Genomic DNA, 144179 nt, shown 5'->3' on the forward strand with positions numbered 1-144179 from the left:
AATTGCTGTTTAGTAGTGTTTTAGACATAGAGGTGTTGAGGTTTTGTGTTGTGGAAAGAGCCACTGACCCTGATGAGTGTTGACAGATGAGCTGACACCACCAAAGACACCATCCTTTACTGTCTCCAGGGGTCAAACTGTCTGCTGTGACAATTTCACAGTTTGTTCTTATGTTTAAATTAGAGGTCTTAAACAGAGGGTGTGCCAATGTTTGTTTGGTCTCAAACTTTTCTAAGCTAAGTTCAGCTAAATGTTTCATTGTCCCTTCCACATTTATTAAGTATAATAAAAATTTTATGTAGAAGTATATGACTGTACATAATTGATAACTACTTTAACAGCTTTAAAATATCATAACAATTAGATACATGGCTCTTTGGAATTATTAACTGATCATTCAGCAGTCCGATCAGCAATGTTCCTCTTGTGCAAAAAAAAAAAAAGTCTATAAAACAAGTGTTGCATGATATAACGGTACTAAAAAGTTATTGCGATATCCTGCTTTTAAAAATGGTACAATTCCACATTTTAGTAATACCGGTACTCTAAGAATGCATTTTAATAAGAACCATATTTCCCGAGTAAAACACTGTTCATTTTTCTCTGTGTTTTATTATATTTGTCCTTTTATTTGTTACTTGCATCTACTGCGTGTTCTTATTGTTTGATGGTAAAGATAAATGAACAAAAATGACTATATCAGGATAGAAATTGTTATTGTGAAATAAAATGACTATATCATGAAATAAGATATAGTATTTTCATTTTTGTGTGAACTATTCTTTAAGCCGACAAAAAGAACATGTTAGGGAATGATTACACCTTGTGATCGTAATGATCGCAATATTAAAATATCTATGTCGATCCACTGTCAGCATCAGTTTTTTCTTCGCTCTCCACCTTTTACTGCTGTTTTTATGCTTATGTCTCTCCTGCCACAGACACAGCTGTTAACCCAGCGCCGTACCCCCTGTTAGCCTTTAGCCCAGAAGTGTCTGTCTAGCAGCGCTCCTACTGTGAATGGGTCTAATTCAGAGCAAACAAACATGTCAACAGTACATTCACTCTGTCACACACACGCACACACATCTCGGTCTGTATGAAAGGAGATGCCACTCACATGAGATATCAGTAAAAATAGAGCTCTGTTTTGGTCTGAAACACATGTTGGCTTTAAACAATATCTGACACTTCATATTTTCACAGATCCTGATGTCACTGGCTCGACATGTCAGACCAGCCCATAAAACCACTTCGACCCATCAGATGGATTTGATTTTAATGCTGATCCAGGAGCTTCTGGCCTCATCTAATGCTATTACAGGAAGAACATGCACAAGTGATCTTAGATCAGACCAAAGCCTCAGGGGACGAGAAAGCAAGTGAGAGAAGAGACGGTAAGATGTCTCTGAAAAGCTTTGCTTTGAAGTGTAATGGAAAGCATTAGTTACTTTCAGGTGTAATAAACTTGAGCCAAATGTATCGACAACAGCAAATGCCTTCTGAAAGGCTTTTAACAATGTCTGCCAAATGTCTTTCTCTCCTTCTCTCTTTCTCAGTCTGATCCCCGCTCTCTCTGTCTATCTCATTCCCCCATCTCCCTGTTTATCCACCATATCTCTTTCACTCTCTCACCAAAGTTTCTCTAGTGGAAACTTGTCCACCCTACACACTGCACGCGTTATAAATCACTTAAGAAGTCCAACACATATTTATCACTCTTTGTGACTTCTATTGAATTTCAGCTGTGGGGGAGGCACTCAGACCAACTGAGCCAAGAATGTTCAATCTTCATCTGCTGAGGGGGGTTCATTTTGTCAAATGCTTGTTTGGTGCCAAAATGAGACCCAAGTGCAAAAGTACAGTAAAGACTGAGAGGCATTTCACTGGATTCAGTGGCAATCATTTGCAATAGTATATCTGGCTCATGGAATCAATAAAGCAGTCATGTAGCTCTGTGACCCATTAATTAAAGTACATTTTGTTATGGCTTTTAGTTTCCCACTAAAAGCACTCACTGTGTAAATGATTTTTGTAATATATGTAACACTTCATGATTTTATGTGTTATTCATATTATTTCTCAAAAGGAAGCTTCCTGCACATGTACGATTTTCCCAGTTATGAGCGGCTTGATAACTAGGAGAATAACAAAGTGAAGTAAACCATAAAACCTGCACTAAAAACAGTGATTATGATAATACATTCAAACAATATGATAGCAAATGCATCATCTTAACTCATCAAAACCCAATCGAAAACATTGCACAGTCAAGGTAAAAAATTTCTGTGCCCACCCTTACATTTAAATCAAATCTATTACTTGCTATTATAATGAACTATTCTATTTATGTGTTAATGGTATTTATACTCCATTTAACCCAATTGCACCATTTTTTTATTGAAAAAAGAACACTTTATTAATTATTTTTACTTCAATAAATACTATTGAAGAGTATTTATCAGTCAGAATGGTCAAAATCAAGCCAAGGTACTTGAAACAAATCAATATATTTTATTGATTGATATATTATTATTTTATCAATGGATATTTTATTTACGGATACATTTTCAGATTTTGCAATTATAAAATTAATATGAAAAATTCCTTTATTAACACATTGTGAAAGTTAATGGATTAAAGTAATATTTTACTGGTATTTACATAAGAACTCAAATAAATCGCCCCTTTTTTTTAAATGACTTATCATTGTTGGATAAATCTGTGTTTCCTGCCACCTAAAACAAATATGTAGTTATTAGGCATTTAAATGGCAAGTTTAGCTAAATCTTATGCCACTCAGATGAACTTGTGAACTATAGTCGATAATGTGCCCTTTTCTTTGAATTACTTTTTATAATCTTAGAAATTTGTGTTTTTCACCACTTTAAGCTCATATGTACTTATCAAGTTGAGTGCTTTTAAATTGCAGGTTAAGTCTGCTAAACCTATTTCTGCTTCTCCGATGAATTTGTAAAATATTCAAAAACAACAACAGATGATCACAGACTGAGTAGAACCGACTCAGGATAGCTGTCACAGACGCCGCTGAGTGGCGCTGATTCACTGTGCGTTGGGTTCCTTCTCACATCCCTGGAGAGCACGCAGAGAGCGAGGCAGCGCAGCACAGCGCTCCAGACCTTTGCCTTCAGCACCGGCAGATCCTGCACAGAGCGTCTCCAGCGCGGACCAACACCGACAAAACAAGCCCAACTGGAAACTATGCGGGGTGATGGCTCCCTTACAAACATCTGTGTGATTTTTAAACCAGACGCGAAAGCACTGACGTGAAGTTTCACGCCGCTCTCATTTGAGTTGAGATGAAGATCTGAGACACTGCGAGAGAAGGAACTTTGCGTCTCCGCGCACCCGGACGCCCTGCGGGGACATAGGGCGCTTTTGTGATCAGAGGACTTAACTTATTTTTTTGTTTTTGTGGGTTTCTGACTCTCTCTGGCAGAGCAGATATATGATAGATCATTTGGAGCGGATTGCTCAAGCCTCTCCGGTTCGTGGATGGAATAACTCATAATGTTAGGGCAATGAGACCCGTCTCTGCTGCTGCTGGGCAATAAACCGGACCACCGCACCAACAGGTATGCAGCTTTTGCTATTTATTTGGTTTCACACTTTTAATTTACATGTGCTTAAATAGAATTTTTCACAAAGTAGATGTCCACAAAGAAGAATGGGATGGTGTATAGTATCACTCTAATTAAAATCATTGACCAGTTTAGTAAAATAAACGGGTAGCCTATAGTCTGTTTTAGTGATCCATGACAGTTGCTTTAGTGAGTCATGCATTCTGATCGTGATCGGGCGCGGGTCACTGAAATTTAATAGGTAGGCTATAGCCTGTGTGTAAACCTGAGAATCATCCTGGGAGCTATAAAGCTGGAATTTTTTGTGTCAAGCATGATTAAGAAATAATACCATAGAGTAAAAAGGGCAATGAGTGTGATGAGTTAGCGTGTGCGCGCGCGGGAGAGCGAGTGGTCTGACCGCTCTTCGTCTTCTTACCGCATTAACAGTATATGCCATGTAAAAAGTCAGGCTAACCCTAGTAAATCAGCTTACCCTGCTTGGAAAGGGCGCAAACAGAGTAAAGGTCTCTGGTCCCAGTGAGTACATAGCCTGGCACGCGCATACAGCCACCAGCTCATTTAAATCTTGTGAGCAGTGATTGTCTTTGGCTACAGCCTTGATTTAGCTCATAAAATGACACTTAGAACATAAATAAGGTTATATTTTGTATTTACATTAAACAAAACATTATATCAGTAGCTAATATTTATTTATTTACAAGGCTAAAAACTTAGATTTGATCAAATATGAGTTGTCAGTTCAGTGAGTCACTGAGTAGTTGACTCGCCAATCACTCGAATCGAGCCGTGAACAGATTCTTCACACTTTTTAGTGAGCGAATCATTTAGATCGGTTTTGTGATCCAGTTAATTTGTTTCATTACAAAAGTTTCGACTGACTGGAACGATTTGAGAGTTAAACTATACAAAAATGCAATAAAATGTGGGCTTCAGACATACGTCATGACTTTCTTCTTTTTAAGCTGTCTTTGCATCAGTAAATTGGACCAAATAAGATAAAGCGTTTTATAAATCCTCCACATCACTCTGGGAGAGAGATAAAAGACAGGAAAAAATGAATATTGCAGAATATGGCCATATGAATTTGTAAATTGGAACTATAATTTCCACAGTAATTGCATTGCCTTGGCTGATGTGGTTGGCTGATATAACTCCCTTCGGGCCACAGTGCATGTTTATACTCCTTCTAACAGTGCTGGTTATGTGTTCGCTATGAGGGAGGATGTTGTCGAGAGCAAAAGGCTTAGGAACACACAGATGCCCCGCTGATACTGGCTGCTGAAATAATCCTTTGTGAATCACCACTGAATGTAGTAGTTTATTTGATTTGGCTCTGTTGTGTGCAGGTCCTGGATCTGCTGTTAGAGTGAAAGTGGTTCAACCCGAGCACTGCATGTGGGACTGGCCTTGCTATGCTGATACACTCATTGTCACTGACTGGATGGATCTGAAATCTGTTGTCAATGTAAATGTTTGAAAAGGGGCAATAGTGTCGTTTCTGTCAAATGAAGTGATCTGCCCCTCCTGAGCAGGCGTGGATTAACGCACAGGTAGGCCTGTCGCAATAATCAATATATCGATTTATCACGTAATATATGTACATGACCTCAATAATTTTTGGTGACGCAATATATCGCCCATTATATTTACTTATAGCACATATTATTGTAAATTCCCCTTGCGCCTGTGTCTTTTGCAGCTTCTCGTACATAATGTGGTGTAGTCGTGAGGAGCTTGTTCAAATTTAAAACATGTTTCTACAAAAATGTTTAATCTGCAGATTTGGTCTTGTTTCTGTGATTTTCAACATTAGTGTGCACCCTTAACTTACAGAGAAAAGAATGTGTGGGGAAAATCTGTAGATGGAAAAATCATTGTTCATTGTGCATACATATATATATATATACATATAGATCTAAGTTTAATTACTATTTATTAAAGTTTTTAAGGTTTCTATTATTTGGATACTTGGATAATTTCCACAATCTAAATATTCTCAAAAATTAAAGTTTGTTGTCATTTGGAAGTGTGTAGGCCGCCTTGCATTTTATGCTGTTACATTATGATTTTATATTCAATGGCATAAAATGGTCTTTAATATGGCAATAATATCGATTATCGCAATTATTTCTGGGGCAATATATCGCACAACAAAAATTTGTTAACGTGATAGGCCTACACACAGACATGCCTAGGCTGCAGCCTAGTGGCCTCACGTGTGCAGCGGCCTCGGATTGGCTGGACTATTTTTTTTTTATTATTTAAAATTTTTGTTTAGGCATAGTCAAACAAAAAAACCCTCATTGGCGCATAAAAAAACATCAAAGGAGGATTCATTGCAGAGTGTCTGACAAAATAAATGTCTTGTATTGTAAAATGCACGCTCAGCGCTGCCGAGAGTTCGCGTGATTGCTAAATTGAAACCGAAAGTAAAACGTGTACGTGCATTCAAAATCGATATTAGTAAATCTTAAGCGTCGGCATTAATGATAATCAAACAATGAAAGAATCTTGACTAAATGGCATTTGTAGCTTTTATAAGCATTTATATACAACCCGAATTCCGGAAAAGTTGGGACGTTTTTTAAATTTTAATAAAATGAAAACTAAAGGAATTTCAAATCACATGAGCCAATATTTTATTCACTATAGAACATAGATAACGTAGCAAATGTTTAAACTGAGAAATTTTACACTTTTATCCACTTAATTAGCTCATTTAAAATTTAATGCCTGCTACAGGTCTCAAAAAAGTTGGCACGGGGGCAACAAATGGCTAAAAAAGCAAGCAGTTTTGAAAAGATTCAGCTGGGAGAACATCTAGTGATTAATTAAGTTAATTGATATCAGGTCTGTAACATGATTAGCTATAAAAGCTTTGTCTTAGAGAAGCAGAGTCTCTCAGAAGTATAGATGGGCAGATCTGTGAAAGACTGCGTAAAAAAATTGTGGAAAACTTTAAAAACAATGTTCCTCAACGTCAAATTGCAAAGGCTTTGCAAATCTCATCATCTACAGTGCATAACATCATCAAAAGATTCAGAGAAACTGTAGAAATCTCTGTGCGTAAGGGACAAGGCCGGAGACCTTTATTGGATGCCCATGGTCTTCGGGCTCTCAGACGACACTGCATCACTCATCGGCATGATTGTGTCAATGACATTACTAAATGGGCCCAAGAATACTTTCAGAAACCACTGTCGGTAAACACAATCCGCCGTGCCATCAGCAGATGCCAACTAAAGCTCTATCATGCAAAAAGGAAGCCATATGTGAACATGGTCCAGAAGCGCCGTCGTGTCCTGTGGGCCAAGGCTCATTTAAAATGGACTATTTCAAAGTGGAATAGTGTTTTATGGTCAGACGAGTCCAAATTTGACATTCTTGTTGGAAATCACTGACGCCGTGTCCTCCGGGCTAAAGAGGAGGGAGACCTTCCAGCATGTTATCAGCGTTCAGTTCAAAAGCCAGCATCTCTGATGGTATGGGGGTGCATAAGTGCGGTATGGGTAGCTTGCATGTTTTGGAAGGCTCTGTGAATGCTGAAAGGTATATAAAGGTTTTAGAGCAACATATGCTTCCCTCCAAACAACGTCCATTTCAGGGAAGGCCTTGTTTATTTCAGCAGGACAATGCAAAACCACATACTGCAGCTATAACAACAGCATGGCTTCGTCGTAGAAGAGTCCGGGTGCTAACCTGGCCTGCCTGCAGTCCAGATCTTTCACCTATAGAGAACATTTGGCGCATCATTAAACGAAAAATACGTCAAAGACGACCACGAACTCTTCAGCAGCTGGAAATCTATATAAGGCAAGAATGGGACCAAATTCCAACAGCAAAACTCCAGCAACTCATAGCCTCAATGCCCAGACGTCTTCAAACTGTTTTGAAAAGAAAAGGAGATGCTACACCATGGTAAACATGCCCCGTCCCAACTATTTTGAGACCTGTAGCAGAAATCAAAATTGAAATGAGCTCATTTTGTGCATAAAATTGTAAACTTTCTCAGTTTAAACATTTGCTATGTTATCTATGTTCTATAGTGAATAAAATATTGGCTCATGTGATTTGAAAGTCTTTTAGTTTTCATTTTATTAAAATTTAAAAAACGTCCCAACTTTTCCGGAATTCGGGTTGTAGTATAAATTGTCTGTGCAACCAATAAATAAATTACGGTGCTACTATTAAAAATGTGCACATATATCTTCATTGATCTATTCACTTGTCTCTGCTCTCAAAATGCACCAAATTTATGCATTTAAATTTAAAATGAACAAAATTTTCTTACACCCACAGAACCCCCTACATTAGAAAAAAAATGTGTAACAATCACAGTCTCACAAAATTCTGTGGGGACACTGGGAATGTAGAGGAAACCCTGTAGGATTGGCTGTTTTAGCGTGTGTGTATGCCAGTTCACCTTGATATTTGCATGTGGACACTAAATAAATTTCTCCAGTAAAGCATAATGATTAAGGGGGGGGGGGGGGTGTGCTGACCACCTTAATCCGCCCCTGATCCTGAGATCCAGAGCCAGTTTAATTAGCCTGTAGATTGACAGGAAAGAGAGAGATGCTCTATAAAAATGATTTACTACTCATCATATAGAGAGAGTGGGATAGAGAAAGCGAGAGAGTGTGCTAATTATATTTGACTTGCACCAAATGAGGTAAAACATTTGTAGGCCTTTAAGAATCTAGTATTTTGATGCACTAAACCTTGTTTTAGATATTTCTTTCTGTTTACAATCACTCAGCTTTTTATTGTGTTAGCACTCACTTTCGCCAAGAATTTGTTTTGTTTAGCTGCTAGTTGATGCTTATTTTCCTCTCATTATCTCATTACCAACTTCATACACTCAAACTGCACGTCTATTGTGTGTTTATAAAGATGTTTGGCTGCATTATTGTGTGTGTTTTCACAGGCTATTAACTGTGACAAATAACTTACTTGTTGGAAGGGCTGATGTCTGGGTCAGAGCGGGAATCTCAGGTTTCTGCAGCTGGTTTGGGTTTCAGTTCAAATGATTTGAGTGTAGTCAGCTGACCAGACCCTTTTGCATTCAGGCCCACTAATTTATCAAGCGTGGTGTGAATAATTCATCAAAGCATTCACAGAGAACCAGTGTGTGTAATTATGTTTGTGCCATTGTGCGTGTGTGACTCTCCACTCACAGGCAGAATACAGCTGTCAGTCCAGTTTTAAAGTGCTAAATACAGTTACATGTGTTTGATTTGTGTTTATATATATATATATATATATATATATATATATATATATATATATATATATATACACATATATATATATATATATATATATATATATATATATATATATATATACATATACATATATATATACATATATATATATATATATATATATATATATAAGAGCAAAAATACAATAATAATGTGTAATGTGTAAAACAGTAATAATTATTCACATTTTTTATTTTAATATATTTTAATTATTTTCAGCAGTCATTACTCCAGTCTTCAGCATCACATGACCCTCCAGAAATCATTCTAATATGCTGAAACTGCAAATTGATTCAGTGTGCACCTGATGAACATTTATTCAATTTGCTTGGAGTGCAATGAAAAATGAAATCAAGAAAATGATTACTTGTTTTTTACTATATAGTATGTGTCAATGTCAGAAAAGAAGTTATGTAAAATGAATGAATAGCAACTATTAAACTGACATGACAATGCTGTCAAAGTGTTGGCAGAACAGACTGCTGTGGATCTGCAGTTTCTTGAGTTTAATGACTACAGGTAGAACTTAAGAAGAGTTCAGTTTAGTTGGTTGCTGTGGCATAGTTTTTTTTTTTTTGGCAGATATGGTTTATAAGTGTAATGAGGTTTTTATACATTCATTTTCCCTTAATGGTGAATTTTATGGTGAAGTGTATGTCAATTAATACATTCTAAGAAAAATTTATCAAAATGATCTATCCCAATGTATCGTGTTAATAGGAAGACATTTCTGTATAGATAATTTCTCACTGGTATTTTACACTTATTTTATGAATTGTGTTTTAGGGTTAGAGGAAATGTCTGTAAACTTAATGTAAAAAGTATTGGTAATTCTCCTCCAGGACATTATAAATTTCTGTACTGATTTTTTTCTTATAGTGCATGCCTTCAAAAATGTTGTCAGTGTAACTATTAAATGATTATGATTTATACAAAATTAAATGTACATTTATTCATTTAGCAGACGCTTTTATCCAAAGCGACTTACAGTGCATTCAGGCTATACATTTTACCAGTATTAGTTATAAGTAAATTAGTTGTGTTTAGAAGGTAATTTCACAATTTGGAAGAAAGAATGGAGTTTTAAACTTCAGAATATTTATGCATGAAAGTTTCATGGCCTTCATATTGATGATTTGTTGTTTTCAGTAAATTGCTTTGTGTGCAGCTGAGCCATCTGCCAAAGTGTTGATTAATGAGAGAACAACAAAACACCAGACAGATGAAATCTGCACCTTCAGAAAACCAAACAGTCTCTGCGTCAACTTCATCCTATTTTCTGATCCCATCATCTGGGATCACACAGAGAGAATCTCCCAATGAAAAAATAAGGGCAGCGATGACCACAGCTTTACTCTTCACCTCAAGAGTTCAACAAACCTGGACTGAGAGATAGAGAGAAAGAAAGAAAACACTTCATTACTGCAGTCTCAGCCCCCTTTCTTTCATTCATTCAGACATCATTTCTGTCTCACAGGACAAGATTAACATTACTGTCATGACACAGGCTCTGCGGGAATCAAGAGATAGAGAAAGAAAGTAATAGAGAGTAAGTGACCCCCAGTGTTTCCCGAGGTGAAGCGTATAAATGGATGACTTGCTCAGTAACAGGGTGAGCTGGGTGGAGGTGTATGTGTGTGTTTGTAGCTTGAAGTATTTATTTGTTGAAAGAATCTTTATTTTACAGTGAGAGACAGCGAAATAAGTGCCTAAAAAAGAACAGGTAAACAAACACAGTAGAAATAGCCACAGGAGAATGCTACTCTTTTAACGCTCAGGAGACTTGATGTTGTGCTTTATTTAAGGATCAACTTTGTCCAAAGTGTTTCTCTTAAAACAAAAATAAAAATAGATGCGGCATACATACAGTAAGAACGTAGAGCTTTACAATGAAAGAGGATTGCATCACTCAGAAAAATTGGCTTTGGGAGAATTTGATGAGAAATAATTACGTTCATACGGAAATACAGTATCTGACATTTGATTGCAGATTTGGGTATCTTGATGCAGTGACGTGAGATTATGTGAGGAAAATTAGAAGCAGGAGACTTTTAATTGCTACTGTTTTTGTAGTAAATTTAAATTAATTTGAAAATTAAGTGAAATCTACTTAAACACACTTTGGCATAAATTGAATAAAGTGAATGAGAATGTAACTTAAAACATGAAGTTAGCATTTAAGAGCTAATATTGTACATTTTGAGTAGAGAAGGATGCCACAAAACAACTAAACATGAACAGATTTTTCTTCTGGTTGACTTGTTTTAAATATAAAAAGCACTTTTTTATTTATTTACACATACTTTAATGTTTTAAAAAAGAAGTCTCTTATGCTCACCAATGCTGCAATTATTTGATCAACATTACATTAAAACTGATTCTGTTCTAAAATGTAATTTATTCATGCGATGCAAAGCTGAATTTTCAGCAGTCATTACTCCTTCAGAACAAAATTGAATTGATGCTCAAGAAACATTTCTTATCATTATCCATGTTGAAAATAGTTAGCGGTAGTGTTCATTTCTATGTATTTATATGAATTGTGAACTGTAATTATTGTATGAGTAGTAATGAAGAGTTTGCTTAATATTTTCAAGTTTAAACTAAATAATGCTATGTAGAAAGTACAATATTTATTTCTCAACTAAATATTTCTTCAGTGTAGCCATTCACTGTTGCTGTATGAGTGATATTCACGTCATCAAGTGGTAACATTGGACGCATCTTGGGGTCTAGTTTGTGTTTGAGTGTGTGTGACTAAAGTGGATTTGTATTTGGTGCTTCTGGCTGAGTTTCACTCTCCAGCTCCCTGATGTCGTGGCTATTGATCTTCATTTGCCAGAATTCAGGCAAAACAAGCACCTCTGAGCCTAATTACACCCAACCCCCTGTCTGATGTGAATTTTCACATAACACACATGCACACACACCTTGAGGATCAGCCAGAATGAAAGCAAACAGTGTTGAGGGCTGCATGAAGGATGATGGATATGAACGGATCCACCTTTGAGGTTTATTTTGGGACAAACACAAGTGGGTGAGATGGCCATCAATCATTTAGCTTGAGGTTTTTGCAGGACTAACCTGGACTCGGTCAAGCTGTAATAAACAGCGAGGAAGTGACTGGCTGTATCTTTCTTTCTATCTTATTTGTTTTTATATAGTACTTAATTTGTTCATTTTATCTATTTTTCCTGTTTTCCTTCTTATCTTTCACCCAATCCAGCTTTCTCCTCTCATGTATCTTGGGGTGAGAAAGCTTTCACTCAGAACAATTTGTTTTTGCTGAACCGCTAAGTTTTCTCTTTGTCTCTCACTGTGTCTAGTTTTTCATTTTCTCTCTCTTTCGGTCTTCTCTCTGTTGTGAGGGTGTTATGGGAATTCATGCTGGAAAGAGGACTTTCTGCTTCAGGGCTGAAAAAAACAAAAACTAATGACTTCTTTTCTTGTTACATTGATTGTGTTTTTCACTCTTTTGTCTTGTGTGTGCATAATTCCAAATATTTTTTGTATGTATATATATCAGTAGTAACCACTGCATGCATGAAAATTTCTGGCACTTGAGTTCATTAATTACAAACACATAATTGCTTTTATCTCTTCACCTGACCTTAATTAATGAATCACTTGATTCATTATTTGATGCTTCTCTTATTCAGAGTGACTCAGAGTACATCTAGCAGGATCCCCCTGAGGAACGTAGGGTTAGGGTTCTTAATTAAAGGCAGAATGGTGATAAACTGGGGCTTGAACCTGCAACCTTTCTGTCAGCATCACAGATCCTTAACCATTAGGCTTCCAACACTCTTTCCAGCATGGAAACTGAAAGCTCTACTAGTAATTCAGCACATCTATCCTAATGTTAATGTGTACAACCATTATAGTTTGTAGATGTGACTAAATATTGTTGGGTTTGTATTTTAGTTCAGTTGACTTCATTCATTCACTTTGTTCTTTCTCTTAATGAGAGTCTTTGAATGAGAATTACATTGGGGTTGAATGACTCAAGCTCGGGTCGAGGATTTTCATGATTACCAGCCCATAATTACGCTGATGAGAGACCGCTATTAACAGCACATTTGTTCACCAGTCTCATCAGTGAATACCAGATCACATCATTTCTAGCTCAGTGGATGAAGTCTCTGCAAATTCCCAACTTCCTGAAAGAAAGTTTTTATTTTTATTTTATTTTATTTTTGGATTGTTATGTTTATTTATATTTATATTTGCCTTTTTGCTATGGTGGACTATAAATCTCTTTGAAGCTCTGTTAGTTTGAAAGTTTGCAAAAAAAGAGCATGGTGAAGTGATATGCATTAGTCAAAAGCTACTTCATTGTCGTATAGTTACTTTATATAATATTAGTCAACACTATCAGAATCAAACTATCAAAAATACAGTGACTCTTCTTAAGTAAATTTGTTGTTTCCCCTAAATTCTGCGGTTTAATTTTGCATGAGAATCAAGTGACAGAGTTGACAGACTGTTGCAGATCCCTACAAATCTCCACAGACAATTTCTCATTCTCATTTGACACACCATATTTACTGCCATACAGAGATACATGTTGTGTGTGTGGGTAGTTTAAGCTCTCTGAAATGAATTTGGACGATCTCGCGCTGCAGTGCTCTGACGTTGCTCAGATCCCTGGGCAGAGTGAGACGATATCCCATCATCCTCTGCTCTCAGGCTTCTCGGCGCATCTGTAGCCGTTTGATAAAACCTCCATGTATCTTTCCAGTCTTTTCTGATTCTCTGACATGTCACACAGCAAGACTTGCTTTGACTTTGCTCTGACTAGAGCGCTCACGCACATCAACAGAAAGAACACCAGAGGAAATGGAGAAACATCGCCCCCTCCCCCCGTTGTCTGTCTTCCATTCGTCTGGTGTGTTGCTGAGAAGGTTTGTTAGATGGCCTACAGCTATAGTGACATGACATGACAGTATGTACATCACAGAATATCAGCTCTAATAAATCCGGCCTGTGAGTGAAACAGCAGTCAGCATCTGCAAAAAATTAACGATAATTTACTGAACAAATGTGTTTTAATTCGGCATGTCCTCTGCATTTTGTGTTAAACGGCTATGTAATACTTAATTGGGGCAAAATAGTTTGGCATGGTGGGAATTATACCACAGCTGTGCACATAACTCATCATAATTAAATTATTTTGGTAGCATTTTATTTTATAGTGCCCTTGTAAAACATAATCACATGTTAATAATAGTAATAATAATAGTTATAATGCTGAATTATACATATTTACATTCAATAACTCTAAAGCAAATACCTATCTGTCTATCTGTCTGTCTGTCTAATATTTTAAGTCAGTTCAAGTCAGTTCAAAAATGTGATAAATATATGTATAAAGAGTGTAATTTAATGTGTTTTTTGTAAGAAGTTCTCAAGTAGAGTACTCAGATTTATAATAAGGATAAATGCTGACTTTGTCATCTAATCTTGAGCTAGTGTTTCAAAACTAATGCAGATACATTTTTAATTTCCTGTATACAATGGCCAACTTCCTCAGGTTTAAGGGCACTTAGAGAGTCTTCCTCATGGAAACACACAGAACACTCCCTACGCCAGTTCATTTCAACTTTTAAAACTTGAATTATTTATATACTGTTGCCAGTCAAACACATTTCTTTGCTCTCTTTCTCTCTCTCTCTCTCTCTCTCTCTCTCTCTCTCTCTCTCTCTCTCTCTCTCTCTCTCACACACACACACAAACACACACACACTGCGATGAGCTGTAGATTTGGGTGGACTTGCAGCCAAACTCAACTCATTAATTGATGCATGAATCCCTGCTGGAGACCTGCTATCTCCGCCTTCTTCTCCAGCACTTTCTCTGTCTTCACTCTTTTCTTTTGGGTGTGTTCGCCAGGGAGGTCACAGAGGAAAAGATGGAAAATAGGTTTCTGCTGCACTCAAGAACGAGAGATTTGAGGAATGGAAAGGGAGGGTGAAGGCAAGAGTTTTAAGCATTTAGTGGATTTAGTTCAGGAGTGAGAGTGAGAGGACAGTACATAGAAACGCTTCAGTGCGTTAGCCAGCCTCTCGTTCTCTCACTCTTTCTCTCTTTCAGCATTCACTCTCTCTTAGTTTTTCAATTCAGTGTGCTTTATGGCCATGGTTGGCTTCCAGACAATATTGTCAAAGCACTCAGTCAACACAGGAACAGTGTTTGGAAGGAAAACAGAAAACAATAGATGTCGGTAAACTATGAAATAAACAATGGAAGCTGGGTGGAGCTCATGGAGTTAATAAAAACGCATTATATATATATATATATATATATTGAATATCCGGAAATTATTTAATTTGATCATTTTATTTATTTATCTCAATTATGTATTTATGTTCATTTGTGGACTCTGCAAATCTGAACATGTGATTAATACTGAAAAAATTTAGTAACATTTTTAATCCATTGAGCCCTTCATCAAACATAAAAGTTACACAGACCTCTAAAAAAATCCAAACTAGCTATCAAAGTAAATTATTCTTCTCTCTGCTCCAGAGGATGTATATTATTGTAAAATGAATGTACTGCAGTGCTTGCATAAGACTCTCCCCTGGAGGCAATTGCAATTGTTCATTTTAAAGTCATTTTAAAAATGTGGTATAAGGCTAAAAAAAAAAATGTTTCTCAAAGTATTTCTCAACTGGTATCTCAGCTTTAACAGTCTTGAAGTGACCACCATTTTTTTAGAGCCCTCACTCTCTCTCTTTCACACAGTGTGTAGTAATCACATTTCCTCCTCTCCTGTCCTCTTCTTTCTCTTCCTCTCTTCTCATTTTGAAGAGAAGAGAATCTCTTTGAAGATTGTGCAGGTAGGTGCAATATATTCTGATCTTGATTTTGATACAGATACTGTCAAGGCAGAAGATCAAGGCACTGATCACTGGACCGGGGCCTACCGAATAATGAGGTGTATATAAAAAAAAGATGCCCACCTCTCCCCACTGTTCTTTCTGATGTAATCAGATTCGGGAATCAGGAATATTTTGGGTTCAGCACAAGTTTAACTCAGCCGACAGCATTTGTGGCATAAAATAAAAAAAAATATTTTGACTTGAACCTGCCAAAATCTGGATTACAGTGAGGCACTTACAATGGATGTGATTGGGGTCAGTAATCCGTACATGTTTATGTAAACAAACGCATACCCACAAGATGTAAACGATATGAATGATTTTTTAAACATGATTTTAGTGTTATGCTTTTCTTTAGTTTTAATTTGCATGGAAGACATTGTGACAATTCAAAGGTAGGTTACCTCCATCATTTTGTTCTTGGATTCGGTTTCTGATAACATTTTTAGTCATTGGTACTGGAATACATTTTTAAAATAGCCCTCCCAAGTCTATTCTATTTCCATCTCAGTCTACCACTTCCTCTCTCTCTGTCTGCCTCTCAAACTCCCTGTCACTCTCTATCTTTCTCTGCAGCTTCGCTTGTGTTTTCGCAGTTAACTTCCATGGGACCTAACAGTTTTCAAAAACGCTCTGAAGGAAAGGCCTCCCAAATCCATAATGTGCTCTAAGCCGAAAGGGGTCATAAAACATTGATTTGGCCACATTTTTCAGAAGGTGTCAAGTGTTGCTTTTTCTCCAACTGCACAGACAGCTTACTATACAAAACTGCTCCAGGGGCCATTGGCGAGGAAGAAGCAGAGGGAGTGAGAGAGAAAGAGAGCGAAAAGAGGGATGAGAACTGAGCGCATCAGAAAGATTCCATTAGAGGATCATCTGTGATCAAAGACATCTCGCCAACAGATACTTAATCACGACTGGATTCATTAAAACAGCGCAGACCAGTTAATCAATGCAGATCAGGAGGAGTCCTCATTTATCTGAGGACAGAGCACATGAAATCAGGAAGGCATTAAATTACAATTTGAACTCAAAGTGTCCAATTTACTTATGCATTTGGATGTATTATAAAGATCACGTCACGTTACTCCTCACTGATAATTACATCATTAAATAAATTGCGTCTCTGACAGTAAGTAATGGTATAAATCTCATTATGTAGTCTAATGCCAAAATAAGAAGATATCTTAAAAGATGAAAATGTTAAAACTTTGCTAAACTAAAAATAGGGCATAATTTACTGTAATAAAATGAAGAAATTTTCTGTAATTATTTTACCTGTATTCAGAATTTTTCACTTTATTGTGATGTGTTTTCGGGTTAAAGTAAATGTCTATAAAATTAGTGGATAATGTCATGGGCAATTAGATTTTTTTTTTTTTTTTTACAGTGAATTTTTACTATGTTATCTTTAGAAATGTGTCTGCTAAGATCTACTTTGCTCAGTGGGTTAATAAGGGTATTGTTGTTTATTTCTTTTTTAGTTAGTTGACTGGTTTTAATGCATGTTTGGCAATATTACATTATAATTTTTTAAGTGGCTTTTACATCCTATTTCACTGTGCCTTACTTATTAGTGTGTTAGTTTATATGCATTTATCTTTTGTTATTTTTATACAATCTGAGGGACATGCTAAATGATTTTCTATGATAATTGACGGAGTGCTACAGCAGTTGAATAATCCTTAATGGCCCTTAATATACCTTAATGCCAATGCTTTATGTCGTTTTTGAAAAAGGTTACAAGACAAAGCATACACAAAATAAGAATACAACACATCAAAAAATACTAATCATCCTTTTCTATCTACCTTTTAAATCACACATTATGTTACAAGAGCATGTTAAATAACCTAAACAAAGATTGGGTGATTTAGTCGATTTGATTTAGCGTAAACAGTGTAGGTTTCGCTGGCTGTACAATGTTAATGTGCTTTCTTTTTCCTTACAGAGTGTTTAATATTAATGTATGAATCATATTTATATGGTCTTTGGTCACACCCGAGTAATTTTCATGATGCATTTCTCACAGAATTTTAACATACCCTAAATAACCCTCTGTATAGAGTTGAGCCCTACAGCACGATTAGTGTTTGTAGATTACTTCTAATGCTGTTAAAAGCACGAAATGTAGGGTGAAAGCAGGACAGCACATTTTCTCGCAAATGAGGAGGGTAAAAATGTAACTGTGTGCAGAAGAGCAGCTCAAACAAGCAAATGAACAGCTCTGTGAGGCTGGACCAGACCACGCCCCAGCTGTGCGCGGCTGTTTGTGTTGCCAGATTGAGCGTATGTGTCATTTTGGGTTGCCAGATTGGGCAGGTGGTGATGAAAATCCTTTTCTCTGGTGGATCATGCCCTTGTGTGCCCCCCATGTGTCTGAATGGAAGAGGAGCACATGGATAAAACAGCCTCACACAGACATGCTCCATTATACGGCTGAAAAATTTATATTTTGCAAATAGGAGAATGCTCATTACTACTGATGAAATGGCTCTGAGAGAGGATTTTTGTTTTTGCTCACCCATGCAGCTTTTTTAAACCTTTTTTTTAATCTGTTGGATGGATGAATTATACTTAACTGGGCCTCCTGTAACATCATTTTGTGCATAAATCCATTCCCACATAGAATGTTTTTCTACACACAACTGAGAATAAGGCCAAAGGATGTTCATCATGAAGGACTTAATGATTCTGGTTCTACTTTCTTTTCAGATCTGTTAATGGTTTTGATTCCTTGAAGTCTACTTTTAAGGAATATGTATATGGAAAAATGTTGAGATCATTACAATAATACATTTTAGGATAACTGTAATCTAGTAGCAATACTAAACAAAAACAAACGTGGTGACATTTTATGCATTAATATTTCAAATGATGCTACTGACAGAAATTCATAATGTGTATTTTTAGTAAGATGCTGTCAAATGAACAATCAGTCATCATTACAACACAGATTAACGTCAGTTTTAAGATGTTGGGATTCATGTGTTAAGGAGATTAAAATTACATTGGTTCCACTGTTTGTTTATGATTCAGTAAAAATAACTGGCTCGTAAAGGTTACTTATGTAAGAATCGGACTGCACAGGTTGTGCTGTATGTTCGGTCTTTATTAAAAAGAGCGGCCTCATAAGAATATTTTTTTAGGGAATTATGTAAAAAAAAAAAAAACAGCTCTATACTGTATCTATACTGTACTGTGTCTCTATCATGTTGTAGATTCAATTTCGATGTTGTGGCCCCACTGATTAAGGCCCAATCCCAATTCTATTTTATACCCCTTCCCCTTCCCCTTCCCCTACCCCTGCGCCTACCCCTTCCCCTTGGCCGTTGAAACAGAGGGTTAAGGGGTAGGGGAGAAAATATTCCCCTAAGGATTGGGACACCACTACCTTGATGTCACACGCCATCATTCGTCGTCTTGCTCTTACAATACACACATATACTAGTGTGCATTAGAGCCTTTAATTATCGTTCTGTATTAATGAGCTGCTTACTGACACACACACACACACACACACACACACACACACATCGGAAATCGCGCAGCTCACACATCCAGGAGAAAATAAACTTGTCAACGCTGCCCCACAACTTTTCTTAAATACAGTTTAAATACTGAATCTCTACATTATATTTTCCAGCAACTAGAGGATACAATCGCTGTTTTTAAGTAAACTCACTCTAAAAAGATAAACGCACAGACACGAATACATGCAACTTCCATTTCTCTTTCTCTCTCGATTAGGCAATTCTTGAGAAAATGGTTTAGCGATTTCTTATTATTGGGGGGATTAGCCCCATCAATGTCTACGGCAGTTATCGCCCTGATCAGACATATGCTGTGCCACTATCATGCAGTCTGTAATGATATGACGTTAGCAAATATTAGCGATTTTTTGCAAACATTTCTTTGAGTAACATGACCGTTAATATGAACTCACAATTGAATGTAACATAAAACAAATGATTACTTTTCGTTAAAATCTTTATTTATGCCAAAAAAGCTTACATTTATGTGTCTTTTTGTTCGCTGTAGCAGCCATGTTGCCGAGATAATTCATACCCCTTCATTTGAAGTGTGGTCCCGAAAATTCTTTGTTTGAAGGGCTATCTGGCCCTTCCCCTTACCCCTACCCCTCCAACCAAAAGAGAATCGAGACAGTGGAAGGGCTAAGGGGTAGAATTGGGATTGGGCCTAAGTACAGCTATGTTCAGTATGTTCTACTCATGTCAGTGGAAAATTGCACATGTGAGAGCTATTGAGATAGTATATGAGAGAGCTACAGGTTTTTATTTTTTTATGGAACCAGTTCTGGAAAAAGGTTTTCAGTTTTCGGTTCATAACCCTTATTAGGCCCACTGTACTTTGGGTTCATGACTGGTGGTTTTGGTTAGTGATTTTAGTACTTGTTGTGCAGCCACTGAAACAGAGCCAGATACATTTCTGAACATTGCATCATCATATCAGCCAGAGGTTATTGCACAAAATGACACTTTGTGCTTCAGGAGGGCAAATGTCTCATTATTCACTGTTTTATTTAAATAAAATGAGAGATTCTGTGTCACAGGTGAAGTTCACAGGATCAGAGCGCTGATGTAATGATATACTCGAGCATTATGAAGTTTATGATATTTTTAAAGTTGGAGCCCAGGCATTAATTACTTCATAATATTTTTGCATCTTCCCAAAAGATCATAGTTCCGCATGAGACATCCCTGTTCTTTTGTATTGCCACATGTGATTGTGTAACAAAATGGAGCAGGGAAAGTAGTACTTAAAATGCTGTGCAATATTTTTTTTTGTTTTTGTCTCAGTTTAGAATTGGTTCACCTGTGAAGCTCTATGTGTTATGCTCAGGCATAAAACCTTTTATTTATGGTATGAACAGAACATTTTAGTGTTTGTTCTTGAAGTTTTGTTTAATTATTATTATTTTTTTTTTAAAAGGAGTGGTTACCTAAAATTCATAATTGACTCGCCCCATTTTGATGACACTAAGATAAATTACATCATTCTGGGAAATGTTAATCTATGAAATATGCTCATATACCAAAATATTATTGAATTAATAAAGTAATAAAATATTTTTTTTTTGTTCAATCACTGATTATTAAAGGGATAATTTATCCAAAAATGAAACTTTTTGTTCACCATTTACTCACTCTAATTTTGTTCTAAACCTGTATCTGTTTCTTTCTTATATTGAACATAAAATAAGATATTTTAAAGAATGCTGGTAATCAAACAGTTGATGGTCCCCATTGACTTCCATAGTATTTATTTCCCTACTATGCAAGTCAGTGGGAACCAACAGCTGTTTGGTTCTTTAACATTCTTCAAAATATATTTTTTTGTCTGTGTGTATGTTCAACATAAGAAAGAAACTTATACAGGTTCGGAACAACAAGGGGGTGAGTAAATGATAACAAAATTTTCCTTTTTAGGTGAACTATTTCTTTAATATACAGTACTGTTTATAAAAACTGTAGCCTGTGTATTATCTGATCATTTCACTGTGTTGTTTCAATCGTAATGCATTGTAGAGGAAGTTATTGGTGTTGGATTATAATGGTTGATGCTGGTTTAGGGTCGGTCAGTAACAGAGTCGTGTTAGTTGTTGGTTTGATGTGTTTGTTACAGTCAGGCTATAGCTAGAGCAGCACATCTATAATCCTGTCACCGCACACCATGAAGAACATCTGCTGAATGCTAAAGTACCATCAACTGGCTTTAGGACAAGTCTTCTGCCATGCTCTCCAATTACCCTGTTTAAGGACACCTGCAATACACACACACACATGCAATAGTATTGCATTCTCTTAATTCTTAGAATGCAAAAAGTGTTCTACTAGAAAGTGTAAATATATGTAATAGCTGGAGATCACAAAGCTCTGGTTTGTGTTATTCTTTCATTTAGGATGCCTTGAAGGGAATTGAGTTTCTGGTTCCATTGTCGGAATCTTTCTCTTTGGGTTCAGAGCTCTGAAAATGATGAACTCTCTGTTTGATTTAATGTGAGAAGGTCACTGAAGCATTTAATAACACTATCAAGAGTGGAAATAAGGGGAGCTGCTCTGTGATTTGTTCCATAATTCACCACGTTTAGCTGGCAAGGAAACCATTGCGTTTTTGTGAATATGAGGTTTCTGATACAGTGTTTTGGTTCTGTAAGACACGTGCTGACATGTGGGTTAAACATATGATCAGTGCAAACATGCCGGCTGATGAAATAGAGATAGGTTTTTGCCCTCAGCTGTGTGAGATCTGTCCGATGCTGGTTGAACAATGTCCTTGGAAAAACAATCAGAAGCTCTTTTTTTCTATGCGGCTGTTGTAGACAGGCTTGTAGCTTCACTTTCAGTTGATTTTAGTCGTTTGGACAATTATCTTGATGTTCTGGGGCAATATCTTGCAACATGGAGCACCAGAGTGATATTCACTGTTTAATTAAAACTCTTTGGAACTGAATGCAGTAAAGATGTGTCGCCTACTGAAAAGACAATAAGAAAACAACTGTTTAATAGCATCATTTTCTCTTTCTTTCTCTCATGTGTTGCTTTTCATCTTGCTGCCATTTTTTTTTCCAAAGGATAATAGTTGGCGCTTTGTGGAGATGAATTGGCCCAACTTTTCAACCTGACATCTTTTGAATTTCAATTAATTTAGATTCAGTTCAGTTCAGGTAATTGTATTACCTTTACTTAAAGTACATTTTGTTAAACTAAAATTTTGTTACATTTAGTTCAAATCAATTTATTGTAAACAATTATACTGCAAATTAAAAAAATATATATATAATACTGCAAAACAATATTAGAAAAGCTAATATAAACATACAAACAAAGTAGATTTAAAGGCACAGTTCCCTCCAAAAAGAATACATGTTTGGATTATAAATAATGTTTGTCCAAATCTGTATATCTTTTTCCTAATTTATGTGCGATATTTGAATTCTTCCCCTCTGATGTGCTATTAACTGCTGCAACAGAATCAGTTAGTTGAATGGATTCATCAAATCGATTCACTTTGTCTCAACAAATCATTCAGAGCGGTTTTGTGAATGGGATCAACTGATTCACTGAGACAGCAAACTCAGTGTAAACATCTTTTCACTTTTGTATATGATTGACACAATTTTCCGCTAAATTGATTTGTCTTCTCTGTTTCTCCTCTTTCGTTTGTGTTGGTTTGAGTTATTAATGAGCTTCTAAGACAATCTTAGAAAGAAACAAGAAAGAAAACATGGTGCTTCCTTCTGGCTCCCATTTGCAGTTGTTTACGCTGAGGTGAGATGTTTTTGAATGTTACTGGAGGTTCTGTAGCTTCAAGCCAGACTCTTGTGAGATTGTCTTGGATTGCTGTTCTGGCAAGCTGCTGTTGTTTTTATGTTTCTGCTCGATGTTTGAGATTAGATTAGATTATACTGAAGCATCAGCCAAACATCCCAACAGTGGAGGACCTGAGAGGCTGCAGAGAAACTTTCAGATCACAGGATCAGAAACTCAAAAATGGATAAGCAGCTCAGAAATGAAAACAGAGGCTGGTGTGGAATCCTTCCCCAAGTGTCTCTGCATGACTGTGTGTTTATTTCCGCCTTTTCTCTCGTATGCTTTCTGCGTAAAGCTCTTGATTCTTCTGTACAAATACAGGAAATGTAAAAAGATGAGGATGTTGGCAGATGTGTGAATTGAAGCTTTGCAATTGCTTGCTGCTTCTTTCTTCAAGTTTAAAGGTGGTTTGTCTCATTCATTTCAGTATTGCTGCTGTTTAGTGGTGTGTCCCTAAATGTTTTGTACAGTAAGTGTGTATGCACTGGGTAAAATTATATGCTAAGCATGCATTATTGGGTGATAACCTCCTCTTTCCCATCAGATGTGGTATGTGTAGCTGTTGATGGATACCGAAGGTTCTACACTCTGTGACTTTTTTTTGTCATTTCTTTTTCTCTTCCCCGTTTTCTCTATATAATTCACACACACACACACACACACACACACATGCAAGCGTGCATGCACGCACGCACACACACACACACACACACACACACACACACACACACACATTTTGCAAGTTGTGGTTAAAGTTGAACAGACTGATTTTAAAGTTTTGTGAGTCACTTCACCCTGACACATCGAGAATCTTTGCAAACATTCTCTCTGTGTGTGTGTGTGAGACGGAGAGGGAGAGAGAGAGAGAGAGAGAGAGAGAGAGAGAGCGAGAGAAGGACATGGCTTAAGTTATATATTGAAAATGAATGACCAGATGGTCTTTCTGCTGAAAATGGCGACAGATGTATATAGCAGAAGATGGAGAAGAAACACTATGGAAATTAAACACTCTTCCACTTGACTTCCTGCTGTTTAACTGTGGATCGCAGCAATCAATAAAAGCGATGAAAAAGGAATAATAGCACAACAGGCGCTAATGTTTTGCCACTGCTGGTGGGATCAACAAGGCATAAGCAAACACATTTAGACTAAACATGTTAATTGTGCAAGTGACAGCATGATGGTGCTCTACAGACTTTTTGAATGCAATAATGTTGTTTGTTCCTTGTAAATTCACCTTTGTATAGTAGTGTTTAAGCTGGATAATACTGATCATTTCGGATTTTATTAGATGTTCTGTTGGTAATACAGAATAAAATTAAGCAAGCTTGTAAAAGTCACAGCAGTTTTGGGGTGGCTTTTACTGTGCAACTAGGTTTCCTGAAGATTGTAGAGCAGTGTTGAGAGTATTAGAGCATTAATATAGTCTTTGATTTAAATGTATGTAGGAAAACTGATGTGGACTTGTGGTCAACAATCAATGTTTCAGTTGCTTGTGTTCATTTAGTGAAAAACTGTGTGGGAAGCATGCATTCATTATTTTGTTTTGTGTACTTGTTTTACATATTAATATTAATATCCTCTGGCAACAGTGACTGTTTGGTTGAATTCAGTTTTTTTAAGCTATTTTAGAGCAAATGGATTTTTGAAGAAGATGATGGATATTCTCAAATAGCTAAAAAAAAATATATATATATATATTTTTTTTTTGGCTTACTTTAGTTACATATAATTCTCTATAGCTTATGTGAAGCTGCAGTATCAGTGGAGGTGAAGTAGTAGACTTTAAATTGAGTGGAGCATTTTTGTTTTTTTAGAACAAAGAATTTTATTTAATTTTTGTATATCTGTGCTTTTATTTGTCCCCTTTTTGATGTGGTTTCCAGTACGCCCTGCCATAACAGTATATGGTAGAGCCCTAAACAGATTGTGCTATTGGAGCCTCTGCCCTCGGCCTCTCTGGATCTGACCTGCTGTCACTGCTCTACAGAGGGGCTGCATTCAGAGAATACTAATATTATGTAGTTTATTGCACCGAGGGTTTACAACAAAGACCAGACACTCTAGCTACTGTAAAGCCTGTGTTCACACGGAGGATGAGAGAGAGATGAGCAGGCACAAGGATCACTATGCTTATGCTCATTTTTACAAACATTGGCATTATTTCTTTACCCTTGTCAATTTCTCATTTAACTTATATTGATTCAGTAATGTGTTACTTTTTGTTGTTTATTGTTTTAAGTACTGTAATTGCTTAACCATTATTATTATTATTATTATTATTATTATTAATAAGATAAATCACTTGTACTCATTTGTACAGTAAGTCACTTTGGATAAAAAAATCTACAAAATTATTATTATTAATAATAATAATAATAATAATAATAATAATAATAATAATAATAATAATAATAATAATGCATATGGGGTAAATTCAATTCAATAAAATCAAATGAAATTAGTGCAAGTACAATTTTAAACAATAATAAAAAAAGCAACAAATTACTTTTTATTACTAGTTTATTGTTGTTGTTGTTTTTGTTATTAATGATGATGCTGATGAGAATAAAAATAATAATAATGATAATTTTGTATCTGGATCTGGAATTTGTTTTTCTCATAAGCGCAACAGCAGAAAGGGTAACAGAAAAGAATAAACATAAAATTAAACACAAACAAACAAATCTAAAGCTAATTAAGCAGTGATGTGCATTTTATCTTCAGATTTTTTATATGATTATATATATGTTTTTATATGATTTAATGTTAATATGCAGCTAAACATCATATTGACATTGTAAATAGACTGTTTTTGTTATGCCATGCACTGAAGCTCACTAAATTGAAAACTGAAATTTAATTTGAAATTGAGAAAGATGGAGAGAGAGATGGTAGTTTACCATGTGCTCCACTGGGATTTTCTAACAGGTCGACAATTTGATTTTCCTCTCTCACTTTCACCTATAATGCAAAGCAGAGTTTGATGAGGTCCAGACACCTTCAGAGATTCATTTACAGACTCTTTTCTACAGTCAAATATCCGTAACCCAGCCTTATCCTGTATGGCTTGTCAGCACACGTGTGTTTGTCAGGCCCATCTGGTGATCACCATGTGCTGCTTTAACGGTGACTTCTGTCACAAATCTGCATCAGTGACCTTGGTGCACAGGCAGTGGTCAAAGCTTTCTTTCTCGATCTGTCTCTCTCTTTGAATAAAGAGGATTAGTGCAGTACTGGACATAAGCTTCCACTTATGTAAATACATGCAAATAAGCCGGTGCTATGAACGGATTGGCCATGATCCAGAACAACTTGTGTTTTTGAAAGGATAATAAAAAGTGCAGAAGACAAGTCGAGCCACTTCACTGCTCTGCGCAAGGATAAATGTTTCTGTGCTCTCAAATCTGTGATTACAGTTTAAGCTGTAGATCCACCAACCTGGAGACCGATTATGGAACTGGAATTGGAACTAGATTCATTAAAAAAGCAATGCTCATGTCCTGAAAGCCATTAAGGGAGTAAAGTGGCAGGTAGAGACACTGACACACACACACACACACACACACACACAGACACACACACACTTCGGTATATATGGTGTACACAACTCTCCATAAGCGTAATGATTTTTATCCTGAACAAACTTTATTTTCCATCCCCTAAACCTACCCCTCACACAAAGCTTTCTGCATTTTTATATTTAAAAAAAAAAAAAAACATAATTTAATTATTTATAAGCCATTTGGTTTACAAAGACACAAGAGGTAATCTTATAAACCATATTCACTTTGTAATACCTATGCCATTATACACATTGTATCCTCATAAACCATATAAACCTGTACACACACACACACACACACACACACACACACACACACACAAACACACACATTTACAGTATTGCTTGTTACTGTGGATGCCAGCTGTTTTAATATCAGAAAAATATGTACTGATGATAATACAGATAATGATAATGATAACCACAGGATGTGGTCCAAAATACATTTAAAAGTTCACATTATTCACAGATACAGATCACAGATAATTTTTTTTTTTTACATTTCCTAAAATTCTTCCTAAAATTGTTTATCAGTGTCATTGCTAGGGGGAGAAAGGTGGTTGTGATTCTAGAAAAAAAAATTGTAATATTTCATATTATTAGAGCTGCAAATTAGATAAAAATTTAATCAGGCATTTGTCCATTTTTCTATTTTTCTTATTTTGGTGATTCCGTTTGCAATTTTTTATGATTATTAATGACTATTGTAAAATCAAAATTTTAAATTTGAATTAATTTTTTTAATAATAATTTATTTTGTTCATAAAAAAAAAAAAAGCTCAATCAGGGACCCTGCATACCCTAGCTATTTAGATATGCCAATAAAGTTTCAGTGAGCTTTGAACTCATACCACTTTTTAGCCATTCTTCTCTCTCTTTCTGTTAATTAGTCAAGTTTAATGAGGAATGTTAGTGAAAGGGGTCACATCAAAGTACAGCTCTTCTGTAAAACAGCCCCAAGGAAAGAGAAGGCACTGGTGTTCTGTAACTTGTGAAGATGGAGTTTCTAAAGTTAATACTTTTTTCTTAGAATTTTGTGATTCATAAACACTAAGCTTCTAAGTTTCCATGACAAGTAATTTGTCTAGCCACACTGAAATCAAAAATGTTATACATCACAGACCTTTTTTTAAATTTATACTGTAAAATTGACAGTAAAAAAGCAGCAAATATGTATATATTGTTTTTTCCCCCTCTACATTTCATCATAGTTCCCCTCCATATGTTCTTGTTCAATAAACTGATGTGATTTAGAAATCATATTTCTTTAAGATTACAGTTTTCACACTTCCTCTAGAAATATTGATCCTGGCACCTGAAATGAACTGAAACGTTGCCAGTTCCCTTGTGCTCTTCTCTCTTGCCTTCAGACAGGCCTGGTTTATCAGACAGTGTGATGTCAGAGCTCAACAGTGTCTAAAAGCGTTCTCTTGTTCTAGGTGTTGCACATAACAGGGTAAAACAGGCAGATGACAGATGAGTAAGCTCCATTAGCCACAAAGACAGATGGAGAGACAGAGGCCGAGCTTTCATATAAGAGGCCCCTAGTGGACGTGATATGTGTTGTTTGAAGAATCAAAAACCATCCATTTCTCTCTCCCTCATGTCCATGTACACACACTGTTCTCTCCAAATCGTTTTCCCGTCTCTTCACAGACCTTGACAGGCTTCATCACAGTTCGGATCTGTTCTGGCTGGTTGGGCTCTAAGTCTTGTTAGTTAGCTGTTAGCCTCTCACACTTTGTGAGTCAGTGGCTGCTAAAGTCATGTCTGCTAAAGTTAGCCGTGGTGTCGAGTGACCTGGCAGGTGGAGGTTTGGCTGTGAAAGTCAGCATGGCCTCTGTACTGAAGACTCACATAAACCTAGCCGTCACTCTACCGCTGATTCAAATGTCTTCTGTATCACCTTCATCACATTCATTTGTACAGTATATTTCATGGAGTCCATATACTCCACAAGCTGCACAATTTTATATTAACTGACCCACAAAAACAACAATTGGATGTTTTTATAGCGTCCAAAAGTTCCAGATCGTAAGATTTTTTGATGTTTTTAAAAGAAGTTTCTTATGCTCACCAAGGCTTAATTTATTTGATCAAAAATACAGTTAAACAGTAATATTGTGAAATATTAATACAATTCAAAGTAACCGTTTTCTATTTGAGTATATTTTCAAATGTAGTTTATCAGTGAGGGCATAGCTGAATTTTCAGTCAATCATTCTAGTATGCTAATTTGGTTTGCAAGAAACATTTCTTATTATTATCAATGTTGAAAACAGTTGTGCTGCTTAATATTGTGATGGAAACTGTGATTTTTACTGGATTGGTGAATAGAAAGCAGTTTTTGTTTGAAATCGAAATCTTTTGTAAATGCTTTTACTGCCACTTTTGAACAATTGAATGGATCTTTTCTGAATAAACTTTCACAAACTTTCAAACGGTAGTGTAAGTCACAGTAAAACTGTAGGAATTTTATGACAGATAAAGGAAAAATCTATTTTAGAATATGCCAGACACTATGACTATGATCAGCATGCATAAACTGCACAGCTCAGACACAGTCAAAACACTGTAAACAATCTAATGCCAATTCCTGTTATTGTCACTGGCAGCTTCAGGGGTTGCACAAATGTCACATTAATTACAAGAGACCAAATTATTTCATAGAGGGATGTGGGATGTATCTGATGTTGATGCGACTCTCCTCTTTTCTAATGAGACTCTGGAGTCTGGAACCAGAGAGCCACATCTTTCTTGATCTTTGTTTCCCTCCCTTATTAACTCACTCCCATATGATCGGATGTGTGTGTATGTTTGTGTGGCAGAATGGGTATCTTAAAAATGTGTCTGATTTATCATGCATAGCAAAAGTGTGGCAGGAATTATTCAAGAGAATTACGAGGACCCCTGGTTAAGTGTGAGTGTGTTATCATGCGAGTCCTTCTTTTAAAGCTGCCACGCTTGTAAAATTAGCATGAAAGTAGATTTAGTCCTGTGCACACTGTTTCATTAAGTATTATAGCAGAGACATTATTAGTGCACCATCCAGCTGGTAATAAAACCCAGCAGGGTCCGGCCGGATTCTGAGAGGTGGGGTGTGGGATCTCATAAGCTCTCTGCAGGCAGGAGGGCAGACGGACCAGGCCATAACACAGGTAATTACGCAAACTCTAGTGTCAAAGGTTCACCGTGAACACACAGAGAGAAAAATACGGCTAAAAAAAAGAGAGGAGCAGAATCACACCTGGTTCACGCAGCATGCTAATTAACAGCTAGGGAGTGATATGCAGCACACGTGGAGAGGGTTGGGTTTATTGGGTCCATGCAGTCTTAAAAGCAGGTTTAATAAAACTACAGTAAATTGCTGAGGTTCTGGCTTTTCGCACTTCTGTCCTTTGCACAGTTTCTGCTTCGCAAATGCTGAGGCGGGCGTGTGAAAAGAAGCAGAGGAGAATTTGGATCAGGCCACTGTTATGCTGTTGGTAATGTACTGGTGGGAGCAGATGAAAGGGCGGATTACAGCGGACAGATTTATGGATGATTATTTACTTAAACAGAGGCAGATCTGTGGCAGTCATTCAAGTGAGTGGAATTAACATGCCACACATTATGAGATTTACAGTATATATATATATATATATATATATATATATATATATACAATTTCTATTTTTTTAGCCATGCTTGAATCCAGAATATATCAACATCTCTGCTGCCTTCAGGGTCGCTGCCTATGTAGACAGCTTACTAGGTTTTGAGACAGAACTGTATTTTTTCCAAATGGTGAAAAACCAGTCACCTCATTTATGAGGCTCAGTAGAGATGCATTCTAAAAAGAGCCAGCCAATCAAAAAAACTCAAACTCCCTCCAGCAGACCAATTACAATCATTCTGCTCTCACTAAACCAGATGCAGAACTGGAAATCTCATTCTACATGGTCTTCGGAAAATACACAATGCAAACTGTCAAAAAATGTGCTTTGAAGTTATGTGCATATGTATGTTGACATAACCCCAATGAAATCGTTGTGACTGATTCAAATGAATTCAGGACAAGTGCTATAGATGCTCGGATGTATTTGTCTTATTAAAGATGTTACACAATATAATTAATCATGTACATTAGTAAGTATACTAATAATAACTCCATTGCAGTAAACTGAATGATTTCTTATCCTTTCATCATGAAAAGTTATGGGAAGGTCACTGGAAATGCATTGATCAGTGGGAACCTGGTATGGCCCGGGTTTTTCATTACTGTCACAGAAGTAAAAACTCATTCAGCTTCACAGGTCTTGCGTTGCGCTTTTGGCACCCTCCAAGTGTTTTAGTGCTGATGCAGAGCTTATTAAGGAGGAAACAGTAGGCTACTGCAGACTTCTAAACTTGTGCTTGTCAAGGAAAATGGTGCATTAAATCCTCCTGAGGTTGATTATAGGGAGTGTTACTGTATGTGAGTTAGAGAGAGAAATCCCTTCAAAACAAATATAGTTAAAACCTCTTTCACATCACTGTTTGATCTCTCGTGTTTTAACAGGCACCTCTGTGAGAAGATTTATTGAATAAAAGATTTATTATTGCTATGTGGTCTCTTTTTCATTAGTCCCTCCTTTCAACTCATTTCCTCTCATCTTGTCTCCTCTGTTTTTTTGTCTCTTCATGTTTCATTTCCTCTTGTCTCATTTCCTGTAGCCTTCCTTTCTTCTCATTTCATCTCCTCTCATCTGGTCTCATTTACTCTCATTTCATCTTCTTTGCTCTCATCTTGTTGGATTTTTTTCCTCATCTGATTTCTTCCAATCTCATCTTCTCTCATTCAATCCTTTCGTCTCATCTCCTGTCTCATCTCAACTTCTCTCCTTTCATCTCACTTCCTCCCATATAGTCATATCTCCTTTTATCTTGTGTCTTCTCATCTAATTTCCTCTCATCTTTTTACCTCTTGTCTCATTTCCATCTCTTTATTTCTTACTCTGGCAGACATCTTTTGTTCTCTCATCTCATCTCTTCTCATCTATTTTCCTCTCACCTCTTTTTACCTTCTCTCCTTTTGTCTCCTCTCCTCTCATTTCTTCGTATCTAATTTCCTCTCATCTTGTCTCATTTTTTCTCATTTCGTCTCTTCTCCTGTGGGCCGTGAGAGTTGGAATGCTCTCCCATTGGGATGTTCCTTTCTGTTCTTAATAATTCATAACTGCATGCAGAGTGTTTTTTTTTCCTCACCAGAAACAGACACTGAGCTGCTCTTGCATAAATGATTCAGAGCTTGTGCACCTAGCCCCACACAGTCTCTCATTAACTTTTAAAACTACCCAGAGTCCCATGTTGTTGCTTTTTGGTTCTTGAAAAACCTCCATTTTAGGTTTTGTTCTTCAACCACAGCATTCAAGCTTAGCACCATCAAGGCCCATTTTAATACTTCAGTCTAGTCATAAACCTTTAGGGCATATTTCATCTGTAGTTTCTCTAAATGGCAAAGAAAGTCGATCTTAAATGCTCAGGGTAAATATGTATCTACACTGTATTGTGGTTTTGTGTAAGTATGTTTCTTGTAATGGATATTTACCAGGTGTAAACAGGGTCAACAAATAATACAAATTTCCTATTGGACAGCTGTAATGCTAAAGTATGACAATTAGAAACAGCAGAAAAAAAAGGACCGAGAGAAAGATAGAGATGCAAGAGAGAAAGTGAGACGTTCCTAAGACATTTCATCATTATACCGAGAATTCCTCTAGGATGCATTTTGACTTGGGCCAAGACACAGACAGAGTTCAAAGTAACACTTGGTCAATCCTATTTGAATCCATGGGACTCGTTTCGAACAGAGTGTGGATTTAAAGTGGATTAGAGCCTGTTTGGGGGCAGGCTGAGGGGTTTCTGAGTAAACCTGATATCGGTGGTCTCACCCCACCTCTCCCCTCAGTCTCCACACGCTGATTGTTTTTCAAAGACTTCCACGCTGTGCTATTTGCATTTCAGATATATTTCTTAAATTCCCAAATGTGTCCCGGAACCAATCCTGCTCGAGCTGCTTTGGCTCAAAGTGTTGGAGGGTCTTTTCTCTCCCTGTAAATCCTGAAAGATGAACATAAAGGCTGCAGATGCACCGTGCTGCTTCACTTTGATCTTGTTTTATATTTTTTTTTTCCTGTGCAGAGTCTTCATTTGTGTAAAACTCCTCACACTGGGTTTGAGAATATCAGCGCTTAGCTGTGCTGCAACAGTGAAGCTGCTCCATCACGCATACACAAACACACACGCATGCAGTGGGAGAGAGAGAGAGTTTGGAGATAGTTTGACTGCAAACTACTGTGTGTGTGTGTGTGTGTGTGGCATCTCCTGTATTCTGTTGTATGAAATATGAGAGTTGCACATCTTGTGGTTACACCCCTTCATGGCTGTGGCATGACAGTTAAATAAGAATCTCATTGCTCATGGTGAGTGCGCAGAGCTGTGGATATGTCCCATATCAATACAGTGTGGATATGTTTTCTGCTGCCTTGTTATACAAACACAATACTAAACCATGTGACTTTTTTCATCTGTTGCTGAATGTTTTTTGTGTACAAAGTATAGTATTTTCACTGTAAAAAATACTGTGAAAAAATGCTGCCGTAAAAACCATACTGTACTATATACACAGTAAAATACTGTTAAAAGTATGTTTGTTTGTTTGTTTGTTTTTTGTAGTGAAAAATAAGTCATTGCATAATTTACAGTGAAAAAACAACAAAAACAAATTGACTCTCCCATAATCCCTTGCATTACACTTCACATTTGATGTTTTTCATGTTTCTAGATTTTTTTCCTTATCAGTTGTGTAAATTATTTTACATGTAATTTTGTTAAATGAATGTTTATTGCATTATTTGAGTATCATGTTACCATGATTGTGTTTAGTATTTGTGTGAATGACATGCACCTTCTATATATGAATATTTCCCTCCTCGGGTTGTTGTAAAGCTGTTTGTGATGACCTTTGTCTCATCATGTGACTTTCTCATCACCACCTGTTTTTTGTGGTTATCAGTGTATTACAATTTTACAAACAGAAATTAGTACTTCAGTATGTTGGCATATTAGCATTACATCAGTTGCTGAAATACATATTTCTATTGTGAATTTTAGTTTAAATATTTTTACCTATAATGTTTTTAAATTGAGGTTCTGGCAACCACAGCTGCCGTTATTTTACTGTAAATTTGATGAATGAAATGTTTTTTGTTTTTTTTTATGTTTTGAGATTTTAGTTTTTTTATGTACTATTAAAGGACTGATTTATATCTTGAGTGTTTATCTTGAAGTTTTTAATTTGTATTTAAGTTTTAGTAATATTATGTTTTTATGTATTCATTTTTTTTATATTTCATTTTTTAAAGGTATAGTTTACCCAAAAATGAAAATTTGTTGTTTGTCTGCTTACCCCCAGGGCATCCAAGATGTAGGTGACTTTGTTTCTTCAGTAGACCACAAACTGAGATTTTTAACTCAAACCGTTGCAGTCTGTCAGTCGTATAATGTAATGGTATAGGAATCATTGCTTTTAGAGTAAACAAAAACATACACAAACATAACTAACTTAAACCCTGCAGCTCGTGATGATACATTGATGTGTAAAGATACAAAACGTTCAGTCTGTGCAAGAAACTGAACAGTATTTATTTCATTTTTTACCTCTGATTTTCACCGCCATATCCAAACTATCCTGAGATCGTCATGAGCGTGTTCTTAGCCAGCGCCTGATGTGTCTTCTTCTTTTTCTTGCTTTACAGCGGATTGAAGACTTATAAGTGTATTACCGCCGACTTCTGTATAGGGCTGGATGATTAATCGAAAAGTAATCGAAACCGAAATTTAGAACCTCTAACCAATGTAATTTTCCCATGTTAACAGGTTTTAATACTTACCCCTTAAAAGCGTGTGTAGCCACATGATTCTGCTCTCCAGTCAGTGGCATAAAAGCAAAACACGGAGGTGAACGCCGGTTCAACACATAGTGATGGCGCGTGAACGGTGAGCCTTGAGTCTTCACTAAACTTTGTCAGTTGTATTTGTTTTATGGTTTGGACGTTCAAGCGATTAGACGATCGGATGTGTATTATTATATCGAGCTACCATGTTCGTGCAGCTGCATTGTGGCACGAAAACTCATAGCTGTGAAGATCGAGCGCACAGAGGAACGCAGTTGTCAGCGCTGTCCTGTGATTTATCACTAAAGTATCTTAGAATCTCAAAACTTATTATATCATATTTTTCTACTTTTGAAGAAACTAGGCTATTTACAACCCCGAGCTTCACAATAATATAGAGACTAATTCACACACACAATCACTCATACTGGTACTGTTTACCTTTAATCTTTATTTATCTCTTACACCAAGCAATAATATGTAAGAAATGTTACGAACATAGATAAAATAACTGCTGATAGTGAGCTATGATCGTTCTTTCAATAGGAAAAAATATCCCACCTTTAATAGTCGATCTCAACCGTCTGGCTGAGGCCAGTCTAAAAAGACGCTCAGGACAGTTGACAGAACGCTGCTGTGTGTCGAGATGAAAACGTATCATTTTCACGTGTTATTAAGCCTTGCCAATTGCAAATGTAACCATTCAAAAGACTTTAAAGCATTAAAACAAGATGTGGAAAAGCTGAACTGAGTAGCTGGTTACTCGCGCGCTGTGCTCGGTGCGCATGCGGAGAGAGAGCCGCGCCTCACAGACAGCAACACTGAACCAACCTCTCGTTTGCAAAGTTCTCCTTTAAGTTCCTCCTGCACCTCAACAAACAAAAACAAATTGCAGTTTAAACAAACAGAAAAGGATGTGTAAGAGCCCACTTCAGCACCGCGGTGTTCTGGTGTTCAGGGCCCACACAGAGAGAGGCGTCTCAAAACACTTCAACATCGAATTTGTCTGTTTTTGCTCTTGTACCAACAAATACATAAAATATTTGAAAATACCCGTCTTGGATGGTATGTTCGAAAAAACTGTCAGTTATGTCTTAAGTTAAAGTAAACAGTTGAGAAAAAAATCATATGTGTATTATATTGGATGCATTCATTGTCTCTTAAAGTGGCCGCGCCTAATAAGGCTTGGGCGCCGTGTTGCATTCTGGGACGTGGCGGGCATGTTGATGAACAAATAAACAGAACGAACATACATATTAAACACTTTCAAACAGGGCCCACTGGTACAACCTGAACCGGGGCCCCGCAAACCCCATGGCCCTGTTTACAGTACAAACCTTGTAAGTGAACTATGAGGGCAAGAAAAACAAAACAGAAACAAAATAATCGTTCATTAATCGTAAGCGAGGTAAAATGTTCAATTAATCTAGGTTTTGACTTTAGGCCATAATCATCCAGCCCTACTTCTGCATCTCTCAAGTGGGCCATTTGAGAGATAGGTGCAGGTCACATTTACACATCAATGGCTACGTTTACATGCACACTTTTTGGTTCAATCGGACTGAATTCATTACGATTGATGAATCTGATTGTAGTGTTTACATGAACGCTAAATCAGAATCAGAATGAGCTTTATTGCCAGGTATGTTCACACATACGAGGAATTTGTTTTCGTGACAGAGCTCCACAGTGCAACATAACAGCGACAGAACAAAAAACACAATAAGGAATAAAAATACAAAAAAATACAAATAGGTGGGTAAGGATTGACAATATACAAATTGACAATGTATGGCAGGTATATTAAAATGAGCATTTATGTATGTACATGTATATTATGTGGAAAAGTTTTAACTGTACGCTAAGTATGTGTGTTGGATAAATAAGTGTATGTGTATATAAATATAAATATAAATATAAGTAGTGTAGTGTGTTCCATGTATGTACATGTATATTATGTGCAAAAGATTTAAGTGTACGCTAAGTATGTGTGTTGGATAAAAAGTGTAGTGTATATAAATATAAATAGTGTAGTGTGTCCCACAGTTATTATCAGCTGTTCATAAGATGGATTGCCTGAGGGAAGAAACTGTTCCTGTGTCTGGTCGTTCTGGTGCTCAGTGCTCTGTAGCGTCGACCAGATGGCAACAGTTCAAAGAGGGAGTGTGCTGGATGTGAGGGGTCCAGAGTGATTTTAACAGCCCTTTTGCTCACTCTGGATAAGTACAGTTCTTGAATAGATGGGAGGGTTGTACCGATAATTCGCTCAGCAGTCCGGACTACCCTCTGTAGTCTTCTGAGGTCCGATTTAGAAGCTGAGCTGAACCAGACAGTTACTGAAGTGAAATAATGTGATCAGTTGATGTGCGGGTTTATATGTCTCAAGCTAAAAATCGGAATTGAGCACACTGCTCAAATAGTGAAACTGAAAGGTGAAAGTGACATAGATAATATAGAGTTTCTCACTGTTTGCACAAATTAACCACTCTCCTAACGGTTTCTTTATTTGTTTTAATATTTACCCGTTTATGGATAAATATACATATAAACCGCTGTGCTGCTCATAATTATCACGCAAAAAAAAAAAAGCCCCTCCCCGCGCCCAAAACGGGTTGCCTGTGGATGAGTCTCCAAATTTCATTCAGATCGAGCTCAATCGGATCGATTAAGGTGTTTATATTAAAGTTTTTCAGTCCGATTGAGCCATCAGTCCAATTACAAATGAATTATTTTGGGTGCATGTAAAGGTAGCCAATGTATCGTCACGAGCCACAGGGTTTAATTAGGTTTTGTTTGTGTATGTTTTTTTTTTGACTCTCAAAGTTGTGACTCCCATCCACTTCCATCATATACTGTAACTGGCAGGCTGCAATGGTTTGAGTTAAAAATCTTTTGTTTGTGTTCTGCTGTTGCCAAAGCAATATTTTTTTATTTAATTTAAGCTAGACCATTAGCTTGTACCAGCCTGGAAACTCAGAGTGGACCTTCTCAACCAGCTATTTCTGCATTCTTGTTCATGCATTCATTTTTGTGTATTTTCCTTAAACAGCTATGTTTGTTTTAAGCATAACGACTGACATTATAGAGTCCTAATGAGTATTTCTTGAAGCGTGACTTAGGAAGTCTTCCATTCTGTTATCCAGGAGCTTCTCTCCTTCTCTTGCTCTGCTCTCCTGTCTAATGTCGATGTCCTCGCAGCATTTTTCTCATTTTTAATTGGTTGTCATTTCTGGTGCCAGTGTGTGATTGAGATCAGGTGTGTGTGGGTGGGATTAAACGGCTGATGTAAACCATCATATTTATTGCTGGCCAGGTTTGACCACCTGTTTGGTCCACTGGCACAGAAAACGAGTTCAGATCTTCATCAGATGCCCATTACCTGACAGAATTTGCCACATGACAGAGAAGGGATGCCAACTCATGGTCATTATTTTCACCAGCATTGTCTCTGCCAGCCACAGTGGCCATGAACACCTATCAGACAAATAAAAATATCCCTGTGAAAAAAAAAAAATCCTCCACCCACTCTCTCTCTCCACTCGCTCTTTCTCATTCTAGTGAGTTGGTTCTAGAGTTGGTTCAGTCGGAGGCTGATATCCGCCAGTGTGTCGGACATGATTTGTGGCCATTTGAGTAAACTGATACACACTAACTGATCTTATCAACCCACAACCGAGACATTGCGTTTTAGTGTAGGGGTCATACAGATTACACACACATACACAGATAAATATGGAATGATATTGTTGACATTATTCAAAAGGCATTGCAAATTGTATTTGCAATTGCGTTTTCAATTTGTGGACGCATGAAATTTGACATAATCCAAACGCAAATCGCGCATTACCGTTTTCATTTTCGATTAAGTGAACGCACAGTGTCTGCCAAATTTAAAATGGAAATGCAAAGTCCGTTTGCAATTGTGTTTTCCATATCTTACGAGCTATGAGCCTGTCATATTTAAATAGCAATATTAATTACCACATTTGCCTTTTCACTCTCTCTGCACTGTGCATGTAAACTGCCAAAACTCAAATGGAATCGCAATACCTTTTGCATTTGAATTTCCAACGTCTACACGGAAACCTGTCAATCAAGTGACAGGGGTGGGGCCATTTTATTGGGCGTGTTTGCATTGGGAAGTGAAGATCGTACTAAAATGTACCATGTTTTTACTAGGGTAAATATAAGTTAACGATAGTGTTTATAATTAAGCCACAGTAGCCACAAATGTACAGTTGTCTGAGACGTTATGAAATGTTCTTTAATATCATGAACCATAAAATGTAGTCAGTGTTCTGCTATTGTTTATTTTCATAATAGGTAAACACAGGCCACACGTTAAGATGGTCACAGATCTGGTGCTGATTCAGTGTAGCTTGGTAGCTCAGTGGTTAGTGACTGTCATCTCTAATGGCATACCATCTTTTAGCGCGTGTTCGAAACCCGGGCCAACACAGACGTTCTTTATTTTTTTGTTTATCCTACTAACTTCAGCCGCCAAACGGGCGATCATACAGTGAGGAAAATTGCAGTAGTCAAGGCGAGCTGACATGTTATTAAGTACGCTGCTGTTTGTAGAATTACCGGACCTGCGTCCTCGCAGACATCACACTCCCGAGTCGAATGCACAAAGTCTGAACTACTGAGGATGCAAGTCCAAAATCAGCGGCTGAAGTTAGTAGGCCTACATTTTATGGTTCATGATATTAAAGAACATTTCATAACGTCTCAGACAACTGTACATTTGTGGCTACTGTGGCTTAATTATAAACACTATCGTTAACTCATATTTACCCTAGTAAAAACAAATAAAATGGCCCCACCCCTGTCACTTGATTGACAGGTTTCCATGTAGACATTGGAAATTCAAATGCAAAAGGTATTGCGATTCCATTTGAGTTTTGGCAGTTTACATGCACAGTGCAGAGAGAGTGAAAAGGCAAATGTGGTAATTAATATTGCTATTTAAATTTGACAGGCTCATAGCTCGTAAGATATGGAAAACACAATTGCAAACGGACTTTGCATTTCCATTTTAAATTTGGCAGACACTGTGCGTTCACTTAATCGAAAATGAAAACGGTAATGCGCGATTTGCATTTGCGTTTGGATTATGTCACATTTTATGCGTCCGCAAATTGAAAACGCAATTGCAAATACAATTTGCAATGCCTTTTGAATAATGTCCGCAATATCATTCCATAGATAAAGACCCAGGAGTTTCATAAAAGCTTCTTTCTTATAAGAGAAAACTCAACAGATTTCTCTTCTACTATTTTGAGACATGTTCTCTTCTGAATCCCAATTTGGGGTATAACAGTATGGAATGGGCAGCTGTGAGAGTTTGGAGTCTGTTGATTCGTCCTATGTGGATTAGTATTGCTTTTCCACTGAATTTGAAAAATTGCGTTACACTGTAACTATATAATTGATATTGTACATGTGCTATCTATTGCAAACTTTATATTTGTGATGTATAAATGTCACATTCTGCTCATTTAAACGCCACCAAAGGAGTATTATATAGATTAGAAAACATTACTAATATTTAAATTGTTTAGGAAGTAATTTTCGCAGTTTCACCACGTTTGCTATTGTTTGGTATTGTTGTCAGAATATTATTTGTAGTTTGTGGGAAGTCATGGCCTAATGGTTAGTGAGTCGGACTTGCAATTGAAGGGTTGTGAGCTCGAGTCTCGGGCCGGCAGGAATTGTAGGTGGGGGGAGTGCATGTACAGACTTAGGTGCCCTTGAGCAAGGCACTGAACCCCAACTGCTCCCCGGGCGCTGCAGCATAAATGGCTGCCCACTGCTCCAGTAGTGTGTTCACGGTGTGTGTGTGTTCACTGCTGTGTGTGTGTGTGCACTTTGGATGGGTTAAAAGCAGAGCATGAATTCTGAGTATGGGTCACCATACTTTCACTTCACTTTAATATTGCTAAAAATAGCTATTTAGCATAGAGGTTTTCAAACACTTTGATGTCAAGGATACAAAATATAGCCTACTGTTAATATAAATATATTAATATTTAGTGTTGTCACGATACCAAAATTTCAGTACCAATACCAGTAAAAATCCACGGTTCTCGGTACCAATTTCGGTACCAAAGCAAAACACAAAAATAAGCTAATTATTATTTTTTTACTTTACTTAATAAGTAATTTACATACTTATTTACAATTGTGTTTAAAGTTTTTCTACAAATAATATAATTATGAAAAACAGTAAACAAGTTTCACCCAAATGTAATTTGTCTTTTAATTAATGAAGTTTAAACACATTTTATTTTTTTGGTAAACAAAGGGGATTTGCTATTAAAATTAAAACATGGAAGAAATATTGTGTGATTTTTAACTTTAAAAAAGAAAGTTTTTTTTAATTTCTTCAACAGTAGTAGCAGTATCACATACATTCTACTAAATAATAGTAATATTTCTAGCACAATGCCTTTGTGTAAAAATTAACTTTTATTTTGCAGGTTACCGTGAATACCTTTAAATTGACACTGGTTTTACTCAAATGAAACAGTAAAATGCTTGTGAAGTGACTCAGAAAAGTTCTGGTGATGTTGTTTATGTATTTATGTCCTCATTGAGACGGCAGATTCTGAAATTACTGCAAGCGTCACGCGCTACAGTCTATGTAGTAAACAAACCCGCACGTCTCTGCCATTCATTCCTTCACACAGAGAACATGAACATGCGCAGAACATGCAGGATTCATATTTCAACCAACTTTTGCGGCTTAACATTTACAGATACTGGTCCATATGAAGATTTGATTTGATTAATTTATGCTAACTTCGACAAATTCCGTGACTGTCCATATTAAAATGTAAGTTTAATTTTCATGACTGGATTTTGAGATTCGGTCCGTGTTTTCTGCTCTGCGGAAATCATAGCGCTGTATGCGTCAAGAGCCGGGTTGACCGGGCACTCGGTACCACTGGTACTTAAAGAAACCTGGTAAAGTGACATTTTCATTTTTAGTACCAACTTGGTACTGAAGTACCGGGTCTTTTGACAACACTATTAATATTATTGTCACGCCCCTGGACTGATTATGTTGTGTTTTCCCTCCATGTGTTTTCCGTGTCCCATGTTGATTGTCTCATTCCATGGACTTGTGTTTAGTAATTATTGGCTCTGGGTCTGTTTGTCCTCTGTTGGGTCTACTTCGTCCATACTTGGCAGCCACTCCTCCTCAATGGCTTCTCCCTTCATCGGCTCCACTATGGGCCATTGTTGTGGCTGTGGCCTGGCTTCTTCTGGGCTCCTTCTGCTCCAAGCTCCTCCTGTCTCCTCCCTGGCTCTTCCCTCCATCATCTCCTTCATGGACTCTGTCTGCCGGCCACCTCCCGGGTGTCTGTTCTCCACCGGGACCTCTGCCTTGGTTCCCACCCATCCCCCACCTCTGTTGTTCTAAGGTGCAAGGTCGCACCTACCTAGAGGGGGAGGTAATGTCATGCCCCTGGACTCATTATGTTGTGTTTTCCCTCCATGTGTTCTGTGTACTTTGTTGATTGGCTCATTCCATGCACTTGTGTTTTGTAATTATCCCTAGTCTTTGCGTCTCTCCTCTGTCGGGTGTACTTCGTCCATACTTGTTGAATGTTCTGTGTTACCGTTGTGGATTATCCCTGTGATTCCTGGATTAAAGACTTTTGCTTGTACTCCACGTTTCTCTCTCGTTCCTCCCGCAGCGAAGTGTGAAAAATATAAATGCTAGATGTTTTATTTTTATTTTTTAAAATTGAACTGTATTTAAAGCAAAGTTTTAATATTATTCAAAAAGATATTTACGTATTACAATAAATGCAATTTAGTTTATTCAAACAAATGTTTTTCTAAAATAATCTAATCAGTGTTTATGAAAAGAGGTGAATGTCTTTTTAAAATGCATGTTAATCATTTTAATTAAATACCTTAAATTATGTAAACTTGTAAAAAAAATGTTACTCTCATTTTTTCCACAGATTGATAGCACCGCCCTGTGGCATTTTCAGTTCGAAAACCTCTGCTGTAGCACTTCAATGGCTTTGTAGACGGTGAAAATATTGTCAGGTCAGGTAAAAATCTGAACTACTAAATATTTAATCAGGCAGGTAACTTAAAAACAAATTTTTATTTAACAGCATAACCTGACATGTCAGTATTGATTACTACACATTAAGCTCCAGAGCTTCTCAACGTATGCATTGTTCATTGATTTTAAAGACTGCTGATAGATAAAAAAATAAAACATTTATGAGTGCTGATGCATTAATATCTTCAGGCCTTCAACTGCAGCTGTGTGTTCAGATATGCAGATTGTTCCTTTAGGGGAGAGAAAGGGAGAGTAGAGGGAGAACAGTAGAACTACAAACACATTAATTTTATAGTGCACAAAGCAGCACAGCTACCAGCCTGCAGCATTTGTTACAGGACTGGAAAACCTGTCTGAATAGAAGCAGGAAGGGAAGATGAAAGGGCCTTTAGGTGATTGGGTGAATATTCTTTGATGCTTTTTGGTCTGTCGGTCATAATGAGGTCTACAATGCAAAAGTTGTATGGATATTTGTGTGTTTATTTTTTGTGTTGATTTGTAGCTAATGTTTGAACTTGAAACGTTATGAGAAATGATGTGAGCTCTCTGAAATGGTAAGATTGTTTCAGTCTTGGCCAACCGAATAAGGATCAGAACCATTAGGCTGTGGTTTAAAATACTGAATGAGAAACAGAGAGACAGAAAGAGAGAGAGTTTTGATGTGGACATCTACTGTACTTGGGGAGAAAATGAAACAGAAATGTCTGCGTGTGATGATGTCACCATCTGCAAAAATTCCAGTGGGACTAATTAAATGAATGGAACTGAGACTCCTGCCTCTCTCTCTCTCTCTCTCTCTCTCTCTCTAAATGTTTAAGATGCTGCTGCTGTACTGTGAAACACTAACTGGGTTAAAAAAGCCTTACTGCAAGTATACCTGCCCCTCACACTTCAAATATGGCTATTATACCTTTGAATGGGTGCCATCTTACCTCTCAAATAGCCTACAACTCTCACAATATAAACTTATATCTCTAAAATATTGTATCTCTATCTCTGACTCTCAAAATACAACCTTTAACATTCAAATACTGCCCTTTTATCTCTGAAATACTGTCCTGTACTGCAATACTGTGCTATATCTTTGAAATTCTGCCGCTGTATCTCTGAAATATAGCCTACCTCTGAAATGCAGTACTGCTGCTCTGTTTCTGAAATTATGTCTGAAATACTGTTGTACATTTTCTAAATATTGCCGTATACCTCTGAAATTCTGCTGCTCTTGTGCTCTATTTATGAAATATTGTTCTATACCTTTAAAATGCTACTGCTGTATCTCTGAAATACTGTCATATACCTCTGAAATACTGTTCTGTACAATACTGATGCCCTGTCTGAAAGTTCTGCTCTATTTCTGTTGTTAAATACTGTTGTACATCTGTACAATTCTGCTGCTCTCTGTCTGAAAATACTGTTGTTCTATCTCTGACCTATACTGCTCCTTTCATGGATTTCTTATTTATTTCTTTGTCTATGAATGCTTTATGCAAATATCTAATTTTAAACCCTTTTACTCTCAAATACTGCACTTGCTCCTCTTGCTCCTCTGTCACATCATTTCTCTATTTTCTCTATTACACTACAAACTTTTTAACACTCAAATTCTGCCATTGTAAGAAATACTGCCCCTTCTATTATTAATACAGCCTTACAACTCTAAAATACTGCTCCTTTACTTTGTATTACCAAAATACTTATGATTTAGTGCATTTGTGGTTGCAAATGAACAATTAATTCATTCTTTTGTATACAGGAAAAGGTGTGTGAAGTGTTTTACTGAATCATTTGATCAGAAAGATGTTACAGTCTCATTTCTTGTATGCTTTTTGGCTTGAAAAATAACAGTACATTTGATGCAGCTGCAGGACTTTTTTAGAAGAGAACTGAAAAGTAAATAATTGAAAAAAGAGAGCAAAAACCCAAGACATTGAAATTAAAATGGTATGTTGGCACCAATAGCCTTGTGATTAGTGCATTGACATATTGACTGTGCTCATGGTGAAATGAGTTTGATTCCCGCTTCAAGGTCCTTTGCTGATCCCATCTCCTCCCAGTAATTTCCTGTTGTCTGTCTCCTATCTGCATAAAAGTAGCTTTAAAAAAAGTAAAAAGGGCATATACAACTACAGTAAAATATATATTAATTTCCATCCGTTTGAAACTCTTTGCCCTTTTCTGACATTGAAATAAATTGCAAAAACTAAATAGCTAGCAATTAAAGTCTTGCTAGAGATTAAGCTTGACTGGTATTAGTGCAGAGGCATGTTGATGATGCTAGCCAGTGGTTGTTTGGCAGTGTTTACTGAGAGTTCCTAAAGAACTAATGAACACACAGCAGAAGTTTAGCCATCAAAGAAGAGCAGCCAGAGCAAACACAGATATACACACACTCAACCCAACACACACAATGCTCTTCTTCTGTGTGATCAGCCTGTTGAAATTCCAAAAAGACAAAATTAGAGAGTGTAATGAAGCTCATTGGTTATTATTTTGCTGATTACAGTCTAAATTGACTCTGATTTGCATCTGTATATACAGTAGTACTTAATAAAATGTTAATGTTGATGTATTTTATATTTTTCTATGTTAAAATACTTCTATCTCAGCTTATTGACTGCAAGTAAACCCAAAAAAGGCTTAAGCTTTGATGAATATCTGTTTGTCTAAACAATGAGGAGAGGGGAGTGTTCGGGAAAACGGTTTGGAGGAGGTTTGGTGCCACTGGTGGTGCAGAAATAACACACAGCAGATTTCTGTGTATGATGTGAGAATATAAATGACAGGAGCAGTATCCTTTTGTGTGTTCATGGTCATCCACCTGCACACTGTAAAACTCCCTCCAGGCAGGGGTTTTCCTGCCTAGCCCTCAGCTTTAACAGGAGAGATTTCTAGTGAGCACTGCTGGTTGAAAGATAATTAGTACGCTAAATCTGCATAATTTGACACATCCCAGGGCGACTCATAGACTTCACTGAGCCAGGTAGACTATTTCCAAAACACCGCTTTATGTTGTTTGTGTCTCTTTCTTCTACACACGTCTAACATTTCTATTTTTCCCACACAAAATCTATCTTTTTCAATCTGCTGAGTAACTAAATGTGACTTGAGCTTCATCTGAGTATGTGTGTGTTGTTCTCCATGAATTAAAAAAAAGAGGCAAATTCATTATTAAACTGATACTAATCAGAAAAGCAACTCACAGGCCTCCATTACCAAACTGCAGGGGGGGAGTAACAGGTAACAGGGGAGAGTTCACTAAGAATGAACTGTGCCCAGTAGTAATGTCATTTATTTGTGCATGCTGTTTGTGTTGTGTTAGTACCCAATTCACTAAATGAATTATGCAAATCAGGTAACAGTGCAAACATGCCCCAAAATTAGTGCTGAATGCAATTTGCACAGTGCAATTCCCCATTTTGCAGACAGGTTATGTATACTAGATTGTGGAGGATTGCAGAAACTACTGTGCAGCATTGCTCTAATGCAGTCCAGGCACCTGAATCAGCTCTTTAGAATGCAGATTCTCATCAATGCATTGTTTTTGGATATGTGCACCGTTATAACACTTTATCATTTGATCATCATTGAATGAGGTACTGCTGCCATGATCAGTAGAAAATGTACACAAACTTCTCTTTGTAAGAGAATTCTGCTAACCAACGTGTGTTTTCCACAGAAGTATAAATGATAAAAGTGTGCTCTTATTGGTTGGCTGATACTATTCAATGCTCTCAAATGATGTCTTCTGAACTTCCTCTCAGAAGTGTTATATAGAATTATAGACTAAAGCTTACTGTAATAGCATAAGCACACAGTTGCACACATGCATATTTAGAGTTCATTTGCACCGTTTACCTTTCAGATGTCAGTACATTGTAAATGAATGATCTGCTTTCATTTTCTCTCCAAATGAAATGCTTAAATATGTCTGTCTGAGATAAAAGAAATGGGGAAAAAAGAAGAAAGCTGAGAAGTGCATTTTCCTTTTGCAGAGTCTAAACCAATGGTCTATGTAGTTTTATGATTTGATTTCATTAGACCCGACACAAACATTCCTCAGAAGTGTCAATTATTTTCGGCCAGTGTGTGAATTGTGAGGATGTTTGGAAGGGAACTGAATATGCTAATTAAAGCTTAAACCCCTAATCGACATCATATTCTCAGCAGCTGTCTTATTTTACAATAGACTTTGTTTTCTTTTTTTAATAGAAATGAATACTTTTATTAGCAAGAATGTATTAAATTGGTCAAATGTGAGGATAAACAAAGATATTAACAAATATATTTCAAATAAATGCTGTTCTTTTGAAGTTTCCATTCATTAAAGTATCCTGAAAAAAAAAATGTTTTCCAGAAAGATATTAGCAGTACCGTTACTGTTTTTCAACAATGATAATAATGAGAAATGTTCACTGAGCACAAATTTACCATCTCAGCTTTGCCATCATAGGAGTAAATTCTGTTTTATAAATATACAAATAGAAAACAGTTCTTTAAATTGTAATAATATTTCACAGTATTATTACTTTTTTATTATTTAAAATTTTTTTTTTTTTTTACTGAATTCTGATTAAATCAATGCAGCCAACAAAATCCCTACCTCAAACAAGTAGACAACATTACCAAAATCAGTACCAAAATCCACCACTAGGGTCTCAGGATGTGCCAGAAAACCCCACCCCACCCACGAAAGCTAACTCTCTATGTAAGTAATTGTATAATTCAATGTTTTGGAGCACTCAGCATTGTATCAGAAAACATTTAGGAAGAACATGATGACATTTAGATAGCGCTGGAGGAGAGAATGAGATCCCCTCTAGAAACATGCGGTCTAATAGCCTTTCTGATCAGTGTAATGCTCATGTGCTGATATTCTTTGTGTGTGTGTTTCAGAATGCAGGAGCGGGCAATACAGAGGGTGTGTGTGTGGCTCTTGCTGGTGGTTTTGACCCTTCTGTCTTTCTGGGGTCATCTGTCTGATGCCTCCTCTCACCGCAGTCACATCGGTAAGTCAAGGTCAAGGTTCATTCGGTCAAGCTTGTTGTTATTGTTTTATTTTCATTTTAACCTACAGTGTTGATTATTTTAATGAGCCGTCTCATTAAAAAACAGCTTATGTGAATTGCATGAAGTTAGATTTGGGTCGATATTACCATAAACATTTTCATTCTGTTTTTAAAGATCTGAAGATTGGTTCTTGTGTCTATCTGTTTAAAAAAAATTAACGTTAAAAGCACAAACCAAAGACAGAAAGTAACGTGTTTTTGTAGACAGCTCAGTGGTAGATGGATGCATAGATCAGCTTAAGGCTACGATTACACGACAATGGTGTAGTCAAAAACTGAAAAGTTTTTTTCCTTGGGTTTTTTAAAAGTTTCATGTTTATACACAACAATGTTTTTAAAATGATTTGCATTTACAGATATCTGCAAAGATGACAAAAACCAGTGTTTTACGTATACCAGGCAAGTAGTTAGCACTGTCACCTTCTTAGTAAACAGTACCTGTAGGTAAGTGACGATTATGTGATGTACAGTATATGATGCGTCTGTGCTGTTGGTTGTAATACCGGTGAAGGAAATCCACACTTTGCCGAAGAAGCATTAGCAAACTCTTGAGCAGTAACAACAATACCATGTACTCCACAATTGTTTTGTATGTTTGTTCACACTTGCCTTTAAAATCAACACATCAACATCTAAAATGTACTTTGCACGCGCATGACCTCACTGTTTTCAAATATTCCCATATTGGGTGTTGACATGCAAACGATAACGGTGCCATTTTCAAAAACTTGAACTTTGTTACCCATTTTCAAAAATATGCATTTTCAGTCCACAAAACGCTGTTGTTGTGTAGATGAACAGTCAAAATGCATAAGAAGTTTCCCATTTTTGGCTGAAAATGTTGTCGTGTAAACGGCCCCTAAAATAGTCTAGAGAATATTCTCTATTTATGACGTTTACAGACACTGACGTCTCTGAGGTCATGTAGAGGCCGCTGCAGAATGTTCCAGTAGAAAGTGATAAAGAGTTTATTTGTCATAAGCACTTGTTTCTTTTATATAGTAAATGAAGATGATTGATTCTGATTTATGCAACTGGCAGTTGCATTGCATTAAAGGGGTACATTTATCAGTTTATGGATTACAGAGAATTGACCTCATGGCCTTGGTAAAACTACACTTCTGGTTAGACAAGTAACACTGCAGTTCAGAAGTTTGGGGTTGGTAAGACTTTTTTTTAGTGTTTTGAAAAAAATGTTTTCTGCTCACCAAGGCTGCAAATATTTGATAAAATATATATAAAACAGCAATACTGTGTTTTTTTTTTTTTTTTACAATTTAAAATAAATATTTATTTTTAAAACATAATTTATGGTAAAGCTGAAATTTCAGCAGCAATTACATGTTTCAAAAAAGCTTTATTATCATTTTCCAATGATGCAAATAAAATTCAATTCTGCTGTAAAGCAACCCTAAAAAGACAATAGTAAAATATCAAATGAAATTAGTTTATTGTTGATTCAGTGTAAAGTCCATCAATTTTGGAATGAGTTAAATTTATCTATAATGCAGTTCTCATCCTATAGCATCCATGCAGTCAAGTCAATAATATTGCCAAATATAAAGTGTCCCCAACTAAGCAAGACAGAGGTGTCAGTGGAACCCAAATTTCATTGGTGATAGAAATGGAAATATAAAAGTTTTGACGAATAGAGACATTCAAAAGTATAGCATTTATTTAAAAGGGAAGTCATTGGTAACAGTGTAAAACTCTTTACTGACACTTTGGATCAATTAAAAATGTCCTTGGTGAAAATTTTTCTTTTTTAAAAAAAAGAATTTTTAAATGGTAGTGATTTCTAATGTTTTGACATTTTCTGTAATCTATTTAACTACCTTAAATGGATAGTTCACCCAAAAATGAAAATACCCAGAAAATGTTGTCATAATTTACTCACTCTCATGTCGTTCCAAACCTGTACGCATTTCTTTCTTATGTTTAACATAAAAGAAGATATTTTGAAGAATGCTGATAATTAAACAGTTGATGGTCCCCATTGACTTCCATATTTCTTTCCCTATCATGGAAGTCAATGGGGACCAACAACTGTTTGGTTCTTCAAAACATCTTCTTTTGTGTTCAGCATAAGAAAGAAACTTGTACAGTTTTAAAATGACATGAGTGTGAGTAAATATTGACAAAATTTTGGGATGAACTATTTCTTTAAATCAGTGGTACATCAAATGCAAGTTTTGTTGTTTGTTTATTTAGATACGTTCACCATCTTGCAATATCTACCTGATTTTGTAGACAAGCCGGTGACGCAATTCAGTGTAATTTACTCTCTTTTTTGAGTGTATTTGTCCATTAAATCAAAATGCTATTTTTTTTTTAGAAGTGAAATTTTATGAAGAGGGTGATAAACCTGATCACCTTTTCTGACTTGTGCAGTAATTTTAAGCTAATTATCGAGTACTATTAATATGACTTGTTTTAAAATGAAACACTCGCTTCTTCCCAGTCTGTTTCTTTTCTTTTGTGGTGAGTAGATTTCATTTCTTGACAACATGACTCACTCTTTGTGTGAACTTCTCTCGTCTGCTGCAGCAGAATGGTGGCTCAGACTATTTTCTGAAGAAGGTGGAGGGGAATATCTGAAAATTTCACATAAGGAATGATTTGTGAATTCATTGCCTTTTATTGTGATGTAAAAAACTACATCATATTGCTGGAATTAATTGATGTGGGTCACTAGTCACTAGAATGTCATTAGAAAATAGAATATGTGGCTTTTCTTGACCACAGTCTTCCCTACACATTAGATCTTTATTTTGATTGGATAAGTAGTCCAGGGGTTAAACGGGTGAGCCAATCAGAGGTGGGAAATAGTTTAGACAATCAGTTAATTACACACTACTGCTAACAGGTCAGAGCAAGGTGACTGATCACACACACACACACACACACACACACACACACACACTAAACCACTGGGAGGGAAAAAACGAATAACTCTAAACTCTTCTTCTCTACGAGCAGCAAAAGCTTCAGGGACAATGAGCTAAATGAGAGTGAAGTATTTGTTTCACACACACACACATACACAGGGAATATAGAAAGTTTGCTGCTACTGTAGGTCATTCTTTATGAGGCTCATCCTCTCAATAAAACTAATATCCCTGGAGAGAGAAAGACAGAGAGAGAGAGTAAAGGAGGGAGAAGGGCTGCAGAGATCCATTGAAGGGCATAAAGAAGAGAAAGAGAGACAGAGACAGATGAGTGTGTCATGAGATGAAACGCAGGAAGAGACATGGCTCTTGTGGATGACTGCAGTCCTGAGCTCTCCTGCCCTCTCTTTCTCTGTGTGTGTGTGTGTATACTGTGCCCTTCTGCCCTGTAAAACATGAGTCTCACTCTGTTTGTCTGACATGTCCTAAACCTGCCCTCCCTAATCAAGACACAGAGGCCCTGTCCAAACTAGTTCAGGTATTTTAAAACCGCATATTTTTCTATGCGGTTTAGCCATTCGTCCACACGAAAACACAGCACCAGGTCACTGAAACCCAACATTTTTTATAACTCCTGCCAAGGCGAAGATTTTCTTAAAAAACTGATTGCAGTGTTACCGTGTAGACAGTGAAACCGGAAATTTTGGCTTGTGACGTTGGAGCATGCGCTGTTATCTCCGCCAACTGGAAACGTTTTCAGGATTGGCCAAAATGGCTTTACAGTTGAGATTATATCACCACCTGTTGGCTTGGCATGCTCTTGACAGTGCTTCATAGCATGCTTTTGCGTTTTCATGTAGACAAGAGATTTTTTTTTTTTAAATGGAAGTAAAAACTCTTATAAAAATACAAGCATGCACATGGTTATGGCCTTAGACCAGTGACATCAAAACTATGAAGAGAAATAGTACAATTCAGTGGGGACGGTGTGTTGCAAGGACACAGAGGAAAGAGTTTATAAATGTGGAAGAAGCTTTATGGCCGAACAAAACTGTGGAGGAAAATTCTGAAATATTTGTTTTAGTGAATTAGTTCATTGGGAAAATTCATCAAGATTAAACTGTTCAAAAATAACAAATTAGCACATTTTAGTTGCTGTTTAGCATATTGATCATTTTTGTAATAGCAAATATTGCTTTACAAAATTGATATACATGTTTTAGACTCATTGTATTTAATAGTTGAACATGTAGCTCTGGTCTAAAAAGTTTGTTTTAGTGTATTGGTTCAATGGGAAGATACAAGTAACTTGTTCAAAAAGAATTCACACAGCAATCCATTCACCAAGAAAAAAATAAAAACAAAGATGAAGCCCGTGCATCACTTTCAGGTACATTCAAAATCCTGTGAAACTTTTTTGGCTGTTGACATTAATAACGTGTTTTAATGTCGGTAATAATTTCGCCATCACCAGCGCATCTAAAATTCTCTGTGAGATTCCATGTTCCCTTCTGAAAATTAGCCATGGTTTTACTACAAATACAACCAAAAATCATAGTTCCTGTAGCCACGGTAACGTCTCGGTTACATATGGTAACCCTCGTTCCCTGAAGGAGGGAACGGAGACGCCACGTCGGTGACCGACGAATATGGGATAACGCTTCGATTGACCAATCTACTTCGAGTGTAAACTAAATGAGCCAATGCACATTGGCATGCAGTTATTGCATCCAGCTGCCGCTGATCACTGCGTGAGTATAAGAAGGCAGCAGGTGCAATGCATACCAGTTTTTCACTGAGGAGTCGAGCCGGGGACCTGGCAGCTCAGTGGCGGTACAGCAACCATGGCGACGGGACGTGGCCACGTCGATGACCGACGAATATGGGAACCCTATCAAAGCGCCATGAGTGCTGCCCCTTCCAGTGCCCTGTGCGAGCCGCCTGCGCCCCTATTAGGTGTAGGCCGGGGCTCAGAAAAAGTAGCTCAACTCACCGTTGTCAAAGCACCACCTCACTGGGTGAGATTGGATAACACTGGGAAAACGTACCCGGTCCGCTTGGAACCGGGACACTGCGGAAGCCCCATCCTTCCCGAAGGAGGTCTCGGAGGTAAATACACGTATAGCATCCGTTTAGGAGTATACGGAGAAATGTGAGGTGATTAAAAACCTACTTGGGAAGGCAGAAGTCTGCCGGGGAAACACATGCTCTAAGGCTATACCGTGGACTATACACATACGAGTACCGCTTAAGTCTCAATATGGAACCCACCCTTCCATGGTTCTCATGGATACATCATGAAGGCCTGGCGCCGGACGTTCCGCCGCATCCAGCTGCTTAGGGTGATGGAGGATCTCAACAGGGTCTACAGTATGGACACTCTGGAGCAGTTTAAGCAAGCCGACACCAACCTGGGCCTCTCAGTGCCACTACCCGTTTGAAGTGAGAACACAGGAGGATACCGGCTCTACACGAAGGCTATAGAACCTAGCGAACGTGTAAGGGGTCGCCCAGCCCGCAGCTCTACAAATATCTGTCAGCGAGGCGCCACGAGCCAGCGTCCAGGAGGATGCAACACTTTAGTTGAGTGAGCTCGCAACCTGAACGGGCAGGGCACATCCTGAGCCTGATAAGCCAGGGTTATGGCATCCACAATCCAGTGGGCCATCCTCTGCTTAGAGACGGCACTCCCCTTCTGCTGGCCTCCGTAACAGACAAAGAGCTGGTCTGAGGTCCTGAAGCTTTGTGTCCGGTCTACGTAGCATCTTAATGCTCGGACGGGACAAAGCAAAGCCAGGGCTGGGTCTGCCTCCTCCAGGGGCAGCGCTTGCAGGTTCACCACTTGGTCTTTGAAGGGTGTAGTGGGAAACTTGGGCACGTAGCCAGGCCGGGGCCTCAGGATTACCTGGGAGTCAGCCGGCCCGAACTCTAGGCACAAATCGTCGACCGAAAATGAGTTTTCAATGAAAGAAACTTTAGCTCAACTGAATGCAAAGGCTCGAATGGGCCCTGCTGTAGTGATTTAAGCACTAGAGACAGGTCCCAAGAGGGTATACAGGGGGGCCGGGAAGGATTAACCTCATGGCCCCTCTAAGGAACCTGACGATGAGGTCATGCTTACCCAAAGACTTCCCATTCACGGGGTCATGGTACGCAGCAATAGCGGCAACCTGTACTTTGAGGGTGGAGGGAGACAGCCCTCGCTCCAGCCCTTGCTGCAGAAAGGATAGCACGACCGCAATTGGGCATCTTCGGGGGTCGTCCTGCTCTTGAACGTATTCAAGCAGGCTAGCACCAACCGTGCACGTTCCTCTGTGAGGCGGGCTGTCTGTTTGACCGAATCCAACTCCATACCGAGAAAAGAGATCCTCTGCCACGGCGAGAGTTTGCTCTTTTCCCAGCTGACCTGAAGGCCCAACAGGCTCAGGTGCCGGAGCACCACATCCCTGTGCTCGCACAACTGATCTCGAAACTGTGCTAGTATCAGCCAATCGTCTAAGTAGTTGAAAATGCAAACACCCTGCTCTCTGAGAGGAACGAGAGCTGCCTCCGTGACTTTCGTGAAGACACGGGGAGACAGGGACAGCCCGAAGGGCAGGACCTTGTACTGATATGCCAGTCCTTCGAACGCAAACCGCAGAAAAGGTCTGTGGCGCGGAAGGATGGGCACATGAAAGTACACGTCCTTCAGGTCGATCGCTGCAAACCAATCTTGGGGACGGGCGCACACGAAAATGCGTTTCTGTGTCTACATTTTGAATGGTAGCCGATGGAGGGCCCGATTCAAAACTCGCAGATCCAAGATCAGTCGTAACCCACCGCCTTCTTGGGTACAATGAAGTACGGGCTGTAAAACCCCGTCCTCATATCGGCTTGAGGGACTGGCTCTATCGCGTCCTTCGCCAGTAGGACTGTGATCTCTTCCCGCAAGACAGGGGCATCGGACGCTTTCACTGTAGTGAAGCGGACACCGCAGAGCTTGGGGGGACGCCGGGCAATCTGAATCGCATAACCGAGGCTGATGATCCGTCGTCTTTACAAAGATGCACCCGTGAAGCTCTTTTAGAGAAACTTGCTCTTTAGGAAATGCTCTTTTAGTGCTGAGGCGGACAGGGGAATTGGCCTCTTGCAACACGACAGGGGTAGTGTAGCCTGAAGTGTGCAATCCACTCGACACAGGAACGACCGCCGCTGAAGCGCCGTCTTGCCAACACACGAAGCTTCCGAGAGCGTGCTGAACTCGTAGTTCACAGCAGACACAGTTGAGCAGAGCGATACTAACGCTCGGCTCCGAAGCGAAAAGCTGGTATGCATTGCACCTGCTTCCTTCTTATACTCAAGCAGTGATCAGCGGCAGCTGGGTGCAATAATTGCATGCCAATGTGAATTGGCTCGTTTAGTTTACACTTGAAGTAGATTGGTCTATCGAAGCGATATCCCATATTCGTCGGTCACCGACGTGGCGTCGAGAGTGACCGACTGAAAGGGAACCACAAATTAACCATGCTTTTGTTACTTCAAATAATAGTTTACAGACAAATATTAAGATGTTTTTGTTTTAGTGTGGTTATAAAAAACATACCTAAGCAAAAATTAGATTTTAAAATTACTTAAAATTAATTATATAAAAAACAGTCATGAAATAATGATTGGTTAATTAATAATTATATGGTTTCATTGAATAACACAATAAAAATACATAATGTATATAAAATAAACTATATATGTACATTACATGTTATTACAAAGGCCTGGTAATTGCTGCTTTTTCAGGACAATCAAATGCTTGTTTAATATCGAACAAACATTTAATTCAAATATCCACTTAATCTTTCATTTTTGCCCACCTTTTTGCGATAGAGGACACAGCCTTTAGAATTTCTTAACAAAAAGCATGTGGTCATCACAACCCTTACAAAATTGAACCAATTTAATGGAAAAATTAAAGTTAATATTAATATATTATATATTAATATTTATATATATTAATATATATTTGAGGGAGGGGGCACAACAATACAGTTCTGCTTAGGACACCCATTTGTCCAGCAGTGGCCCTGCCTACACACATGCTTTGTTATATTTCAAAGCTGTTGTATTGATGTACCAGATCTCCCTGGCTATTTAACCAGTATAAGTTTTCATTATTTGAAAACAGGCCATTTCAGTCTGTCTGAAATTTTTTTCTTAAGAACCTATTCACAATCCCATAGCTTCGTTTTGCCTTGAACTCCGTGCATGATTCTCTGATATGTGTTAGCTCTTCCTGTAACTGTTCACAGCCTGTCCAAGGCGCCCATATGGCCTGTGAGAGACACAGAAGGAGAATTAAAAATGGGAAATTTTCAAGCACGCTGCTCTGTTTCATCTGTGGCATAAAACATGTAGGTCACAGCAACATTAAACCCTCCCAGAGCTCCCCAGCCTCATTGAGTTTTATTCAACCATCTTTTTTCACCACATTTGGGCTTTAGTGTCGCTATTTTTGAAATCATGTCACTTCGGAAGCAAAGCTATTGTATTCAATTCATTACATAGCAGGGAAGCACTGACAAATGTTACATTTTCACCAAGATTATTTCAGCAATCTAGTCATATGTCCAGTATTTTACACTACTCAAAAGTTTGGGGTAGGTAAGATTTTTTGATGTTTATATTAATAAACTCTTAAGTTCATCAAGGCTGCTTTCATTTGAAATATATCATTACAATTTAAACAAATTGCTTATTTTAATACATTTTAAATTGTAATTCATTCCTATGATGGCAAAGCTGAATTTTCAGCATCCTTTATCCTACTTCATTCTTCAGTGTCACATGATCCTTTACATATCCACATTTCTTAATATCAATGTTGTAAATCTTTGTCCAGCTTAATATTTTTGTGGAAACTGTGATGCATTATTTTCAGGATTCTTTGATGACCATAAACTTCAAAATTATCATTTCTTTAGAACTTTAGTGTTTTAGTAAATGTGTAGAACAAAACTAGAATGCCCAATTCCTGAATGAATCACTCTTTTGGGTTGTTTTGTTTGATAAACCAGGTATAGAGGGTACTAAATGTTTTAAATCCATTCACAATTGATTTTTAATCTGAATCACTCTCTGAATAGCTCAGAGTGGTTTTTCAGTCTGTAAAACTGTAAGAAGATACTTTAGAAAAGAGAATGAAAAGAGTGACTGGATGAAGTGGAAGATTTATCTATGATCAACTGAAACCACTTAAATAAGCATTAGTATTTATGTTTATGTTTATTTTTAACATATAAAGTAGTAAATATGTAGCAAGTTACCTTAACCATTTAGGGTGCAGTGTATTTTCACAGTTTTGCTGTAAAGAATTTTTATGCAACCCTTGTTTCATTAATTATTAGCATTCAGTTTCCTTTTTCATTTAGAATGCAGTCCCCTTTAAAGATGGCTCTGGGCTCCATTAGTGTTTGATTATTAAAAACATTGTTATTATTGTTTTGTGCTTTTATTTATAATTTTCTAACTATAATTCTAGCATGGTTGTTGCTTTATAATGGAAGGGCCTGTGCCAACTGATAATTTTTAATACTGTCGTCTGTGATTGGTACAACGAGGCTTCCCTGAGTGTGTGTGTGTGTGTGTGTGTGTGTGTGTGTGTGTGTGTGTGTTGAGTGCACTAGAGTACAGTAAGTGATTTAAAATGGGCGTTTATGAGTGTCTTAAGCAGGCTGCTTTGAGCTTGATGAGTGTTTATGTATTCCATCAGAGCATGGTGTTTAATCTCTGAGCAGATGGCAGTGCGCTCACACTCTCCATAAACAAAAACAGCTTCCTATCCATCAGGCATCCTGATCACGGCGGAATCAAACATGTGTTTAGGCAGAATTCTGCATGAGAAAAGGTGCTGACACATTTTTCTTATTGGATAAAGAAAAACGTGCTGATAGGTTTGATTCCCGTGCTCGAGTTGTGGAGGTGTTATTTTGAGAGAGCTGTTGAAAGAGAACTTTTATATAACTATGTGAATCATTATCATACCCTACCTGTGAACCTGCTAATAGATTAATGTTTTTGATGTTAGGTCTTTTACTGCAGAGTATTGGTACTGAAAAGTTGCTTCTATTTAAGAGAATATGGAAAAACAGACTGACTATTTGGAAATATTCTCTCCTCACTGTCTTAAAAGGATAGTTCACCCTGAAATAAAAATTCCACCATCATACTCACCCTCATGTCATTCCAAACCTATATGACTTGTTTTGTTCTGTGAAACACAAAAAGAGTTTTTTTTTAAGCTTGTTTCAATGTTAATGGGGATCCAAGATGATTCAAAGGTCATCTCATCACTAATGCCAAGGCAACATTTCAAACTTTGGTGCAAGCCTAATCTTTTCAATCTCATATAAATATTTTCACATTTATTTCACTTAATTTAAATAATTTAAAACGTGAACATATGAACCATGCATGAACCATGATGTTTGAACCAATGAGGTTTGACTTTTAATGTTCATATTTTATATTTAATGTAGTCTGTGTATGCACATGTTTATAAGTGTTTTGATTTGAAAGTGAACAAAGTCTTAAATAAAAAAATACAATCAAAAAGTATCACAAGTATGCACTTCTGTTCATACAAAGTGAGTATTTTCCTTCAGACATTATATGGAGTAATCACCTGTACATTCTTTTTGGGACTTGAAACTTTTGAACCCCATTGAAATTGACGTCATTTGGACAAAAACAGCTCAAACATTCTCCAAAACATCATCTTTTGTGTTCCATTATTTATGACAGGATTGTCATTTTTGGGTGAACTATCCCTTGAAGTCAAATAATAGCAGCCTATACTTACATTGTACATGCAAGTTTGTGAAGGGCTTTCTGAAGAGCTTTGTTTAACTGACAAGAGCAGTTTAAAATATGACAAAAGGAGAGAGAGAGTGGCGTCTCCTGGGACATTTGCAGTCACATTCTCACAAGGTGGTCTTATCAGGGTTCTGTATAAATGTGCTGACCCCTTCCACAGGACCTGAGGGAGATTGGTCTCACCACAAATATGTATTTCAAGATGCAGACGGAGCCAGCACTCTGGGACAGCATGCTGTCCTCTGACATTTGATGAGACTTTGGATGACAAGACGGAAATGAGGAAGAGATGAGTGCGGAAGGGAAGGAAGAAACACAGAAGCGCCGGATGACAGGAAAGGGGAAAGGTTCCGTTCCTCTCAAATTGAAGCCAATGAATAACATCTTCAGCTTCAACGGGATTGGACAGCCGTCAGAATGTCACTTTTTTTCTCTTTACCCCTCCTTTTGTCTCTCTCAAGGGGTCTGAAGTGTATAGAAGAATATTTGTTTGAGAGTTGGCTGTTTGCACTGGGAGTTTCACTGAGGTGTGTAAATGTGGGTCGGTCTGAGAAGGAAGGAACACTGACCTCTGGATTATTGGAAGAGGCCTGAGCACAGCAAACAGGTCGTGTGATACTTATGTCTGCCCATGTTCTCTTTTCGTTTATTCCCACTGGCCTCTGTCTGACATTTCCAAATATTTCAGAAAGCCACAGCCTATATGCATTCTTTAAACAAGACTTAAACAACAAAAGATAGTTTGAAAATAAAAAATCACAAACCTGTACAGGGTTGCATCTCATATAGTGTAAGAAAACAATACGGCAGAATCAAAATGGTATGTATCAGCATTTTAGGTTAAGGCAATCAAAACAAACACAAACATTTATTGATTAATTAAATGATCTGATCCAGATGGGATTGCATTATTGCAGGTTTGAACTTATTTTTTAATTGCAGTTAAATCTGTTTAATGCACAGGTAGCCCCAAGTCAGTTTAATCACTATTTTATGTTAATGCGCTGCTTTAATTGACGTATACACATCACCTGCACACAGAGATTGGAGATTATGCTATGCACACACAAAATCATCCACAGAAACTTGTTGTCAGCACTGCTGAATCGCTACATTATATTTCTCAGCAAAAAGGAGGTAAAATCACTGTTTTTGAAGTAACTAAACTTACAGCTTCATTGTTTGTAAAAAGTGATGCAGGTAATTACAAACCAACTTTTCATCTCTCTCTCTCTCTCTCTCTCTCTCTCTCTGTCTGTCTCTCAATCGATCAACAATTAATTGCAATAAATGCTATAATTCATTCAAACAAATGTGATCTTACTGAACTACTTCATCTCTGTGTCTGATTGGAAGCAGGCTCGCTCTAACTAGCTGTAACTGAGGAAAATAAACATAATTTTTACCCTTCCGGTCAAATATTGCACCGCAAACATTATTTGTTCCAAACTGGGATGCACATCTGAATGAAATGTATTATCAAAAATGAAAAAAAAAAAAACTGATGTCATTGATGGTTGTTGATTCGATGAAGCCAGATCTGAACCCTAGTGAAAAATACATATACTAAAATGTATTTGAAATACATTTATTTCATGATAAGTATACCACAAATAAATTTAAATATCGATGTACTTAATAAAAGTACTCTGAAATTGAACTGGTGGCATACCAAACTGTATACCTTAAATCTGCTAAATTGGAAAAAACAATATTGTGTTCAATGAACTTTGATTGTGCATAAGTAGTGCTGAAGTCCAATTAATGATATAATTAAGTATATCTGGTTGTGCTAAAGTGGAACTATTGCAAGTATACTTCAGGTACACTATAAATATCTTGCTTTTAAAGGCTAATATTATTCAAAGATCATACAATCATCATCAATAGTGACATTAAAACACATTTTATGCTTAATATTAAGAAATGTGCATTATGCACATGTAGTACTCCTAATAAAGTTTAATTATAATTTTTATATAAAGATTTAGAAACAATACTGAGGCTGGTGTTGTAGCGAAGTAAAAATTGTGGTCCCAATACAACTCTATGAAACTTCTCCTCTTTGCCTCCTCTCTCAGTCCATGAAAATCTTGGTGTGGGATTGAATAATCCCTGGCGTGTCTCACTTTCTCAATAAATCTCACATCTTTAATGTGTCTTTGTTTGATGGATGGTGCTTTTTACCTTATTTTGGTGGTCTGTAATTAATATCAATGCTACCGATACCCTGATAGAGATGGAGAGCGAGAGATAATCATAAGAGGGGGGAAAACAGGCTAGGGCAAAGTGCTGGCTGGGCAGATTTTGCGCTCAGCCGTTATTTTACATGAACCTCTCTATTTCACAGTTATCAGGAAAGGATGATCTCCTGTCTACTGCTACGGGAGGCTTAAATAATCTAACACCCCGCTCTCCCAAAGAGAGAGTATGCTGAAGGACAGCATGTTTTTAACAGATTAGTAGATTAGAGGGCGATAGAGCGGATCTCTCCACCTGCAACGCCGCTCGCAGACCCCTCGCTGCCAGCTGCACAGGAAGGAGACGAGACACAAACCAGATCAGAAGTGAGAATAAATATCCCCAACATGGCAGTGATCTGAAATGTGTAAGAGAAGTATGCTTAAGATGGGTTTATATTTGCTAGTCCTTTAATATTAGAACTTTAAATAAAACACAAATGCTACTAAAATACTAATCCGCTTTTTTGCCCTAATCCGACTATAATATTGCATACTCTTTCTGGGGGGAGAGAGAGTTTATGTGTGTGTGGGATTGGGAGAAACACAGAGCCAAAATAGACTTTTTCCTTTATTTTGTAATTGAATGATGCTTCGTTATATCTTTACAAGAAGTGATGTCATTAACAACACATTTTCACCATCTGTCAGAGTTATATTTGCGACACGTTCTGGGAACAGTATATCTAAACGCTTACTTTTTGTGCAAGAGAGGTCATTATTTCTCCCAGCCATACAGATTTTCAGAAGTGACGCATAATCACACATGACAGAAATCTGCTTAGGGAAAACAGTAAACAACAACAGCTGTTCAGGCCGGTTCGATTCCCTGACAGATCCTTAGTTTAGTCTCATGGATTTGTTTTCTTTTACCACACACTGCTGTCATCGTACCGGTCTAATCTCTTAGCTCTGTTCCTAAACCTGTTGAGCTTCTTTGCTGTCTGCTGCCTACATAGGCAACTGCTTTCTAAGATATCAGCCTCACGGAATTGGATCCTCATTGACTGGTTTATTATATGTATTATATGGTGTTTAGCTGTCTATAGTGCTCCTTGCAGGAAGTGCACAAGAAAATTGACTCACACTTGACTCTTACTGTAGACTACCATGTTGCTAAACGAGCAGTGTTGGTATATTGGTTTGCTTTAATTTATTTTTCCCACAGATTTTTGTTCCGATTTTGTGGGAAAACCAGGAGAAAATCATCTTTTGGAAAATCTTTTGTGTCAGCATCCTTAAAATGCCGTCTAGATAGGCAGCTCACTAAGTGTTGGAACAGAGCTATTATATCTGTGGAGCTCATTAGGGACATTCATAAGAACCATCCTGCTTTAATCGGGTTTATACATGCTCCAATAGACACTGCAACAAAAGAGCAAGGGGCTTGTACTTTAATAGAGAAACAATCTCCTAATGACTGAAGAGAAAGAGAAAGAGAGAGAGTGCATTGGTGCAGGTGTAATTCCATTATCATCTCAGTAGTGCAACTGCTCCAGGTGTCTGCAGTGCTCGAGAGCAGCAGGGTGTTTCCTCTCATCAGAGCTTTATAGTCATCTCGCTAATGAATATAATAACTGCACAAGTGCAGACCATGATTGGATGACAGCCTGAGATCAACCCCTCCCACTGATTATAAGCCTTTTAAAGTGACTCATCCTTTCTTGGTTAATATATATATTTATATATATATACATTATATATATATATATATATATATATATATATATATATATATATATATGCAACTATTGTAGTTGTATTGTATTTAGTATTGTTTATATAGTATTATATTATTTTTACAGCAGGATAGTATTTATAAATGTCCCAGATTTTACTAAAGGGTTGCAAAACTGTGGCTCACTGTCTAAAAAAAAAGATAATAAAAGAGCAAGATCAAACCACTTATGTGGTCCATGTGGAGAGAGCTGTAGCTGTTACAGCAGAGCAGGATATTGTATGTGTAGTGGACGACACTAGAGAGCAGGTTAAAAGGGTTTTTAATGGGATGTCCATATTCCCAATCCATCTAGCCTCTGTTTTAACACACGCCTCCACTCGTGCAGACTCCAATAAAGCACATACAGCTTTTTTCTTTAGTCTTTGTATGATATCTCTTAATATTTACAGATTTCTGACTTTGTGTATTGACTGATCGCTTGATTCTCTCTTGCTTATATGCTGTATTTGTGTGTGTGATGGTAAATGATCTGGTGAACTCTGGTGTGGGGTGGAGCTCAAATTGTCCCTTGAAATAGAGCCTGATTGAAATGGCCATAAAATGACACAGGCTTTAATAGCTATGTCATGAAACTCCCCCTCACAAAGCGGGAGGAAAAATCTGCTTGTAAAAGTGAAATATGTCCCTAGGGATGTTTATAGGGCTGGATTTCTAGAGGAGATCAGATTTCATCAGACTCACCTTTCAGTCCAACTCAACCAATCAAAGCAAATATTAAACGTGAAGATACATCATTATATTATATTATATTATATTATATTATATTATATTATATTATATTATATTATATTATATTATATTATATTATATTATATTATATTATATTATATTATATTATATTATATTATATTATATTATATTATATTATATTATATTATGGCAGAAATATTTAATGTTTTGATTAATGTTGTGTGTAACATAGACCGCTATTTCCTGACATCGCACACACCCTCAACACACTACAATAATACACACAAGACCACAAATACCACATGCTAGATCACATACTCCTTCAAGCCTCTGCATGACATGTTTAAATAATGTATAGGATTGCGTGTTTAAATGACGCAGAATATGCTAGTGCAATATGGGAGATATTTTTAGTTACATTTTGAATGACATAAGTGTGTGCGATCGCTGTGCTTAACATACATATTAATACAGCACAGATGTTAGCAGTAAGTACACTTACATAAGCTACCAGTCCACAATAGTCATGTATGAAATGGAACAGGTGGATACATTTACAGTAGTAAAAATGTATTACAAACTACTTCAAATGCACACAGACAGTCACAGTGAGCAAAGAGATTCTGCTTTATGGATAATCTGAAATTATGTTAAAATGTGTCTAGAGCAATATTGTTGTGATGAACTAACAAATTTTGGTAGATGAGTTATTCCCTGCAAGACTATTGGAGAATTGTGCTTAAGTGTACTATGGTGTTTATTTAACTATGGATACTTTTGGATCTCATTCATCCATCCATCCATTCAAAATATACGCATTTAAGCAAAAGAATAACTATGGACATATGATAGAATTAAGTCATTTTTAAGTTAGTCACAAATTTGGGAAATGATGCATAATAAAAATATTCAGTTCATATGAAATTTACCGTGATTTTTCATTGTTTTGTTCTCACATCACATATTTCACTTCAAGCGTGTTCTTTAGGGACAATGTTGACTCCTTGGTGAGCAAGTACTGTACATTAACTTGACATTCACAATAAATATTTACAATTTTTATAATTTTCAGGTTTTGTTATTTATTTATTGTATATTGTATATATTATTTAACGTGGCCTTCATATAAAAAATATAATAGTTGAAATCTTTAAGGTCTATTGAAAATCAACTCACATAAGAGACACCCGCAAAACCCTAAACCATGGCAAATTCAGAGAATATTGATTAGATGTAAAATGAAGAAGGGCATACTACTGAAAAATAAAATGGCCAAAACACAACACATGGCCTTTGTACCCTCACATTTCTAGCACTTGTTAAGACATTATTTCTCGCTGCCTCAGTGCAGTAGTTTTCTATGTCTTTTTGTTTGAATTGCTAAGAAATCATTTCAATTTGAATGTGCTTTCAAACCTACAGATTGAGCGATAAAAAGCCATTACAGTCAGACAGGTTAATGGTACATGAGAACGTGTTTGTGTTCATTGCATTGTTTCATAAAACCTGCCAGGAATCTGCGTACAGTGTATTGCAGTGAAGTGAACAAACAATTGAGTTCTACACACACAAGCATAGCGAATTCAGTGTTATATTAAAGCCATCCAAAAGAACGTTAACGAAATGAAAGCTTAAGACCTGCTAGTATAACACAGTAACTTCAACAATAGCTTTGTGCTCTTCTCGCTACACTTCTCTTTGATAGATATATATTGTTTTATTCCCTCTTCCTTTCTCCCTCTGTCTCTCTATCTGTACGATATGAGGTTTAATTTGATATAGAGAGTTATAGATATTGTCAATCTCCAGAAGATCTTCCTTCCTCCACAGTTTAGATCCAGCACAGCAATATCACACAAGGTTTTTTAAATATAAACCCTTTGATTCAGAGGTGTTTCACCTGGATTCGTGTACTAAACCAACACATTTTACTATGAATTTAACAAATTGAAAACTGTGTGTCCTTTTTTTAAAATCAGTTATTTCATTTCGTGTGAACCCCATAAAAGCATCTGTAAAACCATTAGCTCCTCTTCGTGCATGTGTATATGAATATGTTTATGCATTTGAGGGCTCTTCTTCTTAAAAAGCCCATTTTAAAGCTACGCCACAGGGGATGCGGCTTCAGAGACATAATGACTGTCGGTTTCCCTACAGACATTTGAGCTCTTTGAACGAGAAACTGTTTGATATATCAGTGTGCGATCAGTGTGGGATAGATAAACTGACTCTTGAAGACTGTTTTGTGTTGGCATATCAAAAACTTCCCATCATCATCATTGTAATGACCACTAGCAATTACAGTAATGTGTTGTGATATGTTATTCAGAATTTAAATAAGAAAGCCTTTTAAATTCTAATTCTCAAATGTGAAATTAACTTAATAGACCTTAGTCAGGGTAGTACCATATTTAATTTTGGGCAGGAATGAAAACAAGGCTGTGAGGGATAGAATTAGTTTGTTTAATGAATTGTACTATAATTCATCATTCGATGAAACTTTTTATTTTAAACCAAATATCATCAAGATATTAAAAGTTATATGAGTGGAATAATGTGGTGGACACTGTGTGTGATGTATTAGCTTTGGGCAGGATATAAACCTGGAGATCTCAAAAGAAGAGCAGTGATGCATGAGAGCCCAAGACAGAGAGTTTCTTGAGACTAAGTGAGCTGTCTTGGTAAATCCGGCAAGCACCATGAAGATATCATTAACATACTGAGCAATTATCAGCATCTCCTGTGGCTAGTAAGGTGGAGAATACAAATCTTTTTCCTTCCATCCTGATGATTTCTGATGCATCAAGCCCATCTCCCTGCCGTCTTGTGGTCCCATGATACAGGAAAGCCTTCGCCCTCTCATTCTGATTACACAAAAATTTGCATTATGGCATTTAGAGCTGATTTGGGCGACACTCCCTCTGAGCTACGCAATTTTTCCCTCACAAATTGAAGGTTTTCTGTCTGTAATGACTGAGTAATATAATTCACCCAACTTAGAGGATCCAACACTCACAATATTTACATCTTGACATTTCAATCAGTGGACTTTAATAAGTTGGTATTAAAAGAAGCAGAGCGGAAACCACACAGAAACTGAGAGAACATCTCAGTCTCACTGTAAAACAGATTCTGAAATAAAAGGGGGAAAACAATTGTTAAGAGAATAATATATACTGTATTGTATATTATTGCATAAATATTTAAAATGTAGCATATTTATTAATAAAATATTCATTAAATATCTGTCTGTCAATAGATAGAAACCTTGAATATTGTGAGCTATTATTTAAATTTCTAAAATTGTTTTTTTCTGTTTGAATATACTTTAAAATATAATTTATTTCTGTGATCAAAGCTGAATTTTCATCAGCCATTACTCCAGTCTTCAGCGTCACATGATCCTTCAGAAGTCATTATAATATGCGTTTTTTTTTTATTTTTTATCAGTGTTGGAAACAGCTGTGCTGCTTTATGTTTTGTTGTTGTTGTTTTGTTTGGAAACTGATACTTTTTTCCTGGATTCTTTTATGAATAATAGGTTAAAAAGAACAGCATTTATTTAAAATTTAAATCTTTTCTAACAATATGAGTCTTTACTATCACTTTTTATCCATTTAACACATCCCTGCTGAATAAAATTATGAATGATTATGAATGAAGGATCATGTGACACTGAAGACTGGGGTAATGATGCTGAAAATTCAGCTTTGATCACAGGAATAAATTATATTTTATAATATATATATATATATATATATATATATATATATATATATATATATATATATATATATATATATATATGTATTGCAATAATATTTCATAAAATAACAGGGTTTTTTTTCTGTATTTTTGCCTTGATGAGGACTAGCAATTTTGTTAAAAAAATATAAAAAAATCTTACTGACCCCACACTTTTAAACGGTAGTGTATATATACTGTATATAGTATGCTACAAATATTGTTGATTCTAAGTCAAATTGCCTTAGTTCCTCTTTTGTTAGTTGCTATGGGTAAAAGCATCTGCTGAATCCATAAAAGTACATTAAATGATAAGATAATATTATATTTTTTGATAATATGTTTAATATATAAAATATTTCTATCTATAGATGATACATACATACATACATACATACATACATATATACATACATACATACATACATACATAGGAAATAGCCAAATAGGAAATTGTGAAATGCTAAATTGAAAGACAGAAATGGAAACCCAGGCCAAGAGAGAGGTAGAGGAAAGAGAAAGTGTCAGGTGAGAAAGCAAGAAATGAAGAGAAAGAAGGAATAAAGAAACATAATTCCCCTAGGACAAACACACACTCCCAGACCCCCGACCCAAACACCTCCCGGGTGCTGTATGACAGTGTGTGTGTGAAAACAACGCCTCCGTTCAAATCTTCAGGGGCCATATTGTGGAATCCCATCATGTTGGGAACACAGAAATGAAATGCCCTGTCACTGCAGTTAGTGAGATGCATGATGAGAAAGAATATGGTTGAAAGAACCGTTTCTCAGCTGAGAGGTCGATCTCTCGGGACGGTTGACATTTACACATTTCGCACACACACACACAGCACAGGCTGTTGACCAGCAGCGTCAACCCCCATTTTGACCCAGTCAGGATGGATTAATCTGATGTGAGGTAATGTGTGCGGAGAATGAATTGATTAGCTGTTTCTCCCTGCACAGCCCATCCACTGAAGGACAGGGCTATTCCAAAAGCAACATAAAGCATGCTCTGTTCTGAAGGATATTTCATTCTGGCACTCACAAGAATTTCCTCTTCCAACTAGCTAAAGGTCATTCCATTCGAACACTATTGTAACATTTGATCATGTTGGTTGGTTCATTTTAGTCGTGTACATCACAGCGGTTCCATTGCTTAGCCTGTTCCTCATGTTCTGTTGCTGGTCAAGGTCTTATCACACAAGGTCTGATGCAATTAAATGGCACAAAAGTACAGAATAAAATCTGTCCTGAAACTATTCACACCGAGTCCAATTCAGAATGTTTGTACAATGCAAAAATCTATTCATTTAATCAATATTTTTTCTTGATTTCAAGGAACAGAGTCCTATATTTTATGCAATACATCTGGATTTTTTTCTTGTTTTAAAAGTAAATTCATGTTTTTTCATATTTATTTACCTCTATTTAAGGTAAAGAAGACAAAACCATTTCAATGGGGTAAGAGGGAAAAAAACTGCATATTTATTATTATTTATAGAGGAAGTCCAGCAACAGAATTATGATGTCATGGTGTACATATCCAAAACCTTAAAAAAAAACTAACTGGAACAAACAGCTGGCTTTAGAAAAAAAAAATTCTTGAAAACTAAAGGCAAAATGTAATGCACAACTTGCTTTCATGACCAATAAATCTGGAACAAACAAGTGAGATTTGGAATAGAGGGCCCAGTACAGATTCAGAGGTTTTATTTTGGGCGATACTAAAAAAAGTACCCCAAAGCTGCAGTATCGATCTATGTGCAAGTCCACATAACAGTGCCTATACTAAAATTCCCTCCACAAACAGGGATCAGAAACTTTATACCACCTAACAGTTAGAAGAGTATCCCCCGTAAACGCGGCGGCTGATGCTAAACCCGCTCCAGCCATTAAGGGGAATGTTCAAAATCTCAGACTAAATTTCAGCTGAAGCCTCTGGTGTTTGTAGGGTGAAAGTCACTGAGCTGCACTGATCCACTATAAACTGTTTTGAATGCTTCAGACAAGGTGGGTGGATTGAGAAAGATCAAGAGCGATCTTTAAAAAAATGAATGCAGACGTTTGTTTCTCACTCATTAGTAGCATTTTCTCTTTTCTCTAATAGAACTCTGTGTTTTTCTGTCTTGCAGCTTCAGTTTGAATGTTTCAAAGGCATGTCTACAAATTTCAAACACTCGGAAAGAGAAAAACACTTTTCATTGACGTGATATTGAGATGATAGTGAGATGGTGAAGATCTCTGCTAGAATTTCAATCATTTTGAAGGCCTACCAAGTAGCCGTCGGGCACCCAGAGCAGTTCAGTTATTAATTTTTTGGTTATGTCTTCTTTTCATCTCTGTGACCCTCAGAGCTTTAATTAAAGTTCTCAAAAAATACTGGGCAAAGCTTGTATGTTTCCTGCATTAGAAAAACAGGCCTAGATTCTTTGGACAGACTAAAGTATTGCTATGAAAATAGCTAGAAGTTATGGTTGTGGTATATTAAGAATAACACAATAAAAAATTGCCACACGCCCCCTGACCTGTGTGCAAAATGAATGTTAAAAAATGTTTTTTGCAACATAAGATTATTGGAGTCATAGTCATAGAGTTTCAGTCTTTCTACTTCAACGTGTCATGTTTAATTCAGTGTGTTTCTTGTCATTTCTGTGTAATGAATTGTGAAATTTACTAGCAATTTCTGAGTGAAAATGGTTTCTACGTCGTTTTTTAGTGTACTTAAACCATACAACTATTTTTAAATGACAAAACATCATAAAACAATTTGCTAATGGTGGAAGCTAATAAAAAACACTGAAAAAAACATGAAACACTAAAATATGTCCTTTAAAAAACAACTAAATTTAAATAAAATGTGATTAAATTGAAATAACAATTTAATTACAATGAAAAATTGTACTAAATTTATTATTTTATTAAATTAATGACTACATTTCTTACTAAATGTATTCAGTTAATCTTATGAAAAGTTATTGATTAACACTCTAACTATAAATATTGCATAAAACAAAGCTGTACCTAGCATAAGAGCAGGACAATATGTGCATGCAGTAACCGACTGTGGTGAAATGACTGACTGCAGGTGTGCCTGTGTAAATGAGATGCTGACTGCAATGTCATTCAGAGACAAATGTTCTTATGAAATGTGTGTGTGTCTTTTTTGTTGCAGTGCACGTGAAGGCTGGCACATGTGAGGTGATTGCAGCCCACCGCTGCTGTAACAGAAATAAGATTGAGGAGCGATCACAGACGGTTAAGTGTTCCTGCTTCCCAGGACAAGTCGCTGGAACAACAAGGGCTGCACCCTCCTGTGTGGATGGTAAAATGGACCTTCAATTCATTTCAATTCCTATTTCCATGTATATAGTGTTTGGATGAACTGTAATGTTTCAGAAATTTGCCCCTATGTACACAAGATTAAAGGGTTCAATGAGAAATTGTGCCCTGCATTTTTTCATTCTTTTACTCCACCTCTCTCTTTTTCTCTCATTCTTTGTCTTTCGGTCTCTTTGTCTCCCTCAGCTGTCTGGCTGTTTCATTTAATATTGTGTCAACACTGTCCACTTGACAGAGAAACCGATCGTTATCTTATTTTGCCTGACTGTAAGCTCAGGAAAAAATAGCTCAAGTGTCTCTACTCACAGCTTTCTGCGTGAGAGGAAATGTCAAATAAGCCATGTTTCACCCCATCTCATGCTTCATTCTTTCTCTCTGTATCATCTCAAATAGCCCCTCATCTGTTTGCCATTTTCTTGCTCCTGAGCTGCTCCATGATCCTCTGTATTTAAAGGGGTCATATCATTTGTATTTTTATTTTTTCTTTCCATGGAGTCCACTTATAATTTTAACTGAGATATTAAACACCCTTAATTTGTAGGGCTTAAATTTTTATGGAATTAATTACATTAATTATAACTAATTATTGATGGATGAAAGCTGGTCGTTTTTGGTTGTATCACATCTTGCATTGTAATTAGCACATTTTTAAGATTTCATGTGCATAGTTGAAAGAGTTCAACTTTCAAAAATGCATTCTGTTACATTCCATCCAGCTGTTTTTGAGCACAAGTACACATCATGTTTAAGTAGTTAATCTATTCTGTCTGCTCTCGATAAGCATGATTTGGTGAAGCGTATCACTTTTAGCATTGTACATGTCAGGGAGCATGATTAAATGCATGAATTTCTTTATAATTAAGTGCACTAAATTAACAAGTTAAATCAACAGCCCTAATAATTGTCACAATATGCTGTTATGGAAGCATGCAGGAGGCACTAAGAAACGTAAACAGTCTTAAATCCAAGGAACACAGGGGAAATCCACACAATGTGCACTGTAGCGAACACACGTACACAACAAGTAGATCCAACAGAGTAGAACTGCACAGACAATAAAATGCTAGGGATAATTAACAAACACAGGTGCACTGAATGACTAAACTAAACGAGGACAAAAACATCACCAGCTAATGGAACAAAAGAACAAAAACAGGGGCAAAACACAACAAAATAGGTCCATGATCCTGACAAATCACCCCCCTCCCTGAAGACATGTCCTCGTGCTTTAGAACTACAGGGGATGTAGGGAGGGAGGCATGGTTGTGAACTTGAGAGGAGGCTCGGGAGGAGGACGTACACCTGGGAGTGGGATGGCAAACAGAGTCCAGTTAGATAATAATGGAGGGAGGAGCCAAGCTGGACCCAGACCACAGCCAAGATGGTGGAGCCAACAGAGGAAGGATCCATGGAGGAGGAATGACTGCTGACTCCAGGGGGATGCAGAGAATCCGGGTTGCCAGGGTGGAGCCAAGGGCTCTGGTGACCAAGGTGGAGGTGGCAATGATGAAGGATGGCAGTCCCGCGGAGCTAGCACTGTATAGATGGTAGGCTGAGGACGAGCAGAGGGGCTGCCAGATGACAGCGGTGCAGGAGGCAGGAGCGGGTGGGTGGGTGTTCATTCATGAGCCTTTGGGCTCTCAGGGCTGCCCATGCAGATCAGAGCCCACTCCTGGCTGGACTGGAAAACGGGAGCCCACTCAGGGCTGGGCAGGACCAGCGGGGATGAAGGAGAGAGGAGAGGAAGAAAGTCGACCTCCAGATTTGTTTCCCAGTCTATCAGATCCCCTTCTAAGTCCAGTAGTCCCAGATGTATAATTAGCTCACCCTCAGCCGCAGTGGTATAATTAGGGGTGGGCGATATCTTGATATTTAAAATATATTGAGATATTTTTTAAACACGATATGGATTTTGACATATTGTATATATCAATATATTGTTTATATTTTATTCTGATTTCGCCACTTTGCTTGTTTGCCTTCTCTGTGCTGTGCTTGTCCCCGCCTCCTTGATTTTGTTCCCCCTCCCCTCGCGTGTTGTGTCATTGAACATGACGTCATCCGCAACCAACCCTGAGGCTACAGAACTAGTCTAAAAAAAAGGACAACTGGCTCCATTATATGGAGATACTTCGGTTTTAAGGCGTCGGACAAACAGCAGGCAGATGTCTACTGTAGGGCCCTATGATTTCCGCGATGCAGAAAACGTGGATTGGAATCGCGGAATCCAGTCATAAAAACGGAATTTACAGTTTAACGCGGAATGTCACGGAATTTGTCACATTTTTAATGAGTTAATCAAAAGTCGGTCATTGCACTCACATCAAATCACGATATGGACTAATATCTGTAAATATTAAGCCGGAAAAGTCTATTTAAATATGAATCCTGCATGTTCTACATGTGTGTGTTGATGAATGGCGCAGAAGCGCGTCGTCGACACACAGAAGCGCGTGTGACGCTCTGGTGATTTCTCGTCTCACTAAATTAGGACGTAAACACATGAGGAACATCTCCAGAACTGCACTGAGACTCACTTCATGAGCATTTGACCATTTGATTTTAGTAAAACTAGCGTCATATATCACATCATAGACTGTAGTATCACATACACAGAACTGTAAAGGTACAGTAACCTATCAAAATAAAAGTCTGGTTTACGCAGTTTAAAGACAAGTATTTGCCAGAAATCTATTTCTATTGTTCAGCAGAATGTACATATCATACTGCTACTACTAATAAAATGAAACAAACATAAATTTTTATGGAATAATCACATAACATTTCTTCCATGTTTTATTTTTAATAGTAAATCCCCTTTGTTTACCAAAAAAAATAAAGTTTGCTTAATTTTCAATAATTAAAAGATAAATTAAATGAATGTTTCATGCCTTCATTTGATAACTAGAAAAATGTAAATACCAAGGCTATTTAAAAATTTAAAAAAATTAAGTTGTTTTTATGCATTTAAATAATTACACATGCTAAAACACAGAATTAGGTAACAATAAAACATATGATGAAGAAAAAATAAAACTTTTCATAGGGCCCTTAACATGTAATATTTGGCATATTTGTGTTTGCAGTAGTTTTTGTGGGGTTATTTTTCTTGTAAAGATATTGAGATATATATCATATATCGAGATATAGCTAAATATATTGAGATATATTTTTTGCTACATATCGCCCAGCCCTAGGGATACGTTTCTAACAGTGAGTTTCTTCAAAAGGAAATGCAGAGTAGTAGGTCTTACACCCATCTAGAAACAATGCAAAATTAGCTTGCTTCCATTCCATGATATGACCCCTACTTCTTTTAAGTTATTGTGTCTGTGTACTGACCTTCACTGACCTGTACTTGTTCATGTTCCCTGTGATGTGTGTGTAGCGTCTATAGTAGCTCAGAAGTGGTGGTGTCAGATGCAGCCGTGTCTGGATGGTGAGGAGTGTAAAGTCCTGCCTGACCTCACAGGCTGGAGCTGCAGCACAGGAAACAAGGTGAAGACCACCAAGGTTAGTATACATTCCCACACATACATGCACATACACCTCAAAACACTCACCTTTTGACCTGTGGAATACCGTAACTTTAAAAACTGTCAGGGTAATTCAAACTCCCAAGTGCAACACTCCAGCATAAGACAAATCACACAGAAATATCTAGTAAAACAGTCAATATTTTTTACTTATTTTATCTATCTATCTATTTTTTTTTTTTGTTCATAATTCACATTATCTGATATATATATGATGCCTAAGAATGTGGCTAAAATGCGTCTCTCAGTATTTAAATTGTGGTCTAGCTAGGCAGCACACTAGATTTTGGAACAAAGCCTGTCTTTCTTTCTCTCAGTGACCTAATTCCTCTTGTTGTGAACACGCTCTGTACCATACCTTAGGAGTTCATGTGGAGAAAATCTGGAGTTTGTTGGAACTGACATCAAACACAGTACAGCCTGAATTAGGAAAAAAAGATGTACAAAACAGAGAAACAGAGACAACCTCTTTTTATCCTGCCAATAAAGCTTCTTGAATTTTGACAAAGAGAGACAGAGACAGAGAGAGAGACAAGCACAGCAACAAACACACAAGCACTTATGATATGAGTGACAGATGTGAAGTGACTGACTGAGACTGTTCTCAAAAGAAAAAGTCAAAGGCAGAACAAAGCATTAAATAAAATGAAGTGACCAGAAGACTTGAAGTCAACATTTATTCTGATCTCTAGTCACTGGAGAGCAGGGTACAAAATTTACTCTTGCCAAGTGGAAAATTTGAGGAAATGTGTATATTTATATTTATATATATATATATGCACTATGCATTAGGCACTATGCATTAGGCTATTTTGTATTTTACTACCCTAATGTATTCAAAATCAGTAAGACCTTTATTAAACGTATTACTGGCAATTTTTGTCAGTTCACCCAACATCAAGTGTGACAGAAAGTTAATTTTGGACTCTCGCGGAGAGAAAGTATCCAGGACTCAAATCAAATTATGCACACAACTACATATATTATTATTACAATATTAACCAGTAGAATATGTATTTCCACAAACTGCAGCTCTAAATTTTGAAATTTCCAATTAAAAGTTTTGAAAGATATACATTTTCTAGACTTAGTAAGCTTCTACTCTGTTTTATTTGTAGAGAACAATACATGGGGATGTATCTGAAGAGTTTTCATCCATTACTGTAAAAAAAAAGAGTCATGCTAAATTAAATAGTTTTTTTTAAAGAGTTCTATAAAAAATAAAATAAAAAACCCTAGAGTAGAGCAGAAGAGGAGGAGAAGATAGAGTCTGGTATGATCAATGACTGCTAAGTTATTCTGTGCCATCATACCTCTCATAACATAAAATGCACACACAACACTGGTCCATATTTCATCATAGTGAGTTCATTTGAACCTACATGTGTGTGCTGAAGTGTTTTTAATGCATGTGATGTTTCTTTAGATGTGGTGAAATTGTGTGTGTGTGTGTGTGTGTGTGTGTGTGTGTGTGTGTGTGTGTGTGTGTGTGTGTGTGTGTGTGTGTGTGTGTGTGTGTGTGTGTGTTAAAATGAGTTTTTGGACCATGCACATGTAACGGAGGCCAGCGAGTAGTGCTGTGCTGGTAAACCTCACTCCCGACCTCGAGAGACACACTAGCGACTGACGCTGGTGGCTGTAGCCATTTAGCCTCCTTGTTAGTGCGTCCGCCTCCCATGCCGGAGACCCGGGTACAAACCCCACTCGGAACATGAATGAGGTGCGGCGGCGAGGACCCGGGAGAGAGGGGTTACACACACCCACAGCCCTCTGTCACATTTTTCTGTCTTACACATGCACACACATTCTATCTGTCTCTCTCTGTAGGGAGATCTTGTTCCCACAATGTAGACAAAATCTGACCCAAAGCTTATTGTTAGTAGTGCCTGCTAACAAAAAAGCATAAAGACTTGTCTCTCTTTTGGCTCAAGCAACCACCCAATGTTCCAAGAAATAAACACCTCCATAGCAACACCCAAACCACCCAGTAAAAACCAGCCAAAATACCCTACAGCCTCATGGTAGCACTCACATTTTCTTAAAAAGTTATATTACAGCATGTATATTGTCTTTTTATATGAAAAACAAAAATGTTATTTACTTTATGAATAATTTTTACCTTTGAGAACATCCCCAGAGGTTTTATCAGGTCCTATAAAAGTACAGCTACTGTACATAAACCCACACAAACACATTAATTCTCATTACAGATGCAACTGTGCTCAGAATGAGACCTACAGCACTGAACCTGCAGCTCTTTAACTCAATCTGAAATGTTTTAAAGTGATCTCACGTCTCTAAGTTTGTATTCAGTATTGGACCACATGCTGATCAAAACTTTTAACCAAGATTAATGTGATCTTACATGCAAATGATACATCACATTAAAAGAAACAGAAATCAAGAGAAAGAAGCTGGAGATCTTATATATTCCAAGAAAGAAAGATTTGGTGTAAGAATATAAGAGAGTTGCTTTGATCAGGTATGGATGTTTATAATGATTGATCAGCATGGTAACTGTTCGTTCTATGCCAGCACACCTCTTGCAACATAAACCTTGCCAAAACTGAAAGAGACACCGGGAAGATGAAAGAAAGAGGAAGACTGAGAGGGTGGATCAAGTATCAGGCATCGTGCCATGCCACTCTCTTCAGTCGTCCCTCTGTGCCAACTTGCAAGGCATGGTGCCAAGTTCTAAATGAATGAGTTTGCTTGGGCGCCAACTGTTTCTCCCACAGCTCCAGCGGACCATGCCCATCAGCGGCCAGGACAAGAAGTCTGTGCAGATAAATGTCAAGCATTAATGAAATCTGTTCTAACAGAGATGGAGAACCAGGCAACTTGTTCCTCTGCACAAAATGGGGACATATAGTTCATATTGATTAATATTTTGGAGTTATTGGAATCAGATGTGCAAATGTGCAGGTGTGTCAAATGGGAAAATACCCCAAACTGTCAAACATAAACTCTTCCTTGTTCTCTGTTTCAGGTGACCCGGTAGTTCTACGCTCCAAGGAACCACCAGACCCAACTTACTGGGGACAAAAGTGCTGAAAGTGAAGACTAACTAGAGACAGCATTGAGCTTCAGCTAACAGGATCGATTAGTATTAGTCATATGAAAATTACTTGCAATCAGAACATCTGAGGAACAGACTGAGCTCCAGAAATATATCCAACATAAACATTAGGACCATCCTGAAGTTAATGTGTCCTCCTCAATAGACCCCCTGGCCTTCCGGATGCTCAATCTCCTGGGTGTGGATCCACAACCTCTGGAATGTGTTGGCTGGGGGGTCTCGATGTACGTACGCAGTTGTTGTTGTTTTTTTGTTTTCTTTTTTTTTACAGAAGATGTTTGGATCATCTATACAAGTGCAACCCAATGGAGTTTAAGCTAATCAGCAACATGCTCTCCTTCCTTGTCCTTCAGTTCTTCTGGCAAATCCATATCCATCCCTGCTTTTCCCCGATCAGAAGGTCTGATCATTTCTTGTGGAATTCTTTAAACAGCATTTAAACATGTAAAATCGATCAGGACCTTTAACGGACTCATCTTCTGTATATTGTTTGTTTTGAAATTAAAGCTTTTCAAGCCCACAGTCTGAAATAACAGATTAGATGTACCAGTGTATTCTAGAAAATGTAAAAGTGTAAAAGATCAAAGTGTTATTCTCAAAACAAGCAGAATAAAGTTTAAAGGTTATCACTTTTATTATCAATGTTTTTATCCAGCCTGGTAACTGCTATCGAGTACATGTGTCAGTATTATATACAATAATTAAAAATTTTGAAAATTATTTTTCTCCATACTCTGATTTCAGAGGCTGCAAGCTAGTGAAACCTAATGGCTTGTTGTGCCACAAATAATATGATTTATTCAGTTTTCCTCCACCAATACTGATAGGCAGGAAAATAACATAATCAGCATTATAAATGTATCATGCTTTCTGACCTTTACGCCTTAAGACAAAACTGCAGTCACACCCTCATGTTTCAAAAGGATCTAAAATAACTCTTTACAGTGTAAATATACGCTCTCTATGCACCACCTCTCTCTGTCCTTCCCTTTCTGACAACAAAATGGGATTTGCTTTTGTCTAATCAAATGCTCAGATCTGTTCAATGCACATGCCATTTAGCTTTGAGGAAATCTTGAGAATGTTTGTGCATGTCATTAAGAGATTAAAGAAATTAGCCCAAAATAAAATTCATTAATACAAACCACAACGGCAGCAGCACAGAGACAGAGAGAGAGTAAGAGGTGCACAAAGAGAGAAATTTGAAAGTGAAATGATGCATAGGCCGTGTATGGAGATGCATGCTGATATCGTAATACATGATATCATGAAACACACACCCAGAAGCACACATACACATCCTGGAACTCACTGTAGCAGAAATACCCCCCCGCACAACAACCAGACTGTGAGTTTTAAAATTCAACAGAACATTGCGGAATAATAATAGGCGCAGCTCTCTTCTAAAGCATCTGGGATTGTTGGGCTACCTTGAATCAGTGGGAATCTGGCAAAATACAAACAGGTGAACAAAGCTGCATACACATATTGTCAGGCACTGCCTGTCTTTCTCTCATTCGCACACACCAGGAAATGACACGTCACCCTGAGATGTAGGTGTTGAGACTTGGTGCTGCTTATGCAAATACAACTGGCAGATTTAATGAAGTCTGATGGTAGAGGGAAAAGGCCAGGAGAGATACCATGCACACACTGACAGCAACAGACGAAAATAAAATGTGAGCAAGATGAATAAATAAGAAAGAAAGACGAAAAATAAAGAGGGAAAGAATCACTGTACGGTTGTTGTTGTTTGACTGTGCGTATACATGTAGGTACTGTACATACATTGTATGTGTATATGAAAGTGCACATGTACATATAGAAAACATTAATGCTAGGATTTGCATGTACTGTTTATGAATGTGATGAGATGTGAAAGCTGTATGATAGGTGTGTATAAAAAAAATGTACAAATGTAGGTGAGGTATATGCTTACCTGCAGCCTTTTGCAAGATAGTTAGGGCTATACAATTAGTTATGGTTCTTGAGTCTGATTGGACGAGGGTGTTCCAGGGATGCCTCTTTCTGCACTGTACATAGTCTTTAAGAGTTCTTGAAATGAACATCGATTCATTCACTCTTAAAAATAAAGGTTCAAAACTGGGTTTCCACTGTAATTCCAAGAACCATTTTTGGTTTCCCAAAGAGGCTTTCAGTGAGCAGTTAACATAACCATTTATCTGAACATAAAAAATCTAAAGACCTTTTTTTCTACTATGAAGAAGCTTTTGTGGAATGGAAAGGTTCCATGGATGTTAGTTTTCCTTCATGGAACCACTAATGCCAATGAAGAACTGTTATTTTTTAAAGTGTCACTATGAGTAAGTCTTTGAATCATTCACTAAACCAATGTGTTCAAAAACACTAGTAAATTTAGAAACTAAATATACTCTAGCTACTCTGTGTTGCTCTTAAATGCACATCGGTAATTACCTGTGACTTCATTTGGAACTTTTATCACTGATGCAACCAACATAGACACAATACCATTTCCAAGAAGTTGTTTATTGAACTGTTCATAGCAATATCATGTGGTATCACCCTTTATATCAGCATGTCTCTGATTATCTAAAGCCAAAACAGCCATGGTGATATTCCGAACTTGCACTCTTGACTAATTTGCTTGATTAACATGCACACATGACCGTGACAACAGAATTTTAACACTTATTATTTAATAAATTATTATTTTAATTAATTTAAAGGTTTTGCTTTAAAGATGCAAACATTACAGAATAAATCAGCATAAAATTACAAGTGGGTAGAGGATAGCAGCTTAATCAAAAACATCTGTAGATTATAAATTAGCATTATCACCATCACACACACATAGCTACAAAGACACGCAGAGGAATGCATATTAATCATGCTTTATCTGGCTGGATTGTGTAAGTGTGTCTTCCACCATTCCGAAGTTTAACATCGGTGACCTACATAACTGTTTGCTGATAAAAACACATCATTCCTCATTATTTTCATATCAGCCAGGCAGATGAACAATAATAGAGGAAAGATTGGATAGAGATTGGAAATGTTGTCTTCATAGTTTTTTGAATAGAAATTTGCATCAAAACACTGGTTGGAGCTTTAATGCATTTCGGCTAAATTATGATGCATTAATAATCTCCCAGCACACAAACACAGTACACACACTAAACTGTGTGTTTGTGTGTGTGTGTGTTGTCTTCATAGTTTTTTTAATAGAAATTTGCATCAAAACACTGGTTGGAGCTTTAATGCATTTCGGCTAAATTATGATGCATTAATAATCTCCCAGCACACAAACACAGTACACACACTAAACTGTGTGTTTGTGTGTGTGTGTGTGTGTGTGTGTGTGAGAGAGAGAGAGAAAGAGAAAGAGAGAGAGAGAGTTTGTCACATACAGTATTCTGCAGCCTATAGCAATGTCTGAAAGGACATTCATTTTTCAAGTGTAGAAGAAATGGAAAGTTTCAGCCCCAAATTGCAAAGTGATGATAAATATTTGTGACCTGCAGTTGGCTTTTAACATGCTCACAGAAGAGTCGTTCCCTCCAGAGGCCCGAGAGGCCTGTGGTGTTTAGAACAACAGAGACAAGCCAATAGGTGAATTGGGTGTATGCCACTGACAACAAGGATAAAAGAAACAGCAAGTAATATTGAGGAGAAATCTTTCTGTCTGCTCTTGGGTAGAGCCCCTCTAGCATAATAATGTGAGAGGACACCGAGATCTTTCAGGAGCCAAACACCTCACAGCTAAATCTAGCAGATCTTAATAATTCAGCTGGCATGATGGTAACATTTAACTGACCCCTCTGTCATTCTGCTGTTCCAGATTCAACAAGACAACATTCCCCATCAAAGTGTTTGTTGACATTAAATATTCAGGAATAGTAGTACTAAATCTAGTACTGCTATGGTCTAAGAAAATGTTGTTGTTTTTTCTTTGAGGTCAAGCAAGTGGACTCAGGTTTTTCCTACATTGCGAGGAACAAAAACCTCAACAAAGTTAGTAAAATCTGAAATTATGGGGACATTCCAACAGTCTTCATGAGGAAAAAGGCTTAATAAATATAGTAAAGTTCAAATGCAGAGCAAAGATCATTTATATAATCTCAAATGTTAAAATGTGTTATAGAAGTAGTACATTTTTAATAAATAGTGAGAGATTTTTGTACTCTGTTCACATTTTTATTTTATTATTTTCATGACTAAATTTACTAAGTTTAATCATGTCTCTGGAGATCCAGTCCTTGGTGATGCTGAAAGAACAAGTGTAAATATGTGGAAAAGTCAATGAAAAGTAGCTTGACTCCTTTAAAAAGGTCCCGTTTGGTCTAAATTCCTATTTATGATTGTTTCTGTGGCTGTCATGTACAACTAAATATCTTGATAATTTTTTTTTTTTTAGGAAAATCCATGCTGAGAATGTTGTTGATTCAGTGGCGGACATAAAATATTAACTGCTCAAGAAGCTTAAAATGGCAAACCTAAAATAAACAGCCCCTATCTGAGTCACATCTATAGGTTTATAGGCCAGACTTCTGCTGGCACAGATGAAGCTTCCCCTCATTCACATTAGGAAGAGTCTGTACCCAGATCCCTTGACTTTTCATGAAAATGTGCCAGTGGCATGCAGAAAATAGTTCAGTGTGTGAGGGATTGTAGATTCCAATGCTCTAATTTGGTCCTATAGGACTTGCCGAGCTAATACGACTCCTGTGGTCAAATTCCTTCAGATGCTGCCAACAGTTTCCACCGCTGTGATCCAGTGATCTCCAGAGCTGGAGTTTAATCCTGTGGTCTAATTGCTTAATTAATACTGCGGTTTATGCTGGACTTTATGCTATGGTGTTGTTGCACTTTAAAGTTTTATGATGCATCAAATGTAGTTCAGTGGTGCATCTTTGTAGTTTAATGTGCTCTAGTCTGCAGTCCATTGCTCCAGAGTAACCATGCAGCGTAATGTTATAGAATGATCACATTTGCCCTATGCTAACACATTTACACACCCTATTTAAATTTGTTGTGATTATCAGATACCAGGACACTAGTGCCATTTAGCATCACATAGTCCAGTGTGTGTGTGTGTGTGTGTGTGTGTGTCTGAACAGATGGCCCCGTCACAGAGCCATTAGCACTGAAGAGGATGAGTACAGAGCAACAACAGATGAACAGAATGAGTGAAAGAGAGATAAAAATTAAAAACAGAAAGGATGAGAGAGATACATGAGTTTTATGAGTGTGTCATATGGTTTAAACTTTGAAAGTCTCTGAAATGTTTAGTTTAGTCCAGGGTTGTAGAGTTTGGTGAAATATTTCACTTTCCATCTTTTTACATACCCAAAGCTCAATATGAATGCTTTATGGTTTATGGAAAGGGTTGTAAAACTGGCATCTGCTGGTATCTGAAAAATTCAGAGGGGGAAAAAACATTTAAGAAATTGTTACTACTAATAATAATTGACATTTTCAGAATGTGACATTATTGGGTTTCATTCTGCTTTTAAAACACTGGCCAGAAATAATTAGATTAAAAATTAAACACACACACACACACACATATAGATATATTGTGAAACCTATATATATATATATATATATATATATATATATATATATATATAGGTTTCACAATATAAATTGGTTCATAAATATTGATTTCATTAATAAGGGGCACATTGTAAATAAAATAAGCTTAACGCTAGTGGTCGACTGATATATCGCCAAGGCCGTTATATCGGCCGATAAGTTTTTGTGCTTGGCGATGTGTTCGAGGCGGGACTTTTATTTTGATGGCGTTGAGAACGGCAGCGCCAGAGCACACAGTGCTCACCATAGACGTCTATAGTGCTCATGGTCTCCCTCTTGTTTGCTGTCATCATTCAGTTCTACCTAATACAGATAGAAGGCTGTCTAATAATCAGATAGAACTGTTGAACAAATTAATTAAAAGGTAAACAAAAATGATTTTAATGATTGCTTTTATATTATTAGTAACAGAAAGGCAAACATAATACTTTCTCGTTTGCCATCACCATTCAGCAAATATGCATATCATTTAAACAAACCTTTAAATGACTAATGAAAATTTTATTTCACAAACCAGTCATAGTCGAATTTAGCTGTGAGATCTTGTGCCATGCGAATGGAATCTGGACAGGAGAGGTCAGCTTCACTGGAGACATGCGATCAACTTTAACCTCGTGACTTCAAACTATGCTGATTTATGCACTGTAATATTCATATAATTTTTACTGCGTGCTGCATGTGAAATTAATCTTGGCTTTAGTTGAAAAAATATGATTCCCAAATGCACACAAACTTCCCAGATTACCATGTTCCCTGTTGGTTACAGTGTTTACTTTCTTTTTGTTTATATATTTTAAAATATTTCTTTATTTGTAAAAAAAAAAAAAAAGTAATAATACTGTAATAGAATTATAGAATCAGGGATGTTGCAATCTAAAGTATAAGTATGTTTAGTTTACACATTTATTTTTAATATAATTCATTTTCAAATTATTTCAAGCTTCTCAAACATTAATGAAAATAAATAAAAATTTTAAATAAAATAAAAAATATACTTGTACACACACACATATATATATCGGCATTACATCAGCCAGCATCGGCCGTCAAAAAACCTGTATGGGGCAACCACTACTTAACTCACTGTGGTTGGTGGTCTAAGCTTGTCTTAGTTTGGTTTGCTGGTTATAAAAGGATTTGGGCACTTAAACCAGCTCAAACCTGCTTTGCCAGACTGAGAGACCAACTAGACTAGCTTCAACCAGTTAAACTCCAATTTAGGCTTGTTTAAACCGTGTTTACAGCAGGAATAACCAGTACATTCTTAATGATATACATGTACAATATGTAATGCGTATGATAATTCCTGTTGAAGATCATGTTGACAGATGTCACACTGGCCAGAAGGTTTTGAGAAAATGGCCTATGTGGATGTACAGAATAAACCAGCGCTGAACACTCACCACTCAACCAATCAGTTCTGATCCAGAACCATTCTGACAAAGACAATCCAACCCTTGGAAAAGAAGCTTGCAGTTGGAACCTCTATTATTTCTTGTGAGGCAGAGAGCAAACGAACACAGTGGGATTTGCAGTGAGAAACTAACAGCAGGCTTTTATTATAAATGAAATAACAAGGATTTACAGTGTCCATAGGGAAGTGAAGGTCAGGCTGTGCAGGGGGCGTTAGGTCCAGAGCCACAGGACCAGGCGGTCATTCTGTCTATAAGGGTCCTGCTATGTCATACCCTTCCTGGACTTTAAGGAGACCTTGGTCATACACATGGGAGACCCGTGTCCTGTTAGAGAGACATGTGGACGCCTTTATGGCAGTGCTGATGAGGCTCTAATAAGTTCAGGTGCCTCATCATACACAGAAACAGTCCCCTCTTAGCCACCTGCTTCTGTGAATATTCTGACACCATGATGATATGAGGGGAGGCACAATCTTTGTTGTATTTATGCTGATTTATACATTAGTGGTATATTACAATAACAATGACAACAACAACAATAATAATTGTTATGAGAAAAAAAGAGAATGCTATGTTTGCATTAAATATCTATTGTTGGTGCTTATATAATAGAAAAATATTATCATTATTTTTATTATTGGTTTGTTGTTGTTGTCAGTGTTATTGTTGTTGTTATTTACCACTAACAGTTATCAGTTAATTGTTTTCAGTTAACAAATATCAGTTTTATCAGTATTTAGAGAGAATGCACATCTGCACATAAATATTTATTGCTGGTGATTAATTAGAATTTATATAATAATAATAATAATAATAATAATAATAATAATAATAATAATAATAATAATTTTATTATCTCTAAATAAATTGACAAAATGCATAATTGATAATTGGAAACAATTAGCTGTTATTATTATTATTATTATTATTATTATTATTATTATTAATTCTGTCTGGGGTTAAAGGCACAGATAGAAAAAAAATCTAACTTAAAATCTGTGCAACTTGCTCTTGTTCATCATGTCAGCGTTTTTGGTTATAAACAAAAACCTTCCATTTAGATGCATTGCAGAATTCACCTGATTTACTTGAAATTGCAAAAAGACTATTTTCAGTTCTCTTTTTCATCTTCCTGTGTGTGCCAGGATGTTTCCTGTTGTGGAAGTTTGTGACCTGTATTTGGGAGAGAAGCAAGTGAGTCCCATGGTGCTGGTGCTTAATTAGTAAGCCAGAGCAGTGAGAAGAAAAAAACCTGAGAATAGAGGATGGAGACAGCAAGACAAATGACTTGAGAACACAATGATAAAATGGTAGCAATTATATCAATGTTCACTGGCTGTACGGATCCTCTAAACACATTTATTCTCCAGTTCTGGATTTTTGTGAAGAATACACACTGAGAACACAAGAAAAAGGGACTATTTCATAGCTGGCCGTGACAGAAACAGCACACCAAATGTGCCTACAGTCAGAAAAGAGAGAGAGAGAGAGAGAGAGAGAGGACTAAACCAACTGGAAGTCATTTATTTTCAATGAGAATTGGCGATTTGCAGCAACATGAGAGACAAGGGCCACTGACGATCTCTTTATTTAATGCAGCAAATAAGCATATTAGAATTGTTTTTGAAGGATCATTTGACACTTAAGACAGGTGTAATGGCTGCCATCACAGGAAGAAATTACATATTAAAATATATTCAAATAGTTATTTTAATTTATAATGATATCTATAATAATATAAAATGACAGTTTCTACAGTAGTTTTGATCAAAGAAATACAGCCTTGGTGAGTATAAGACTTCAACATCTTACCAACCTCAAATTTCTAAACAGTAATGTTAAGCTAAGTTTTAAAAAGAAGTTGTCCATAGAGAGGTTTATGTCACGGTGAATGATTTCACTGTTCTGTGTGATCTATCTCTGCCACATACAGCGATTTAATAAAAAATGATGCATTGAAAACCATGTCAGAAATACTTTGATAACCATTCATCTTGTTCATGATATGATGCATTATGCACTGCTGCGACATATAAACAAACACTTTTCCATACAGCATGTCAATTTTTACAGAAGCAGCACAAGAACTGATTCCTTGTCAAAATTTAATAACATGTTCATGAGCTATTTTTCATGTTTTCAAAATCTATGATCAGTAACGCAGCTCACCAATCCAGTAGTAAGCATACAGCACAGTAGAGCTGAAACAACGAATCGATTTAATCGATTAAAATCGATTATTAAAATAGTTGTCAACTAATTTAGTCATCGATTCGTTGCTAAATAACTTTTATTTGCCGTAAGCGGCTCATTTCGTGCATATTTCAAATCTGCGGTGACCAAAGTGTGGCAGACATCATATGATGTCTATGTCTGCAGCATTCAGCGTGATGTGGGAGTACTTTACATTGAGCCTTTAAAAAAGAAGAGTAACCTGTAAACTCTGCACTACTGCACTGTTTAAGGGGACGTTCACATATCGCGTCTTTTGCACGCTCAAGTTCGTTATTTCCAACACCGCACCGCATCGAGTTAAAAACATTTAAACTTTTCAGAATGCCGCAACCGCACCGCGGGTCATGTGACAAGAACTAACCAATCAGCTTCATCCTTTCCCGTAACAACGTTAAAAGCTCAGTCAAGATGAAAGGAACAGCTGATCATAGTTGTATATGGATTTCCATTTTGAAATAAATTTAGTAGCAGAGCTACTGCAAGCGATTTTTTTGAGCTACAAATCCATTTATCCTTTGCTGAAATTTCCGCATCTTTAAGGAGAGAGCAAGGAGGTTGCTTAGCAAAGTCAGGGGCGCTTCTGCGCGAGCGCTTTGGAAAGAAGCGTTTTAGGCGCGATATGTGAACGGCCCCTAAGACTTTCATTTGTGCAGATTCTCCAGTACAATGTTGTTTGCAAATGTTTAGTCGTAAAAGCTGATAACATTGCTTTTTAACAGTTAACATTTAAAGCTTTACAAACATGTTCTGTGATCAGTTTGTCGTTTACCAGTTCAAAATTCAGTCGTGCAGCCTAATTATGACTGAATGAGAGAGGTAAATGTAGATATTTGAAATGCACTTTTTTTTCTAAGTATTCACTGCTCTTTTTCGCACAGCAGGTTTTTTGTGTGTGTCCCATTTTTTTTCTGGACAACCTTCTGATGGATTTTACTTTAAATTGTGAGTTCCATTCAGGTTTCATGCCATTGGCACTTTTTTTGAAGGATTGTTTACAATTTCACAGCAAAAGCTATAAAGCTGTTTCCCAGTAAATAATAAAATACAATGCACTGCAATTTTATTCTGTTTTATCCTTATTCTTCGTGAAAATATGTTCTGAAAGATTCCTTAATAAGCTTTGTTCAGGATGTTAAACTACTTTAGGAGCTCTAAGGACTGCCACGGTGAAAACATTATTTGAAATCTCCTTGTGAAATTTGCTAGAGTATGGGTCAGTGTTCTGATTGCAGAAGAGTTCAACAAAAGAATTACTAACACAATAAAACAACTCCAGGTATATTTTTGATGAGGATATGACATATATAATCTCTTAAATCTATGCTGAATGATAAAGACCATTTATTAATAATTTACTTGGGGAAAAAATGGAAAAAACTAAAATATAAGTACATAAACCGATTAATCGTAAAAATAATCGACAGATTAATCGATTATCAAAATAATCGTTAGTTGCAGCCCTACAGCACAGTGACCTGATGACCCCAACAATTAAACTGTGCTCATTGAGAAAGGGGGAAAAAGTCTGTATATACTCAATGCAAGTATATATTTATTAAGCATATTTTATTAAAGACACCCACTGTGAGGTAAACGATGCAGAGCATGGTTTAAAACACCCATCTTTCCCACACTTCCAAACGAAACACCCCACAGAGTGCTGCTGAGAGACACTCCAGTGAGAAGAAACTGCAGCACAGTAATTTCATTTCTATTTTATCAGCAGTATAAAATGATGCAGCCTCTAATGGCTTATAGGCCATCAAATTAATGTCTGTCATAAAGCTGCATTCACTGAAGGATTTGGGCTAAAACTGACAGTAACAGCTGCAGTAATTGTACCACGAGTGAACATTGCCCTTCACTCTCCTTAATAAAACCGAAAATTGCTCATTTTTGAAACATCTATTTGAACATGACTCAATGGATGGAAACTGGCGTAGGGAATTAGTTCTACAATAATTTACTTTGGCACAAGAATAATAATATGCATGTTCCAATTTTTTAAAGACAACTTTAATAGTGCCATTGAAACTGAGCTCTTAAAGGTAATTTATACAATGGAAATGTTGAACTTGTTCTACTGTTTCTTATTGTTTAACGAATAGCCTTAAACTGACTAGCTGACTATGAAACAGGTTCACTAGCTTATATTCAACAAACAACAACTACAGACTGGGAAAAAAATAATAATTAAAAATAGAGTATTTGAGAGAAGTAAGTCATTCTGATATGAACTTGATAGATGGTATTCACCCAGATGTGATGTATTCAAACTCAAATCTATGAGGGTATTTTTCCTCTAAAACTGAATTTTTTCATCACTATTTCTAGAAAATGGTGATTATGAATTATTATGGCAGAAGTAATAGTAACTCTTTAGTAGTATAGATACCAGTTCTCACTATTAACTAGTTGCTTATTAGCATGCCTGTTAACATATTTGTTGATTATTAGTATTTATTTATAAAGCACATATTCTGCATGAACATTTTCTAAGTCCCTTATCCTACCTAGACTAAACTTAACAACTACCTTACTACCAATCAAATGTTTTTGAACAGTAAGATTTAAAAAAAAAAAAATGTTTTAATGTTTTTAAGTCTCTTCTGCTTACCAGTCATTTTAAATAGTAAAATATTTCACAATATTTCTGCTTTTGCTTTTTTTTTTTGATAAAATAAATGCAGGCTTGGTGAGCAGAAGATAATTATTTAAAAAAAAAAAAAAAAAAAAAACCTAAAAAATCTTACCTTTCAAAATCTTTTGACTTTTACTGTATTAATAATCAGGAAATTAGGGGTTTATTGAGGCAGAAGTCATAGTTAATGGTTTGTTAATAGCGAGAAGGGAAGGGACTAGGGAGTGAAATGTGACATTCACACTGTATGACAAGGTTGAAGATAGTGAAAAAACAGCTTTAGAGAAAGTATTTTAACACCCCCAAATAATTATAAAGCAAAGAAAAAAAACAAAACATTAATGCTCAATTGTGATATTTATGACTCCTAAGAAACACATTTTCCAGATTGTCTCCGGTTCATTAAAAGGTCTAAATCATTTATGTGACAGCTGTTGGAAATAACTTGACATTTTTAAAGATTAGATTAATTTATAGGTGACTCCCCCAACCCCACCCAGCATTAATCCACCTTTCTATCAGACTCTATCTCTCCTTGTGTGTTTGACGGAAGGTGAAACTATCAGTCAGTGGCCATGCCGATCAATTGCTTCGATCGTGCAGCCGCAGTCAGGCATATTCATCACCTCAACCCTGTTTTTTCCCTCCATTTTATCCCTCCTTCCCTTCATTCTCCATCTCTCTGCTCCTCTGGGGATAGTTGTGCAGGTGTTTGACCCCTGTGAAACACGAATAAAAGCTACTTATTCTCTCTCTGTCTGGATGTGAGTGGAATGGTTGTGAGGATGCATGTCAGGTGTCACAAGAAAGCTGGCAGACATGTTGGCACAAGTTTCTGATGTCTGTCCTCTATGTGTCCCGAAGGCAAGAAAACCTGTTCGGGATGCTGTAACTTGTCATGAGTTTTGCGAGCAGGGCAGCTGTCCTCTTTCAGGGTTGAAGCCATCCATCTCACTTAAGCACATACGCGCGCGCGCACACACACACACACACACACACAGGTTCTGCTGATGGTTGTGGTTGGAGTTGGTGAACTGTGCAGAGATTCATCCAGCATAACCCTGCTGATTTCAGAGCTTTTCTGAATTAATGCCACCACCCCCTCATGCCTGCAAGCTCTGAGCATCTTGCACTCAGGTAATTTTACAGTTGCTTGCAAATTGATGCCGATCAGCATCAAACTGCAGTTAATGGCATTAACTAGAACTAGAGATTTATATGCAGAACTCTGGAGCTTAGCAGACTAGTTTTGCTGGCTCATTCAGATTTGCGGTTTAACTCATATCTCAAAAACAATGCACTTTTTCCCCTTGTCTGGCAGTTTGAGAACTACTAATCACTTTGCATTACATCCTCATTTAAAACTCCCCAAATGAAGAAAATTTGCATACTTTGAAAAATCCACTTTTCTTGTAATTCTCTCTTATGCTCAGTAATAACAGTAATATTGTGCAATATTACAATTCGAATTTTTATTATATATATATATATTTTTTTTTTTTTTTTTTTTTTTACAGGATTTTTAATGAATAGGAAGTTCAAAAGGACAAAATTTATTTCAAATAGAAATCTTTTGATTTGATTTTCTTAGATTTTTCACTTTTGATCAATTTAATGTGTTCCCTAATACACTATTCTGAAACTATAAAAATAATAATTATTCTTTTGCCTGCTCTCTTAGTCTTTTAATGAACAACATACTTATGTTTACATTTGTCATATTCAAATCACCTTTTGTGGAGGATGTCATTAAGTTTTAGGCTGAAAAAGCATTAAGCGGTAAATTCTGTGGCTCCAAGGAAGGGATAAATCTGCGACAGAAGAGCTTGTCATTTTTGTCTACCCACCCTGTTGCTCATCCGTCACATCCAGGAGTGCTGCAATAGCAATAACTATTACTTTATCAGAGCAATTATGGTTAAATCAGTGAGTATTAATCTCAAGGTTGTTTAACTGGAGGGTCAGAGAGTCTCAGGTTTTAATAAAATAAAGGAGCGAGGCTGAATGGTTAACAGCCTTCATAAATACTACAGAAGCAGTGTAGACCCTAGTATTTAATAAATGGTCCACTAACTTCACAGAACTCTCTCTGCTTTATCTCCTCATTTAAATACGAAGCTAAACCCTAAGGGCCCTCTCTCGCTTGCTCTTTAATTTCACTCATCCCTTTTTTAATCAGTTTTATTTTATCTTGGGAAAGTTATTTTAATATGTCTACATATTATTTCTTTCTCAGCAAGAATGTGTGGCATCAATTATTCAATCACGACAGAACTGAAAGATAGGTTAACATTCATTATGAGCTCACTTCATCTAAGAAGATTAAATTGAAACAAAAGCAATGATAGAAATGTGTAGATTTGGACAGACATGCAGGCCATGTTCATTTGCGAACGCTAAAACACCTGTTTACGCTGAGACGAGAATGAACGGGGCAGCTCTGACCACCTGACTTCATTAGGTGCTATATTTCTGGAACACGTTTAAAAGTTCCCTTAGCCTCCTGGCATTTTAGACAGCTAGGTTAGTGTACCTGCTAATTAGTGTGCTGGTAAAGTTGATCCGTGAAAGCTAAGGTTCATGTTGCTATGGTGAGTGTAATATGTAATGTGAGTTTAGCCGTGGCAGTCTCAGGAAGTCATACTTGCTCTTGCAGGGGAGGACGCAGTGGAGAATCAGAGGCAAAGGCCAAGCTAATCACAAATGCTGGCACATGCTGAAGAAAGCACTGAGGAAATGGAGAAAGGAACATCTGTAACTGCAGGGTTAACCGCCATCTGATAATTTACAGTGAGCTGTCTTGCTGGCTGATATACCGAGAGGAAACATAATTCTGTCTGATCAGGCTGAAAAGCCATGGCTGACAGCTTATTGCTTTTGGTCAAGAGGGGATGTACATCACTCTCTTGCTTTCGCTCCTACACCAGGGTCTTGTGTTCTTTGTGCTCTATTGTTAGCTTTACCATGAAGGTAGTATACAATAATTCTGCCATTCTCAGTGTTTCTGTTATTGTCCACAACTTACTTCTCTGTCCATTGGCTCTCAGCGTTTCAATGACATTATAAACTCTCAGAAAAAAAGTTCCTATATGCACAATTAAGGTACTTATATGTTTTCTTTTATGTAATAATATGTACCTTTAAAGTATTAATATGCATGTTTTAGAGGTAAATTAGGTACAAAAAAATAAACTTTTGAAAAGGTACTGCATTAACTAAATAAATAAATACATTTATTATTTAAGAAGAATTTTGATATTCTTAATAAAAACTAAAGATCTATATACAAAATAAAACCTTTTAAATATTTATTGTATAAAAATGTTTTCTAAACATTTGTAAAAAAAATAAATAAATAAAAAATTTATTTTGTGCCACAGGTGTCATTTTTGACTGTAATAAAGTTTTATTAAAAGTTACTGAATGTGTTTACCAAGTAAGCAGCATCGATGAAGAACTTTGAATGATGTAAACAGATAAAAAAATAGTTATCACTCGTGAAATGAAAATTTTTATTATGCACTAACTCCAATAAAGTTTGAAAATCTTATTTAATTGTTTATTTAGGATACATAAATGTTAGCGATAAAAATTTAAAAACAAAATAGTCCATGTGTGCTTTTACACACAATACATAATTTGGATGAAATTAAATTAAATTAAATTAAATATATGTTCCAACATTGAATATTATTATATGTTATAATTAAATATTAAATATACAAAAACATATATTTCAAGGAAATTTGTCTTGTACCAAAGAACCTAGCAGCCAAAAATATGCTTAACCCATACAAACAGTACATAATAATATTCAAAAAACAATGCAATATAAAATGTAGGCTACACAGTATAAAATATACTTAAGTTAAATTTTTAAAAGTCAGTTATTTGAGATAAGTAGTAGTGGAAATTATGTTATGGTGGCAATGTTCATGACTTTTAGCAAATAAAATGACAGAAGTCTTGTTAATGAACACCTTAAACTGCTTAGAGTGTAAAGTGTGTTTAAAGTTCTAAAAGTTAAGGCCATTTTTCTAATAGTCAGGACCAATAAAGCCCGGAAGTTCCCATAGTCCAAGAAACACCCAGCTCTTTCCTCAACCAGAAACCTGTATATCTCTCCATATTTCTGTGAGAGAGCTCCAAACATCAATAGCAGTTAGAGCAGAGGCACATCCTGCCTTTTCAATATATACAATCCGAATTCCGGAAAAGTTGGGACGTTTTTTAAATTTTAATAAAATGAAAACTAAAAGACTTTCAAATCACATGAGCCAATATTTTATTCACAATAGAACATAGATAACATAGCAAATGTTTAAACTGAGAAAGTTTACAATTTTATGCACAAAATGAGCTCATTTCAATTTTGATTTCTGCTACAGGTCTCAAAATAGTTGGGACGGGGCATGTTTACCATGGTGTAGCATCTCCTTTTCTTTTCAAAACAGTTTGAAGACGTCTGGGCATTGAGGCTATGAGTTGCTGGAGTTTTGCTGTTGGAATTTGGTCCCATTCTTGCCTTATATAGATTTCCAGCTGCTGAAGAGTTCGTGGTCGTCTTTGACGTATTTTTCGTTTAATGATGCGCCAAATGTTCTCTATAGGTGAAAGATCTGGACTGCAGGCAGGCCAGGTTGGCACCCGGACTCTTCTACGACGAAGCCATGCTGTTGTTATAGCTGCAGTATGTGGTTTTGCATTGTCCTGCTGAAATAAACAAGGCCTTCCCTGAAATAGACGTTGTTTGGAGGGAAGCATATGTTGCTCTAAAACCTTTATATACCTTTCAGCATTCACAGAGCCTTCCAAAACATGCAAGCTACCCATACCGTATGCACTTATGCACCCCCATACCATCAGAGATGCTGGCTTTTGAACTGAACGCTGATAACATGCTGGAAGGTCTCCCTCCTCTTTAGCCCGGAGGACACGGCGTCCGTGATTTCCAACAAGAATGTCAAATTTGGACTCGTCTGACCATAAAACACTATTCCACTTTGAAATAGTCCATTTTAAATGAGCCTTGGCCCACAGGACACGACGGCGCTTCTGGACCATGTTCACATATGGCTTCCTTTTTGCATGATAGAGCTTTAGTTGGCATCTGCTGATGGCACGGCGGATTTTTTACTTGTTTATCGGATTGTTTACCGACAGTGGTTTCTGAAAGTATTCCTGGGCCCATTTAGTAATGTCATTGACACAATCATGCCGATGAGTGATGCAGTGTCGTCTGAGAGCCCGAAGACCACGGGCATCCAATAAAGGTCTCCGGCCTTGTCCCTTACGCACAGAGATTTCTCCAGTTTCTCTGAATCTTTTGATGATGTTATGCACTGTAGATGATGAGATTTGCAAAGCCTTTGCAATTTGACATTGAGGAACATTGTTTTTAAAGTTTTCCACAATTTTTTTACGCAGTCTTTCACAGATTGGAGAGCCTCTGCCCATCTTTACTTCTGAGAGACTCTGCTTCTCTAAGACAAAGCTTTTATAGCTAATCATGTTACAGGCCTGATATCAATTAACTAGATGTTCTCCCAGCTGAATCTTTTCAAAACTGCTTGCTTTTTTAGCCATTTGTTGCCCCCGTGCCAACTTTTTTGAGAACTGTAGCAGGCATTACATTTTAAATGAGCTAATTAAGTGGATAAAAGTGTAAAATTTCTCAGTTTAAACATTTGCTACGTTATCTATGTTCTATTGTGAATAAAATATTGGCTCATGTGATTTGAAATTCCTTTAGTTTTCATTTTATTAAAATTTAAAAAACGTCCCAACTTTTCCGGAATTTGGGTTGTAGATGCAAGCCAGAAATCCTGGTTTTGATACAGCATTTATCAAACAGCTGAAAAAAAAACATTTTCTAACCAATAACACAATATATCAACTATTTCCAAATCCTCGTCTGCTGAGTTGGCTGTGACTGCATGGAAACCCATTGCAGCTCTTCATAGAGCTGTAAGGCTGCAGACGTTGGAGTCTTATGACTACACTAATGGTTCTTGGCAGATAGGGCTGGCAGATGTTCATCAGACATTCACATTGAGATTAGTGCCGAAGCACTTAAGATTTATTGATAATCTGAGCAACAGATCTTTGACTAATAGAGTCTAAATACAGTATGTTCTCTATCCACAGCGGCAGTTCAAACCCAGTCAGTGACACTGTTGTAATCTCAAATTATTAAGTCATTTTCTAGAAGCAAATGCGGATATGAGCATCTCAGTAATAACGAATGATGTTTAAACTGCACCAGAGAGAAGACTGCTATTTCTACGAGAGAGTCTCTTTATATGTAGATGAACATGGGCTGCTTGTGTCGTGGAGTGTTTATTTTATGATGTTTTGCCTTGTCTTTTAAATTGTGTTTTGCAAAGTCTTCAGAGTCAAATGTAGGCCCTAGGCAGAGAGCGAGAGAGGAATATGAATGGAATGTTTGTTAGTCAGTACGAGTTCTCTCCTCAGAGATCAGACATCATTTGAACGTGGTGCAGCAGTTCATTCATCATTAATTAGCAGAGCCGTGTGAAACAATGTTTCTCTGTATTACTTACCTGAGCAGATGCGAAATGTGTGTGTCTATCAATCTATGCCTAATTTACCTCAACATGTTTTTGTTGTCAGAGAGTAAGTGCTCAGACAAGCCTCTGTGAATATTTTGTAGTCCAGTTATACATGTTTGGATGTTAACTTTCTTTAAAGTATGTTCATATTAACATTCACACATGTACCCTTTCTATATGAATGGTTTACCTATGTGTGTATGTGGGTTCAAAATTAAAGGGACCTGTCATGCAAAATTTAAAATTATGTAATCATTTACTGACATTCATAGTGTTTCAAACCTATATCATTTACTTTCTTCTGATATAAAAGTATAAAAGTAGTCCAGACAACTTGTGTGCTATATTACAAGTCTTTTGAAGTCATTTGAATGTGTTAAAGTTTGTTTCTCACAAAAAAAAAAAAACTGTAGCTTCACATAATCTGGAATTTAGCACCTCAGTCTGGGCAACTTCTATGTTACTTTCATCATACCATTTTTTGTAATTTTGGAAATTTCACTTATATAAAACAATGGTCAGGACAGGATTTTCTTCTACTTAAGTGTTTAAAAATCATACAGGTTTGGAATAACTTGAGGGTGAGTACAGTAAATAAAAACCTAATTTTAATTTTCAATAGCATTTTACTTATTTAAAACCACTGCGAGAACTATCGGACAATCTGAACTATCAGTCTTTTTTCAACATGATTTTCTCAAACAACATGGCTGACTCATTTATTTGCTGTCCAAATGCTCTACTAAAGATGCTTACTAAAGCATCAGTGAGAAAATATCTTGATATTTTATATTTTTTAACAAAATGTACTGTACAATCAGATGTTTCCCTCTAAAACTCCATTTGGTGACACATATGTGGAAGATTCCTCACATGAGTCAAGGTGTATTTTTTCATGTTTTGCAACAGGTGGTGTTTCACTGTGCTTCGATTGCCAGAATGAAGAGAAAAACAGCTAAATAATACCCTCGTTATAAGAATAAATATTTATTTTACAGTGCAAAGAAGAGTAAAATAAAAGGATAAGATTAAGGAAAAGAAGGAAAAAGTTTTTATCCTTGCAAATTCATGTAAAAAAAATGACAGAAGTTTCATTAAATCTTTATTTTTTTATCTATTTTATTAAGCTTAAAGGGCAATCAAATTTCAGCCCTGCATATTTTCTTTTACTTTACACAGCTAGCCCATTTTAACATTAAGAGTACAGTATTTGTCAGACAGTTATCCTTGTGAAGAGACATCACCATTCAGTAAAAATACGTTTTCATGCTAAATGAAAATGTTTTAAATAAGCCTTTTCGAACAGACAACCTCAAGTGCACTGTAAGAAAAAAAAAAGACTAGTCAGACAATTCAGAAATCAGAAAAATTGCTAAAAAAAAATTCAATGCATAATGAAAAAAAAAAATCATTGTTTTTACAGATCTTTGTGTGAACAAGCTTGATTGGTCTATAGACAACTGTATTTTAAGGTCAATCAGAAAGAAAATGAGCTGCTGCTAAATATAAAGTTTAAAATGGGATGTAAATAAATATAAACCAGCTTTGTAGCTGTACAGTATGTGATGTGATGTGTGTGTGTGTGTGTGTGTGTGTGTGTGTGTGTGTGTGTGTGTGTGTGTGTGTGTGTGTGTGTGTGTGTGTGTGTGTGTGTGTGTGTTTGTGTGTGTGTGTACGGGGGATCAATAGCAACAGTGTTTGACTGGGTCTGTGTACGGCAGTAAGGCTGATTAAACTCAGAAATGAGCAGCTGAGTTTGACCTCTCTTTCAAAGCCATTATTTCACACTGAAGGGCTTGATAACCAATCGATAAACACCATGCACTCTAAGACTTTCAAGTGCTGCTTAAACACACATACACAGACATTGTGGCTTAGCTACTTTATAAACTATTTATGTTGTGTGTCTTTGTATGTTTCTTAGGAAAGGTGACTCTCTGATGATTAGATTTGACATGGCTGCTCAAACCTTTGTGTGGTTACACGAACAGAGGAACATAGGTGATGTTAGGGGTGGGAGGTTACAGTTTGTCCCCAGTCACATTCCAATTGGTCAGGGTTTGGCCGGTTATGTTCATCAGTAAACCTCAAAAGCACACTAATATGGGGGCGCCACTGAGCGATGACGGAGTAAGACGCGTCTTTAAGAGCTCCCCATAGCCAAATCCGCTAAAAAATACTTACAAGAGCCAACAACTATGTAAATTCTATCCTTTCAGAACACATTTACTTTTAAAACAATAAGACTTCAAGTTCGACTGGATATCTCAACATGAGCAAACAAAAACCCAAGAAACCGAAATCGACTCAACTAGGCCTCGACCAACCACCGACCTTGCCTGGCACGCAGCCCAATGAGTCCAGCGGTGATGAGGAGGATCCTCCTAATCGAGCTCTACAAGCTGCTATCACAGCACTCAGAGGTGAAATGACTAAGATAAAAGATGACATCGGTGAGAATTTGGAAAGACGCATTGAGCGTGTGTATAACGATTTGAGAGCGGAGATTGTTACGACTAACAACATCGCCCAAGTGTCTATTACTAATCTTGAAGCAAAATCCCAAACGCTACAAGCTAAAGTCACTGACATAGAAGAGGCCGCCACTGCACACTCTGATAGCATTAGCCAACTTGAGCAACAGGTGGCTAATCTCAGTGCCGAAGTTGTCAGTCTTAAACAAAAGAATGAAGATTTAGAAGGAAGATCCCGTAGAAACAATATCAGAATTACAGGTGTACGAGAGGGCTCGGAAGCGACGAAGCCGAGGGACTTTATTGCCAACTTGTTGAAAGATGTACTCTTGTTGGACGAAGCCCCGCTTATTGACAGAGCTCACAGGACAAGGAAAACCCATAAGCATCTTCCCCGACTACCCTCCGTCAGTGGCAAAGCGAAGGGCGCAATTCAACAAAGCCAGGCAACTATTGCGCAATCAACCCGGCGTCAGATATGGCTTACTTTACCCAGCGAGACTCCTAGTGACCCACAATGGCTCTCAGTCATCCTTTACAGATCCGCAAAAGGCCGAGGAGTATGCTGCGCATCTCACAACAACAACACCGGGATCAACTGGAAGAAGTTAAAAGACTGATAAGACATCAGATATCCTACTTAGGCAGGGATCCTTACAAAATGTGGTAAGATAACATGACAAGAAATGCAAGTGGAGAGAGACTTTTATATCAGACTTTTACTGTCAATATGCTACGAAGGTTTACTCAAATTAATATCCTCATTTTTTTTGACGAAGTGCTTCTCCACCGTTTCTTAAACGTTGTTCTGGAGGTATCCAATAAGATGTATAAGAATTTATTCTCAAGTTCACAAACTGTTCACAATGTATGAGTACTATACAGATTTTACTTATTTTTTATTTTATTGATCCTACAAATATTTTGTTCTGTGTTACAAATGGCCATGACTTTATATTTTGGCTTGAGGAGCTTTCCCCAAAAGGAGTAACAGTCTTAGTAAGTTAGGTTACTCATACAGGGAAGTATTTTTTTGTTGTTGTTTGTTTGTTTTTATTCATTAGATTTTTTCTAGCTTTTTCCCGCGAACGATTTTCCTGCGGCTACATTAGGTTAGCCTAAGGTATTTAAGTTTATGTTGTTCACTTATTTGTTGTTCACTATGTTTATGCTCGCGAATGTGCAGAATTCTTGTGCAGCAAAAGAAGCAAGTTTCATTCAATATAATTCATATAGATACTTGATTTCCCATCTCATTCATATCCCAACTTTCCCTCTTATTACATATGACGAACGCATTGAATGTTAAAAAGGGACTGACATTTACAAGCTGGAATATACGTGGCGCAAACAACCCGGTGAAAAGGGGTAAAGTTTTGAATCACTTAAAATCATTACACTCAGACATAACCTTTTTGCAAGAGACACATTTAAAAAACAATTGTCATAATAGATTGAAAGCTAAATGGGTAAAAGAGATATATCACACGTCTTTCTCCACAAAAGCAAGAGAAGCAGCCATTATAATAAAGAAAGGCATACCCTTTATTCATAATTCCACTATAGCAGATAAAGATGGTCGTTATATCATTGTCTCGGGAGAGATATACAACACATCTTTAACCCTCGTCAATGTATATGCTCCTAATATGGATAACCCTGCATTTTTTAAGAAAGTCTTCCGTTTACTTCCCAATCTATCACAGACAATGTTAATAATAGGAGGAGATTTTAACACACCTTTAGACCCATTTCTTGATCGATCAGCATCTCGTAAAATACCCAAAAATAATTCAAGTGTTCTTATAAATTAATTCCTTAAAAGTATGAACTTAATAGATTTATGGTGTTTTACCAACCCATCTGGCAGAGATTATTCCTTTTTTTCAGCAGTTCATAACTCTTATAGTAGAATTGATTATTTCCTAATTGACGCTCGACTAGTTCCATTCACAACTAATGTGAAATATCATCCCATAGCAATTTCAGACCACAGCCCATTAACATTCAATTTATATTTGGAAGGTATGGACCCACCCAGTAGATCTTGGAGATTAGACCCTTATTTACTGACAAACAAGGAGTTTTGTAAATTTATTGAAGCTCAAATAAAATTATATTTTGAAACGAATGATACCCCAGAAGTCACACCATGCACTTTATGGGAAGCTTTCAAAGCCTATTTGAGAGGATGTGTAATCTCATATGAAGCTGCCAAAAAGAAAAAAGAAGTAACTCAATGTAAACATCTTGAAGAACAGATACAACAATTAGACCGACAGAATGCTTTAAACCCCACTCCCGACTTGCATAGAGAAATAACTAATCTGAAATATCAACTCAATCAACTTCTCTCTGGGAAAATTTCATCAGCTTTTTTATTCATTAAACAAAAACATTTTGAATTTGGAGAAAAGCCTCACAAATTATTAGCTCGTCAACTTAAAAAAATAGAAGCCGATCGAGCTATTCACAGGATTAGAGATGACAGGGGACAAATACTACTTAAGCCAAAGGAGATAAATATGCGTTTCTTACAGTTTTACTCTGACTTGTACACTTCAAAATGTAATAGTGACCCCAATATTATGAATAAATTTCTAGATGAATGTAACTTATCAAGAATCTCACATGAAGACTCGGAAATGCTTAATACAGATATCCAAGCCACAGAAATACAAAAGGCAATAGCCTCCCTTAAAAGCAGAAAATCACCTGGCCCTGATGGTATGCCGGTCGAACTTTATAAAAAATTTAATATTTTTACACCATTTCTCCATAGAATGTACAACCAAGCCCAACTAGACGGCACCCTGCCACCAACATTAACTCAGGCTACAATCACTGTTATTCATAAAAAGGGTAAAGATGAGCTAAATGTTGGCTCATATCGTCCAATTTCTCTATTAAACATAGATTATAAAATATATGCAAAAATCTTGACCAATAGACTAACTCCTTTAATGAATACAATAGTTCACAGCGATCAAACTGGCTTTATATCAAATAGATCCTCAACGTCTAATTTACGATGTCTGTTTGATATCTTATACACTGACAGGAAAATTCACAACGATCTAGCCATATTGACTCTCGACGCTGAGAAGGCGTTTGATCAGATAGAGTGGGAATATCTGTTCGAAGTACTTAAACGACTTAATTTAGGTGAGAGGTTCATTAAATGGATAAGACTTTTATATACAAGTCCTAAAGCACAAATTCATACAAATCGCAATTTATCTTCCTCATTTCATCTGTTCAGAGGAACACGGCAAGGATGCCCCCTGTCAGCACTAATTTTCGCTCTTGCTATTGAACCACTTGCACAAAGTATCCGTTTAGACCCCCAAATATATGGTTATCAGACAAAGACCACAACAAATAAAATTTCGCTATATGCAGATGATATTTTGTTATATGTGACCAAACCTCTCCTCTCTATACCATCCATTCTTGAAAAAATGTTTGGGAAATTTTCAGGATATCGGATAAATTGGACAAAGAGTTTACTAATGCCAGTTCATGACATTCCTCAAACAACGTTGGCAAGGTTCCCCTTTAAGGTTACCAATGACAAATTCACATATTTGGGTATAGAGGTTACAAAGAAACTTTCCTCTCTCATGCAATCTAATTTTCCACTTTTATTGGAAAAACTTAAAAATAAAATTCAGTTTTGGAAAACCTTGCCAATATCACTACTTGGGAGGATAAATGCCATAAAGATGATCTTTTTACCACAAATACTATACTTGTTTCAAAATATTCCTGTTTTCTTAACAAAATCCTTTTTCAAGAAAATTGATTCAATTATTCAACCCTTTCTATGGGATTATAAAACTCCAAGAATTAACAAAAAACATTTAACCAAATCTAAAATGAACGGAGGTCTATCCCTCCCAAATTTGATGATGTATTATTGGGCGTGTGCCTTTAAAAATATTAATTCCTTCAACATCACTTCTAACACACTCCCCACTTGGTTAGCTATTGAAGTGGAAGACTGTGATCCATATTTACCTGCAGCCCTAGTACTTTCACCATTACCACTTGACAAAGCAAAGGACGTTCAAAATCCGATCATACATAATTTGTTTCGTATATGGAAGCAAATTAAATCACACTTTACCCACAAAACGTTGCCTCTTTCATTACCAATTGCTAAAAATCCATCCTTTGCCCCTTCTAATTTAGATCTGACGTTTACTAATTGGAGGAAATTAGGACTATGTTGTATCCGTGACCTGTATACTGAGGGTAAATTTGCTTCCTTTGCACAATTACAAACAAAGTTCAAACTACATAACAATCATTTCTTTAGATATCTACAGGTTAGAGATTACATCCGAAAATTCATGCCAGGTTTCGACACACAACCACAATCTATGCTTGATGAATGTTTCACTATACCCCCATATAAAGATAAATTTATCTCTAATATATATAACAAATTACAAACAATATCTTCCCCCTCATCCAAGAAATATAATGATAGTTGGGAGAAGGACATGGGTACCCATATTCCTGATGACATCTGGGAAGAATCTCTGGAATACATACACTCCTGCTCCTATAATACGAGACATCGTCTTATACAATTCAAAATTATACATAGGCTTCACTTTTCAAAAGTAAAGATCCACAACATTTTCCCGAACGTTTTATCGAATTGTGATAAATATCAGTCCCTTAATGCAACACTTTTCCATGCTTTTTTTTCTTGCCCGAAGGTCACCAGTTATTGGTCTGATGTATTTAATGTACTGTCAAGAATTTTTAAGACTACATTGTCACCTGAACCATTGTTGATTATTCTTGGCACATCAGAGTTATTTAGAAAATTTACTTCAGCCCAGCAGCGGTTCATTTCCTACTCTCTTATTACTGCAAAAAAGTTACTTTTGATGTCATGGAAAGGACCAGCGATACCTACTGACAAAATGTGGCTTCGAGATCTGTCCAATACTTTACATTTAGAAAGAATTAGATATCTGTTGAAGGACAATCTCTCAGGTTTTTATAATATTTGGCAACCCTTCATAGACTTCTTACAATCAGTATCTGTATAAACACGTATTTTCTTTCATTTTTTTATATAAACTCTTATTGTACTTCTTGCTACAAAATTGTATTCTACTTTCGCGCTGTTTGTCTTTTTATTCTTTTCTGTTTTGTTTTGTATGTACACTTATACAAAAATATTTGAGCCTCTTTTATATTGTTGATTGAAATTGTATAATATATATATGCTCAATAAAAAATATATAACGTAAAAGCACACTAATATTTAGTAGTGATGTATTCTGACAAACAAATATATATTTTTTTATAATTAGGGAATAGAGATGTAGAATATGGTCATATACTGTAGAATAAATGCTTTATAATACTAATAAACAGCCAATAAGTTAATAAAAGGCATGCTAATAAGCAACTAGTTAATAGTGAGAAATGGTCCCTATACTAAAGTATTACAAACAATCTCTCATCTGTGTAGATTAGAGTTTATGCCACATGCTCTGTTTATTCCTCTTGCACTAATTTCGGCAGAACATAAACTGGACCCATATTTCCAGCTGGCCCTGAAAGCTGTTCCATTCACACAGACGCTAGAACATTCCAGATAATGTGTCGTAATGCTGCTAAATGAGGCCAGAGAAGAAAATAAAATCATATGTACATTTTGAAGGAGAGCTGTATTAAAATGGTGTATGGTTTGATCTATCGTAAATAAAATTATGATCTTGAAACCAGAAATTACAAATATAAAACATTTTAAAAGATAAAAAGGTTTTTTTTCTTACCTTGACTTTTCAAACAGGCTTTTCCAAAACATCTACAAGTCACAAGAGATTTGAGTTTTGTGCATGTCCAGACCTCATACAGATTCTGCATTAAATTATTTCCAATGTTGCACTTATTGAGCATTTTGCACCATGGCTCATTCACACAGAACACATTTTTACATTCTATTGTGCTACTTTTACATTGTTTTTATGTAAATGCACTAGACAGTGTATATTGTGCGTTACATATCATTCTAAAATCACAGCACTCAAGTTAAAATAAGTTCAACTTTTAAAAATGTGTCTCAAGACCCTGCATTTCCCCCATTTCACTGCCCACAAGGTAGCATTCTTTCACTGTGTGTGTGTGTGTGTGTGTGTGTGTGTGTGTGTGTGTGTGTGTGTGTGTGTGTGTGTGTGTGTGTGTGTGTGTGAGTGAGTGTGTGTATGTGTGTGTGCTTAAGGGAGCGTTTCATTAATAGTAAGATCCTAAGAAACCTCAGCTCCGTATGGTGTTATTGATCTGAAGAAAAGTGCAAGGCCGGACAGAAGTGAAACTGAACCTCACTCAGCAGTAGGTGTGTGAGATTACAGGATCTACACATCAGAGAGCAGAGAGCTGTAAGAGAGAGGAGACCAATCAGAGCAAAGTCAGAGGAGCAGAGCGAGGAGTAGAAGTTCAGCTGGGGAGCAGGTCCGAAAGGCAGAGAGCAGTTACTGGAGCACAGAGAAGCAATGGAGGCATCCGAGAGCTCATGGCTTCAATGAAGCATGAATGAGAAAGGTTTTCTGAACGCACCACAATAATTTAATGTTGCCACATGATTCTGCCTTCAGCTGTGTAAGAAAGTCTTGATGACTCAGTGAGATGTTGTTAGTGATGTTTCTGTGTGTGATCCTAAAAATAGATCTAACGACTTAACATAGCTAGTGTGTTACATTTCACCTCATGAGGTGAGAGTTTATTAGATGTACTCTACAACCTCTGCTTAAATCACCTTATCTTGTCGCAGTGTCTAAATATGTGCATTTTCATGTCAAAAATAATAAGGAAGGTAAGAGGTAAACAAGCGCTGCAGGTCACACGTTGAGTCATAGCTTCTGATGAGGTCTTAGTAACCAGTAAACCAGCCTCAACAGATGCTGTCTGCAGAGCTGCAACTTTCCCCACAGGCTTACAGAAAGTAAATATCATGAGGCTTTTTATAACAATCTATGAGGGTAAAAATAAAGTCTATTAAATTTAAGATGGTCTGAGGATTTCATGTCCATCACTGGGAGAAACCTCATGAGATACAAACATACAAAACCCTCTGAACAATAGTTTTATATAACAGGGAGAGAGAGAGAGAAACTGGTCCAGTTTGTCTATAATAGCTGGGAGAAAACTAGTGCTGTCAAATGATTAATCGCATCCAAAATCAGTTTTTGTTTGCATAATATGTGTATATTTATTATGCATATACAATTGTAATTGGGATCTCAATATGGCATGTTATACTTTAAACAGACAGGGAGACAAACAGACTTCAGTTCTATCATTATCCTGAGGTAGTTCAAATGGGAATAAGTTTTAAAGCTCATCTCCATTGAAGATGTTGAGTTCCATAGCATTACTCCTTGTCAGACATCCACAGCTGTCAATGTGCATGAGGCAGTTTATCACTGCTTAAATTTTGATTCTGATCCAATGTTTTAATGCAGAGCATGGAGAAATACATCAATAGCATAGTAAAAAAAAGTGCTAGATTCTAAAGGGACTGTGTGTTTGTGTGAGTGTGTGTGTGTGTGTGTGTGTGTTGTACTTTACGATATGTGCACTTTAGCTATGATAAAGCTTGACACAGCAGATTACACACATCACACAACATCTTCAAATCTACAAAGGGAGCCACAGAAGACTATGTGACACTGTGTACAGCATAGGACCAGTTAGACATAGCTTGAAAAAGAGCGGATGGCCTCCTTCCCTTATTCTGTAAAAATCTTTGTTGAGCCAGCCTTTTGGAGATTGTGCTTTCTAATCAGTTTGAGTGTGCAGGAACATGGTATACTTCCCTCTGCTGAGATCTAACGCTCTGATCTACAGCTCTGAGAGAGAAAGAGAGGGGCAATTCACTTTCTTTCTCTCTTCCTGTGGGAGTCATCTGCTTTACGCTGATGTATTAGGGGGTTCTGGTGTTGTTGCGAAGTACAGACAAACACGCTCAGTGAAGACGCTCTGCTGAGTGCGCATGGGTCTCTGGAGTCTGAGGCTTTGTGATGTGAAGTGGGTCAAACAGGGCTGTTACTGGGAGCAGTCCAGAACTCCGCAGGGGATTCTGCTCCCACAGCTCAAACACCACAGGCTAGTCCCGCTAACACTGCTGTCGAAGCTACGCACTTAAACTGCTGCTTATGCAGTACTGCACCATACCCTGCTAACATCACTGCTAATACTCTAAACGCTAGGCTAATATTAATAATACCACATTACTGCATAGCTACTGTAACAACAATAATGATACTGTACAGTGCTAATTATATTACATCGCTAACATTGATAATACAGCATACAACTATATAGTGCTAATTACACTGCATAGCCAACATTAATAATACCACATACAACTATACAGTGCTAATAGCAATACCGTACACAACTATACAGTGCTAATACGCTGCATAACTAACTTAAAACACATTAGTAATACCACATTAATAATACCACACACAGCTAATTACACTGCATCGCTAACAATAGTGCACATAGCAGTTCAGGTTGTACTGCCTTCAGAGTTTACAGTAGTGATTATACTGCATTGCTAATATTAATATTAGTAATTAATTCTATTACTACATAGAGCTAACAACACCACTTATAACTTGGTCCAGTAGCAATATTAATACAGAGCTAACAGTATGGTTTTTATGCTGCATACTGTATCACTACAGAACTACAAAAATTACACGCAGTTAGAAGTGTGTCTATTACAATGAATCCAATCGCCTGTACTGTATCTAACACAATATAGAAACACTCTACATCTAATATGCTTTATGATTTATTTTGAGGATAATATAAAAAGTATGGTCTGCTGCAAACACATTTATTTCATAAAAGCTAATGTTTCTGCTGGGTGAATTTTCAGTCTTTTATCTTCTGGAATTTCGTCTTTGCCTTTGATATTTTTTAATGGATCTAATGCAACTCTCTCTCAACAACTCTCTCTCTCTCTGTCTCGCTCTCTCTCTGATTTCAAGAACATTTCATGAAACACTTTTACGGAGGGTAAGCTCCACATAATGGAGGTGTTTCCCTGTTCCTCCAAAGTCCATGGAGAGTCATTAGTTTACGCAAAGCTCTTGCCATGTCCATTTAGACCGGCTCCCCCTACCGAGATATCTCTGTCCAATTACAGATCCACTGAGGGCCAATACAAGCATCAGCAATCTGTAGTCCTGCTCACACATATCCTCAGCTGGGAAAAAGAGTAACAGTGGATGATGATTGCAGGTTAACCTGGTTAAAAGGTGATTAAACTCTTGCCACTCATTAGGATTAATTAAACATTTTGAAACATTTCTTTTTTATTTCTTCAGGAGCATAAATGACATTTAACAGCGGATAAAAAACTCTTGAACAGAATGATCCTTAAATACACAACTCAAACAGGGAAAAACAAGACACACCTGGAATTAAATAGAACAATCATGGAACAGGAACAGGAAGACCAAATATGGGTAGATCAAAGGGTACATGGGACACGAGGGAAACAAAACAAAACAGCACAGTGCTTGGGCATGACACATGCTACTAAATCACATGTGTGTCCTATATATATATATATATATATATATATATATACACACACAAGGAAAAGAAGCGCTGTATCATGTTTATTACAATCTGGTGGCCAATGTGTTAATACCCATCAAACTTCATTCATTAAACTGCATCACTATGTAACATAGTACAGATCTCTTTTCTCCACTCTCACTTTAATCTTTTTTTTTTCAGAAAGAGCTGCTGATGAAGGTTCTCTTTCATCATTCTCTCTGAATACATTTAGTTTGAGAAGAGATGATACTGTTGAGCAGCAGATAAAATCAAAGACAAGTTTGACTTCACTTAGTTCTCTGTTATTTTATCTTGACCTGACCTCTCAACATAAGAAGCATAAGACTTTAGAGCACATTTTAAAGATACTTCTGTTGCAATGTAATGGAAAATACATTCACTAAATCTCAGTGAGTCAATTAAAACCTGTCATGACTGAGTCATGACTGCTTATACTGAGCTGTTTATTTTGTTGGGATGTTGTGTTGTACAATAAACCAGTTGGAGTATCAGCAGTGCAGGTTTAACCTGTAACTATGGAAACTGCGAGAGCACTGTGTTTGCTTGTATGGGGTCGGTGAGAGTCAGTTCTGTCCTATTGCCATGCTGTCAATACTCTGCTGTCAGCTGGGAGCTCTAAATCCATTCATTAGTTTCACTCCGTGATTTCCCTCCAAACCTCAGCTACCTACATACAAAGACAAAACTTCTGCTTATACTGAATTCTCCAGAAAGACAAAAGAGAAATTTGCACAGAAAAAAATTTAAATAATGGGGAGAAATAGAAGAAAGGAAGGAAGAAAGAGAGAATGAGAAAGAAACAAACAAACAAACAAACATTAAGGAATAATGTCTTATATGAGAAAAATATTTGAATCTCTTTAAAACAAGGTTTAAGAAATAGGTTACCAAATAGACAAACAAGAAATGAATAAATAACAAATAAACAATAAATATAAATAAATAAATATTAAGTAAATCCTGTGTTATATCAGAAATATATCTGAAACTCCACAAAACAAGATTTAAAAAAATATAGTAAGAATAAACAAACAAAGAGACAAACAAATAAATAAATCTGATTAAGAAAGTAATTTTTTGCAATGTATTTTGCAACGACAATTTTACGACAATTCTTCAAAAATGTAGTCTACTCGGTTGAGAATACCTGATGAGCAGAATGGACAGCTGTGAGGTGTAGGGAATGTGTTTGAGTCCATGTTGTTGTTTGTTTGTTCATGCATATGTTTGTGCATTGTGATAAGGAGGAACATAGCAGCTGTCAGCATCACTCCCAATGCAGCACCATGGACAGCTCCACAACCCTTCACAGGAAGTGAGGTGTCAGACACAAAACAGAGGCATGACTGTCGGCTCATCTTTGGCTCAACTCACATTGCATCAGTCCATGTGCATCAGAGGCCTCCTGAAAGTTTCCAGACAACTCAAAGGAAATAGAGGTGTTTTGGAGCAAAGTCTACATTCATTACTTGTTGTATCTCTAGAGGATCTGGATCGAAGTGCTATGTCTGGAATTAAATACTAGTGTATTGCTTATAACACACAAGAAACTGTTTACTGCAGTGGTGCAGGTTTGTTTGTTTTTTTCCTACTTGACTTGACCCTGAAAAATATTATCCAGTAACCTACTGCAGTTGGGTTAATTCATTCAGGTTTGTTTGCTTCTTTGTCTATTTATTTTGACCTGAATAAAGCTATATGCATTAAATGTTTCCACATGAAGTACATTTTTAGGGGTACTGGGAAAAAAATAAATAAAAGCAAATACAAAGGGCAGAAAGATATCTTGCTTTTGGTTCATTCATTCAATTATAAATTGCTGTATTAGTTACAAATGTATTAATATTATATATAAAATTATTAATATATATATATATATATTACAAAGCCTGAGGCACTGATCCCCCCATCTCACATTTGTCACTGTTGAGGTTTCACTGAGAGAGATCCAGACAAACAAACAAACACACAGATGTCCAATGCAGATCTGTGATCAAAGAAAGTCCATGGAGCAAGACTGTCATCGCAGATACCCTGGATATTTTTACAACACAAGGGACCCATTAGGGACTTGTCTGGTATGTGTATGTGTGAAAGAGAGAGAGAGAGAGAGAGAGAGTCACTGTAAATGTGCCTAATTTTCCCTCTTAATTGCCTTGTGTGAAATTCAGTGGGCTTGTACAAGTCTCTGATCATGGCTCTTCTCAGGTGCTAGATTAATCTCCCCGAGTTTTCAGAGCAAAGAACTAACACAGCTTGCTCCATCTCCCACTGTCTGAGTGTGTGCGTTCTTGGCTAAATTGAGCCAGTACAGACTGATGAAAACCGCAGAGTGTGAGCGGCAGCACAAGAGTGTTATGAGATGGATAATAATAATTAAATGTCTTATAATATCACAAAACGAACAAATGCAGTTTCACAAAACTAATAAATGTTAATGCTAATATGGAGGAGTTTGATAAGAATGTACTGGACTTTACTTGTTTCATGCCAAATACACATTTTCGTCCAATACAATTCACGTTGACACTTTATTTTAAGGTGTCCTTGTTACACACATACTTCATATTATAATAACAATTATACTAATATATAATTATACATAATTACATGCAAGTAACCCTAAAACAAATCCTAATCCTAACAGTAACTATTTAGTAAGTACCGGTAGTTAATTAATATTACTTAGTACTTATGTATAATTTCACTGTAACAAGGACACCTTAAAATAAAGTGTAACCCAATTCTATTCATAATGAATGCACCCTTCACCAAATACTCCCAGTAATAACAAGCAGATTTGGCATTAATAAAATGCACAAGCTTTTTATATGTTCTGCCCAAATTTTGTGAAAATAAGAAATACATCATCATTTAAAAAAATAAATAAATATTTTATGCAGTGATGTCCAATCTCTGAATAAAACTTATTTAAACCTGTTTTTTATTATTATTATTCATTCATAAAGACTAAACGATGTTAATTCAGAATCAGAAGTTAGTAAACAATCCAAAGATAATAGTTCTCATCTTACTCCCTCACTAAACCTGAGTCATTTTTCCGTTATGTCTGATTCAAAATGAATTGGAAACCATTACTGTGATGCTTAAAGAGTTTTGCTATAATAAATTATTAAACGGTAACCTATTCTATAGACATTCAAATATATTACAAAAAATATTATTGGATATTGTTTAGCATGAGGTCAACAAGAACCATTCACTAAATTTTTACTATTCTTACAAAATATTTTGTAAAGAAATATTTGAATTTCACAATCAAGACCACCTGTGTGACAGCATTAAATTAGAAATAATTTATATTAAAGAGAACAGCATTTGATTACAGAATTTAAATATAAACAAGCTGCACTCAATGATCTGAAACACTCCTGAAAAGCCACCTTTATTAATTAAATTTGTAATTTAGCAATTAATAAGTCAGTTGTCCTATAGTCCACTTAAATTATGACTTCAGTGATGATGTTGTGATTTTGAATACATCCCTCCCACAAAGTCTAAAACTTTGCAACCTGTAAAATGTCACCTTACTTGATCCACAATTTATAAACTCTAAAAAGCTGTGAAAAGCTACGTTTTAAAGTCGCCTCACACTCTTCTACGGGAATTAAAGTGACATCTGAAATCAAACCAAGCACACCTCTCTCTCCCCTCAACTAATCTGAGGAAGAATAATGAAAACGTCATGAAGCTCTGTGGGACTTTATTAGTAAACCTTGTCTGAACTTCACCAAACCTTCTTTCTCATTTTCTCTCTGTGCTGAGGAGACATCAGGAAAAATTCATAATAAAGATTCAATGTGTAGGGCTGTTTTTGAAGTATATTTTGGTGGGCTGGGATAAACATTAGCCTCAATTTTCAACAAAACAACGAAACACTTAGCGAAACGGGTTGACACTAAACACAAACTAATTAATAACTTCGAGGCCAGGTCTTTTACCCGTGAACAGAAACGCTAAATGAGATTCAGCTCTCGGAGGGAGATCACTGCCTCAGTCAGACCACCAAAAATTAAATTCATTTTCAAGAACAACAACAACACTGGCACAGAACTCATAGCAGATATCAGAGGAGAAATTACTTGCAGATCAATGGCATCTCCTGAGGAAAAGTTGGCAATAGCTTTGGATTAAAGGGCTGTGGGGTTTTTATTTCACATTTCGTAGGGTTTTGCTAATCAATTGACAAAGATTTAGTGCAATTCATATTTGGGATTACCGTCGCACTCATCACTGTGTGAGTCATGCAGCTTTAACGGATCTTCAGACGGTGTCTCTCATTATCGAGTGGGGGAGGCAAAAGGTAATGCTAAAGATCTTTTGTATAATCACATCAGGTCAGACTTTGTAAGAACTTGTCCTGTGAAAGAGGTGAAATTAAATCCAGGGCTCTCCACTTCCCACCTTCATCCACACTCACAGCTATTCCGTATCTCTCCAACCTCTTTCATGCATCACGCTTGGGATTATCATATCAATCAGAATGACCTTATTATGAGAGGTAGAAGGAGCGATAAAGGAACAAAACCAGAGAGAGAGGAAGAGCGAGAGAGTCCTAAACCCAGCCTGACTCATACCTGTGATCCTTTAATGCTCAAGTACCACCCAACCCCCACCACACACATATATGTGCGCTTATGCCATAAATGGATGAAGGCCTTTTCACACTTGAAATTGACAGCTCTTGGTTGTGTTGTTCAGTTTAGTCTAACCTGGTAATACCAAACTCTGTTACTTTGCTTTGCTTCATAGACAGAGTCTGGAATGGCATAATTGACAAGCGTTTTCTTTCTCATGGTGGGGCGCTTGTCTGAAGTTTAAAATCATTTGTTACCCATAAGTCAATCACATAACGTTTGGTTATGACGTGTGTTATGCGCCGGCTCAGCCACCTCAAACTTCCACTGTAAACACAGGTATGCTGCGAGAAAAAAAAAACATTGAGCGAGGTTCGCTGCCTCTTTAACCTGATCCTGTATGAGAGCAACCAAGAGGGACACAATCACAATTATCGCCTTGCCGGACTTTGGCCTCCCCAGTTTCTCACTGACGATCGGTAACAGTTGATAAATTAAATGTTTACCAAAACCTGTCACGATTAAGGCCACAACATCACCTCCATTAAAAATGTAAAACAAACACACGAATAGAATCCGGTGTCTCCATGTCCGCTGTTGTTTTCAATTTCCCTAACCTAAACTACAATCTTACATTCGGCGCTTAGCGTCTACGTCACGGCTCTCAGTCCGCCCTCTGTTCCTTGATTGGCCGGCTGTTTTGACGTAGTCAGGCTAATATATGTCAACCTCTTTTAGGGATTAATCCTGATAGTAAATTTTACACTATTTATTTATTTATTTATTGAGATTTACACTTGAGTGAGAGAGAGAGAGAGAAAAAAAAAACTTATACAAAATATGTATAAGTATATCAGCAAAATATGCATTGATCAAAAGTGACAGTAGAGACCTTTACGTAGTTACAACAGATTTTGGAAAACACTGAGCAATTCTCACTGTAAACTAGTTGCTTATTAGCATGCCTATTATATACATATTGGCTCACATATTCTGCATGATCACATTCTACAACTTTATTTCTACCCAGTACCTAAATTGAACAACTACCTTACTAACTAATAAGCAGCAAATGGAGAGTTTAATTAAGAAATAAGTCAGAGTTAATGATTAATTCATTGTGAGAACTGGACCTTAAAATAAAGTGTGACTATGATTCTAGTTTAAAAAATACTTTAGAAAAACTTTACATCATTTACATTTACATTTAGTCATTTAGCAGTGCTTTTATCCAAAGCGACTTACAAATGAGGACAATGGAAGCAATCAAAATCAACAAAAGGAGGCAAGTGTGACTCCTAAACGAAGAGGGCCAGAAGGTTAAAACCAACTGTGCTACTCTTCATTAGCACAACAGAAATTGCCTATAAACATGGAATAAACCAAGAAAAGCTTAAAATTTTTTGGAACTGAGAAGAAGATCCAAGGAAAACAAAAGAAACAAAGAAACAAAAACATTTACTGAACAAGAGAATGATTTAAACATCAAAGAAAGATTTAAACCAAAAAAAAAAAAAAAAAAACATATCACAGTCTCCACTAGTGTATATCAAAAGTGTGAAAATTGCTTGACCTAGGTTTTAACCAGGGACAGTTGAAGCCAGAGGATTGGGAGAAAAGTCACAAAAAACTTTTATGTCTTGATTATTTCTCTTAGCACTGAGATGCAATCACCAGAGGTTTTAATATGAACATTTCACATCAAACTATTCCAGTTCTTCATTTTTAATATGATTTATTTTTTTTAAGTTAGTGACTTTAGTAAATAAAACATTACTGAGAACTCAATTAAAACTCTAAAGCTATAAAATAGCAGCCCCTGAGCGTTAAAATGTTCCTCTGGGAAAGGATGTTAACCCAGGGTTAAGTATAATGTGAAAAGCCCTTAAGTTCACTTCACATTGTGTGTTGTTTGTGCTGCGTGGCTGAGCCTGAACTTCAGTGCGTTTTACAATTGTTGGCAAATTAGAAAATCCTGCTGACTTCTTGATGGTCTGTTTATTTAATTTCAACTAGTTTTTTTGCCATCGTTTTTCACTAAATATAGCGTTCCTCATGGACAGCGCATTCAACCACAGAATTATACCTTCATCAAAACAAAACAGCGAAACAGCTTCTGGCTATTAAACACTCACTCAGCAGTTTTATATTGTCTCTGTGGAGGGAGTCAGGAGCACGTTCACTAGTTTTCCATTCAGTCTTCATCATTGGGCAATTATTGCTGGTAGATGCCCTGGGCCACAAAATAGCGATTTAAACATTCCCTAAAGCCGAGAAATGTTTGCAGGCTTTGATACACACAACATCAGATGTCAGATTGCTGAGGAGCTTATTTTGTCAGGAAAGGGGAAGTTTGTCCCCTCTTTCCACAGCTCCCTCTTTTAGGGGTGCAATGCGGCAGGCCATCGTCTATCTCCAGCTGCGGTCCATGAGCTCTTGTCCTTAAGGCATGCATGTTGGCTGCAAAACAGCATGCTCCATGAGGACAACGACCAGAGCACGCAGAAAATGATGCAATGTGCACTCAGCCCCCAGATGACCCTCTTCTCTCACAATAGTTCTCAGCTCTTTAGTGCACTTCTGTTAAGGCCAAATCCCCATCACAATCCTCTGAGCCTGAGCTGCCCATTAATACTGAATTCAGCTGCTGATCAGAGATCTTTTTTTTTTTTTGGCAATGGCCAAGGGTGTGATTTAGTGCAGGTAAAGCTGGTCTGAGATCAGCATTTTAGGGTAATATTCCCCTAAGGCATTCCAAACTCTGAATCTGTTTTAAAGCTCTTATTAGTGCGGTTACAGTGAGACAGAGAGAAAAGAAACTGGAAATGACTGTGCAACCTGGACAGTTGATGTTGTTTGTATGCTTTTGCATGATTATTGACCTTTGTGTTTGTGTTTTTTTTAAAGTAGCCAATACTGTTTAAAAATAAATAAATAAATAAAAAAGTGTTAATAGTAGAAGAAAATGGCAGACAATGCGTCAGGCAACTAAAAGGGGGATAATAAATGAAATAAAAACTAAAGAAAAATTGAAAACACATTTAAATATATTCATTATTAAATTTAATATATGAATGTATATATAATTTTAGATACATCATCAGTGATGTAACCTGGGGTAATCGGGTCTTATGTGTCATCATACTCCCTCGCCCAGGTGACCCAACCAGGGGTGATCAGTCCCCGACTTGTGTCTAGGTACAGTAGCTTGTGTAGTCCACAGATTGCCCCTTTTGATCCACTGCCATCTTGATGCCTTCTCAGCGGCATCCATGATGTTCCTGATGGCTTTACTCTTGTGCAGTCCCCTTAATCTCAAGAGCTTGTGTGCCCTGTATAATGACTGGCCAGCAAAACCTTGGCTGCCAACATCGATGGAGAGGCAGCAGGTCTACCATACACTGTTACCGCATTCTCCTGCCAACTCTTCATACTTGGCCCTCTTCTGTTCAAACACCTTCTCCATCCAGTCTTCCAAGGACACAGTTAATTCCAGTAGAACCACCTGCCTTGATGATTCTGAAAACAGGACCATATCAGGCCTAAGGGTGGTTGTGGCAATGGTTTCTGGGAATTTAAGCTGCCTTCCCAGGTCAACCTTTAGCTGCCAGTCTCGAGCTGTTGCCAGGAGTCCACCCGCTAGGTTCCTGCTCCCTGATGGATTCTCTACAGCCTTAACAAATGCATGAAATGCTCACAGCGCCTTAGGGCAGCAGCTTAATATGTGCTCCAGAAATACTCTTTTTTGGCATAGGAGGCATGTAGGGGTGTCTTTCAAGCCCCAGGAGAAGAGGTTGGTTGGACTGGGATGGACATTGTAGACTGATTGGATAAGGATCTGGATTCGGTATGGCTCCGCTTTCCACAACCCAGTACACAAAATCTTTCAGTCCATCGCTTATTTCCATCAAGTCCACGCCCCTTATTGTCTCATCCCCACCATCCCACTAATGTGCCTTTCCTTCACCCCTGCTCAGATTTATTCTCGGACCAATTGACGCCTATCCTTTCCCCGGGCCTTGTCATACCGAGGTTTATGTTTACAGCCAAGCCCTGCACGTCCTAACACTACTGTCCCCACCAGTACACTGTGCCGCAGCCGCGTCTCAGCCTGGTCAACTACCTCCTAGGCCCTCCACTTCTTACCCATCTTCACCTTGATGCCAGCTGAGGAAACTTTGGTGTCAGTGGATTTTCTGTACAGCAGCACCTCTCTTGCTCTGGAAACCATGAACTCCTCTGACAGGCTACTGAATGGGAGCTGTAGCTTGTTCTTCCTTCCATATAAGGCTATGCTGATACTGCGTGGAAGATCCAACCATCTATATAGAGAGTAGCTGATTTTCCTCTCAAAGCTCAAGACAGTGGTTAACCACATCAACTCTGGGGACCCACCGGTGGGTCCAATATTGCATATGCCTAATTCTCAAAAAATCAAAATAACAGCTGAAGTGGTTAAAGGGGATGTCATAAACCAGCAGGGGCCAGAGGAGTCATGGCAGAATGCCATGCTGGTAAAGGATTTGAACTTCCCTGGCAGCCCTGACTTGTCCACTGAATTATACAGTATATATATATATATATATATATATATATATATATATATATATATATATATATATATATATATATATATATATATATATATATATATATATATATATATATATATATATATATAGTGATGTCAATATTTTAATATGAATATTTTAATCAAAAGTACATAAAGAACAGGGTTAAACACTGCAATAAACAAAACATTGAAATGTAAAATAAAACACCCTTTTATACACGGATAAGAGCTGTTAAGAAAATAAGAACTCTATTACCATAAAACATAAACATAAAATTAAACTATATGTACTTGATTGTTTGAATATAATACATTTTCAACAGAAATTACAGGGTTAACATTTTTACTAAGAAAATTCATAATATTTATTTAAAAATGTATTGTAATATTTCACTGTATAGTAACTGTATATGGCAAGTTATGTAAAGATAACTTGACAGTTAACCAGTTAAAAGGTTCTTACTTTATTTTCTATTTCTGTTTAAATTACAGAGTGCACCGTGAATTAGTTGTGACTCAATCTACAGGTTGAGTTTGCTGTATAATATTTCTTCAGATGAATTAGAATATTTACTCTCTTGTTGCCACAACATTTCCAATACAAATAAAAAGAAAATCTAGTTGGAAGAATAAAGTTGCTTTAAATATAAACTATTTCTCTCAAAATCTAAGAACTGATTGCAGTATTAGTAAATCCTATGCACTCTGATGCAATAACATCTGGTGTAATCTGGTGTGGCCTAACACAATTCTCCTCAAAGGACTGAGACAGAGCACAATTTACATGGCACCAACCTGCCGCAATACACTGAATTTACACAGAAATTAAAATATATCTGTTGTCTTCAAGGTCTATTTATTTATTTTGATTTCTGGGACTGAAGTGAAGCTGTCTGCATTTCAAAGGCAGCAAAGCAGTATGTAATGGCTGAAATATTCTCAGCAAGCAGACTACAGCTCCATTCCACCAGTAACAAATTACCTCACACACACACACATACACGCTTACATACACGCTGTGCATGAGTTCACACGCTGCAGCTTTAAAACAATGCGGTTATATTGTAAATTGGAGATGCTACAGAAATATTATTCATACACACATATATCATGTGGAGAATACAAATCATGAGTCCAGAGAGCCACATGCCACCCCGGGTCTCATCTGCTCTGAGCAGTGCTTGAAGCTGTGAGGGTTTCTGTGGTGAAGGACACGTTTGAACAATGTTTGTGTGTGGGTATTAGTGTGACTTGTCAATATCAGAGTGAAGTGGATATTGGGCCAGCAAGAATGAGTGACTGTGACAGTGAGCAACGTGAAGAAGAGACCTTGGACATAGAAACATCCTCTTTCTTTCTCTCTCTCTCTCTCTCTCTCTCTCTCTCTCTCTCTCTCTCTCTCTCTCTCACACACACACACAAACACACACACACACACACACACACTAACACCTCACACCTTTAATAAAGATAAAATAACACAGATTTTCCATCCACCATCTGAAACTGTAGTTCAATTCTGCCATTATTTATGGCATTAAAATGCCATTAACTCATATGGAAGTCTTTTCCGTTTTTGGTGTGAAAAAATAAAAGTAATCAGGACCTTTATCACATGAATGAAACATAATTTCTCACAAATATGATTTTATTTCTTGTAATTGCAAGTGTGGAACTCGTAGCTGTGAGTTTACAACTCATTTTGGGACTTTTATTGAAAATTTAGAGTCGGTGAGATTTGTATTATATACATGCACATCAAGGCTACATTTATTTGATCAAAAATACTGCAAGAACAGTAATAACATGGCATATTACTACTCAATAAATACTACTATTAAATGTTTATTTAAAATAAACTGTTTTCTTTTTTTCTATATTTAATGTAATTTATTCCTGTGGTGACAAACCTAATTACTGCAGTCTTCAGTGTCACATGATCCTTCAGATTCATTCTAAAATGCTGATTTGCTGCTCAAGAAACATTTTTAACATCAATGTTGAAAACAGTTCAACTGTTATTTTCTAAATAATAAAAGTGAAGACAGTCAGGGCCTGTCAAGCTCCAGAAATGCAAAAATATCAGTACCATAAAAATATCGTAAAAGTAGTCCATATGACGACTATGAGGAACAATGATGGTTTATTCATCAACGAATCATTCTTTTCACTCTATTTTTAATGAATGAGTCCCAACTGAATGATTCGTTCATGAATAAACTGATATGATTCTCGAGTTAACTTTCTTTTCAAACAAACAAAACAAAGGTTTTGGAACGTCATGAGGGTGAGTAAATGACACAATTTTCATTTTTAGGTGAATTATGCCTTAACTTACTGAAAGAGAAGATTGTAAGGGAATAATGAAACAGTATGTTTCTTATGCAAAACTATTGTATAATATCTAATGAAAAACTACTGTATATTGTTACCTGAATTGTGCTTTTTGAAGCTTGTTAAACAGGTTTACAACAATGTGAGGGAGGGTGAGTAAATAATTTCCATTTTTGGCTACACTGTGCCTTTAAGGTGTCTGTTTTATGAGTCTATAACTCAAGTGCCAAAACTGATTTAGTACAGACAGACTTTACTCCTTCAGCCCAGATGCATGTGCTCCGTCACCACACACACATGCTAAAAAACACTCACCGTACCCTAGACTTAACCACTCCGACATACAAATCACTCCAACACACCCATCACGCACCTCCTTCAGGCCAGTGGCATATAAAGCCAGCCCAAAATAGATTCCCTCTGCCAGGGTTTGTAAATGAGAGCCTGCTCTATCCTCACAGTGTTGGTTTGTAAACAACTTTATATTCATAAAGACTTTAGCCTTGGAGCAGAAGAGAGAGCGGCTGAACATGAAGGGTGATGCGGCATCAGTGATGTCAGGATTACAAATGAACACAAGTGCATTGTAATGGACATGAAGGGAGGCAGGGCAAGAGAGAGACACAGTCAGCATGTGTATGGATCTACTCGTCTAGACCGTGGCTCTTCTGTCTGCAAGCAGATGTGATATTTATCAAAGTCAGCGGCACTGGGTAGGGCAGTATGTCACAGTGGGCAGAGGGCTGAAGGAATAATCTTTAAGGTGGGACAAGCCCTTAAAGGAAGACACACAGAGACCGTGATGCCTGGATTTATAGCTCTTGACCGGCACAATTCCCTCCATACTGAGAATATCTATCCTCTAACCATCATTCTTTACACAAGGCTGTGTGTGTCTTGGCCTTTGACACTGATCCGCAGGTCACGTTTGTTAAAGGCGTTTTAATAGCATGTCCAGGTTGTAACTAGGAGGGCTTGAGCAATGGCTAATGCTCTGTGTTGATTAATAATCACTCGGGGCACGACATATAATAATCATTGCTCTCATTTAAAATGCTGATAAGACTTAAAGGTCTTACCTGATGATGTCACAAAAAGCTTGAAGGGATATTCAGTACATGTCAGGCTCAATAGGCAGCAGATGTGGTGTAATGTTGATGACCCAAAAAATAATTTCCTCTCGTTTCTTTCTAATGTCTCTCATTTCTCTTTTAGTGTGGTAAAAAAAAAAATGAAGTAGTTTCTTTCTAATCTCTTTTATTGCCTTTTTGAAAAAAAACAGCAACAGAAATAAACAATATGAGTGGTAACATTATATTTTTCTTTTATTTTCTTTTTTCTAATTACTCTCATTGTTTTAAAAAATAGGGGCGAAATGATGGAAGTGAATGTGGACATCTGTAAAAGTTAAAATACACAATATAAGTGTTTTTGATTTCAGTGCGAAAAAATTACTTACTAAACTTTTCTGTAAATTTATCGATTTTGTTGCCTTGAAAAAAACACCATAAACCCTCAAATGACGTTACAAATGAGGAGAACATCTTTACAGCTCAAATAATACACAAGTTTTAACAAAATAATTAATTTTTTTTTTTTTTACATTACTATATAAACTTCACATTATTGCTTTTAAAATTCTTAAAAAATGGGCCCCATTTATTCAAATAAACTGCTCCTTTTTTTTTTACACTTTTTAATCAGAGTATAGCATCAAGTCAGTTAAACTCCTGGGATATTGATCTGGTCAGTTAAGTAGCAGAGGGGGTTGTTAATCAGTTTCATCTGTGTTGGTGTTAATGAAATTAACAACATGTGCACTGGATGGGCAACAATGAGACGACCCCCAAAACAGGAATGGTTTAACAGGTGGAGGCCTCTGACATTTATTTCCCCGACTCATCTTTTCTGCCTGTTTTTCACTAGTTTTGCATTTGACTAGGGTCAGTGTCACTACTGGTAGCATGAGGTAATACCTGGACCCTACAGATGTTGCACAGGCAGTCCAACTCCTCCAGGATGGCACATCAATATGTACCATTGCCAGAAAGTTTGCTGTGTCTCCCAGCACAGCCCGGCACAGTGGAGCGCTATTGGAATTTGCCATTGAACACCAGAATTGCCAGGTTCGCCACTGGTGCCCTGTGCTTTCACATATGAGAGCAAGTTCACACTGAGCACGTGACGGACATGAAAGGGTCTGGAGAAGCCGTGGAGAACATTATGCTGGTTTGGTGGTGGATCAGATTTCAGAGAGGTCTGGGGAGGTATATCCATGGAGGGATGCACAGACTTCTCCAGCTAGACAATGGCACCCTGACTGCAATTAGGTATCGAGATGAAATCCTTGGACCCAATGTGTGACCCTATGTTGGCGCAGTGGGTCCTGGATTCCTCCTGGTGCACGATAATACCCGGCCTCATGTGGCGAGAGTATCCAGGCTGTTTCTGGAGGATGAAGGAATTGATATCACCTCCACGCTCGCCTGACCTAAATCCAATAGAACACCTCTGGATCACCTCTGGACCTCAGACAGTCCAGGAGCTCAGTGATGCCCTGGTACAGATCTGTGAGAAAATACCCCAGGATACCATCCGTCGTCTCATTAAGAGCATGCCCCAATGTTGTCATGCATGAATACAAGCCATGGGGGCCATACAATCTTCTGAGTACCATTTTGAGTTGCAATGAAATTTCAGCAAAATGGACTAGCCTGCTGCATAATTTTTTCACTTTGTCTTTGAATTCAGCGCTCTATAGGTTGATCAATTTAATTCCCATCAAACAATGTGGCATTCTTTCAATCCTAACACATTACTCAGTCCATATCAGTATAGAAATACAGCATGAGCAGTGTTTATGTGCCTTACCATAACCTAAATATTTATTTATTATTTTTCAAGAAATAATTGCTAAGCTTTAATTGTATTGATTGATTGATTGATTAAAGAATTCACATTATGTCACAAATGTTGCATTGAACCTGGAATTTTCCTTTACGCTTCTGTTTCAAGAATCATTGACGATTATAACGCTTTGATGTCAGAAAAACACAGAAATGTTGTGCTCCTTGGCTCATTGTACATTACACACTGATGGCCCGCAGCGGTTTATTGGTTTCATGGACAATATTCAGTTTCCAATCACACAAATAGCCTTCTCTGATGATGTTATTCTTACTCCGATGTCCATTATATCTGAAAGTCTGCTGCAAAGACATGCGATTGCGCGATCGTGCTCTCTCAATTCCAGATGGTGCTTTTCTCTCCAGCTGTCTCTGCCACATCAGCCTTAATGAAGGCCAACGGCCAAATTACAGCCCTCCTCCACTTGTCTATTTTTCTTCCCCCTCGCTTTCTCTCCCCCCATGCCTTGTTATCACCTCATATTTGATGCTTACAAAATTTGCCTGTTACACCTTATACAGAAGAGAATAATACTGTCTTTCTAGTCCTCTCACTCACTTTCCCACCTTCCATCACTCTCATTTGTTTTGTACAGAGAGAACAGATTGATTTAGAGAGAGAAAAAATAGTGTGTTTATGGTTTCAAAAACTAATAACTAGCTAGATATAGCTCTGGTGAACACTGTTAATTGCTTATTCTCCCCCTGTTGCTGAGCGTCTTTCTGTTTCTACAGCTGTACAAACATGAATTATTTAAAACTAATGAACACATAAATAAATAACCCCCCCAGTCCGCTTTTCAGAGTGATTGATTCACTAGAAGGTGAAACAATAAAATCCCTCCCCTATCCAATAACCCTTTATCTTTTCTCATAAACCTCTTGCTTTCTCCCTAGATGTGTTAAGGAACCATTTTAGAACAAGCTTATTGCTCGGCTCGGATTTTATGGATTGTATGAATTCTGGAATGAACCGAGGGGCAACATATGAAACCTTATTTCATGCAGGACAGCTGAAATATAAGAAGTATCATCTAAAAAGCAGAGCATAAGGAAGACTATCTTTCTACACTCACCTAAAGGATTGTTAGGAACACCTGTTCAATTTCTCATTAATGCAATTATCTAATCAACCAATCACATGGCAGTTGCTTCAATGCATTTAGGGGTGTAGTCCTGGTCAAGACAATCTCCTGAACTCCAAACTGAATGTCAGAATGGGAAAGAAAGGTGATTTAAGCAATTTTGAGCGTGGCGTGGTTGTTGGTGCCAGACGGGCCGGTCTGAGTATTTCACAATGTGCTCAGTTACTGGGATTTTCACACACAACTATTTCTAGGGTTTACAAAGGATGGTGTGAAAAGGGAAAAACATCCTGTATGTGGCAGTCCTGTGGGCCAAAATGCCTTGTTGATGCTAGAGGTCAGAGGAGAATGGGCCGACTGATTCAAGCTGATAGAAGAGCAACTTTGACTGAAATAACCACTCGTTACAACCGAGGTATGCAGCAAAGCATTTGTGAAGCCACAACACTCACAACCTTGAGGCGGATGGGCTACAACAGTAGAAGACCCCACCGGGTACCACTCATCTCCACTACAAATAGGAAAAAGAGGCTACAATTTGCACAAGCTCACCAAAATTGGACAGTTGAAGACTGGATAGATGTTGCCTGGTCTGATGAGTCTCGATTTCTGTTGAGACATTCAGATGGTAGAGTCAGAATTTGCCGTAAACAGAATGAGAACATCATGCCTTGTTACCACTGTGCAGGCTGCTGGTGGTGGTGTTATGGTGTGAGGGATGTTTTCTTGGCACACTTTAGGCCCCTTAGTGCCAGTTGGGCATTGTTTAAATGCCACAGCCTACCTGAGCATTGTTTCTGACCATGTCCATCCATTTTTGACCACCGTGTACCCATCCTCTGATGGCTACTTCCAGCAGGATAATGCACCATGTCACAAAGCTCGAATCAATCCAAATTGGTTTCTTGAACATGACAATGAGTTCACTGTATTAAAATGGCCCCCACAGTCACCAGATCTCAACCCAGTAGAGCATCTATGGGATGTGGTGGAACGGGAGCTTCGTGCCCTGGATGTGCATCCCCACAAATCTCCATCAACTGCAAGATGCTATCCTATCAATATGGGCCAACATTTCTAAAGAATGCTTTCAGCACCTTGTTGAATCAATGCCACGTAGAATTAAGGCAGTTCTGAAGGCCTATCTATCATTATATTTATTTAATATATTACATTCAATTAATTACAGCAACTATTATTATTTATTGATTGTTTTTACAAATAAATTAACTATTAATTCAAATATGATTTTATTTTAACTTAATAATTTGAATTGATTAAAAAATAATAATATCATTTATGATTATTTATAATTATTTTATTTTTATATTAATAAGAATGTATAGTAATTTATATATATATATATATATATATATATATATATAATATTATAAATTATTATTGAATTATGTTAAAATGTGATCTGTGCGATCACATCGTGACTCACGCATACAGCGTCACTTTGAAACCTTGACACCAGCAGGCGGTGGATGTGGGTGGAGTAGAATTATGTAACATGCTGGAAATGACAGTGTTGACAGGGTCAGAAAGGTTATGGAGGTCAGAATGGAGAAGGGCCTATAAATAAGGGTGTAAACTGGTGTTAAGAATGCAAGAGGATTGTGGAGCAGCCTTCTCAAATAGCACTGATTCTAAATGAATAAAGGTTAAAAAAAAAGATCTGTTTTCTCATTCTCTTTCTCTATTCCTCGCTCCTAGGTTGTTATATTTGTGTACTTTTCATTACTCTGTTGCCTCTCTGCGATGACAGGGCTGTAATAACTTTGGTCAAATGTTGGTAAACACTTCTGACAAATGAAATTTACCTTGCAGTGGGTCGGCTGGCCGTCTGCCATCACAGGGGGAGGTCAACCCCCCAACCCCCCCACCCCCCCCCCCCCACCCCGGACTGAGGAGAGAACCAGCATGTCAATTTCATCCACAGAAACTGCTTCTTCCATCAGGAAACTATATCCCACCTCAGCCAGGTAATAAACATCAAATTGTGTGCCGCTCACTCGCTGTCTCCATACAGAAAACACACACACACACACATTATCATGAGGGAGCAGTTTATCTGACACACTGAGAATTTGGTTCTGGATAAATCGCCACGTTGGCAGTCAGGCCAGATGAACAAACTGGATCCAGCCTGCTGTTTAATTTCAGCTGTGCCTCCTCCTGCTCCTGCTCCGCTGAACGGCTCTCACTGCTGGGCTCCTAAAGACATCCATTCTGTTTGAACATGCGCTCGGGATGACCAGAAACACCACAACACTCATCTGAAACTGAGAAAGACCATCTATTTTTGGACTTGGGGTGTGGGAAAATGATCATTATTATAATTGTTTTTTTTTTCTTTAAACGATAATAGAAAGTTAATGACTAATTGGGTTAATTGCGCTGAGGTATTATTGAGTTTGAACTAAAGTTACAGTGATCCATGAACTGGAGAGATGAAATCCCAATCTTCCTCCAGCACCATTGTGCCCTTGAGCAAAAGACTTAATCCCAGCATGCTCCAGTGAAGCTTTCCCTGCAATTAAAATAGTACAATGGAAAATCATACAATAAATAGCAGCGAAACGGTGGATCTTAACATGGCTTATCGCTTTCTCTCTTTGTATGTTTAGAGAGACTAATAATTGAGTTAACAGTGTCTACATTAGCTAATCCATAGGATTAGAGAAGGTAAGATCTCACCCTGCCGTTCAAACAGCCAAAGTCTCTAATGAAGAAGAACAACCTGTCAAGAACTCAGGTCTGATTTTTTTTTTTTAAACTGCAGCACACACTCTACTCCTCTTCCTTCGTTCCTTCCTCCCTCACTTTCTTTCGCTGTCTTGTCAGTCCCATCAAACTCATTTAGTAGAATTCAGTCTCACAGTTTGCCATGCATGACTACATCCCTCTATTTAAATACTTGGTACATACAGTATAACTTTGATGGCCATTTATCCAATTTAATAACTGGGGTAGTGGAAGATTATATGACTATTAAATGTAATGTATTATTTTGTGTGTACGTGCTTGTGTGTAAAAGAGAATAACGTGATTAATTAAATCACATATAATAATAATATAAATGAATTAAATCCAACTTTTTGTTTTTATTTTGTTCACATATGTTCACGATATTGGATGTAAATTGGACTATTTTAATAATGCATTATGTATATATACACAGTATATATAAACAAAAAGTTTGATTTAATTCATTTATATTATTATTATATGTGATTTCATTGATCACATTATTCTCTTACACACAAGCACGTACACACAAAATAATAAATTACATTTAATAGTCATATAATTTATACATTTATTTTAATGACATTTATAGGGAGTATATTATATTGGGAAGAAGAATACACTAAATTTGGTTAAGGTACTTAAATGCAAAATTATTTGGAAAGAAAGGAAAATTCCAGCATTTTGGTCCATGAAAAAAAAAACGCACTCAGAAAATGAAGAACACGTTGACTACATTGTACTAATGTATTTAATTAATATTATGTTGGTTATTACAGTAGTCATTCTCATGGGCACCGACTCACTAAACTTTACACATGTGTCATGATTGACTTGGTACCATTAGGTTTTACCTGACGTGTTTAATTGGGCCACTCATGGAATTATTATTAAAACACTCCAGTCATCTCTCTCACTCCAGTCAGTCTTATTCGGTTAAAAGGTGGTCCCACATTTATTTTTTATGTTTTCAAAAAGATGTACAAATAAATCTTTTACTTTGATATTTCTTTAGCTTCATAATTTATTTAACTATAAATAAATGTGCTGAGAAGTTGCCACAGTCATTTGAAAAGTGCCAGGTCAAATGCCAGCTTGCAATCGTTGTTGAAATGACCCTGTTCCAAGAGTTGTATATTTTATGATCTCTGTGCCCAATTAATAAATGCATATGAAATGCACACAGGGCTCTGTTAAGTAAACTCTGCCCAGATTAACAGTAAATAAGAAGTAAATAGACTCTGGCGATGTAATCATCTTATTCCGTTCATGGCTCAGAGCATTAAACAAACAAATTCTCCTGAGAACCAACAATTTATGGGACACAAGGTCTCATTTTAAGTGTTATATCGAAATGCCTGGGAGTGAAAACACTCCCAATATATCCACAATACCTGAGAACATTATCTCAAGTCTCAACTTTGCCATAATATTTTCCAAACGGTACCTTCGACACAAAGAACATCCCCCTCAAAACTTTTATATTTTCGGAAGATCGTTCTCCCAACGCTCTACCAAAAAACCTTTATTACTGTAGAACGTTCTTTTAACACTCCCATAATGCTCTCTGGACGTTTCCTTAATCCTCTTATCTTCCCACAGCACTCCAGAAAACATCTGTCGAGCACCACAGTCATATCAATTACACTGAAACGGCCTCTCGCAAGACACATGTAACTGTCCAGAACATCCGATTCCCACAGAGCAACACAGACCTTGGGTCAAAGAGACAGAACCAGGCCTCAATGAAACACTGTATCCTACTGAACAGCCAAAGCTGTCACCTGCCTGAAGTATCACTAGCTTGATCTCATTAATATTTGTAGCTATAAAAGATTAATAATGAATCTGTTATATTAAAAATAAATCTGTATAGATGCATTGTTTTGTTATATGTATTATGAGCTCCCAAACTAGACCTAAGCATGTAATCGATATAAATACATAATAGGTAGTTAAATGTACACTGCGTATTTAGTGTATTTAATTTGAGTAACTACTATTAACAAACTAATAATTCATTAAAATTCAATATTCCTTTAAACTGAAAGTATTTATAAACAATCGTACATCACTAAAGTAATGTTAAATGCTTACGTTTTAGATGCTTTCAATGTGTTAATATTATGTTTCAGTGTCTAGGCAAATGTGTGAAACACATGTGGGATGGAATCACACTTTACACGTGAATAGCTCTGATTACTAATGAGATTAGTATGCATTGGTATTAGCCAACAGGTTAGACAAAAGAAAGAAAGAGATTGGCAGACGGAGAAGATCAAGAGTTTTAGGCTATCTATCATGTTGTCACTCTTGTGTGCACTACAGTATCCTCATGGGTGTCTCCTTTCTGTCCCCATTGCTGCAATTAGGACTGTTTCCCTCACTTATTCTCATTTAAAAGACAAGCTCTTCCTCTCTGTCTCTCTCTCTCTCTCCTCCCTTTTTGCTCAAAGACAATAAAAGGCTCTGTACACAATCAAGTTAAAAACAGAACAGGAGACTACTTTGTTTGCATGTGTGTTGATGTGCATTTGTTTACATATTAAACACATGAGCAAAATATGTGTGCGACTGCTGCCTTCTCTAGTGAGGTACATCCCTGAGCTGCTGTAAAGACAATGACAGGCCCTACTTGCTGCGTTGCTCCCTGTGCTTTTAAATTCATTTGATTATTTTCCCCCTATTTTAATATCACTGTAGATTCTTATTATTTTTCCCTTATTATAATATTATTGTAGATTCTTAATGTTTCCCATTAATTATGTCTAATCTGTTCCACCACAGTTTCATAAGGAACCAAAAATTTTAATACAACATAAGTCTCCAATGTTGTGTTGTACAACATTGCTTTAGCAAAGCATCAGTCAATCAAACTAAAATCACAACATGACTTACAGTACACACACATTTACAAACACAAAATAGGTTCTTCAGCAGTTCTTTGGGGTACTTGATAGCACTGCCATAAAAAGAACAAATGAAGCCCCTGTTTAGTTCTTTGAAGGTTCTCTAACTCTCTCATAGTCTCTTAGTGTAGTTGGACAAAGGGTTAAAAATTACATTAAAATGCAGTGTATTTCCTGAAGATAACATGGTTCTTAGGCTTTTTGCCCCCAAGCCCCCCTCATAAGGAAATATTTCAGGGCCCTGGCACAAACAGATTTTAGCATTGTAGTAAATTACCATTCATAGCAAACATATAAGAGCAGAGTAACACATCTAAAATCTAAGGAAGAGAATGGGGCTCTAATGGTTCTACATAGCACCATTTTACAAAGGTGCTGCATAGCACTTTTAAAAATAGGTGCTGTATATAGCAATGATTTCCCTATGACTACAAGTCAATGAACCACTTTTACTGCTATTTAGCACAATTTTTGTTTAGAGTGTAGTGCACAAAAGCCTGTGATTTAATTACGTAAGTACAGTATGTTGTGATTTGTTTTAGAGTGATGCATAGGACTGTGTTCTTTTGCATGTTTTTAGTGTCTCGGAAGTGACTTGAATCACAATAAGTGAATGAACTCTTATTCCTCAGTGTAACCTCAATTCCTGTTTTCTTTTTTCTTCTTCTTTTTTAAGTGCTGTTGACTGAGTTTAATGTGGATTGAACCCACAATATCTTTATACTGATTATTATACTGATTATTATATATATATATATATATAAATATACCTATAAGTATATGTGCACGACTAATTAAGATATTAATTTTCTTACATTGTAATTTCTACACTCATAAAACTCAAGAAATCTATGTCAGTTTTCATGTTCGTGAGAAAAGGATTTGTAAAGCTTTTACTGAAAAATACTAAAGCTTTTTTCACGGTGTAACCTATGGGTCCTTAAGGCAAATTTGTTCCCCATGAGCTGAGGAACTCTCATGTGAAAATTTAAGTCTCGAGCTCAAACGGGGTAGAGGGCCTGACATTCTGTCAGTTGCTAGGCAACCATACATCCCATCCAAACCAGAATGACATAAAATGCAATTAGCCACATATCCTTCATGCATGCAAAGTTTGCTGATATTTTACCATAGGGATAAAAAGTTAAAGCTGTTTAAAGTGAGAAGGAATAATAATAAGAGGACTGTGCATGGGAACCCTGCTTGCACTGTATAATCTAATAATCTGAAATGACAATATTAAATATGTCAGTGAGAAAGTGTACTTAATTATTATAGGAGTAATACTTTTTATATTATATTTATATTATTATTTTCATATAATGATTCTATAAAAATGTTTTACATTTTATATATTTATACAATATTTTATATTTTATATAATTCCATTGGGCAATAAATGTGCACAAGTCTGCAGGTCAAACAATTTGAAAGTAGCTGAATGTCATTAGAAAAGAAAAAAAGAAGTAAATATTCACATTTATTTACTTGAGAGAGATTTATTATGAGTCTATATACAAACAACCACTTTTAAGTTTAAATTGGCAGAAAAAAAGGGTTTGCTCTTTGTTTTTGTGTCAACATGATACATTTATAGCGCTTTTCATTCAATAGAATGGTCTATAATTGAAAGCATGGCAGCTGCAAAAATAAAGATAAATGTAAATAAAATATGCATGTTTTATTAAAATTCTTTATCAAACACACACACAAAGACACATCATACACGCATAAACATCAATTAAATTCATTTAAATATGTCTATATTCAGTCCATCACATCCCAGCTAATTTCAAAACTGCATGGAGAAGAACTCCAAAACTTAAGATCTTCCAAAACTTTTTACTCACTTTTAGTGGAGACAAGGATGCAAAAAATAATGACATTTGTAAAAAAACAAAACAAAAAAAAAAACACTTCTATAAATTAATACTTACCTTTTAAACTTTTAATGAATCCTGAAGAAAAATGTATAATGGTTTCCAAAAAAATTCTGAATGATCACATGACACTGACTACTGGAGTAAAGGCTGGTACCCTTATTATGTTAGTTGTTATTAAAGATGCTAAATAGTGCCAAATGACTATTTAGAAAAAAAAAATATTCATTTTGCCTATTGCTCTTGACTGCCCTTAAGATAATCCTCTTTATTCATGATAAATAGAGCAAGTTTCAATCAGAATGAAAGACATGGTATTGATGATGTAATATTTCCCAAATGATCATCATTAACCTCAGTCTGGGGCAAGGTCAGGACACACACATACAATAGTGAAGATGCTTCAGGCTTTTTTCAATACTGAATACATCTGCATGCACAACAACAACTCACATACAAACACACAAACGTTTCCTATCATAAATCTTCACCTGATGTTCTGTGAGGGGTCTGGATATGATAGTCATGTGTAATGGAAATACGCTCATCTACAAGATATAAGTGATGATACCATGTCCTCAAACTGTACACTCTTTCTATTTTTTATGCATACCTATGCTGAAGCGCTTCCTCTAAGGTATGTGACTGAAAAAAAACATAAACAGACATATGTTAACTCTGTTGAGATGTTATTACCGCGGTGATTGTACAAAACATACTGCCCTGAGAGGAAGTTATTCAAGTTTGGATTCTCTGCTGTTCTGCTCTCCAGCTGTCAGTGTGGTGAGAGAATTAAACACACATACCCACACCTGTGCGAATGTCTCCTCCATTATGATCAGAAAGGGACAAACAGAACGCAATCACAAACACAAAGCGGGTCCCTACATCTCTGTGTATTCATTATCTCAGCCCACACTGCAGAGAAAGGCAGAACAAAGATTAAAAGAGAGGGAGGAAGGGCAAGAGAGTTGAAATGGATAAGACAGAAAAGTGAAAGCAAGAGAAAAATGCCAACAAAATTCAAATCTCTCTCTCTTCAGTTTCTTTCTGAGAGAGATCAGCTCAGAGACAGATTTTAAAATGTCTTGAACAAGAAAAGAGGAACTCAGTTCGCACAAATACTACAAGATCAGGATGTCATGGACCTTTTTTATTTTGATGGGGTGGCGGTGAAAGTCCTGGTTCACTTGGTGCCCCAGGCAAAGATAACACATGACTAGGCCCAGATGGAATCTGCTGACTTTTTTGCATTTTGGAGGAAAATCTGCTGAAGTCTGCAGAATGGATTTAAACATCACAGAAATGTGTTTAACAGAGCTGAAAGTACAACACTTTTTTGGTTATCGAACTAGCCAAGAGCAAAGATATTTCTTAAAACTGGTGGATGTGTACAATTTTATGATTATGTGTGAACATATGCCTAGTAAAGTTTCTGATTATTGACAAAGGTGATCCAGGATCTTATACTAACTGTGTATGTTATTTTATTGTTACTATACATAGTATCAATAGTATTTGGACAGTTCACTAAGAAGAGGTTAATTGACCATGTGCTGTCTATTCCCTCATTATTCAAGACAAATTAAGCAGATAAAAGTTGGAGTTGATATGAGGTTTCAAATTGCCTTTTGGAAGCTGTTTGACTGGTGCTACCAATATGAAGTCCAAGGAGATCTCCATGAAAGTGAAGGAGGACATCATTAAGATGAAAAATTACATAAATATATAAGAGAGATAGCAAAATCCTCAGGTTTTGCCAGATCAGCGCTTGGCTATATCCTTAAGAAGAAAGGTGAGCTCAACAACATTAAAAGGGCTGAAAGACCTTGGAAGACAACTAGTGGATGATCGCAGAATCCATTCCTTGGTGAAGAAAAACACCTTTATGACATCAACAGAGATTAACAATACTCTGGAGGAGGTTGGCACATCATTGTCAAAATCTACAATCAAGAGACGCATTCATGAATGTAAATAAAGAGGGTTTACAACAAGGTGCAAACCACTGGTAACTTTCAAGAACAGGAAAGCAAGATTAGTCTTTGCCAGGAAACATCTAAAAAACCCTACCATGTTTTGGAATAAGATTCTTTGGACTGATGAAATCAATATTGAGAAGAGAACAGTATGGCAAAAGAAAGGAACAACTCAAAGCCTCATGATCCAAAGCACACCACATCAAGTGCCAAACATAGTGGCAGCAGTGTTTTGGCATGGGCATGTATGGCTGCCGTGAAATGCTCACTAGTGTTTATTGATGATGTAACTGCTGACAGAGGTAGCAGGATACATTTTGAGGTCTTTAAGGCTATACTCTCTTCTCACATTCAGCCAAATCCTACAAAACTGATAGGACACTGCTTCACAGATGGATAATGGCCCCAAACATATTGCGAAAGCAACTCAAGACTTTTTGAATCAAAAGAAATTGAATACTCTTTAAAGGCCAAGTCAGTCGTCTGATCTCAATCCAGTAATTGCTAAAAAAGATCAAATAAGGTCTGCACTTCAATCACCTCTTGATTGTTTTATTTCAAAATAAGTCAAAAGCACAAAAACACAGTCAGTGTCTGAATACTTCCAGAACTGGATGTGGATGGATGGATGGATGGATGGATGGATGGACTGATTGATGGACAGGCAGGCAGACAAAACTACAGTAAAGTCATTGATACACTATTCGGAAGAGACATCATGTAATGCATATACAGTATAGACATTCAGACATCCCACTTACGTCAGTTAAATGTAAACACCAAGGAGCAAAAGAGACAGAGAGAGAAAAGGAGAGAGAGAAAATACGACAGGAACAAATGAGAGGTATGAGATTAGACATTAAAATCTCTCCCTTAGAGAGAACATTAGTGTCAGCCGGCTGTAATCGGTCAGATTACAGAAACTCAGTCATATTAACACACACAGACAGACATGTCTTCCCCAAACTGCATGTTCACTCGCAGCATTTAATGATTCAGTAGTCAGCAAGAACTTCTTCTCTGCCTGCATGAGTGTTTATGTAATGTTACATTAGGCATTATCAATAAGATGGAGGAAAAGACAAACAAATGAATGTATAAACCACACCGTCAGATACACACATGGAACAGTCATATAACCCTAAGCATAAATCTCTCCACCTCCTCCGCAGTTAATGATTATAAATGAGAAGCTGAGATGGTTTAATTACCGTCACGCTGACTAATTGATGAGATTAATAAAGATATCTGGATCTCACATCTCATTCATTTTTTATGAGCAAACAACTTGACTTTTCTGTTCCTGTCGCACGTCGTATTTCAAATCAGGGTGCGAATAAAAATGATAGCGGCGGAGAACTATCGCGTCACATGACAAATGATGTTTGCAAAAATGAGGAGTGAACCAGAAAGCAAACAGATTCCCTGTCACGCAGAATCTTCAGAGTCCTCCGGCAGCCTCTTGAAAAATTAAACACCATCAGTGTTTAATTCAGCATTTTGGTGGAATACCTGATGATATTCCGCTTCTGAATTCATAATGCCTCTTTTAATTATGTTTGTAGTAAAATATTTATGCTTACACGCTGACTGGTGAAATGTTCAGTGTTCTTTTTTTCAAATATTCCCTTCTAAGTCACTCCAAATGTCTCCCAAGTAATGAGTAAAGATGAGAACAGATATCAATATGACTGGCATTTTGTCTTATGAAGTTATTTTATCATAACCGTTAGTGTGTGTGTGTGTGTGTGTGTGTGAATACAGTCAATACATTTTGGATGAAATTCTATAGGCATTTCCAATTGGACTGAATACATTTATTAAAATTGCACAGCAACATACCTCAGTAAATCTCATTCAGGAGCTCGATTCAGTCACTCTTGAAACAAAATGATTGGAAAACAACACTAAAGTATTGATCATAAGGACTCTATTCAGCCAATCCACCTCATCTGCTTTTAAACAAGAATATTTTATTATTGATTCATTATTGGTCTTGATTTAATTTAGATTTGCTCCATCAACTTAAAGCATGCCATATATAAGGATGGATTCCTGTAGTGTGTAAAAAAAAATGTGTACTCTAGTTTTATTATTGTATTGTTCCAAAGAATCTATTGCATGAACTCGAGCCCATAATATCTCACAGAATTGGCAGCAGTTTGGCGGACAGTGTTATCTGAGATCATCAATGGTGATTTACATACCATATGTCCAGCCAATCAGTCATAGCTGTTGGACTCCATGCACTCCGGCCCCCTTAAGCCACCAGTAAAGGTGATTGTGCTGTTTATGATGTGACTGAAATATGGTCTTTAATAAGCCTGAGACAAAAGTCACTGCCATTCTCTGAATTATAGGCCAGTGTACTGAATCCTCGATCATAAAATTGTCACCGGCTGCATTACAGAATCGGTCACAATTTATTTGTGCTATAAGCATGGAAACTTAAAAGTTTCCCCTGACATTTGGGAGAAGCATCATAGATGCAGCGGTGCAAAAACAGTATCTGTGAAGAAACCAAAGTCAGTGAAGTCTATACTAGTGTGCAAGACTGTATGTGCATGTGCATGCATGAATTCATAATTCCTGGGGTATTTTTGGTGAAAATATGAACCTTTTACAAATAGAAAATGTCTAAATAGTTACTAACTATTAGATGTTAGTTTAAGATTAGTAAGACTATTAAGACTTATTTTATTCATTTTTTTTTTAAAGAAATTTATACTTTTTTCCAATAAGGATTGTTTTTTTTTTTGTATTTGTGTTATATTTCTTTAAATTTGATATATTTTTTGTATAATTTATAGACACTTACTTTAAAGTATGGTTTATAGTAAAGCATGGTATTAGTTTTTAAGTGGGTATTAATCATTGCCACTGTAGGGAAAAACTTGCTACCAAGTAAATATGGAAATCATAACTGAATTTAGTTGACTCTTAAAAATCTTGTTGCTCAATAAAAACAAATGTTATGGTAACGTAATTAAAAGTATGTATATTTTGAGGCTTTCATAACCCTTAAACCCATAAATATAAAGGTCAATTCTAACTCTAAACACATTTAGAGCAAACCCGCATTTGACAGCTCTCTATATAAATTTTCCCAGTGAAAACCTAACCAGCTCCGTGTTGTTGTTTTTTTTTCTGTTTTGAGCAACTTGAAATGTAGCATTTAAATATCACTTCTGTCAATGCTGTAGTGCTGTAGGATAATAATGTCATGTTGTGGGCTAATTATTTTGTTTGTTTTACAAGTGCTTTTGAGCTGCCCAAGGCCACCATACTATAAAGGTTATATACAAATATATAAATGAAGTCAATTACGCACACACAATTACTGCTGTAAACCCAACACACACATGAACAGTGCCCACAGGGAAACAGAACAGCACCATTTACTCCACTGAGAGGGAGTGACAACACAATCATACCATTTCATTTTACACACACTTTACACCCAGCCGAGAAACCACCTAAATACATATGTTCTAGATGAAATCCAGCAGAGTTTTCCGATTTCTCCTCTCTTATTCCCTCTCTCACGCTCTCTTTCTCTGCTTGGAGACTTGAATCCCTTCTTGTGCTGATTACACACAAAGCTCTTTAAAAGCTTATTTCGGCTGCTTGCAAATTTCTGCAGATTGATTTGACTCTGTATTATGTTAAAACTTTTCTGAAGACTTCTCAAAAGCTCTCTCTCTCCATCAGGTTAACAATGTATTTGCTTTGTTGAGGGGTCAGTGAAGCAGTTGTGTAACCGGAATAGACCGGGGATAATCGGGGTTTCAAACAAATCGCTAGTAAGGCCAGACAAGCCCTCATGCTGCATAACTGAGAATGTCATTACACTCCTGGGTCAACAGGACTTCATAAAAGCAGTTAGAAAAAACATACTGGCACCAGATTTGACACAACAATACTCATGATAACTTGACATCATTCATAGGAATTTGTATGTAAATGTGATTTATATATGTTTATATAGATGCTGAAATATGTATTGACAACAGTATCTAAAAGTTAAGCATTTTATGAATGATCTTTTTAAAACCCCTTTACTGTATTATTGAAAATAATTATATATGATTGTGTCATCACATTAATTCACAAATTGACAGTTTCATCCTAGCTCTGGTTTACTCTTGCTGTTAAAATTAATGAAAACGATTTCAATTATCCATACACACACACACACACACACACACACACACACACACTCAGGGGTGGGGACATCCCATAGGTGTAATGGTTTTTGTACTGTAGAAACTGTATATTCTATCGCCCTTCACCAACCCTACACCCAACCCTAACCCTCACAGGAAACTTTGTGCATTTTTGGTTTCTCAAAAAAACTCATTCTGTATGATTTATAAGCATTTTGAAAAATGGGGACATGGGTTATGTCCTCATAAGTCAACCTCTCCTTGTAATACCTGTGTCATACCCATGTCAGTATACAGAGTTGTGTCCTGATATGTCACAAAAACATGCCCACACACAGACACACACACACACACATACAGTATGGATCATTGACAATTTTCAGTTTTATATATATTTATATACAGCTGACGATATATATTTGACAGCTGAAATGCAATATAAATCATAAAATATTCACAAACGTAATACAATTTTTTTCCAGTCATATCAGAATCAATGGTACATTCTCAGGAAAAAAAAAGTTACAAAAGCTGTCACTGGCACCTTTTCAAAAGGTACTAATTTGTACTATTTATGTTCTAATATGTACTCTTTTGTATTAATTAGTACCTTTAAAGTATAATTACGCATCGTTTAGGGGTAAATAAGGTACAAATGAGTACTTTTTGAAAAAGTAACGCCCCAGTAACAGCTTTTGAACTTTTTTTTCAGTAGGTGGTTTGGTTTAGGGACTCAAAAATACCTAAATAGACTGATAGTAAAATGTAAGAATTCAAATATATTTATAATGTAAACATAAAATCTAAAAAAAAAAAAGTTTTTTTAAAAAGCCTGTGCTTATGAAAGTACTGTACATGTTAGATGCTCTCAGTACCTATAGGACATTGGGTATATCCAAACATACAAAAAAATTATCCGTAACTATTGATATCAGGAATATTATCAAGAAAAAATTAATTGCAACAATCAAATAGAACTGAACAGAACAGAATCTATAATAAATTGCATACATAAACACTTAAAAGAATAGCACTGCACTGAATAACACTATTTTAAGCATATTCTGAATAAAGTACTCCCTACTCTTTACTGAATTTGCCCATCCGACTGCGCTTTAACCCCTCACCTGAGTTTACGGTGTGCTTTGTAGCTGTGGTGGCCTGCAGCAGTAAGACCCGGAGGCAAATTAATCTCTGTGAAAGAAAAATGGGCCCGTCCAAATCAATCATTTTAAAAATAGGATATACCCCCAACCCCTCTCTCTCTCTCCTATAATCGCATAGGTCAGTGCTTAGTCACTTATTTCATGCCCCACTGAAGCGTAGACAACAAGAGTGTGTGTCTGAGTGTGTGTGTGTGTGTGTGTGTGTGTGTGTGTGTGTGTGTGTGTGTGTGTGTGTGTGTGTGTGTGTGTGCGATTGAGAAAGTGGGAGAGACAGCCTTATAAATTTTTCAGGACCAGTCTATTATTAGTGTGAAACAGCAGCAAAGAACAAGCAGTCTAATCAGTGAGTAGTGTAGGCCACTGTTTGGTGAGCCCTGGATACAGGCTAATGCTGGCTGTGAGGTGCAATGGATGTTGGGTAATACCCTGTAGAATATAGGCCAGGTACTGGATTTTATCAGCATCTAGTGTCAACATCACATCTATTACACCTTCCCCATTTTCAAAAGAACAATGTAATGCAGGTGTAAATCACAGATGACACATTTATTTGTCAATACTAATGAATTTGCAGCATACTTTGTTTCTGTTTGCTCCTCCCACCATCCATTTACCTTTTCCCCATCTCTCTGGGCATAATTTGTACTTTTTTTCTCTAACAGCAGGGTCCTTAGTTCTCAGTTCCATGTTTTGGTCTTGACTGTCTTTCTTTCTGAATGATCTCACTGCAGGTATTCAATCAAAGGCATTATCTGATGAAGGGGACTGTTCATGGAGTCGGACAATCTGTAGTCCATCAGAAATATCAGCATTATGACAGTTACACATACGTTTCACATTCAGGGAAATGTCAGCCAGTGTTTACCGATCTGTAAATGTAAAAATACTTACTGTTTTGCTCTGTAACCTTTTCTGTGAACAGTTATATGCAAGTTCCCAACTTCATTGCCATAACAACATAATGCCATTAAACCTAAAATATTCAAACTAACATAAAAAATATAATTTAAATAGTGGGCGTTTAACTTTTTTTAATTAATTTTTATTATTTTATTTTTTGTAATGCCACAAATGCTAATATAGCCTCACTGGGAAAATATGCATATAACGACATCTTTGCAAAAAGTAAACTACATAAACAATTTACTGCAGTTTCCAGCTGAAATTAACACCAGTGGCAGTAAATACCCAAATATTTGTATTTCTTTCCACACAAATTATGATTACAGGAGCAGATGATCAATTAATAAATCTTTTTTTTTTCGCATGATTCACTTTACTGTGTTATGTCCTCAAAACACATTTAACCATATGTATGATTTTGAAACTAATACATTTAGTTTGGATCACATAATCGGTTTGATTTAAACAGATTTTCTGACAGTAAACTTGTTTATCAATTAAACTATGCAGCTTTTTGATGGTCAGTGTGGAAATTTTCCGTGACCAATTTGAAGTGTTGCAAAATCTCCTTTGGTAAATCTTTTATTCAGAAGCGGCTTTCGCTCTGCGTAGTTACCGGAACTTAGTTCTAGGAACTAGTGAGCAGGACATTCTTAAAGAGCAAATTACTCCCTCCGGTCATTTCTTGGTTGCATTCCTACCAGCAGCAGGAACTCTGAAGTCGACCGACAGCAACGTCTTTATGCGTATCATTTACAAACATCAACAACCAGTGAATGGAGGATGCCATGATCGAAGCCGTTGTTGTTCTGTGTCATGTGTTTTATGATAACAGTGATGGAATATAAATGCACAATTTACATGATTGAAAAAGCATGAAAATCTGACTAAATCTTTTTCGACAACTTGCAGTGTTACATATCTTTGAGGCTGAGAAAAGACAACACTGCAGACAACAGGTAAGTGTAGCTAGTGTGTTTTTGCATACACTTACATCACTGGTTGTTCATATACAACTATTTTTGACTCTACTCTAAAGTAGGAGCTAATTTAGTTCCCCCAAACAGAGTTACTACTAAAACCATTACTAGTTCCAGCAGTGCAAACATGCTATAATTTGGGCAGCCTACTTCCGGCAGTAGTTCTAGGAACTATGAAAATGTTCCTCTTAATGATAAGGCGTCCATTGTTAAAAGTCGTGGGAAGTCATGGCCAAGTGGTTAAAGAGTTTGACTCCTAACCCTAGGGTTGTGGGTTCGAGTCTCGGGCGAGCAATACCATGACTCAGGTGCCCTTGAGCAAGGGATCGAACCCCCAACTGCTTCCTGGGGGCTGCAGCATAAATGGCTGTCCACTGCTCTGGGTGTATTTTCACAGTTTGTGTGTGCACTTTGGATGGGTTAAATGCAGAGCACGGGTTCTGAGTATGGGTCACCATACTTGGCTGAATGTCACGTCACTTTTTTTTTTCTATTGAATAACAGGAAACAGTAAATGTGACCACACCTTAAGACAACATATATTCAGTTGAAATTTCAACATTACTCAATTAAAAAGTACAAGCTCTCTAAAACAAACAAAAAACACTGTAGAGCCCTGCATTTAAATTCTCAACTGGATAAGAAAATCCATCTGGAAAGCAAGGAGAAAGACCCCAGTGCTCTTAACACCTAAGGCAGTCCAGCAATCTTAAAAAAAAAAAAAAGAAAAAAAAAAGCTACACCCCAGAAAGCGTTAAATCCTTACGTTATTCTGACTTCAAATTATCCTGGGCGCCTTGGTTTTAAAAGCACAAAGGAGCTTGTGCTGTTAATAAAAATCCCAATCTAAATCAGCCATCCAGAACACAGCTCAGCCCGGGGACGAGTTATCTCCTGTAACGCACTTGTTTCAGGCAGCTCAGTGCTATAAAAGATTTTCACCACCCTCACTGCCCGTTTTTTCTTCCATCTCTAAATCTACCATCACACATTCACCGCGGCACCCCACTCTTTGATCAGCGAGTGAATTTCTTTACCATATGTTTATATGCAGAGGGCGTTATAGCTGAGATCAACAGAAGTCAACCGCATATATTTTAGTGCTGACATGACAGGGGTGTCTGTATGCCTAAGGAAGTGAGAGAGCGAGAACGAAAGAGCTCAGAGGTTAATGAGGACGGACAGGTTTGGCATTTGAGGGGAGGAAGAAGAGGATACTCGTCATCTTCGCACTCCCGTCGCCATGGAAACCTGACCTTGTAGCCCCTGATTCTCTCTGCTCTTTCCAGAGGGTGTCTCATGTACACGTTGTTTCATATGCAGACGGCTGAAGGGATTGAGAAACTGTGTGGCATCTTCAAACTTCATCCACTCCTCACTTGTTTCAAACATGATGCGAAAAGAAGGGGGAAAGTGTAAAAGCTATTCGAGAGAACCCCGCACACACTCACAATCACTCCAACCATCTTCAAACAGCCATGTGTGCGTAAGATTAAATCAGGATGCCCTTGTGTCCACTCATGAGTTTTCAATCCTCCTCATCTTGGGAAAAAAAGAAGCCGTTTCCCCTCGCCTTCCCTGGAGATCCCAGTATGCAGTCACCCGGTCTTGCTCCCAAGAGGAAGCGCACAAGAGAATGATTATGAGGGTGGAAGTGTATAGCTGGACTCGGAGCAGACAGCATGTGGGAGTTTGGTTCATGGAGAGAGTTTGACTAGTTGTAATGCGAATATCTCGCCTGGCCAGACCGTGTTTCCTGTCTCCTCATCCGGAGCTTATAAACGAGACGGCACAGCTATCTGCACAATCAGACAGTGGGCAGAGGGAAAACACATCTCTCAATAGCGCGCACACACACACACACATGGGCTGATAGGTCGGGGAATATATCTTGTTAACCGGTTTAGAGTCAGTTGTGCTTGTTATTTTCTGGGGTTTTTCTTGGGTGTATGCAGATCACTGTAAGCACAAATCCTTTTCAACTAAACACATTAAGTTGTGGAAACCAAGTAAAATTATTTGACCATATCTTCTGAACTACACGGGCTACTTGTCTCATCTAGAATTCGGTATAAAATAATTCTGTTGACCTCCAAAGCTCAATAATCTCTCACTGAGCTTATTCAAGCATACAGTCCTCTACGCATGCTGGGTTCTTCTGGTTCAGGTCTTCTCACTGTCCACAATTTCAGACAGCAAAACCATGGAAGTCACTAGAGCAAAATCTCACTATAATATCTCATTCTTCTATCAAAAGTTATTCAAAGTAAATGTTAAACTTTTCCTTCCTGGACATCCCGATTTTTGTTTTCATTATCTTAACTTTATTATAGTTTTATTTGTTTATTCATATTATTAATTTCATAATTGTTAATAATAATAACAATAAGAATTAATATATTTGTGTGTTTATTTATTTATTTATTTATTCTTGTGGTTGTTAATAAGAATTGTCATTATAAATAAATTAGTTAATTAAAAAATATGGTTTGGAATTAAATTAAGTATTTTATTCACTTCATACTTCTACTACTACTATTACTACTACTACTAATAATAATAATAATAATAATAATAATTCGTTTTTAATATTTCATGCAATTAAATACAATCATTTTAAATATTGTAACAAATATTAGAATATTATTTTATATATTGTCTACAAAAAAGACTAGGCCTATGTGAAAAGATGTACTGTTATATGTACATAAATATTATATAATTTTAGAATCCGGTTATTTAAATGAATCATCTGTATGAACTTTACAAGGCTTCATAAAAAATAAAAAATAAAAAATAAAATAATAATAATAATAAACATATTTGTTAATTCAGAAAGCTACATGTATGATGATTATTATTATTAAATTAGTTAAAAATACTAATCTAAATAATTATCTAAATTAATAATAATAACAATGATTTCTTACTATTATTATTATTATTATTATTATTATTATTATACTAAATATGAATAATAACAGCAACAACAACGTAACTATAAGATGGAGAACTAAACAACAAACAACTGAATATGCGATTTTTAAAAATTGTTTATATTATTATTAAAATATAATAATAATAGTTTAAGAGACAGAGAGAGCGAGAGCACTGCTACAAGCTCCATGACCTTCTTTACAAGGCTCAGTACATTTATCTACGTACACACACTCGCACACCAGTACACAAACAGCAAGGTCAGTCGACATCATAACAGATACTTCTTCATTAGTGGTAGCGTTGAGGCCTCAGTGTGTCACAGCACGCTGAGAAACTCGACACACACAGCACACTCTCAAGACAATTACACAAACAGTGTTAAATAATGTCTGAGGATCATGGGTTCAGTCTTTGTTTACTACTTTATCACAACAACCTGAAGGACATCAAACCTGAGTTGGAATCGGAATCTAAGAGGTTAGAATTACCAAAAGACGATTCATTTTCTATAATGTGGTGATTTTAACCTGGAGCTTTGGGCTTCAGTCATCGGACTCGGATCCACTGGGGTGGACAATCAGAGTTCTCATCAGAGAGGAGATGAATGAGAGGGATCCTGCTAGGACTCTTAATGAATCAAGGAGGGCGATCTGCATAGACGATCTGAGTGTGTGTGAAGTGTGTGAAGGTCTGCGATGTGTGAATGCTTTTCATGTTGTTGTTTGTTGTGGTACAGTGTGCAGAGAAGCCAAACTAATCAATAACAGTAAAACATCAGGACCAAGCAGGCATAAATGAGCTTTCAAGCATGCTGTTTTTAACATCTTATTAAGGTCTTTACAGGGTTCCTGACTTTCAACTGATTGATTTAGCTTCTCTCTCTCTCTCTCTCTCTCTCTCTCTCTCTCTCTCTCTCTCTCTCTCTCTGCTTCGTTCTCTCTACTGATTGAACTCTTATAAATCATAATTTCTCGTTAAAGAAAATTTTTACTTACCTTTCAAACTTCATCTGCATTTTCTCTTTTGCCCTCATACCAGTGTATAACTAACTAACTAACTTATATTTTATTATTTGTATTTTTTTTCAGTTGTTCAAAAGTACCATAGCTTTAGTTTAAAACTGCATTTATTTATTTATTCATGCATTCATTCAAATGTTCTTCTAATACAAAGTGTAGGAGCCATTTTTGAGTTTAGGTTAATCTAATTTGTTGTGCTATAGGAGCATGGGTATGTTTTGTTAGATTAGGGTCCTTTATTTGGTAGGGACTTTTAGTTTGATAGTCGGTGAGAAAGTTTGAAGATAAAGATGGCCGCCTCTCACCTTTCTAAAACAAAAGGAACATAGGAAGCTGTTGGAACGTATTAAGCATACAGTTCTTTACATCGCTATTGAATCGCTAAAGAATCTATACTAAATTAATTGAACCACTATTGAACACTATTTGGACATTATTTTTGATATTAAGTTGTGCCTTTTTTAACCACCATTTTTTTCAACCACTTACCAATCGTTAGTTGGACTACTGGAGTCCATGCTTTGTCTGCTACTACCAACCTACTTACCTACTTACCTGCCCTGTTTATCTATCGGCTGGACAGTGTTGTGCCTGAACGCGTTCAATGAACGATAGT

The 144179-nt window shown here is 36.9% G+C and overlaps 1 protein-coding gene across 1 annotated transcript; it reads left to right on the plus strand.

Annotated features, from left to right (window-relative positions):
* The first annotated feature begins 1209 nt into the window (after nucleotides 1-1209).
* On the plus strand, nucleotides 1210-77550 carry LOC132097689 (chemokine-like protein TAFA-2). The gene is made up of 6 exons (XM_059503563.1): nucleotides 1210-1397; nucleotides 3015-3596; nucleotides 47554-47666; nucleotides 70049-70198; nucleotides 73604-73728; nucleotides 76741-77550. Exons 3-6 carry the CDS (start codon nucleotides 47555-47557, stop codon nucleotides 76750-76752), a joined length of 399 nt encoding a protein of 132 aa, XP_059359546.1. The 5' UTR covers nucleotides 1210-1397; nucleotides 3015-3596; nucleotide 47554; the 3' UTR covers nucleotides 76753-77550.
* Nucleotides 77551-144179: the final 66629 nt, after the last annotated feature.

Source organism: Carassius carassius, chromosome 21, assembly GCF_963082965.1.
Source record: "Carassius carassius chromosome 21, fCarCar2.1, whole genome shotgun sequence".
Taxonomy (NCBI): Eukaryota; Metazoa; Chordata; class Actinopteri; order Cypriniformes; family Cyprinidae; genus Carassius; species Carassius carassius.

Excerpts from the sequence above, each read along its gene's own strand:
- LOC132097689 (XM_059503563.1), top strand. The coding sequence starts at position 47,555 with ATGCAGGAGCGGGCAATACAGAGGGTGTGTGTGTGGCTCTTGCTGGTG. Across the intron at positions 47,667-70,048 it reads CTCTCACCGCAGTCACATCG|TGCACGTGAAGGCTGGCACA; the intron begins GTAAGTCAAGGT and ends TTTTTGTTGCAG. Across the intron at positions 70,199-73,603 it reads TGCACCCTCCTGTGTGGATG|CGTCTATAGTAGCTCAGAAG; the intron begins GTAAAATGGACC and ends ATGTGTGTGTAG.